This window comes from Mixophyes fleayi, chromosome 2 (assembly GCF_038048845.1).
Source record: "Mixophyes fleayi isolate aMixFle1 chromosome 2, aMixFle1.hap1, whole genome shotgun sequence".
Taxonomy (NCBI): domain Eukaryota; kingdom Metazoa; phylum Chordata; class Amphibia; order Anura; family Limnodynastidae; genus Mixophyes; species Mixophyes fleayi.
In genome coordinates this window covers 156,617,700-156,761,878 of record NC_134403.1, presented here as the reverse complement: position 1 = coordinate 156,761,878, position 144,179 = coordinate 156,617,700, and the positions used below count along the sequence as shown (strand labels likewise).

The 144,179-nt window shown below is 38.9% G+C and overlaps 1 protein-coding gene across 1 annotated transcript; it reads left to right on the top strand.

Annotated features, from left to right (window-relative positions):
* Positions 1–28,698: 28,698 nt before the first annotated feature.
* TMEM47 (transmembrane protein 47) lies at positions 28,699–137,783 on the top strand. Its single transcript, XM_075200305.1, has 3 exons — positions 28,699–29,355; positions 88,547–88,687; positions 130,405–137,783. The coding sequence occupies exons 1-3, from the start codon at positions 29,136–29,138 to the stop codon at positions 130,581–130,583; spliced, it is 540 nt and encodes a 179-aa protein (XP_075056406.1). The 5' UTR covers positions 28,699–29,135; the 3' UTR covers positions 130,584–137,783.
* Positions 137,784–144,179: the final 6,396 nt, after the last annotated feature.

Here is a 144,179-nt window from a genome sequence, read left to right as displayed (position 1 = left end):
CTTAAATCTCAGAGCACTGATGTTATACATTGCAATGAATGGAGACTAAGAAATAGTATTAATTCACTTAGCATTCACTAGTTTTACATCACTGATCCTCTTGGCCTCGACAGATGAACAGCACCGGCCACTCTCTTCAAGGCTTTTCACAAGATGCTTTTTGCACAGAGAGCTTGCAAGGGTAGACAGTACTTTACAATTACATTTTAGTTATCCATTCATAACCATGGAGCGCTGTATTGAGTTCCTATATGTCTGTGATCCGCAGTGTTTTTGTTAAGGACAATTAGCAGAGAAGTGAGCTGCCAGTGGGCATGGAAAGACAGAAGCTATACGAAGAGGCGGAGAAAGATAGATAGGTTCAAAATGTTAGTGACAACAAACAAATATTTTAAAAAATAAGGGTAGTAAGGGGTAAGATAAATGATAACTGTAGAAAGATAGGGGAAAGATGCTAGTATGGAGAGTTACTATCGAGGAGGCAGAACAGGAGGAGGGCAGGAGGAAAAGAGGGAGACAAGGGAGAGAAATGAAGGTGGTAATGGTAAGTGAGATGCTGTATGAATATCAGTTGTGAATATAAAGTAATTATAAGGCAGTATAGGATAAACTAAAATAAATAAAAACTTGTTGATGCTGGTAGTCTATTACAATTAAGGAATCACTGAAGGATGTAAGAGTGATGATTTGTGGTACAAAAGTAGGATCAGAGACAATAATAGAATTAAATGAGATGCAGCAGTCACTAAGAATAAAATTAAAGTGTAAAGGAAGATAATAAAAAATAGATATATAGTTAATAATAAAATTAAATCCAATAATGTATTCTTAAAGCAATATAATAAAAAAGAATTCTTAATAATTGTACAAATAAAATAAAGTGAATGAGAAGAGTGGAATTATAAAATTTACTTAACTAAAACAACACTGTGTCCCCTCTCCCACAGGCTAACAGACCAATGCAGAAATGTGCTGTGGCTATGGTAATTAATAACGATACCACCCCAGTGGTTCCAGTGTAATGGACAGGGGTCCTGTAAAATAAATAGCACAATCTCCTCTAAACCCTCTTTAACAACTTTAGCAAATATGCAAAAAAAAAAAGTAGTCTATATGGAAAAATTAATAAAGAAAACCTCCAAAATAAAAAGAACTACTCACACACTAGCCTGACAGACATGAAATTACTAAATCCCGGAGTCCTGTGGTCTCCTTTGACCGGAAACTAATCACAATTGGCTATATAATTTGGCATTAGTCAGTGCTAGGGTACCGGTGGGTGATTTTTAGGGGATTTTTTTTTTTTTCGTTTTCCTTTTCTTTCATTTGGACAATGATGAATCAAGAAAGAAGAAAGCTGTAATTAAAATTTTATTTATTTAATAATGCAGTAAACATGAGCTTTGGGGCAGGTTTTATTCAATTAAAGTTTATTTTTAAATTGTGTGTATGGGGTTCTTTTATTGGTAATAGCAGGCATGGGTTTTAACAATCCTGTTCATTATATTCGATCACAGGTGTGAATTTTTGGTAAATCAGTAACAATTATTATCTTGATATTATTATGATAAAGTAGAACTTTACATTTCTTAAATTTGGAGCTTAGATATGAAGTCAAGCAATCGAAGATTGACGTCCTGTAACAATTACAATATAATGTAAAATTTTAAATATGTATCCATATTCTAATGTTGACAAGCTGCTTTCTAAAAAGTTAATTAACATAATGTTATAGTGCACTGGAAGACCTCTGAGTTCAAATGTCACATGCACCCTACATAAAATTGACAAATACTTACTAAAATGCATTGTATGTTAATTGTTGGCTTCCTGCTATTTATAAGAACATTGCTCTGGAAACCACAGCTGGGACATCTGTAAAATTCTCAGTGAAGAAATACAAACACCAGTCGAAAAAAAAAAAATCTATAAAAGCAACTTACAATGATCTCTTGTTCACAGACAGTGGGCCTTTGTCAGTCTGAAAAGGCTGATAATGGAGAACAGTAGCTTGAACTAAGATTTAGAACATCAAATCAAAGTATGGAAAAGTCTACATTTATATTTATAAATGTCATTGTTGCTTTTTTTAGACAGCAACGTGTATTTAAGATTGAATCATATTTTAAACCTAAACAACTGCAGCAAAAATAAAGATTGTTAATTATTAATCTTAAATTCAAAATTGGGTTAGGTTCCTGGGAGCATGGCAATATGTACATAAAACTTTGAAAGGTTAAATACCAAAATTGAACGTTTTATTACATAATATGTCATTAACAGGTTCTGGCCAGAACAATAAAAACAATGATGAAGAAAAATATTAAAACATGCAAGGTGTATAATATTCAGCTGCAACAAGGTAAGTCTTGTATTGGTTGTAGATATAACAAGGAGCAAATGTACATTCAGCTGCAGCAGAGTATATCTGGCATTAGTTGCAGAAATGACCAAGAGCAATTATGGTTCTAATGGCTCCAATACTGTGAATGATGGTAGAAAAGCAATGGCAAGTCTATCTGGATTCCAAACGTGTCCAGTTTATGTGCTTGGAGAACCATTAAAGTACATTAGAAAACTCACAATTGTGCAAAATCGTAGTTTCGTCAGCTAGGGGTGTTCTTCTCATGCAAACTGGGAATCCAATTACTCGCCCTGATCCGGGTAGATGATTTAGTCGGTCCCGCTGTGAGGTGTAATAGAAGGGTGGCGCATGCGCGCTCCGGTCACCCGGATGCTGTGTGCGACTATTCCGTTATTCTGAAAAAGTACTTGTAATACTGAGGATATAGTTAATGTCCCATCCACCAGATTTTTGGGGGTTTATTTCTATCTCTTTACAATTATATAACCATATCTACAACAAAGAGTCAGCATCATGGTTCAGTAATATGAACAATTGTTAATTGTATTAAAATAGTATTGCTCAGTATTGCAGTTTACTACGATGGTCCCTTAATTATAAATTATTATAAAAGACAGCAAAGTAAGACAAATAAAGCTCTTTTGTGAAACAACTGTCACATGCCGGATCCGCAGACCAACCGGTTGGGGCCCGGCACATTTACCTGCCCACTCCCCCTGACGCTCTTTGCAGCCCTGAGGTGCAGCGGCACTCCTCGGACAACGCCATTCTTTTATCACTTCCTCCTCCCAGCTATTGGAAACCCATTCATTACTACAAGATATTTAAGGCACCCGTTTCAAACTTATGGTGCCCGTTCTTTGAGTTTCCTTGCTCAAGTTCTCAGGCATGGCTACTTGTGCGTTTGAGTCTCTGCAGAGTGCAGACTATCGCTCTCTTGTGTTCAGTAGCTCTGCAGATGTTCACAGTGGTAAATACTCCTGTTGCAGACTATCGCTCCATTGTATCCTGCAGCTCAGCAGTTATTTACAATGGTTACTACTACTGCCACAGACTATCTCACTATAGTATCCAGCAGCTTCCTAGCTCTCCAGCTATCCACTACGGTTACTTCCACTGCTGCAGACTATCGCTCCTTGTACCTAGCAGCTTCCTGTCCACTTCCTGGCCACTTGTCTCCTCTATTTATTCAGGCGGTGGATCACCTCCACTTCCTGTCTGAGCACCTCTCTTTCTGGCCTCTCGTTTCTCTTACCGGTCTCACCTACCACCCACTCAGAGGGCCGTAACCTGCGAACAGAAGATGCAAAGTCCATACATCCTTGCGGGGGACCCTGGAGAAAAATCATCCGCCTTGTTAGACTCCACACCTCTGGGCTGAGTGGTGCCAAGCCAGACAGACCAAGAGGGTCCGAAAAACCTTAGTGCTTTTTGGCATAACCACACTAGATTTATTATGATATTAATTTAGATAATGCTCTTCCATCAGAAATCTTGTGGACTCCTAGAGCCTAATAAACAGGCCACACATCTGTCCCAGCCCTCATTCCAATTACTACAATAGTGAGCCTCCTTTCGTAGCTACATCACAAAGATTACATTCTGGTAGCAAATATACAGATTTGAACCAAGTCTTTTGGCTAGCATATAAGCATATACAATTTCTATTGTCTATTACAGTGTACAGGATCAAATCAGAAGACTTCAGGACCAAGGTAAAAGATCAAGACAACAGGGTGGAGGCAAAGAGCTGTTAATCACGGTTTTCCCCTGCTGTCGCCAAAGCTGCTGGAGCAGGTAAATACCTGTGTTTGTATTTTGATGCTCTCATGTGAACCAAACACTTCAGTTCGAGCATTAAGCCATAGGCTCCAGGCCACTTCAATTTGGGCAAAATCACTTACTTCAGGCATTAGGCCCACGACCACTAGTTCTCCCCTCTTTGGGTATTCTTTCAAAGACTGGTTTCCCTGCCCATTTCGACAGGCCAACTTTATCATCCAAGGGTTCCTTGTAGTCAGGCCCTCTTTTTAGGCAGGCTCATGGTTACCCTCTATTGTCTTCTCTGTGTATTGCACTGTACCTGGGATTTGCATTGTATTGTGCTCATCGTTTTTTGACTGTCTTACTTTGTAGCTTTATTTCTTATGCATCTGATTGAGTTTTAGATTTAGAGTAGTACACTACACCTAGTTGGTTAGAATAGTTAGTTGTTAGGACTAGCGCTTTTGTTGTTCTTACTCTCACAGTAGTATTTTGCATATGCGGCACAGAACCGAGCGGCAAATGGCAGTCTTATATCCAGTGAGCATAACATTCACTGTGGGCCTGTGTCATCAAGGACCATATCTGCCTTTGTTTTTGCATCCACACATTCATTCTGCACATGTCCAGAATCGCGCAAGTCATTTGGAGCGCAATGTACAGTAAGGGTTGTCCTGTGCAGCAATGTCTAAGTCAGATTCAGGTGCACGCACAAATAAACTGGTTTTATATTATTTTTTTTTTGAGTAATGTTTTTCATATTATTGACATGTAACATTATTTGACTTTTATTTTCTGTGCATTCTTTAGAATTGTACATATCCTGCAGTGTTATGTCTAGTAGAGCAGAGTAAACCTACTGCTGTTGTCACCACCACACGTATCTTCACATCCGCACCTTGATGACTTTGGGCGTATGGATACCAGACTTACAGGTATTCTAAAACACAACATGCATTGCGCACAGTATGCATGGCTTAATGGCTCAGGCCCTGTGGATTTTTCCTTTTTCTTGGCTGCACATTTTTGTGCTAGGAGGTGCATGGGTCCAGGTGTCCTCTTGGCCTGGGCACTTTACCTAGCTCATGCCTCAGCCAGAATAAAACATGATACTGGCATACAGGGAAAGGTTCCAGTTCCTCCATCCAGTCTCGTAGCTCAGACAATCCCCTCATAGTGTTGGTTAAATATTCACCACTCGTCTCTTTCTCTACGCGTGAAATTCTGGGAACTGCTGCTGCACTTTGAGGTTTGAACCCAGCGGGGTAAACTCTGTTTAGTCGTAGGGTTGGCCTTGTGTCAAGACCAGTAAGCCCCTTGCAATGGCTAGCATATAAATAGACTGAAATGCAGAAAAAAAAAACCATGCCTCTATTTCAGTGGCTAGTGAATAACAGTCCTCCAATCTGATGCTTTATGAATAGTAGATCTCCAATCTGTAGTCTACTATGGCAGACCTACAATATGGAAGATGGATATGGGAGACCTCTAATGTGGTAGTTAATGTTTAGCAGATTTTCAATCTGGTGGCTAGTGTATCACAGATGTGCAATCCAGTTGTTAATTTATGGCATACCTCCAATCTTATGGCTATGGTATAGATTAACTGTGCCCTGCCCTGACCCTATGGCCTTCTCACTGTCTGCCTGGGTCCTCATAATGTCGCAAGCTCATTGCTCAGGGAAAGAGTTGTTGCTGTCAGTAACAAATGATAGCTTCTGGAAAGATGATATGTTAATAGTGTCAGACAAGAATCTATTGGTAGAGTTTATTGTCTGACACTATAAACAAATTGTCACGGCTCTGAGGTGTTTTGCAGATCCCCTGCCTCACTATCGAGGATGGTGGAGGCAGAATGCAATGATTTTCATAGAATAAGTTCACGACTACAAGCATCAATAATAACACAGGAGAAAGTAGTAGTGCTGCAACGTAGTATATTGAATGTTGGTACAACAGAAATAGATATATAGATATATTGGCAGAGATGAATACACGGCAATTCGTAGTAATGCAGACACAATTCACATATGCACTTCATAGTCGGTAACCCTTGGCAACAGCATGAGATGAGATGATATACAGTTCAATGCAGTGATGATAAACAAGAACACGAGGATCCAATAGAGAACCACACAGCAGATGAACGTGAGTCACTGGTACAGCTTACAGTCCAAACAGAGTAGTATATAGAACTTAGCTGATCCGAGAGTAGAGATGACTCAACATAGCAGGTGGTCCTGGACTCACTGATTCTTATTAAGTAAAGCAGTAAGCGTTAAACATCACCCAAGGACTTGGATGAACACTGACACATGCAGTAGAATGTTGCCTAGAAGTAGCAGAGACGTGAGTAGTATCTGAATCATGCGTGGAACTACAGGTAGCAGGATTCATTGTAACTGCAGTGGTAAGTTCGCTGTAGTATGGAGCAACTGAACAGAGACACGTAACTTGAGCCCAAGTACTAGCCACCGGCACAACAAGTAGTTCACAATTACAGGTAACAGTAGAGTAAGGATAACCCGTGTCAGACGTGGAACTACAGGTGACAGGTAACTTGATAGTAGCTCTAACAGTGAGATGTAGCGATCTTAGCCAGCCAGCAGTAAAGTTGAACCAATAGATAAAGCACAGGTTTAGCAACAACTCACGATACTCGTTCAGCGTGCAGATGAATAGCGGAGAGAAGTTCCAGCTTGCAGGTGAACAGCAGTGAGGGGTTTGCAGCTTGTAGCTAAACAGCAGTGAGGAGTTTGCAGCCTGCAGGTGAACAGCAGTGAGAAGTCTGCAGCTTGTAGCTTGAACAGCAGTGAGGAGTTTGCAGCTTGCAGGTGAACAGGTAACGAACACACGGAAGGAGAGGTATACAGCCAGATTCAAATGCAATCAGAGTAACACGAAGAACAGGCAATGAGCCTATAACCATGGGAGGTTAATATAGTGCTCCAGTACCAATGGGGTTCGGGAGGAGGTCCAGATCACAGTAGCCAGGAACACCTGTGAAAGTAATGTCTCTGAGGCAGAAGCAAGCAGGCTCATGGTTCTTAAAGGGAAAGTCACAGCGCCGGCACCTAACTATGGGACCGGCGTGTGACACAAATCAAAGTGTGGAGCGTTATTAGTTGAATGGTAATGACAGCTTGTCTTCTTAGCAAAGAGCATGTGGCATAATAATGGCCCCATGCTAACCCTTTTAACCCTTTCACTTCCCCTTTCCACTGCTTGGCATTTTTGATGTAATCACTTGACCCCAATTGCCGGGTGGGTGGATTTGACCCAAATTACATGGATCCAGCTGTTTGAACACAGTGCTGAGCTATCAGATTTAAAAGTGTGTTTGTCTGTGTTTCCCTGCACTTCAAGGTCATACAATGACTTCACACACTCTGGCAGAGCTTATAGAGGTTTTCAGCCTATATGCCTCACTGTCTAGACAGTTCATTTTCAATCCAAAGAGACCAGATTTTAATTTGTCAGGATAGGGACACATAAGATGCACATGTTAGCTAGTTTAGTCAAAAGTGCCTAAATTGGCCAGTATGCTTATATGTGCCAGCTTAGGATAAATTTTAGGGATAGTGTAAATCTGACAAGTGTGTGTGAAGTTTAGCAACGGTACAAAATATTATAATATTTTACTGCATGCTGGGAACAAGCTCAGAAAGCAACAGTGAATCAATTTAAACATAAAGAATTAAAATAAACAATAAATCAAAGCAGATTTAATATTCAGAAACTACATCTGATTAAAATAAGTCTAAAATATCAAAATAATAGCCCTATACAGTGTCAGTCCAAATAATCTTACACCCACCCACATGACAGTGTTAATTACCTCAATTACAGAAAACAGAAGGAGATTTTCATGATGACAACATTACATTCTTCATATGTACAAACTCTGCCCTAGAATAAACTACAGGTCAAAGGCTAAATAAACATATTATGAAACGACAGGAGGGTGATTACAAGTGCACTTTTTAGTAAAATTACAATCCATGTATCTATAATGTCACCAATCAAACCTGAAAAAAATAGCTATTTACAATCCAGGCATGTTTTTACAATTTAACATCAGATTAAAAAGGACATATGGGTCTGCATGTCATCTGCCTTTGAGCTTTTACAATTAAGTGCCAGCACAGAAAGATGTGGTTGCCTTCTTTGTAAAGACATTACTAGATATTTATATGTCCTGGACAGGAGAGAACATTGGTGCCCCTCAAGAACATTAAATTAATAGCATTTCCATTTATTATGTAGATCTGTTTTTTCCCACCAGCCATAGCATTACGTTAATAATATTCTCATTTAATAAAAAGGCCTATTTCCCCACAAGCACCCAAATTAAATTATTAGTTTACAAATTTCAACAACTTTTAATAGAAACTATTATTGCTAATAAAAACATCATTGCCTATTGTATATATTACTGATTTATTTTTAATTACTTATGATGCTTTATAGTATGTATGTACTATATATGTATATACCAGAAATTCCCCCCCCCCTTCTCTCCAAGCCCTAGCCCTGTGAACCCCCCTTGTTCTCTCCAGCCACCTCTCCCCTTCCTGTTCTCTCCAGTCACCACTCCTCACTTTGCTCTCTCAAACCACCTCTTCTCCATTTTCTCCAGCTCCCTCTCCCCCTTGGTTTCTACAACAACCTCTCCCCCTGTTGTCTTCTGCCACCTCTAGTCTGTTTTCTACAGCCATCTCTTCCCACATTTTCTCCAGTCATCTCTTCTCCATATTCTCCAGCCTCCACTCCCATGTTTTCTCTAATGTAATGTAATTACTTTTTATTCTTTTCACTTCAAGCCCGCTTCTCTGCTTCTTCTTTCTTCTTTCTGTCTTCCAGGCTTCTCCCAGTTCCTCTCCACTGGTAGCGTTGCAATGTCACAACGCTGCAGGGATCTGAGAGCCGGACAGGTGCGCAATTTCCAGTTGCCGAAAAAAAAACCTAAGACCCCTTCCATCAATTGAATATATATATATATATATATATATATATATATATATATATATATATGTGTGTATTCAATTCATGTTGGAAGGTTAGTGTGGGGGAAGGGGGGGGATCTTAAAGTAAATTCTTGATTGTGGCCTTTTTTAAATGTTATCCAATAGTAATAGTATTTATTTATTTTTTACAGAACTGCAAAGAATGATATAATATGCAAATGTGTAAAGTAACTATTTACTAGTATATTCAACAGACTGCTTGAAATTAATTTAATGACTTTGATCTTGAAAACGTATGCATTTTTCAAACAAATTAAGCTATACAGTACCTATATTTATGAATACTGTTCTCTTTAAAAAAAAATTGACATTTGTAATGGGTTATGAAATTAATGGTGGTGGTTAATCATTTAATGTGTGATGAGGTATTAATTTAACTGAGGGCAGTGGTGAAAGAGGGAAATTAGAAATGCTGTTTGGAAAATTAATTGAATGGCCGGGGGTCTGGGGCCATCTAGGTCCCCATTAGATTTAGAGATTTTGATAGTGGGAAATTAATTTTTGATGCTTTTTAACACTACTGTCACTAGCTGAGACAAACTGAAAGCATTTACACAAGAAAGAATAGTCTCTGCGCTAACCATCCTATAGATACCAGCTAGGTAGGTACTATAAATCTTTCAGGTATAATGGAGGAAGGTACTATTCTAACACACTGTGTGTCAGGTATAATGACAGGTAGGTATTTATCCTCTAGAACTGTCTCCAGTATAATGACTAACCCCCTTATAGTTTTTAGTCAAGTAAGTACTTTCTCAGGGAAGGCAGCATTGTAGCATTACTTTTACTCTGCAGGTACAAATATAAGAAGAAATGGTTGTATACCCAGACAAGTGGACACCCACTCACCATGGGAGCACTGGGGGGGAGAGGGGGCAGTTTAAAGACCCCTGTATCTTGCTGGATGTGGGGACTATTCAGACAACAGTGCTGCACTCATCGACCAGCACAGTCAATCAGAGTGGCACTCAGAACTCCCAAACACTCTCATACCCGATTACTGCATCTCTAATGTATCCCTTACTTGTCTGAGATATTGGGAGCATAGGTGTTTAATCCTGTAGACTGTAAAATCACACAGGAAATTGCAGCACAGGCTATCACCCTAGTCCTACAGTGCTTGTGCGCTCCTGGAGTCCCCACTGTGCACTCCAGTGGCACTGTCCAAGAACGTCCAGCAAGTGCCAGGACTGTCCGCCCCTCCGTTGGTGGGGGGGGGGGCAGGGTAGTGAAAAAACATTCATACACATACTCACATGATTGCGGCGCCCCTCCTCCTTCCTCTCTGCTCTGTTTACACTGAATGTCGGGCGTGAAATCATCAAGATACACCCAATATTCAGTGAGGAGCAACGCGGAGAGGACCATGAAAGAAGATAGAAGAGAAGAAAAGAAGCTAATACAAAGGTAAGTAAAAAAGGGAGGACAGCAGAAGAGCACAGAGAGAGAGGCACAGCATGAGGTAAATGGGGGGAGAGAAGCACAGCATGAGGGACAAAGGGGGAGAGAGGCACAGCATGAGGGAAAAGGGAGGAGAGAGGCACAGCATGAGGAAAAAGGGGGAGAGGCACAGCATGAGGAAAAAGAGGGGGGCACAGCATGAGGAAAAAGGGGATAGAGAAGCACAGCATGAGGAAAAAGGGGGGAGAGGCACAGTATGATGAAAAAGGGGGGAGAGAGGCACAGCATGAGAACAAAGGGGGCAGAGGCACATTATTAGGAAAAAGGGGGGAGAGAGACACAGCATGAGGAAAAAGGGGGGAGAGAGGCACAGCATGAGGAAAAAGGGGGAGAGAGGCACAGCATGAGGAAAAAGGGGGAGAGAGGCACAGTATGAGGAAAAAGGTAGAGAAAGGCAGAGTATGAGGAAAAAGAGGGGAGAGAGGCACAATAGTGGGGACTATTAATTTCATTTGGGGTGGTTTGGGGGCTACTGAATGTGGGGGTGAGTTTGGGGAGAATGTGGTCTCTATTAAATGTGCCTATGAATTATTTAATGGCAGTGATGGTTGTGGGAAATATGTATATTTCTGAAATGTAAATACTATTAATTTGTTGCTGGGGCTGTTTGTAGGGAGGGAAATAGGTTTAATTATTAAATGTGAATACTATTATTTTAATTTTGGGGCTGGAGGAAGGCCTAATTATTAATCGTGGGTGGTATTGATTTAACACTGCTGCTGGCTGTAATTTTCTAAATGTACCCATTTTTTTTTCTAAATAGGACCCCCAACATTCCAGGATCCAGAGACGCCGCAACTAAAGAAACCTGCAGCCACAGGTTTGTGAAATGTTGTGATTCTAGTGGGACAATCCCAATTTTTGGTGAACGTCCAATGGTGTACACAACAATGCAGGTTTTTTTTCTGTAGGGTGGCCTGTGCACGCCCAATGATGCATAGCCACGCCCCCAATTGTATGAACACACTGAGTAGTAATTTTGTGCCGGCGCAAGTTTTTTTTACATTCTCAACTATGAGGAGGCCCCATGAAGTTGTTGTACCGGGGCCCTGAATTCCTCTTGGCAGCCCTGCATCTAACTGTATTGAATGACACCATTGGTCCGGTTCTTTAGGTAAAGAAGTTTGGACCTGTGAATAGAAAGTCCTAAGACATTTGATTGGATTTAAAAATGAAAAATATAAAAACAGGGCAAGTTGCTTGTATGAGTTTATCGAGATTATAATCATGAAATACTAACACAAAAGGAATAACAACTTACAGAAACAATATAATGGCAAAAAAGTTTATGGGCCTGAGTCAATAAAGAGAGCAGCTCTTAATTTAGGTGACTGTCTCTCTTAGCCAGGATTTGGTTCGACTGCAAGGTCAGTTGGGAGGTATGTCCCTTTTCACACTGTACTGCTTGTGAAGGCAGAGCTACGTGCACCTAACAGTAGTGCACACTGTATTGCCTGTGTATTTATCTAAAATGATAACCCCCCTCCCTCCCTAGTCTTAAATGTCCCTAGTCCCCCTGAGTCTTAATCCAGCTCTGGTGATACTTCAGTGAATTTGGATTTATCCCTTTGCCTGCCTTCTATCTTGCACTGGTCCCACTCTCAGATCACTTTGTTGAACACTTACTATATCACCAGCAGACTCTTGGAATAGCTCTCTCCTGCACTTATGCCATTGTCAGCTCCCACTGTATCGATCTCATTGTCAATCCCCCCTACACTGTTATTAATTCAAACCACCAACAATCACTGGGCACATTTAGAGCTCATACACAACTGTTACAAAATAAGTTTTCAGTTGCAGACGCTGAAATCATTTAACTTTGATCGCACCTGGAAAGCCATTTATTATACGAATTACCTAAAGGGCATTTTTTGGAGCACACGGTGTAAATATATATATATATATATATATATATATATATATAAAAACATATGTGTGTATATATATATATATATATATATATATATATATATATTTTAGAGTGAGAGATTTGACTGGTAGTTTGTATGACATCAGTGAAAGATGCAACAGTGCGGCGAGGTGCTGATATGCTGCCGGGGCTGACTGATCAAATACGATTGTGCCGACATGTTTCATAATAGTTAAACTTATTAAACAAAGTCAGGTATGTTTCTATGAAGGCAATTTGGTAAGGTTGTGTTAGTAGGCAGCTAAACAAGTTAGAGCACAGAGGCATAAGCCAGTCGCGGACAATGCAAAAACATTCATGTGTTTGTATAACACAGGACTGACAGATTTTGCCCTTGATTGCTTTAGAAATGACCTACTGTATCTTAAGTCATTGCATATAGGTTTTCCGTTACTACAACCAAATTCGAATAGTTCTAAATCCCGCCCACTTTTGTGTTGGCCCCACCTACAGTTGATTTGGTCCCGTCCTCATGAGGTCACTTCAATATTTTTTCCCAGTGCCACTTTAAGTTCCCAATCCACCCCTGGGATCTGAGTATTCAAAAACAGGGCAAGTACATGATGTAATTTCCTTTACACATTTATATCACCAGGAACGATTTTTCTTGGTGCCGCCAAAGAAGTTTCACTTAATAAATTGTATTAACTTTAAATAATCAGTTTAACATACAACCAATGGTGCCTGAAACTGTGCAAGAAGAAGCCCAGTTCTAATTCTAGCCAGATTTGGAATACAAACAACTTTAAAGACAATCTTCACATGGAAGAGACTGGGACACAATGTCTCTTGGTTTCCAATGAACTCTCTAATATCGGAGTTGCAGAATCTTAACAATATATGGATTCAAACATAAATTTACAATACCTGGTTTTATACATACAGGGCCTGATTCATATTCGAAACGTATGTCTATTTGTGTAGCTTATCTTGCGTGAAATAGCTCTGCGCACTCTGGACTGTACGCCAATGAACGCAATTGCATGCAATTAATGTGCAAATACATGACAGTCTACTACTTGAGAGGCAGAACAGGGGCGCTAAGAGGCAGACTAACGACAGACCTTAAATGGCAATTGCAGGATTTCTGGAAGGGGGGATTCCAAATGATCCTACAAAATAAAATCTTGATTTACATGTGGTGCATATGTATGTGTATGCACATGCCTAACCTCGAGGTCAGCAAAGAATAGACCCCAATCCATTCAGCTCCTCTCATCAGAAGGCCTAAACTTCTGCACCCCATAGGCACCATCATTTTGACAAACTAACCAATTGTCTCTCCTGTATATATGTAAGAATGTGTGCTTAAATGAATATTAGTACTAATCTTGCACAGAAATGTTTCTGTCTCATAAGCACCTGTTTTCCACTGGCATATTGAAGTGTGTGTGTGTGTGTGTGTGTGTGTGTGTGTGTGTGTGTGTGTGTGTGTGTGCGCGTGTGTGTGTGTGTGCTCGTGTGTGGGGGTAGATTATAGGAATATCATTTTTTTTGTTATTATAGCAACAGTAATGTTTCTGTACCTTCAACAAGTCTTACAAATGTATTTGTTAATTTCAAAACTATATATATTTTACTACTGGTGACAGCAGTGCACTTGAAACCGGACGATGACTTGCAAACCAAATTGAACCAAAAAATAGACAAGCTGCCTTTAAGTTAAATTGGAACTTTTGTAGAGATGATTTGAACACATGAAATCATAGACGGGGAGTTCTGACAACACCATAGCATCTGATTCTTTATCCTAGAGAGGAGCTAAATTTGAAAGGTTCTGGGGCACATTCATATTCTCAATCTGTATATATCTCATAACTTGACTTTAGGTTTTCTGCACAGAATTCCTTCTATCATTTTGTATTATTCTGGACTTCTCCCTTCTTAGTTCTGTTCCACCACATGACCTAACACAAGCCACCCAGCAAAATGTAAAATGCGTAAAGCACAATAAAAGGCTCAGTCACATTAACTGCTGTATTTAACCAATCATATGTAAATTTTTATTTTTACCATTGTTTCGATTGACCTTATATTTCTCTAATCATTTTTCAATGACACAATAAATTTCTTAAAAAATAGGAAGACCTTTAAAGATTTAAATGATAGTTTAAATCTTTATTTCTACTCCCACCATTTTTATTTTATGATCCAATCAGGTGTCCAATCTTCTATCAATTGGGCATTAGCTGTAAATGAAAATGTTTTTAAACATCTCAATCCTTTCAGAATTATATTACCATCAACATACTATTGTAAAGTTAAACCCATCCAACCAGTGTCAAATTTCATTTTCGACAGGTCTTCTAATTATTAAAGCTCTTGACAATTTCAGAGTTATCAGATGAAGAAACTTCAGCTTCAGATCCATAGTAATTAGTTACATACTAATTGCTATACTATCATTTGTCTCCTTTTTTGTCTGTTATTATAGCACATAAAATCAGCTATCATCTGTATGCAGCCAAAGGGTAGTAGAAATAAAACCCAAATACTGAAAAAATATACCTTATGTAGGAGATAAAGCTCTCAAGGGTAACAAGTAGCAGCTCTTAATTAGGAGGCTGCCAACTCCAAAGAACATACGATATTTAGAATATGAGACAATTCACAGTGTTAAAAACTTGAATCTTTGGTGATTTGAGTGATACACAATAATTCATTTGTGGTCATGTAGATTGATAGTTAGAAAGTGGCTTGCTAGATCTCATATTTTATTATTAAAACACAATACACAATATATGTATAATCTTCAGTTGGATCAAGAGCATGAAAAGTAACTGTCGTTTGAGGTCCAACAGTGGTGAGCTGATGGTGAGTCATGATAAGCAAGATTGCTGTACGGGCAAAGTGGGGAACATGTGCTTAGATAAACCATGTTAGTAGCACTGTCACTACTAATTAATATATACACATATTTGTGAGTCACCCTAATCAAAGGTGAATAAAACAGAAAAAGGTGACAGGAATGCGACATTTAATATAAATATACACTTTGTTTTTGCAGATGAAGGTGACAACACCTCTGGACGTATTCGATAATGAAAATTCAGAAAGCATTTGTGCGTCAATAGCAGAGGATGGCAAGGAAACCATAGTACAAACACAATAATGTGTCAATCGCATCAACTAGATCAGAGATAACTGCACACAAGGGAAAATAAATAAAAAAACAATCCAAGTAGCAAAATATATAATTTCAGACAGTATCTGAAAATGGCTAGCTATGCAATGCTCATTATAGTGACAGAAAATACCCTGTCCTCTAAATGCCTGTGTTTTACTGAAATAAACACCACAGATGTAGCTATAGATAAATGGAATATACATTATTCTTTTACTATCAAAAACTTTATCTGTCTGTTTAGCAAGTCTTTAATATGCATTATAAAAATGCAAAATACATTTCACTTGTTCCTAGCTGTTGTCAAAGTTGAATAATTGGATGAAATAAACTATATTAATTGATATTGTTATGACGCAATTGCACGATAAATAATGCACACATACACTTACACATTCATTTGTAAATAGTTCACCTTAAAATAGTTCCAACACACAGTTGTTTATAATCAAATGTAATAGAGTTTACAGTTAAATATAATAATGTTAAAAGCACTTTAAAAGTATCTAAGGCTCAGGATTTAGGAAATGTATCATATTTAGTGTCATTTTGATCTGCACATTACCATCTCTCATCCTATATTTTCGGCTTTGCGATCGCTTCCTGCAATCAATAGTTATGGAGGATAAAAGATTGAATGATCAAAATGGCATTGTGTTTTAAATTGTTTAGACTGGTTTGGGTCAGTTTCCTTGAGAAGCACATGTTTTCAGCTGTTGGGGGAAGGTGATCACCTCTTCCCAGAGAAATCCTTTGAACTGACCTATGACCTGCATTTCACTGGACTGTCCTGAATCCTGAACCAATGGAAACATGCCATGACATCATCGGTAGTTTTTTCTATACTGAAACTGGATACTATAAAGCTGTTTTTATCAGCCAAACCTCTCTCTCTCTGAACCTGGCTACATGTGAGCATGGCTGTGTTCCATGGACCTCGGTAAAGCTCTATAAGGAAAATGTAATGTATTCAGTGTTTTATACTTTCCTGCTTTATTTTAAACATCTTTAATGTGTAACAATGGCTTGCTGTAAAATTCTGCTATAATTTGCAATTAAATACATTGTGCGTTGGAACCACACAAATCGCATTGGACAATGTTTTATTGGTAAGCGATAAAATTACTTTAATACTGTATATTGGCAATGTGGTGGCATGGTGGTTAGCATTTCTGTCTCACAGCACTGGTGCATGTGAGCTAGTGTGGTAAAAAATATAGACTGTAGGCTCCAATAGGGCAGGGACTGATGTGACTGATTAAATATTTTCTGTATAGCGCTGCATAGTATGTAAATGCTATATGAATAAACAACAATACATAATTACATATATACTTTAAACAAAGCAGTGAATTATACATTTTTTAAATGCAACTTTTACAAATACATACATTTTCAAACCACATATATACACTTATCGTGAACTTATAGATAGGGACGATAATGATAGATTGACATATTGATGATAGCCAAGAGCAAATTATGTTGATGATTTGTCATTTAGTTTACCCAAGCTATCAAATATATTTTTTCACTCAAATAAATATTGCATTAGGTTCAAATTTTCAGATTATAGTTTATGCCAACTGCACTCTAAAACCATTTGTCTTAAAAACATCTGATCTTTTGGAATTAAAGTTTATTCTAATTGGGACATTAAATTATTTGCCTTATCAATGCCTATTTTTTTCATTTAACTAAATACTTAATTAGGTGTGGGCTCAAATTATTTTACTATACTTTATTCTAATTATGAGGAAAATGAAAAAGTGTGTATCATATGAGCACCTCTTTTCACTCAAATAAATATCACAGTATCTATGATTAAAAAAATAATGTAATCAATATCAGGGATTCATTAAGAAAGGCAAAGCATGAAAAAAAATAGTACATTTGCTCCTGGACAAACCATGGGCCTGATTCATTAAGGATCTTAACTTGAGAAACTTCTTATTTCAGTCTCCTGGACAAAACCATATTACAATGCAAGGGGTGCAAATTAGTATTCTGTTTTGCACACAAGTTAAATACTGACTGTTTATTCATGTAGCACACAAATACTTGATCGCTTATTTGTACACTGAAATTTAAAGTTGATATTTGTGTGCTACATGAAAAAACAGTCAGTATTTAACTTGTGTGCAAAACAGAATACTAATTTGCACCCCTTGCATTGTAACATGGTTTTGTCCAAGAGACTGAAATAAGAAGTTTCTCAAGTTAAGATCCTTAATGAATCAGGCCCCATGTTACAATGCAAGGGGAGCAACTTAGTTTATTATTTTGCACATAAGGAAATATTGACTTTTCATGTAGCACACAAATACTTGATAGCTTTATTTTTACACTGAAATTTAAAGTTGAACTAGGACATGCCCTACCCCATCTATAAATTTGTCCCCACATTTTAATTTTACCTCCCCCTCCAACACAACATGGATTTGTCAAGATGCAAATTTACTCCTTTATTTGCTTTTGGAAAGACACCAATATACTTCTTTTTTTCACACATCTTATCCTGGAAAATATAAATAGCTCTTGGCACAAAACACTTCTAGTCTACCCTGAGAACAAACACAAGAAAAAAGTAGGAGGTAATTCACACACTGCTGGCAGTAATTCCTTCTGGCTCAAGTTTCCATGGTGCAATTCCCCTGGAAAAGGAATGCACAGTCTGAGGCAAAGTAATCCTCAGCAGAGTGGGATAAAATAAATAAATAGATAGATAGAAAAATAGATAGATAGATAGATAATGTCTATCTACCTATGTAACACTTTAAATTAGCATATGTTCGTAGCAGTAATGTTTTGTAAACTTTTAGTAATATAAAATAAAAAGTATAACTAAGCTTTCTGATGTGTATGACATAATGTTTTGTTTTTAGCATACATCTCATTCTCCTTGTAACTACGGCCTAGCATCATATTGCTAATGTTTTTTAATTTTAAAAGCTTTAATAATATAAACATGCATGCCCCTACTCAGGACAAAGCTGAAGTCAATGGATTGGAGAAAGCGGAAAGCTGAATGAAGATGGACAAAGCAATTAAAACAACAATCTTGACGGCCTTATAAAGGCTGCATGCAGATGATGTCTCTTAGTTCTAATTGACATGACCTTTAGCAAAGTGCTGACTGCAGTAAGTGAAAAAGAATGTACAGTTGTCTGTGTTGATAATGAACCAGTGGTCTGTAGCTGGTATTGTGCGGATCATCACATGTTGCAGTTGTCAGTGTTGATGGTGCACTGCCACCTGCCATCTGTAGTTGGTATTGCAGCGGATCCTCACAACGGGTAGCTGGATTTACTCTAACTCTAAATGAAGCCATGTAAGATTACTGTATTACTTGATCAAAACAATATTAGGGGTGTCAATTTTTTTGCATTAGTCTGAAAACCACTTTGAGCTGTAAGAGAGAATGCCTACTCTCCCGGAATTTCCGGGAGACTCCGGGAAAGCAGGGCAACCTTCCGGGTCCAGCTCACCTTGTTGGTGAAGGGTGGGGGCGGGGCTAAAAGCATCATCCTGGCCCGCCCCCCCTCCAATGATAGGTTGAAATGGTCAAAGATTAGCAGGGGTGTGGCCTAACGATGCGGTCCGCGTAGAGCCCCCTCCCGGACAGCTGGCTGCAACAGTTGGTAAGTATGATGTATCATATATCACATTCTTCCCCCATAATTTTTTATTATTATTATTTTATTTTTTTATTGCTGCAAACATTATTCTTCTTTTCTTTTGACTGTAGATATATAGATGTGTTAATCTGCTTTTATAGTATAATTTCAAGCTCTATAACCGTGATCTATTCTTTAGACAGATATATGTATTGTAACAAAAGGAGGCATTTAGATGGCAATATGCAGAGAAAGCAGGGAAGTAAAGTAAAACATTTGTGCAGCAATGCACCTAGATTGAATGTAAAGACCTATGTGTAACAAACAATAGTTTAAGTTTGGTTAACTTACATGCAGAGAAATCCTTTCTCTCAGCAAACAGACAGGGTGGGTCTCCTTAGTGCAAACAGAGCCAGTGATGGGGCGTTTCCTTTTAAAGAGAAGGTGGGTGTGTCATCTGTCCATCAAGCTAAGGCTGGGGGAGGAGTATCAGGTATAAAAGCTTGTTTGTATCATTTGTGCACTGAGATCAACGCTGGGTAAGCTGGCTGGTCTTGAGAGAGCTGAGCTATGTCTAGCTAGCGTTTAGGGTCTCCAAGTATTGCTGTGAAATCTGTACGGTGTCAAAACATTTACCATCCTGACAATAAAACTACATAAAAAGGAAGAAGTTGTTCGCGTGTGCTTCAGCAGTAGCGGGCTCTTGCCACAAGTGGTGTCAGGAGTGGGATACTCCGGGAAGCAAGTTTCCGCTACCCAACCCACGCAGAAGTCAACATGGAGGAAGTACTGAGAACCCTCGTGAATGTGGCCGCTGCGCAGCAACAGCAGCAAGCTCAGATGCTACGAGTTGCCGAGGTACAGGTGGAAAATACAAGGCTCTTAAGAGAAGAGTTAAGCCAGGTGAGACATGACAGAAATAAACCACTTGGTCCTGTTCTCCAGAAAATGTCGCCATGTGATGACATAGAAGCATATCTGGTGTCCTTTGAGAGACTTGCAAAAAGGGAAGGATTTATCTGCATGTAAGTTAACCAAACTTAAACTATTGTTTGTTACACATAGGTCTTTACATTCAATCTAGGTGCATTGCTGCACAAATGTTTTACTTTACTTCCCTGCTTTCTCTGCATATTGCCATCTAAATGCCTCCTTTTGTTACAGTATATATATATATAAAGGAATGTCCCACTACACTCAGAACATTTGACAGACTGTCCTCCCTGTTCTTGCCACCACCCGTGGCTGCTGGTTTCTTTAGTTGCGGCTTGTCTGGCTCCTGATATGTTGGGGGCCCTATTTGGAAAAAAAATTTGGTACATTTAGAAAATTCCAACCAGCCCCGGCGTTAAATCAATAAGACCCACAATTATTATTTAGGCCTTCCTCCAGCCCCAACATTAAAGTAATAGTATTCTCATTTAATAAATAAACCTATTTCCCTCCCTCCAGACAGCCCCAGCAATAAATTAATAGCATTTATGTATAATAAATATACCTATTTCCCCCAACTGTTACTGCCATTAAATAATTCATATTCACATTTTATAAATAGACCTCATGCTCCTCAAACTCAGCCCCACATTCAATGAATTGCCCCCAAACCACCCCATCTTAAATTAATAGTCCCCACTATAAAATTAAATTGCCCCACCATCACCCCACAAACAAAATAGCACCCATTAGTTAGCCACCACCTACCACACATACAGACATTACATTGTCACAAGCCCGCTGTGCCATTACACACACATTACTGTGCCCCTTCATCACCATGATGTGCCTCCTTATGATCACACTGCGCCCTCCATGATGCTTTTGCCCCCCTTTCTTCTGGCCCCCCTTTTTTCACACTGTGCCATGCTGCTTTTGCTCCACCCTTCTCCTTGCCCCCTTCACACTCTGCAATGGTGCTTTGCCCCCCCCCCTTCACACTCTGCCATGCTGCTTTGGCCCCATTCACACTCTGCCATGCTGCCTTTGCTCCCTCTTCACTCGCTCCATGCTATCTTTGCTCCCCCTTCACACTCTGCCATGCTGTCTATGTTGTCTTTGCTCCCCTCTTGCTTCCGTTCCTTCACTTACCTTTTCTATCAGCTTCTTTCTTCTCCTTTCTTCCCTTCTTCTGTCTTCTTGCGACTCCTCTCTGCACCGCTATTCACTGAACGTCGGACGTGATGACCTCATGTCCGACGTTCAGTGAAGAGACGTTCATGGAAGATCACGTGACTATGTTTTGTTTTTTGTTTTTTAAAGTTTCCGCTAGCCCCAACCAACGAAGAGGAGAGCAATTAGGGTCGGGGCCTACCTGGGGATAGCCCGGTTCCCTGGTGGGTCAGTCCGACCCTGTATAAAACCCTCATACTTATTCTAGTTAGTATAACTTTTCTAAACTAGAGAAAACTACACATATTAGACATCAAAATAAATGGTAGATATGAGGGAAAACATGTTTCTTGGGGGTGCACTAATTGTTTGAAAATAACAATGGAAAAGTGTAGTTTATACTATTTTCAAAAATTTTAGCTGTTATACCCATAAAAATATAAAAAACAGAAGATTATTTCTTTAAAATATTACCAAATGTAGTCCTTGCCGTCATAAAAAAACAATATACTCTACTAATTTACTAATAAAAAGTTAAAGCTATTGTAAACACAGTTAAATATGCCTAACATCTTGTTGTTATACTTAGTTTACAAAATTGTCTTTCATAGCGTATAACAGATATTGATTATATAACGTTAATGTGTATAAAGTCATCCAAATGATGTATGTATAGATATTTCAGTTTGCATCGTTTTGTTTCAAAGTGTCAACATTAAAAACAATAAAAAGAAAATTAAAGCTGCAAACCTCATAAAACATAGATTATTCTGGTTATGATGTACATGATGGTGATCTTTTTTCTTCTAGCTGCTAATAATTATTTAGAGTTTAATAAGTGTCATATGACTACTATAACAACCACAGGCACATGACATATGATGTAGTGAGAAGATAGTGTCTGAACTGCCACTCTTCTCAACATGCTTATTAACACTCTCCTTCCTGAACACTCATTTACATAATGGGAGGTCTCCAACACAGAGATCTGTTGACCATCTCCTCACAAACAAGACTGAGTGCCGCAAAAGCAAATGTATTCCAGTTGGAAGACCCTGCAACCAAATATGTCTCTCCCAAAAAGAGATTTTGTAAAGAGAGGGCTAAGTTACAGGCAAATATCTTAGAGGGAGCAGATTCATGTTAACAAGGTACAAAACTTGCTGTTTCAAAGGAAAACATTGTCTATGTGTGATTCCAGCTTTAACCAGCACATGGCAAACAATACTAAAATGTGTTTGGTGAGAAAGCACAATGCCTAAGTACAAGGCAACTATTAAAAATGACATTTTAAAATAACTGAGCTCTGATTATTGAGGTCTGCACTCAAGGCTAGAGCAACAATTTCATGAAAAACTTAGGTGTGTTTATTTCACATAAATCACTGTGGCAGATTATAAAATTAAATTTGGTTGCCAAAATTACAAGTTAAATTGGAGAACCAGGAAAATTAATTACTTGAGTATCTATATAACACGTAATTGCAACCGACAATATAAAAAGTACTTTTCTTCTCTTTTTGCTAGGCACAGAGCAGCAGATGATCTCAGGTTTCAGACAATTCCTGTGTATATCTTAAATGAGGTCCTATGTCAAATGCAGAAACTTATTTCTAAATTCATTTGTCTAGAGATAAACCTTCCAAATTAAAATTCTTAGCTCTAATTATGAGCTCCAAAGCTGGAGATAGGCTGGTATTTCATCCTTGATAAAGCACACAGGGCTAATAGGTTAAATGTGCTATCATCATCCTGACTACTGGTGAATATTCTATATTTTCATCTTCTTTGAGTTTTAATTTAAATAGCAGAATTGATCGGTTTACAGGTGGTCACTATAAAAAACTGAGGACTCCACACTCCAGCCCTGCAAAGTGAATGGCAGAACTCCAGACGATCTGGAAAACAGGATTAATACATACAAATATATCCTTGGTGCGAGTAAACAAAACCTGTGTGGAAATATCTGCACTGCAATCCTTTTAGTTAAAAATAAGTTCTGGCTTATAGCTGAAATAGGAAAAAAGTAACTATTATATATGCACTGCAAAGTAGATCAATTTAACCAGAAATGGGAACCATGGTTTGTTTACAACCAGGAAAATACAAGTACTTCTAATAATAATATCTTGAAGAATTCCAAAGACCTTTATATCAATATTCTGAAAAAATTACATTATATAATATCTTTAAACTTATTGAGTAAGCTCTTAGTACACTGTAATCTTTAAGATGAAATATCATTTTCTAACCTTTCCCAAAATCCTTTGGGAAAAATTCAATTCGGTCACTTTAGTCTAGGATTAATGCGGCGTTAGTAGTATTACCTTTAATATGGTCATTTTAGCCCAGATTTTTATTCGCGGCCCAGAGAGGTGCGAGCAAAAATCAGCATTAAAATGACCAAACGGCTGAATTGAATTGGCCCATTTAAGTCATCCTCCTCCATATTTTTTCTTTTTATGTCTGGAGTTTTCCCCCATTATACCATTTTATAATTGCCATAAATCAAGATAACATAGAATCAATATAAAGACATTCATAATGTGTCAAGAGTTCATTATTTTGTACTGTTTTATTCTGTTTACTAATTCACATGTTAGACATGCTTTTCTTGAAATGATTTTGAAATAAAAAAATGTTTAAAAAATAAGAAGTTTGTTAATTACCATTTTTTTAGTTTGTTTCTTCAGACTTCTATTAATGACCTATAGTTCTATACAGTTTGCAGAATGTCATGTGAATACCATGGCAAGCACAATGACAGGGCACATGCTATAGTGAGCAATGAGACTTCGAACTCTCATTTGAGCTCAACTTACACTGTAACTCCCCCCTCCTTCTCCTCCTCTGCCATCACATGACTTGCTGAAAGTCTATGAGCCTGTGAGTGTGTCTGGCAGCCATACTTGTCTACCCTCCAGAGATATTTTGAAAATGAGATAATGATTTATAAAAGAACAGCTATGAAATATGATGTATGCTTAAAAAGTACTAAACTTGCAACTTAAAGAAAAAAATATGTGTGACTGGTATTTAATTATAGCTTTTTCTGTTTTCACTCTTCATCATCATCATTATTATCATTATCAACATTTATTTATATAGCACCAGCAAATTCTGTAGAGTCTTACAATTGGCAACAAACAGTATGAAAACATTACTGAGCAATACAGAGAGGTAAAAGGGCCTTGCTTGCAAGCTTACAATCTATAGAACAATGGAAGTTTGATACATAAGGCTAAGTGTTACATATTGCCAGGCCCGGCGCTTTCATTAGGCAACCTTAGGCAGTTGCCTAGGGCGCCAGGACCTGCAGTGCGCCACTGACTAGATTTTCTAATCTAGTCAGGGGTTTGTGGCAGATGTGCAGTGGCGGCGTGGCACCGGCTGTTTTGTACTGTCATGTGATCTAACTCTTCGGCGGCGGCGCCTCCGTCCACCAATGTGCCCACCCATGTTCTCACACTGTTTGTCAGTGACACAATTCACAGTTCCAAGGGTCCAATACACAGAACACAGACAAACAGGTACAACAAAAGATACCAAAGTCCTACTTTTTTTTTAAAAAAAAAATGTTTTATTTGCATTTTCAAACATAGTAGAAATTCAGCAATAAAAATAATAATAATAATAGTAATTTTTTTTCCACATACTTTGCAAACTCCTAGGAGTTAAATTTGTGCAGCATACCGTTCAAATAGAATCTATTTAGGATGAGGATGCTGCTGTTGTATTGTTATAACTAGCACTTGAGTGGATGCTACACATTAGCCTGTAGATAGCCCTATTGGTGGGCTGTTGTGTGATGCCCTTTTCTAGGCGCAAATCATGGGAGTCACAGACGACCACCAAGAGAAGACAGAGACTATGCTGTGAGTGTCATTGTGTGGCTTCGCCTTTCTCTTGGTGGGGCCCTCAACGATACATCCGTGAGTAAGATATTCGGGTCGGATACTTCCTACCTCGAATATCTGTAGCCCCACGTCCAGGCCCAGAGCAAATCGAGGTGTCGGCAGTAGGAGTAGAGTGCTGGGTCTCTACTTCTGCCTGCCGTCTTGCACACCCCCCTTCCTTCCCCTACAGATTATTGCACTCCAGTAATTGTTGCACTTTCTCCACTAGACTCAAGCGTTGTGTCCAAATTGTTACTGAAGAAGGGGCATGACTGGCAGGTGATCCAAACGAAACCAGGTAAGGCAGTTACACTAATAATAAATGCAAAAAAAAAATTAAGTGTGTGAGAGCCTCGCAGGAGGGTATGGGGAGGGGGGTGGTAGGCTGAAACTTTGCCTAGGGTGCCTAGAGATCTTGCACTGGCCCTGCATATTATCCAGCCAGAAAGTAAAGGTAAAACTGCTTAATGGACTATATGGTCCAGTCACATAGTAATGTCGGTCAGGGAATCAGAGGGTTGCTGTCTTGTGCGAACTTCATTAAGGGTAATAATAGGTTAACCTAGGGGGATTAAGAGGGTGGTTTGGAATATTATAAGCTCACCTGAAGAGACGGGTTTTCAGTGAATGCTTGAATGTTTGAAGATATGAGGAAAGTCTTATTGTGCGAATTCCATAAAAGTGGGTGCAGCCTGAAAAGAGTCCTGGAACCAGGAATGGGAGCATGTAATGAGAGTGGATGAGAGACACAAATCTTGTGCAGAACGGACATGTCGAGTTGGAGGATATTTTGCGACAAGTAAGGGGATGTATGTAGGTGCAATTTTGTTGATGACCTTGACTGATAGAGCTGCTCAGCAGAGGAAGAATGATTTGCAAGAAAAACCGTCTAGCTGCTGCATGCACAATAGATCGTAGGGGTGAGAGTCTGATTCGGGGAAGACCAATAAGGAGGGAATTGCAGAAGTTAATTCGGGTGATAATGAGTGCATGAATGACAGTTTTTGCAGTGTCTTGTGTGAGATATGTGTGCATTTTGGTACTATTTATTAGATGTATACAACATGATTTAAATATAGAGCCGAAGTGGGCAACAAAGCATAGTTCTGAGTCCAGGATCACACCTTGTCAGCCATCTTGTGTGGTGGGATTTATGATCAGGTTATCAACATAAATAGAAATGTCAGGTAGGTAACTTTCTGTTGGCAGGAATATTATTAGCTCTGTTTTTGAAAGATTGAGTTTGAGTTGGCGAGAGGACTTCCAAGATGAAATGGCATAAACACAGTCAGCAAAGTGGTATAACACAGTTGGTGGGAGATCCGGAGAGGATAAGTTTGCATATGATCCATATAGAGATGACACTAAAATCCAAAGGAGCTTATTAGTTTTCCAAGAGAAAGTGTAGACAGAGAATAGCAGAGGACTTAGTATTTAGCCTCCAACTGATTAAGGGAAACAGAGCAAATGTGGATCCAGAGAAAGAGTGATTTGATAGGTAGGATGAAAACCAGGGTACGACAGTGTCTTGAAGACGGTAGCATTTGTATAAGAAGAGTGTGATCAACAGTGTCAAATGCAGCAGAAAGATTCAGGAGAATTAGAAGAGAGTATTGTTCTTTAGTTTTAATCATTGACAATTTTAGTCAACACAGTCTCTGTGAAGTGTTGAGAACGAAAGCCAGACTGAAGAGGATCCAATAGGCTGTTTGCAGAATGAAAGCGTGTGAGGTGAGTGTAGGCAATTCCCTCTAGAAGCTTGGAGGGGCGTGGGAGCTGGGATGGTATTTGAGAGAGAGTTTGGGTCAAAATTCTGTTTTTTTCAGAATAGGAGTAACCACTGCATGCTTGAATAATGACGGAAAGTTACCAGTAGAGAGAGAGATTACAGATTTTAGTTGGAAGTGGAAGGAGCACAGGAGACAGGGATCTTCCAAATTGTGAGAGAGTAGGATCTCATTCTTCTTGGTGTATTCAACAAACAAAAGTCAAAAGTACAAACTAGATATTCTTAAGGGTGGTTAAGTATGGATCCAACTGTTGCACCTAACAACGCTTCATTGTAACATTTTAATGTTACATTTAATAGATTTACCATCAGTGGCAGAACTACAGTGGGAGTTCTGCTTTTTAGAGCAGAGTCAGAGACCAGGGAGTCTAGAGCAAACATTGCTGGGTACTCTCCCAAATTTTGCTATGGTCATATGGTGCCCAGTTCTGCCCCTGTTTATTAGCATTGCACAAAACTGTAAATAAGCAATAAAACTAGATTAAACAATTAAACATTTGTTTTCATATTCAGACCTGCACTAGGTGCTGATCAGTTGCTATGGTTTCAGTGTAGGTTTGCACCTTTGAACAATATTGGTAAATAACATTCAGCTATTTTTCTTAGTGCAATGGAGTGCAAGGGAAATAAATAAAAAATAAGAAAATAACTTTACATGTTTCATATGTTCTTATGCATGGACCTTTATGAGAACAGCTTAAAAAAAACAGGGAGAGTTCTTACGGAAAAATACAGTACATACCAAGTGCTTAATAAACATACAAGAAGAACACTGAAAACACATAAAACCACAGGATCATGAATAACATAAACTAACTTCAATACATATGCTTGTAAAAATATAAACATATGTGACCAAAGCCTAAATATCATCAACAAACTTGTATTTTTGGAATCACACACTCCTATTGTACACGCATGCAGTGTAGTGGATACACGTTATTTTTTTTTATTATAGTTTTCCTGCTTGGAGAATAATTACATACAGATATAGTGACAGGTTGTTATTTAAATCAGTTCAAGCTTTTAGTTTTTAAGTAAATCAGATTGAAAACTAGATTACAAAAAAATGAAAATTATTCTCATATGCTGAATAGGAGAAGCTAAAATAGTGACCTATTTCTGTATGCTTATTACTGTTAATCTTTTCATTGCATCCATACAAAAATTAAATGACCGATTTCCTACTGTAAAAGCAACAACAGACAGGCAGTCGGTGAAGCAGAGTTTTAAACAACTAACAATAACAACAAAGCAGATTGAGCAGATTCATGGCACCGGAAAAAAATAAATTAGCTAAACTTTATATTGTATTTGGAAAATAATAAACTCATAACAATATAAGTAGCACAATAAGCTCTACTTCACTAGAGTGACACACTTGAGAATTGAAACAAGCTTGTTCAAAGAACAAGCAACACACTGGATCTGCACAAGGTTACAAAACACTTATGAGAGCTGTTTATGTGAAATCACATCCACCTCTGTTCCCCATGTAACATGCATTTCATTGTCACTGTGCTCCCCTGTCTGTCCCTCCTCTATTAGCCTTCCTCTGGAGCAGCCAGTGACGTCAGCAGCTTGGCCGGTGCCCCCTTGCAGCCAGCAGGAGGAGAAGGAGAGAGAGCAGAGAAGAAAAAGGCAAAGAAAGGAGAGGAAGGAGGGAGGGAGTTATGCAAAGACGGAGGTCACTGGTTAACAGTTCGCTTCTGTCCTGGAGCAGGGAGCAGCAAGCAGCATCTGATTCAAAGAAAACAAGTGGCAGGCACAGGAGAAGGAGACTCACTTATTACAATCAGAGATTAGCAACATATCCTGCAGAAGACCGTCAAATAATACACCACCTGCTCTCTTACTTATCATCTGGCTTCTTATACATCTTAAACCCAGAAACTACAGACACCACAGTTTCCTTTACAAAGTGTAATTGGAAGTTAGAGTCTCCTACCATCAGACACCAGTCAGTCTCTTTTGTCACCCACCACCCTAATCTCTGCAAAGCATCCTTTCTCTTTCCTCCTGTGTTATCTAGTTGCTGATCCTGGGAGGGGACCATGGCTTCATCTGCCAGTGGGATGGAGGAAGTGCGCTCCTCGGTCCTCACCCCTCTAAAGCTGGTGGGACTTGTGTGCATCTTCTTGGCCCTGTGTCTGGATATCGGAGCCGTTCTGAGCCCAGCCTGGGTGACGGCGGACAACCAATACTACCTTTCCCTGTGGGAGTCTTGCAAGAAACTAGGCAACGACTGGAAGTGCGATTCAACCTTGCAGAGCGGTGAGAGACTTGTTCCCCAGCTCCTTGTACTCACACGACACATCCCAGCTCAAACAGACTAGCATCTGTCTGCCTTCTGTCTCATGACACCTAACATCTTCTTCCTTCACCTCTATGGTCTCACCTTGTTCTATAGTATTTCTATAAAAACAACTTAGATCAGTTGTGGTATTTGCACGTTACTATGCCGTGCTACTGGATTCTGTATGTGTTTTTCTGCATGTGTGTTCTTCACATCTACTGCTGTATCCTACTCTGATTGATTAAAACCTCTAAACTGCATTAAGTTAAAAGAAGGAACATTTCATATAATGCACAGTGCATAGCAAGTTTTAGCGTCTATGTCCATGATTGTGACTTGACCTTTTGCAGGTCTGTTGGGTTGTGGTTTTGTGAGATTTGCCTTTAAGAGTAAATTACTCTCTTCTCTGATTCTGTGTTGGATGTTGAGTCATTTAACTTCTTTGAATAATACTCATTAGTCTCGAAAATCTTTTGCTGTATTTTCACCATTTGACATTTGTAGCACAATATGTGTTAAGCAACAATAGTCTCCTAGTTGCAGGGTGTGTGTTATCACATACTGTAGGCATAATTCTGGCATCTTGATATTTGTCAGCAATTTTCAAGCCAGCAACCTTTTCTCAATTAGCTTTTTGGTGAATATCAGAAATGGTAAAACCACCAATTATCAAATTAGTTTAGATGGGCAAAATCCACATACATTGATTAAAATGTCACTTCAATTGGAATAATTGTGTGTATAGCCCATATTTAAGGTCTGCCTTTTATATAGGCATGTCTATTATTTCAATGCTACATTGACATTTAATGAAGTGTACATTAATTAGTGTTATATAGTACTTACATTACTGTGTGGTATTATTGTTGTATGTAAATTTGATACCCATTGTATTTTTAAATCTTCTGCTAAGCAACATGTTTTGATGTTCTGTTAGTTACATGTTGCATCTTCATATACATTATTGCATGTATTACAACTAAATACATTGGCAATGTAATGGCTCTAACCTATGCTTAAATTCCAATTTAGATTAGATGAATCATCATCTAGATAAAGCACATCCCCAAGTGAATTCAATGCCCACTATCACTGCATGTGTGTAATGTTCCAATGTAAAAGCTTTCCCTTGAAATAGTAAAGAATACTGATGTAGAAATGACCAAATAAAACACAGTGCTTGATTTTTTTTCAATATTATGATACAGCAAATATATTTTTATGTGTAATCTAAATGTAATGGAAATACTGTAGCAAGCTGTCAATGGTCCTGAGTGCAATTGCCAGCTCAACATTCAGTAGAAAGGTATAGAGAGTAACAGGAGGGGATTACAGTTGCCTGTATTTACTGTTTAAAGCTGTAAGAAAACTGTTACACTGTTATTATAGCACTTGCTGTTGCCCCTTTGCAGAGCATTGCTACATTATTTACAATAGTAGGATGCATCTATAATGCTTGCTAAAACACAATGTATATTATATCTGTAGAGTGAAAGCAAAGTTAGTTTGTCAAAATGATCCACATCCCCCTAGAAAGGGTTTTCTCACCTATATAGTAAGTAGAGTAGTGTGTACTTTGTAGCTCATGCAAACATTCATTTTTTAAAAGAAGCTTGTAATATACATTATGTTCCTAATGCCCAAGAAACAGAGAAGTAATATCATGGCATTATAACGTGTATGGCTGTTTTATAGGTTGTCACTGCCAAACCCACAACATCAACCATAAGAGTGGTTACAATATGCAATTTAGGTTGTATTGGTATTTGAGATTTCTAAGCCCTTTTATTACAAATGTGTCCCCTCAATATCTGTTCTTTGTGGCTTGTTTTTGTTATGTTATTATGTTAGAGAAAATAGATATATTTGTATCCTCTTTGCATTATTGCAGTTTTTCATTTCAGCAACAATTTTTGGAAGTCTGATTTTGGTTTCTAGGTAGAGGTCGACATTTATTAATGTGAACTTTTTAAATTTCATTTGCAACTGCAATTATATCAGTTCATTAATTTCCTGTTACAATAACCACATTTCCAAGACACATTCTCTATATACTTGAAAGAGCAAAGGACTTAAAATGAAGTATTTGCATTTCTTAGTGGCTCGTTTTTTCTGCTTGCATGTTTCAGTGATTGTGTGCTTGACACTGTATATGAAGTTGAATGGCCATGACAAAGCTTGTTGAGTATAATACAAGATGGCTTATGCTGTTTCTAAAGGCTCATTTCATGTCAGAGGTCTTGTTTTGTGCCGGAAAACAAAAGAATTGCTTCACAATAAGAGAAATGGTGCATATTCACACACTTAAATCAAAAATAAGAAACAGATGTGACGTTTAAAAAAAATTATCTCTGTGTAATGTTCACTTTTATGAAAGTTTCTGCAATGAGCTTCTCTTGTTTGGCTTAAAAAAATGGGCATTTGAAGGTCATTACACCAAGCTAGATTTCACTAGTTATTTCTTGAGTAAATTAATAATTATGCCCGAACAGGCTCTTTATGTTTGACATCTGTGACTTTTTATATAAAGGGTTGTTTTGGGACTGTGAAACCCCCTCTTAGCATCAATTTATCCTAATTATATGAGAAAAAAAATGTTCTCTGTGTAACTGTCCAAACAAAGAATAATAGTCAATCATAAGCTAAAAATGGAATTATACAGACTGAGACATACCAAACACAGCACTGTCTTTTCTATGGTTACCACAACACATTTCCTTTCTTGTTTAACCAAAGCTCCTCATGTGGTGGTAGTATTGCGAGAGTTCCCATATTTGTTAGCTGGAGTTTATTCAAGACCTTGTACAGTAATTGAAGCCTTTCGAGTGCTGTTTTATGTGAGATGTTTTTCCATTTGGTGTGGGCTGTGGAACAATGTCCTGAACCAGTTATGTGAAAGTGGATTCCTGCGACTGTACTATAAACAAATATAATATTATTCTTTGCTGCCACTATGCATATCATATATCTAATGTGTGCAGACCACATCATATTTTCTTAAATATATTAATAGAAAACATATGATTGTTTCAGAAGAAAAATACATAGATGTATTTACTGGAACTTGCATATAATTGACAAAAAGACTATGTTTACTGTTCTAGAAAATTAGTACCAGGTTGAGAAGGGAAGAAGTTTAAGGCAGAAACATAAATGTGTCCCTCGATATTCAAAAATATTTAATTAATTTAATTCAATTTAAAATGAAGCCCAATAACCTGGGTTTCTAGTGCAAAACATAGCATAGTGTAATGGGTAATGTTTAAGATTGTTGTGTTAACTTTGTTGCTCCTTTCTCTGAAAAGTACCCTACAAGTCATTATTTAATAGTAACCATTGTCAGAATTTTACATACAGTGTAGCAATTAAATCTCCGGGGGGGGGGATTTAATGACTAGCGATGTTCAGTTGGAGACTTCATGAAGAGGCTCCGCAGTTTTTGCTTGCACCTCATAATATAATACTCGGAAGTGTGCGCAGGCACAAATCATGTGAGCATCTGGCAGGAGTTAGCGTTGCATTAAATTCAGCCCTTAGTGTATAGCAATTATTATGTTAAGAGTTTAGTTTCTTATAAAATTAATGAATATTGTTTTAGTGAAAATAGTGAATAGTTAATTTGAAACATAATTGATGATACAATGATTTGCAAACATTGCTATTATTTGTATCCTTTTTTAGGCCTCTTACCGTCTGGCATAAAAATACTTGCTTTTACTATAGTTTGGTAATGCTAGTAAAAGCATGTAAATAGTTTTTGGAATGGAACTAATTGGTTCTATTGACCCCATACCCACTAAAATTTGCATTTGTGGTTGGGAGCGTTTGCAGAGCTGCAGTTTTTCCAATGCTGCCTGTTCCATTAACATGTGATCATTATAAGTGAATGCATTGAAATCAAGTTGATGTGCTTATTAACCACTGCATATCAATAGCGATAACCTTTGCTGACTGCCAATTTCTGTAAGGAAGGGAAGGGGAAGCCACAGGGCAGGCAACTATCTTTTAAAACTCAATTGATACATTATTCCTGAAATATCCAGTACACAAGCAAATAAGAATAATAATTTTCTGGTATAGGTGTAGGTATAGGAAAAAAAATGTATGGAGTGATCCTTTAAATACTCCTTTCTTGCTCATTTGTTACCAAAAGAAAGCCAGGTGATACTAGTTGCTGGTACTAAGCCAGACCATCACAGTTGAGAAGCTTTTAGTTGGACTGAACCAGTCATACATGTACATAGTAAAAAGAAGGGGGTATTGAAGAAAGGGGCATAATCATTAAACTATGCAAAATTATTACTCTTCTGAGTATTCACTTACAGTAGGACAGTACTATATCTAAATATGGCTCTGTACCAACGTAGGTTAGACTGGTTAGTGGCAATATTCAGCTGTTATTGTTGTAAGACACAGTTACAATTTTACAATTTTATTTTATTTTGTACATGGGGAACCAATATATTTAAAAATTATTTAAGTTACTGTACTTTAACAAATGCTGGTCCTGTGAAGCCTGGGTCAGCATTGAGGTTTGCTGCGGAGGCTGGTCCCATTGTCGCTGGAAAACAAGCTCTGTAGTAACGGTAGAGTAGTGGTGTTCCAGCAAATGACTATCGCTAATCCCTACTACTTTGTAAACGGGGACAGGGGTGGCTGATTCTCCAGTGATTCTTATTTATTTGTCATTTTTTAGCGAACTAGGTACAATTTAGGAACTAATCACAGACAGTGAACCACTGAAATTTGTCCTAATTTCAAAATAGGCCGAATCGATTTGCACATTCCTAGTGTGCTGCTTACCACTAAACCACATGCAGATACAAGGTGGTGTGCAGGTACAATTATATCTATGGTAGAGGATTACATCGTGCAGTAGGTGTTATATTGAAATCATAAGGATTTTACAGGTTGCAAATAAAAATCCAAATTGGCTAGAAAGTTTAAATTAGTCTTCTTTTACCCCAAAAAATAATACAATAATATTACACAAAATATCTGTTTGATCAAAACAGGTGTCGTGCAATTAGATGGGGATAAAGGTGCATATTAAAATACTTACTTCGTGAAATTACATTTGTGGCTACACATTTTCATGATTCATCATTGACACTTAGAAGTGACATTACATTTTTACCTAAAGCAGTATATCAGTTAATCATGTGTTCACAAGTGCCAATGTGTGATCACAGAGAAGCAACAAACTCTGTACCCTGTAGCAAATGTGTTTGTTCTCTTTGTAACACTTTTCTTTGACAGGTTTGCAAAATAGCTTTTCCCTGGCTAAACAAACACAGGAGGACAGAGCCAGACTGTTCTGAGCTGTGTCTGGCCAAAGTCATGTGATATATTGACTAGGCATTTGCAAAGAGGTTTTGACTAAGAGGTAACAGGAATAGAAGCAGTCTAAGGTAGACACACCCTATATTATGCAGTAAGATGTAGTTGTGCACAGGAAACAATATTTAAAGTTAAAGCTACAGCAATAGAGGATTAAGCAAAAACAGTTAATAAGGGAAACATGTCTCCAAGTTGGTGAATAGTAAGAAGTGTGCAGTTTTCAGCTTTCGGATGTTCTATATAAAAGCAGCTTAATGTAAAAGGCATCCATAGCATTGGTAGGTATGTATGTCTGACGAGACATTCATGATCTGACATCTTATCAGTTGTAATGTAATAAAACTAGGTTTATTAAAGATGGAGAAATTGCAAAACCTATGCATAATATGTTACTAAAAACATGTAAACCTTTATAAAAATCCAATTACCTAAGATGATCTCTTTAAACTAAGCAACAATACTGTAGTGATGCAGTCTTTGACGATGTCTGTTGCACTTTTCTGCTGTATGAAGAAACAAAATAGAATCCATGTATTATTATTATTTTCTTTAATTTATAAGGCGCCACAAAGGGTCCGCAGCGCCGTACATAACATATCAAAAACAGTGAGCCATGATACAGAAAGAACAAAAATGAACAAAAATATATACACACACACAGGTAACATGGTAATGCAAATCAAATTATTACTGGGACAATGAGTGAAAGTGATGGTAGAAATCAGCAAGAAGTAGGCCAAAGCTTAAGAAAATAGGGCTAGGGAAGCAGGCCAAGAGGTACAGAGGGTGTTGGAATAGTAAAAGGAGCACACAAGGAAAGAGGGCCCTGCTCCTCAGAGCTTACATCCTAAAGGAAAGGGGATATACAAATAGGGTGGTACTAACTGGGGGAGAGAGCCAGGACACGTGAGTTAGGAGGAGGAGGACTGATAGACTTGAATAAAGAAATGAGTCTTAAGGGCACGCTTGAAGCCTTTGAGAGTAGATGCTAACCTGATGGAACGTGGAAGATTGTTCCACAGCTGGGGAGCAGCCCGGGCAAAGTCCTGGTGACGGAAGTGAGAAGAGGTGATCAGTGAAGCAGTGAGGCAGCGGTCAGAGGCAGAGCGGAGGGGGCGGCTAGGAGTGTAGGTAGAGATGAGATTGGAGATGTAGGGAGGGGAGCATTGATTAAGAGCTTTAAAGGTGAGGGTGAGAAGTTTAAATTTAATTCTGTAGGCCATGGGGAGCCAATGTAGTGACTGTTGGAGAGAGACAGCAGAGATAGAGCGGTGGGAGAGAAAAGTGAGACGGGCAGCAGCATTGAGGATAGACTTAAGAGGATCAAGGTGAGAATCAGGTAGGCCAGAGAGAAGGAGGTTACAGTAGTCAAGGCGAGAGATTACAAGCGAGTGAGCGAGGGTTTTCGTAGCTCCCGTGGTGAGAAAGGGGTGAATTTTGGATACATTCCGAAGGTGGAAGTAGCAGGTTTTTGAGAGGGACATAATGTGAGGCTTGAAGGAGAGGGAGGAATCAAGGATGACCCCAAGGCAACGAGGGTAGTGTTATGAACAGAAATAGAAAGGAGAGGGTGGGAGAGTCCTGGAAGGGGGGAAGACGATAAGTTCAGTCTTGGAAATATTGAGTTTAAGGAAGCGTTGGGACATCCAAGATGAGATGGCTGAGAGACAGGAGGAGACACAAGACAGAAGGGAAGGGGAGAGGTCAGGGGATGAAAGATAGATTTAGGTATCATCAGCATAGAGGTGGTACTAGAGGCCAAAGGAGCGGTTGATGACACCTAGGGAGGAGGTGTAGAGGGAGAAAAACAGGGGACCAAGAATGGAACCTTGAGGAACGCCAACATGTAAGGGAAGAGGGGGGGATGTGGAGTCATGTGTAAAGACAGAAGGAGCGGTTGGTGAGGTAAGAGGAAAACCAGGAGATGACATTGTTACAGACGCCTATAGAATTGAGAGCTTGCAGACCATCACATTGTAGCAGAAACTCTGATATACAATGAAACTAATACTTCATGATTACGAGAAAGAGTAGTTATAATTTATCAATTTTTAGCATGTGTAGAATTTTCACAAACCTAGAATTGCCTTGTTTAACTAAATATTTCATAGAGTGCACTTAGATTACATTGTGTAAAAAATCTAATCCAATCAAAAGGAAAGATTTTTTTTAAAAAAATAGAAGGTAATGAAAACACAGCTATAATCTATTCTTTGTAAATTTTGCACTGTGAAATACATATGTGCAATAGGCAGTTTTTTGTGAAAAAACTAGAGATACTCAGGCTCTGTTTTTTGAAAATCGAGGCCCCCAAAACTCCACCAGTCCGAGTAACTAGCCGAGCTAGCTCAGTACTTTCCTGCATCCTTGGAACTGAAATGGATGCAAAATGTCACTGGCACGTTGTCGGATCTCGCAAGTTTGTAAAACTCTACCTGCCAACCCTTCTGTTTCTGTGTGAGTTTGTTAAACATTTTTAACATATGGGTGGGTGGGAGGGCCAATTCCATATTGCACCACTTTTCTTTTCTGCCACTGCTGTGTGGCATTGTTACCTAGATGTGATGTGAACTGCTGTATATTTGTGCCGTTGTCCTGTCGCTTATTATCCAGTCAGCTCGCTGCAATCTTTGGCTGCAAGTAGGTGAAAATGATATTGTGATCTGTGAGGTGATCAAAATTGACTGGAAATGACTGTAAATGAGTGTTATGGTGGTTAATAATAATGTAGGAACAAAAAAAAGTCACATTTTGTGATTTTAGCATATTTGAGCAATTTTTCAAAAAAATAGAGATCCAAAGCCAAAACCAAAACACATGAGGGTGATTCTGCCAAAATCAAAACCAAAACATGTGGGTCAGTGAACATCTCTAGAAAAAAAAACTATCTAGGGCTTCATGGACAAAAGTCTTTTTGCGTAGTGTAAAATGCAAATATCACTACAGCGCATGCTCACAAAAAAGACTTAGGGGTATATTTACTAAACTGCAGGTTTGAAAAAGTGGAGATGTTGCCTATAGCAACCAATCAGATTCTAGATGTAATTTTGTAGTATGTACTAAATAAATGATAGAATCTGGTTGCTATAGGCAACATCTCCACTTTTTCAAACCTGCAGTTTAGTAAATATACCCCTTAGGCTTGAATCTTTATGTAGAGTCAGTCGCATCTTGCGCATATGACTCCTTATGCTTATAGAGGCGAATCTGGGAGGCCAGGTGCATGCAACCATAGCTAAAGAACAATAAAGGCATGTTCAAGTAAATGCAACTGATTCAGATGCAGAGATGCCTGTCCGGAAACTACCTTTTGCGGTTACTCTACCCCTGGTATAAGTTACGAACTGATAATTAGGACAATCAGCTGTAATGCTTCAGAATTAGCATACTATGTAGATAGTGACTTTCTTTCAGACACAATTTACGTCTCCGTATAAGACATAAATAGCGTCCAACTGTACATATGATCGCTGATCACAATATTAAGTTGCCAGGTTTTTTTTATTTATCGAATGCTAACCACTAAAGGATTCTTATATTTGTTCCTACAATTTTCTCTCACAGTTGCTATTATCCTTCCTCACTTGTGTAGATTCTCCTACTATATCATACCAGCTAATATGATCTATGGATCTTTGACTAGCAAATAAAAATGACAGACACTTAGAGAATGTATTTTACCAACAAATTCAATTCTCCTACTATTTTGGAATATATCTGAATTAAATAGTAAAAAAATATGACTTGCCACCTTTTCCTAATTTACAGGTTTAAAAGATTTGTCCTTCAAAATATTTGACTTTGGCAATGACAGTTTTTAATATTGTCAAACTAACCATTATAATCTCACTTAATTATATACTCTGCATGCATAAAACCTTATTTTTCAGACTTTATAAACTAATACTTATAACAGGTGACCTTTTCAAGTGCAAAGAATAACATGATGGGGAATGTATTATATGTTGGCCATCCATATTGCACCATGTATGATGTGCTTACCATGTATGATGTGCCTTTGCCATAACATGCTGAGAGCCTGTGTCTGTTTAGCAGACTGACTGTGTTTATGCCTGGCAACCATTTTTGTCATCCAGAGAGCTTTTAAAAATGGGATAATGATTTGTAGGAGGATAGCTAAGACAAATGACAGCTGCATGCTTAAAAGGCACTTCATTTACTATTTAAAGGACAAATAATCTATGTTCGATTGCCGCTTTCAGGAGCAGATTGAATATAAATGCATCACTTGTATTTCTCTGTTAGGCTGTTGTTACATAGCACTCATAATCTGACTACCAGTTGACGTATTTGGTGAAAGGAGGCTACAGCTTTAGTTATCAGAAATGGTGGCAAAGAAAGCACAAGCAAACCATTAGCTCTAGCCAGTGGCGGATCCAGGGGGGGGGGGGGGCGATCGGGGCGATCGCCCCCCCTAGCAGGGGCTTGCTGCCGGCGGCTGCACACTATGTGCAGATCCGTTCAGCAGAGAGAGTTAGGGAGAGAGTCCTGCCCAACTGCTCTGAATCAGAGCAGCCGGGCAGGACTCTCTCCCTAACTCTCTCTGCTGAACGGATCTGCACATAGTTTGCAGCCGTCAGCAGCCTTAGGTGTCAAAAAGGGGGCGGGGCTAAATCGCCCCCGGAACATTTAACTTCTGGATCCGCCCCTGGCTCTGGCCAAAGCAACATATAAACCATTGCGGGCAGCCATACGCCCCCCGCCGCTGACAGAATATGAAGAACCTACTTTCCATGATCAGTACTGGACCCCCCTGCAAGAGTGGTGTATAGGACCCCACAAACACAGTTGTGATACAGTGTGGCTGTGTCACAAATGCAGCCACACACACTTTGAAGAAGAGTGCTCCACAAACATCTATTCAGCCAACCAAGACCACTGACTGCCGTACTTTCCCACCTCAATGTGCCTCATCTGAAAATTAAGATGTTAGTGCAAAACAAATATCATATCATAAACATCATAAACACAATAATAGTATGATAAAGCAAAGAGGAAGTAATCACAGATTCACTCCAATAAATAGATCCTAGATCTGAAAAAAACACTTCTTTTCCCATAAACCAACCCAACAGCAGAAATTTAACTGCTACTTTAACTCTTTCCCTTTTATGTGCAGGAATAATAAATCAATTGTGGTGTTTAAATGCCTTTGGCATTTAAGCCCTCAGTTATCAGAAGCCGCTTAGTGTTTGGTATTCTTTGCCCTGTACATGACTCCAAACCCACAAACTTTAAATGTTATAAGCACAGTGGCCTAGTGGTTAGCACCTCTGCCTCACAGCACTGGGGTCATGAGTTCGATTCCCGACCATGGCGTTATCTGTGTGGAGTTCGTATGTTCTCCCTATGTTTGCATGGGTTTCCTCTGGGTGCTCTGGTTTCCTCCCAAACTCCAAAAAATATACTGGTAGGTTAATTGGCTGCATTCAAAATTGACCCTAGTCTCTCCCTCTCTGTCTGTCTGTGTGTGTGTGTCTATATTAGGGAATTTAGACTGTAAGCTCCAATGGGACAGGGACTGATGTGAATGAGTTCTCTGTACAGCGCTGCGGAATTAGTGGCGCTATATAAATAAATGATGATGATAATAAAGTGAAGACCAGGAGACATATTTTCTTAAAACTACAAATAAAACAATGGTGCCCAGGCCTCTCTTCAAAGGTGGTGTCATAGCTACAGCTAGACTTTGAAGGAGAGCGCTCTGCCGTCTCTTGTGCCAACCAAGGCAGCTGACTGCCATGCTTTGCTGTAAAAGCAAGGTTCCCCACCCAAAACCGTAGACCCACCACCATTCTCAACCACTTAACACCCCACTAACCCCAAGAAGAACTGCTTTATAAACAAAACTAAATCTTCAGCTTGAGATGCACGCCGTCAGGTCTATATACATGGGCATACTGACAATGAATCCTTGGATGCCCTACTAGACTACCACCTGTCCCCAACACAAACATCCCCAACACTGCATTAGCAGACTTGACAGCACAACCACTAATGCCTCTCCAAAACCTCCTTGGTATAAGGTCTGATCAAATAATCTGAGTATTGCACCACTGAGTCCCAATTGTGGTCACATTAGCTTTTATATTCAAAATAGGATCAATGGTTTTCCTCTTCCCCAGGTCATTCACCAGGCAACAAAGAACCAGGTGCCCAATCAAACAAATAGCTAGTGGAGAAGATGGAACCTGCATATCTAAAGAGCTATAATCATTAATCATCATTAAATCTAAAAATAAACAGAGCAAAAATACTTCAAGATAATTATTAAAAGTAATATGCAGTTTTGTGTGAAGAGTGAAAATGTACAGATTGCAAGTAAAGCCTGTATTTAGAACCAATTACTGAATAATCTCCAAAAATATGAAAATAATGTTGATTTGATAACAGACCTTAAATGTATGCTTAGACGTATATATTATTTATCAGGAGAAATATTTTTATTTTACATATATACAATTATATTTTAGTTGTAATTGTAATTGCACATGAGCAATATTAAAAAGGGATGGAAACCCCAGACTACAATGTAAATACTTAGCAGGATTGGTCAGGAGACTCAGCTTCAGCGGGCCATATTAGGCCAAAGAGGGATTCTCAGAATTCAATGTGTCATTTGACTGGCTCACATCATACCCAGTTACCAGGTGCACCCTGGCTCTGCAGAGTCCCCTGGACAATGCTGATATATACATATATATATATATATATATATATATATATATATATATATATATATATATGCAGCAAGGGGTTTCCAGTCCCGTTAATGAATTATAGACATTTTTCACACATTAGTCCTTTCAGAGTGGAATGCTTTTAGGCTTTGTACTGATACCTAATGCTGCCATGGGGGTATGTGCACAATCTAATTCATAATGGGAAAAGTGTTGTGATTCCATATAAGTATGCAAGAGACTGTTGTGCAATATAATAAAAATGATTGTATGTTTTAGCCTAAAATGTCTTCTTCTTGTCATGTATCATGTTGTTGATCTCTTTGAACTCCTGTTATCAGTGGGAGGAGCATTTACATAGTTTATGGGTCCCCTATGATGGGCCAAAGTTTTGGTAAACAAAATATGCTTATTGTTCAAGAATTTTTGGGTCAGTCATAGTACAGCATATAGTCCATATGAAAAACATAAACAAAAAACATGTTTGTGAAGACTCCTGTATAAATTTGTATCTCTTTAAATAAGAATAACTTGTACATTCCCCATAAGGAACCTATAGCAATGCTAGAAACAATATAACCAAATCATGTTTCATATATACATGTTTCATATATCACCTACAATGCTCTCTCCAACTCCACTGCCCTTTAAATATCCAACCTTCTCTCCATTCACACTCCCTTCCACTACCTGCGACAGCCAATGACTGTCGCCTCTCCACCACTTTGATCACCTCATCCCACTCTAGAATCCAAGACTTCTTCCAGGCTGGCTCCTCCATTTGAACTACCTCCCACACTCTATCCAGCTGTCCCTTAATCTGTGCACCTTCAAACGGGCACTTAAAACTCATCTGTTCCTCAAAGCCTACCAGCCATCCACCTAACCATCACTCCATGCTTGATCTCCTCACCTCTCTTCCCGTCCCGTTTCTTGTTCCTTTTGCGCTAGATCCCTTCCACTGGCTAACCATTGTGCTTACTGTCTGTTTGCCCTCACTTTAGGATGTAAGCTCTTATGAGCAGTGCCCTCTTCCCTCCTGTCTCTATACCTATTATTCTGCTCCAATTTCACTGTACTTGCTATGCTTGGAGCTCCTGGAGCTTTAGTATTATTTGTTTATTGCTCTGTACTGTTTTACCCTGTATGGTTTATTGCATACTTGCCAACTCTCCCGTAAAGTCCGGGAGACTCCCGAAACTCGGGTCCCGCGAGAGCTGGCATTTCTTCCGCATCCCGGAATTCCCTTGTTAAAATGATGCGATTCACAGAGAATCGCTTCATTTTGGCCCCACCCCCGTGATAAAATGTCATTTTACTTGTTGGGGCAGGTTCAAAATGATGCAATTCAAGGCGCCCCGCCCCTTCCCGCCCATTAGTCACTCCCCTCTCCCGGACGTCACCTACTGAAAGTAGGCAAGTATGGTCTACTGGTGCTGCGGAAATCTTGTGGATCATTATAAAATAATACTAATAATACTGTATATATACATATACATATACATATATAAATATATATATATATATATATATATATATATATATATATATATGTGTAAATTTGGACCAAATTTAGTGTAATTAATGCAATTTGTATGGGAAGATCCAAAATAAATTTTTGGGGAAAATTAATAGACATGTTAATGCATGTAATGCCTTTATGATGCATAATAGTTTTAGTTTTATAATGCTACATTTATGCATTTTGATAAGTAAGGGGTGACCAAAGATTTCCTAAGAGGGTCAGCTTTTGAACTAAATCTTAATAGAAAGTGAGTTTTAGTTTTTGTTAGTCCTTTTAATATAATCCAGATGGTTTTGTTTTGTTTATTCTTTTGGCACACATGCCTAGGTACATCTTGTTGTGAAACGGCATAGGGATAATGTAACTCTCACTTTAGATATATGCTATATGTATTGACTCATCGACTGATTAGGAGATTCCAGCAGTCCTCTTGCAGTCGGGATAAGGGAATCATAAATTACACCAATATATTAGTCCAGCGAAAGGTGACATAATTTGAATTGAATACAGCAATTTCCACAAATCCTAGGACATGCCTGAACCATTGGTTATAGTTATTGGGGATATCTTTTATCCCTATTAATTAATTCATACTTGCCCTCTCTCCCAGAATGTCTGGGAGACTACAGAATTTCTTTGTAGATCGTTCGGACTCCCGGGAGAGTAGGGCATTCTCCCACATCTGCCACTTCCTACTGAAGTGGGCAGAACTTGGAACCACCATGATGGGATTAAAAGGGATTTTGACCCGCCACCTCCCAGTAAAATTACCTGTTTGCGTCATTGCAGCATGCCGGATAAATGACGCGATTTGCCGTGCCCCGTCACCATACGCCGACATCCCCCGGGATCTCCCGCAAGTATGAATTAATTTAGAAGTCCATAACCTGTCCTTTGGAATATTCGATGGTCCCAAATTTCCTTCCTGCTAGCAACATTAATTGTATTATACTTGGCTGCAGTTATTTATATTTTTCTATTTCTCCAACAAATGCTTTAAGAGATATAGCTGCAGTAAGGAGCAGAGCATTTATAGAATTACTTTGTTCATTTTGATTATTATTATTATTATTGATCATTGAATTCAAGATAATTTTTAATCCACTATACATTTTTTTCTTTGCCTTTTATTATTTTAAAAGCCTTATTCAGGAGTTGTTAATGGGTATTCCCCCCTTTTTTAAAAAGTTACAAATAAAAATTGAGATTTTAACAATTTATCAATGGTCTTATGTGTGCACCAATTGAAAACAGCCATCGCATGCATTGCCTACAGAACAATATTGCATACAATAAACGACAGGTATATGGATTTGCGAGCGCTGAGAGGGAGAACAAAGTGCTATTACAGACAGTGCACAATAGCTGGAAGAACACTGTACACTCTTGTGTTGAAAAGGCCATGTATGTCATAACCATCTTATTTTGGCTAGCTTTATATTTGCATTTGCATGACTGAAGCTTTTTCTTTGGTGTGCTATTATTTGTGACATGCAGCAAAGTATGGACCAGTCTACATGCTACAATTGGTATTCTTTAATTGTAATGAGAAGGAGAAGCATGTGGTAGATCAGGCGTGTCAAATCAAAACCCCAATTGGGACAAATAATCAAAGTCTTAGATTGTGTGGGCCAAAAGAAAAAGAAAAAGTGTTATATGCAGTTTTGTAAGGTATATTATTAAGGAAAAACAAAATACACTTTAATGTTTTCTTCCCGATGCATGTCATTGTGCCCTCCATGCTGTTTTTGCTCCCCTTCATCTGTCTCCTGTTTCACACTGTGCCCTCCTTCACTTACCTTTCTATTGCCCTCTTTCTTCTATTCTCTTCTGTTTTCTTTTCTTCTTCTTCTCATGGCTGCTCTCTGTGCGCTCCTCACGCAATTTGTCGGGCGTGATGACATCATGCCCGACATTCAATGCGAAGGGAGGAGGGCATCGAATGCCGCCACATCAGATATATGGCACAGTGGTGTCAGATAAGTATTTTGTTATTATTTATTGTCTGGACCCTGGTGGGGCCGCAAAAACAATGTGTTTGGGCCGCATTTGGCCCACAAGTTTGACACCCCTGGGGTCGATTGAAGGCAGAAATTGGAGCTGATAATAGCACGTCACGTATGGCAAAAGAAAGAGTAAAACTAGGTTGATTTATGTGCCTTTTATTAAATGTGTGTATATTTTATCCCTGTCTAAGGACATACAAGAAATATTAGTATACAAAAATATATGAACATTTGAATTTCATCTTCCACAGAGACTATGTTACCGCAAAGACTATGTCACATAACCATGTATTTTCATAGACAAAGAAGGCATTCCATTATTTTGGAATAAAGAAAATTTGTCAAGGTTGTTAATGTATTTAGCATCTGAGCTAGACCCCTGTATCAGCAATTTATGAGTGCATTTCAAAGTGAACTTCAGTGTCTAAGGGAGTTTAAAGATCCTTTACAAGCTACAGGTGATTGAGAACACACTTCAGCGTTATTGAATTTGTTCTTGGAGCATCTGATATATCATATAAATATAGTAATGGAATGGTAGGAAACAATGAAACATAAAACCAAGAGCCGTGTGACCTAGAATAAAGAAATAGACCTGAGGGCATAACGTTTAGCTTCATTTATTTGGACTCACTGATGCATGACAAAGTGAGTTAAGTGCTCAGATTGACAGGAGCAAAGTATTTATTACACTGTATACAGTTCTACATGCAGGATGGTAGAGATAGACATGGTGATGGTCAATTAACACATTTAACAAGTGAAAATTAATCTAGTATATTATTAATAATGTAAGAGTCTTTGCAATGTTCTGCGCAGGCACTGGCACTATATTTCCAGTGCTATCTATTGAGACCGTCAGGGGGACGCTAATTAGTGGCACTCCCCTTACCAACCCAGAAATATGGTACCAACTTTCACAGTTCAGGGTGCAAAATCAGTGGTTTGGGGCCCCTTGACTCATGGGCCCGTGTGCACTGCACAACGAGCACCCATTATAAATATTGGGTAGTCAGTATATTGATATAAAGCCAAATATAATCAATTTTGAAGATTTCAGACTAGGAAACTAACAGCAGCGATGAATCATACTTGCCTACTCTTCCGGAATTTTGAGGAGGTTCTAATTTCAGGTAGTCCTCCTGGACTCCAAGAAGAGAAGGCACCCCCCATGTCGTGGAGGAGGCGGGGCTGACTAACACAATTTTGCATTGAGACAATTTTCCACTGAAGGTGGAAATTCAAAAACTGGTTATCTGCAATAAGTACACTGGTGATGATTGCCACTCATTTGCGAGAATCTAATTTGGGCTTTCAAAAAAAAAAACCTCCATTGACAACCTTTGTAAACAATACAAATAATGCTAATTAGGTTACAATATATCAAAATCAATATAGTGGACATTCACATTATTTTATTATTTAATTTGTATCTCTAGAGTGACCTGAGATTAAAGTCATAATAAAAATAGACCCTGAAACATGAGAGTATATGCCAAGGCTTTGAGAATTGAGAGGGTTAGCATTTTCCTGCCATGTGTGCTACAGTATTACACTTAATGAATCATCCCCAGCAAGTACATAATGTTATGAGGTTCTGATAAGATTTAAAATGCTCAATGGGTAACCTCTGTTCCAATGTCAGTACAGCTCTTTGTGTACTAAATGAATACAGGTATATTTGTTACATTTTTGTATATCACAATAACTAGATGGAGAATGATAATGTGAACCTATTTAAAAATAGTGCAAAAAGTTTTATTGTTTAATTTTGGGTTGTGCACCTCTGGCCTGAAGCATACATTTTAACCTCCCTTACCTGCTTTTTAATCATACTTGCCTACTCTTCCAGAATGTCCTTCTGGACTCTCCGAGGAGTAGTTCACCCTCATGGATCATAGTTCACTTCATCCTAAAGTGGGGAACGCAGGGCCTTGATGATGGGATATGATGCGAATCGAGTCATCAAACTTGATCAGCAGCAATTGGCAACTATAGCACCATTATTGCAAATGTTATTTGGCATTGTATATATGGAACACTGACCGTGCAGCTAAGTTAAAGATATTACACAGTTTTATCAGACATTTAAGGTCAGAAAGGATTCAGCAGAATCATTTAACCTTACTAACAGGTGTCAGTACAGTGACATAGTGTGCATAAGGGAACTCTATCAGCTTATCTCAAATATACTTAATTATTATTATCACTTTTAGATTCAGCAGAACTGAGATACCTGCATAGTAAGAGTAATTGTGACTCAAGCGTGTGAGATATCTGCAAATCGTGAGTTGCCATAGAGTGTACAGTATATTTTATTGAATTTCTTTTTATCTCTTGATGGACTATTGCAATATGAGTGGTGGTTACAAAGAGATGTAGGAAATCACAGAAATATTCTATTTGCACCAATTCGCCTGAAAGTTAACACATTGAAATGAAATTTGCGAATCACCTGGTCTTGTTTTCAAAATTCACTGTTTGCGGAATGGAAATGGATGTGAGCTCTTCTGTCATGCAAAGAATGCCCCTAAAAATGCCCAATCTCCAACAATTGAACTCATTATAATCTCACTCTAGAAAATGAATTCTTTTTTTTGCACAGGTCCACAAAGCACATGCCCAGCTCTGAACATAAATGCTGCCATCTTACCATATAACCCTAGGAAGCGTAGCAGAAAACTGAGACATGGCCAAAGGATTTTTCATAGCGCCTTAGTTTTTTACACATCACAAATGACCTCCTAAATGTTAAAGTCAACTAATTTCAAGAGGGATCTGCTGAAAAATGAAACAATTACAGCAGGCCTGTCCAACCTGCGGCCCCCCAGATGTTGTGAAACTACAAGTCCCAGCATGCCCTTCCAGCTATCAACTGGTTGTCTACTGGCAAAGCATGCTGGGGCTAGTAGTTTCACAACATCTGGGGGGCCGCAAGTTGGACAGGCCTGAATTACAGCAACAAAACTGTTCAGTATTTGCAGTTCACTATTTTATATAATCTAGAGTCTACTTTTCCAGGAATATTTCATTGTCCAGTAATACTCAGCTCCCTCACGATACGAGCTGGCAGTGGTAAGAGGAATCTTTCCGCTTTGCCAACTATTCCTGTATGTGTGATCCAACTTTGCCCGTTCACACGTGCACATTGGAACTGAAAGTCCAAGCCAAAAAAAAAAAATATGTTTAGAAATATTAAACAAAAAACAGTTTAAAATACAAATGAAAATGATGGTGGAATACTTGTTAGAAAGAAATGCTTTAAATAAATAAATAAAGTATTTATTTTCAATCAATATCCTGTGTTAGCAATATGATGATTGGGGCAGCGAATGTAAAATTGTGATATCTCTTAACTAGGCTTCACCATGCTTTGCATGAGGAAGTTTTTATTGGGAGAAGGACAGCGAACCTGTTTGAAAAAGTGGGCTACCAACGATGGTAGCTGCCAGTAACCACTTGATAGATATGGAGAAGCCCTATCTGCCGCAAAACTTGTGTTTTTTGTCCTGAGAAATGGGGTTCTTCCCTATAGTAAATAGAACCTTTTGTGAGGTTACTGATTGTGCTTTTCGATTGTTATTGTACCGGTAGCACTGAACACACTTTTAGACTCTGGGGCAGAAAAGTGTTTAAATCGGTGTATTAACTAGGGCCACTGGTAAGACTTGTTTTGCCAATATTCTAGTAGATCATAAAGTGAAGTACTATATATCAATTCAGGTATGCTTATATTTTCTATTCAAATTTTGCAAAATTGAGTGAGATTTTTCATGCTGTTACTTTTTTCTTTAAATGTGTGCGTCATTCCAAATACATTGCTTTTTTATTGTTGAAAGATTTTCTTTTTACCACAAAGCGGGTTTTGGTGTCTGCTGAATTTCATTATTATGTACGTTACCGTTGAGAATACACTAATGTATTTAGTATCTGACATATTTTCTTTTCTTTCTATATGAATGAAGAGTTTGCATAGGTGTTTCTGTCAATGTACAAGCTTCTTTCAGAAGCAGCACAAAATGTGCCCTTTTTACAATTATAAAGTTTTAACAAATACAATGGTACCTTGTACCTAGAAAACGGAGCCTCTACAAGCCTCACATTTGTATGTTGATTTATCTGGTATGATTAAGATTTGCCAGCTATTGAGTTTGATAAACAAACAGAATTACTGCTGGCACATATCGCTGCACACTTCCAAGGAAAATAGCTTAGATGGGAGAACGACCCTGTAAAAATTTTGCTATATGGCATTATAATTATGTGTAATTCATAGGTTTGTTCCTCCCATGAGGCAAACATTTCCTACATAGTAATCATGGAGTGTCACAGTGCTGGTTGCTCCCTGTAGAAAGCCACTTGGCTGGGGTATCTATTAAACACACCACGACTGGCCAAACCATTTAGTTCTGAGAGAATGGTTGTGAGGAACAAAGCTGATTATGGGTTGGTGAAGGTAGAATTGGGATGGGATGAAGCTGAAGTCCATAAACTGACAAACAAACACTCTTTCAAGCATCAGCAAAGAATCAAAATTCCAACTTTTCTCATGCAAAGATGGTAGTAGTGAGGGCTTTATCAAGGCTGCATACAGGCAGGGCCATCTTTTCCATTGGGCATGATGGGCAGGTGCCCGGGGGCCCCATGGGCAAGGGGGCCCCATAGGCACGGCTCTTAATGAGAATAAATAATCCTGCAAAAGAAAAAAACCTGCAAAAAAAACCTTCAAGGGTCACTGAGCAAGTACATCTATCTATCTCTATCTCTATCTCTATATATCTATATCTATATCTGTATATATATCTATATCTATATCTATATCTAGGGGCCCTGGTGCACTGCTTTGCCCGGGTGCCCATAATGTTGTTAAGATGGCCCTGCATACAGGTGAGGTATCTTTGTCTGAATTGACTTTAGCTTTAGTAAGGTGCTGATTGCATTAAGTGAAAAAGAACGTACAGTTGTCAGTGTTGTCTGTATCTGGTATAGTGGTGGATCCTCACATGGAGTTTGACCTCCATTACATGCTGACAGTAACATATAGCAGCTGAAACACTGTATCAGACTGGTATCTGCAAGATAAGTATAGTTTTTAAATTTGCATAACTGACACCACCCTCACCGTAACTGGTTATAAATAAATGTTTATTATGATACACACATTCTTTGTTCTTTGCACCTCCCATATTTTAAGCAAAACAGAAAACATTTTCCATGTAATCTAATTTTATATAATTAAAACTAGAGCAGAGCATTTCAGATTCATAGAAATCTGACGGATTACAATTGTGGGGTACAGAGTCGAACCAAGTCATTCTCGCGCCAAATTCAAATCTGAAAATGAGGCGAAATGTAATTTCCGTAAAATGTCGGATCTCACTAGTTTTGGATAGGTATCTTCTCTCTATATATAGTTCCCATTCCCTTGTTCCCATTTGCCATTTTAGAAATGATAGTATGTGGATAGCAGGGTGGCTGCAATTCTGTGATAAGAAAATCGCTTGTACTGTAGGGGGTTGAACAGGGTGAAAGTGGCAATTTAAGTAGCAATAACTGTGATTTTACTGCAGCTTATTTAGAAATGTTCTAGAATTGTGTGCTGATCAATGGCTGTCAGAGATTGAAGAGTAGTGGCTACTGGTAGTTATTATAGTATACATAGTATAGACAATTCTTTCCAGCATTTTAGTCTCACCCTCCATGATCTCCCAGAGGGTATATGAAGTGGGAGGACAGAAGGGGACGGGGGCGGTAAGATGCTGTATTTTGTCCTCTTCCCCAGGATGCAATAACTTAATTTTGAGACGAGGGGCCAAAATGGCGCTATTCACCGTGAATCTCGACATGGAGGCCCCCCTCTTGCCCACTTCACTACTAACCTGTTTTGTGAGGGCACATATGTCAGTGACATCTGAACTATTTAGTGGAGAAAAAATGGTGCAGTTTGACTATGGGCAGCACACCCCCCCAAAAAAATATATTTCTTGCTTTTAAAATCCAAAGTGTTTCAAGTTGAATGCAATGTGTGAGGAGCAGTATCAATGACTTCTTTAAAAAATGGCCAAAAAACAGGGTGTTCTTTGACTATAAGCTGCGCACCCCCTAAAAAAGTTAAAACATTTTTAACAACCAATTTATATTTGAATTATATTGTGCAGCAGTGTCAGAAGAATTGTAAGGTAACATTTCCTCCTTTCCCTATCTCATCGGGTGTTCTCCTGGTGTGGTGGAAGCTACAAGTAGCTCCAATTTGTTCAAGTATTATTACTCTTCATGGATCAGTCTATAGATCAGAAGCATCCGAATACCAGTACTGGGCATATTAGTACTTCTTTTACCTCACTGCTTGTCAATCTCAAAGGATTAGTGACTTTCTGATGAATGTGGTGATTTGTCCAAAAATGAAAACAGCTAACATTTCATACACCACCCGTAGTGGCAAGACAAAGGTCAGACAGTGCCCACTTTTTACTAGTAACCTGCTACTGCTGTTACACGTACTAGAATGCCCATTGCAAATCAAAGTGTCTAACAAGGTCTTACATCTTCATTAACTTCCCATACACCACCTTCTCGCTCAGAGTGCAGGTCTGTCACTTCCAAAACAGCAACATCAGTGCATGAAAAGAACACTGAGGCTGAAAAACAACTTGGGCACTCACAGAATGCTGAGGAAAGTGTAAGGGTTTCCATGAGTGCTATATGTGAGTCTGAGGTTTCAGATTCTAACACTGTCATTATTGAGCAGGCTTCTTCCCAAATTTCTCAACCGTTTGGAAATACAAGGATGAGCAGTAATGATGATAATTTAGACATAGAAATTGAGGATTCTACTTTGCAACTTGCAAATGTACTAAAGGATGGATAATTGTGGATCTGAAAATGAATGTACTTGAACGAGATAATGAGGAGGGTGATGATGATTGTGTTGAACTAAGGCTGCCACCAGTTGTACCACCTCATGACCATGGTAAATGAATTGTTATGCAAGGGCATAAGTCCAAAAAAACACCTCTTGTGGTTGAAAATATTTTTATCCCAACCCAGACATTTGTCAAGGCACCTGTAGCTTTTGTAAGGCCACAATAAATAGAAGTAGGGACGTTGCTGATCTACTCTCCTCCTACCTGTTACTTCATTTGCACCAAGGTCATTCAAGTAGTTTTTCAAAAGGTAGAAAATTATACATAGCAGGTAACAGCCCAGCATGAGCTAGCAGCCCAATGAATAGACGCTTCATGCAGTCTTCACTATCAACACCTTCATCGTTAACTTCCAAATTATTAGTGCATAGTCCAGCATCCATTTTCTCAATTCCAACTTACTCCCCTAATGCAATCCATGACTCTCAAGAGACATCCTTGCACACTACAGCTGCTGCTGGTCGGGGTGATACATTTATACAGAACGGGACCAAGAAGAGTAAGCATAGTTTTACACAATTGTCTGTGATGCAAGTGTCTGATAGAGGAACCAAGTATGACAGCGGATCACTAAAACGATAACAGTTAGCATTGGATGTGCGTCCAATTTCCGCCATCAATGCATCAGGTTTTAGCTGATTGGTTAAGGTCATGTGTTCACGCTGCCAAATTCCATCTCAATTCTATTTCTCCCAAACAGCAATTCTTCATTGTACTGGGAGGTTAAGCAAAAAGTAATTCAGTACGTAGAAAATGCCATTGTACCGACTATCAACATAACTACGGATATGTGCACAAGCGGTACTGGTCAAACAAAAGACTACATGACCGTGAAGGCCCACTGATTAGTTGTATTGCCATCAGCAGCAGCAGTGCCGGTAGCTAAAACATCATCCTCCTCCTCATCCTTTCAGCATAGTAGCCCTAGAACACAATGCCAGGTCGTTCACAGGCAAGCTATTCTCTGTATCTCTGGCTTTACTAAGAAACATACCAGTGTCAATCTGTTGAAAAAACTCAGGAATGTCATAGTAAAATGGCTCATCCAGCTAAGCTTCTCCTCAGGATTTCTCATTCCTGATAACGGAGCGAACATTGTATCTTAACACGTATGCAACTCAAAATTCACTGTAAATATGCAGCTGTGTCACAATATGCTCAAAATTTAAAGAGAAAGACAAGGAAGCCATCATCATCAACTAAAATTCTACAAAAAAAAACAAACCTGCCTACGCATGTGTTTTTTAAGATCAGGCTAGGCACATTGTGAAAAATAAGTACTACCTCATTTTCTGTGTTCATATATTCCATATCAGGGAAAGAAAGGCATAGAGCGGTTTTAACCCCTCTGCTGCTGTGCCATTTTTGTACTTGAGATTATTTTGACCCTTTTAGGCTCATCACAATGCAAATATCAGTAAATTTTTTATGCAGTGCCCACAAATCATCTTGTATTTTTCAGATGACCTTGGTTATTCAGAAAATTGATTTCTTTATCTCTCAAAATTAGAAAACACAGAAGTTTCTGGAGTATTGCTCAACAGTGGAAAAGTACCAGTTTGTATTTATTTACTATAAAAAAAAAAAAAACTTGGATAAACAGTCGAAGGGAAGATATTTTTATGCCAATGAATAGCTTCCAGTCTCCTGATAAAATGGTACCATATTTGTATTGGCTGACTTAGAGTAGAAGCTGCCAGACGTACAGAAACTGCCACTTTTTGTGTGATTTTTGCTTTGTTTTTAACTTTTTAGGGGTCTATGGATCAAGCTAATATTCCACTTAAAATATGCTGAAACAGCTGTTTCCACATCTTTTAAGTATATTTGCTATGCATTAACTACCTAACGGAGGAGATTTCACAGAAATCTCCTTTGTTTAGGCTAATACTGTGCAGCATCGCAGTCCCCATATATTAATGTAGGGACTGCGATGGTCTGCTTTGATAAGCTTTACATTGGGCAGCCAGGTTAAGCCATCTCAGGATGGCGTTACCTGTCTGCTGAAGCCTCTCTGGCTTTGCAGAATCCAATATAGTGAAAGTGCTTTCTCCTGTCACCGGCAGCCCATATTTTTGTAGAGATTGTTTTTTCTAAAAGAGCCCCTGGCCTTTACAGGTAAAAACATTATTGAAAAATATTAAAATAAAACAGAGATGAGGGGGGGTGGACAGAAATGAGGTGTGATGATCTGAACTGAATTATAATTCCTATTTTCCCCTACCTACTTTAATGTTAATAGTTGCATTATGACTAAAATCATTCAGCAGGACCATTCAGCTAAACAGCAGCACCCTTGTTTAAAAGAGGAAACTCCCAATCCTCACCCTATCTTTGACATTCTTACTGCACATTGTCTGAAGGGGTCATGTTGATGGACATTGTGACATCACAATGTGTGTATGCCTCTTGAGACAACTGTAATAGGTCTCCGGCTGAAACACTACAAGAAAACACACCAATCACGGTGGTTGGTAAACATTCTTGTAACCCTTACATGTAGGACAAGCAGGACTCGCCCTTTTCAGTGCATGGAATGCATGTAGAAGACGAGTCCCACTTAACGGTCAAGGGGTTAAACATAGAAAGTATACACCCATCTGCTAATCTTACATATGTTAGTTCAGTGGTTATTTGAGATTTTTGGAACTGACATCACCTCTCAAAAGTACTTTGGTCCAGTAAAGGAATTTTCCTAGTAGGCTGATCGCTCTTGGGGCCTCCTTTCTGTTATAGAATATAATATCTGTGTTTACAACCAGCGCTCATCGGGACCAGCCATGGGCTGTTAGTGGCTAGCCTAGACATTGATTAGCTTCCTGGTGGCTGTCCTGCCCCATGGACCTGCCACTTTATTACATGTACCACAGTTCTGTCCAGGAGTGATTCATCACGCCCCAACCTCTGTGAAGGTACAGAGTGTTCTTTGTGTGCAAAACATATATATGTGTTTAAATCATACTTGCCAACCTTTTAAAACTTCATTCCATGAGATCCCGGGCAGGTGCACGTGATTGGAGGATGGGAGAGGCAGGCGCTGTGAAATGCTGGCATTTTGGCCCCACCCCGGGACAACATGCTGTTTTTTTGTCACGGGGCCAGGGCCAAAATGATGCGATTCACCGTGAATCGCGTCATTTTGACGGCAAGTTGCAGTTTGCGGGATACTTCCCTGCTCTCTCGGGAGTCCGGGAGACCTACCCGAATTTCAGGAGTCTCCGGACAAATTGGCAAGTATGGTTTAAATTATAGTTAAAATTTAAAATTTAAAATGTACATGCAAAATGTGATCAATACTAAATTCAAAAGTGACAGTATAATATTGCAATAAAATATTAAAATACAACATTTTGCCCTGTAATTTGTTTAAATATGTTTTAACAAAGTTAATGCCAAACAAAATGTCTGCTGCACACATTTAGCATTTATTTCTCAACCATCTCTGAACTCAGTTACAGAAAGGTAATGCAGAATCTTGCCTTGATAATTAAAAAAATACAAAACAATTTTAGGACTTTTACACGCTTCTTAAGCAATTGTATTACTTGTGTGTTCTCTTTTACCTTTGGGGAAAAATGGATGATGCCAATACCTATTATGGTTCTTCATAATTATCAGAACATTTGCTGCATTTGTTTTCCTATATACGGTATTAGAAGAAAGCATTTATTTGTTAATATTTCTGTTGCTTCAAATACACTTTTAACCAACAAATAATGGAAGTACAGTTGTTAAATAAGGTGTCACACATCACGTCTCTAGATATAAAGAATTTACCCTGAACTCTCTAGTTCGCTAGTTTCCCTGTTCTTAGCTTAGGAAAATGTGGACATGTCTGCTGACTTTATTGAATAGTAATGTGTAATGTACAATATACTCTCAAGCAGCATAATATCAGTCATGGTATCTGCAGTCTTGTTGTATGATACTTCCTAACAGCTAATATTATTATTGTATGACAACCTGCAGTGAACTATAGCAAACAAGGAACTCAATAAAAGTCTCTATGACATTATCAGTTATTATTTATTTAAATGTAAAATATTGCAGTGCAAGACGCAGAATAGCCAGCATATTTTAATTTTAACCATATATGTTATACAAGTTAACCCGTGCATGACACTCATGCATTCTAGTCAAATCAAGCTACTTAAGGTCTTAAAAAGGTTCTTGTCATGCATTTGGGCCTAGCCCAGGCCTCCTCAGGGGAAGAGCGTTACTTCCCGACGCAAGCGGCCTTTTTAATGTGTGTTCATGAGGTAAAATTACCTCACGAAAATGAGTTTGACCCCTCAACTCGTAAATTTAGCCTTTACTACCCCTCCCACGGGGAAAAGGGGGGATGATGGAAGTTAACTGACTTGACTATTCTAATTTGTTTGTCAAATAATGTCAGTATACCAAATTTCAGGTCAATTGGATAAGCCCTTTCTGAGAAAATAGTTTTTTCTACACACACACACACACACACACACACTAACGCACGCCTCTACACATGTGTGTTCATGAGGTAAAATTACCTCACGAAAATGAGTTTGAGCCCTACCAAATTTCAGCCCTTTTTGAATTTTTTTTCCCACACAAACTAAGAATTTAGTAGGTTAGTGTATAACTCCGCCCAGCAGGTGGCGCTGCAACTTGGTTTTTTTTTTTCACACACACACAGACAGACAGACGCCACTAAGCATTTATATAGTATATAAGGCATAACTGCAAACATTCCTGATTTAAAAATTTGGGGCAAAATAGTCTACACCTCCAATCCACCTAAATTATGCTCAGTGTACCCAAACTACAATAAAATCTACCTAAACTACACTCATATCAGGTGAGATCATTCCACCTTTGCAGCGTTCATATTGTTTTCAGCCATCTAAAATCAGGACTGAGCCAGGAAAATTAGAACTGTTAGCAGGTATGATATATAAAAGAGCTGGTGGTAGCGCTGGTATAACTAAAAATAGCTGATTTATTGGTACAATAATAAAAAGAAAAAATAAATACATTAATATGTGTAACGAGCTGGATAAAGTCGCACCACCTATATCACATTGGTATTCATAGGCACAAATATTACTAATAGGCATAAATACTCATAAAAAGGAGAGCGGATTGTCCAACATATAGTCCCAAATGTATATTCTCCAAAAGTATAGTCGTTATCTTAATCCAATTATGGAGCTCTAGCACACCTAAAGTGCATAGGAACAGTCTCCTATTATCATTAGATCGTGTATGCAGCTGTATATAACGCAGTCCAAAAACGGAGCTCTAGCACTCCTCAGTGCAATATAAAAGTCTCCTGTTCAACAGCTGAAACAAAAGCGTATCTTACAAGGACTGGTATCCACTTATGTCCTCCTTGTATTGAATCCTCCAAGAAACAGCTGTAAATATAAAAAGCTGTATAGCCGCTGTACCTGGATAATAAAAAAACAACTTTGAAGTGCCGGCAATAAAAACCTGTATACACGAAAAAAGTGTTCAAACAGGCGTGCCCAGAATCGTCCACGTTTTCTGACGCGTTTCTCTGCCCCTTAGTGGGAGGTTTCTTCAGAGGTAGATTTCATTCAAGTAAATGTAATTTTTATATCCTGCAATTGGCTGATTGTAAATCACATAATCACCATATAGTTCCGATCATGTGATTGGTTAGTTGTTATTCCTCATTGGTCAATTATAAGCTTTCCTAGTCAAAATAAAATTTACCCCTTATTTTATTGTGTGACTTCTAAGGTTTACAAGAATACCAACGTATTCACTTTATTGGACGTTTGGTGTATGTCCTGTACTGTTGAAGGTATATATGTACAAAACTCTTTTATTAAAAAAAAACAAAAAAAACCTTAAACTTATTTAATAATATATTTCTTTTTATTTGCTTTATTTTTTTGTTATTCATTTTTTATTGGTAAGATATGTTACTATGCAATTCCATGCTCTGAAATGTCATGCATATGTAAACACATGCTCTGACCCCAGTTGGGGAATGTATCAAGCTGTTAAAATAGCTGGTTTTAGGAAAAATGTGTTGAATGTTTTGAAAAACATGATGTATGAAAGGGAGAACTGATATCAAACAGCTAGAAAACCATCATTTTTAAAAGTGACGCCTTAATTTTAAAAATACAAATTGTGAGGTGTGTTAAGCGGTAGCTTTGTAAAGTGACAGGAAACCACAGAAAAAAAGCACAGAAAAATAGAGGTGGTTCTGTCAGCAGGAATAGAATTAAAAAAAAAAATGCATTGGATGAAACCCTGCTTCTGACTGGCTGCCAATCTGTTAAGTAGGTAGTGTTATCGGAAATTAGCTTAGCTCTTTTGCGCCAAACGCTCCTCCAGGGCAGTCCATTTTGTTGCAATATATTTTATTGTTTTGTTTGTAAACCAATGTATTACGTCGAATCAAGCAAAGCACATTTTAGGTATTTCTGACCCTATACTACATAAAAAAACAATTCATAATTACAATAAAAAAGTCTCCAATATTAATTTATTTGATAAACAAGGGGGCACTGGTTATTTATTTTACATAACTTTACATAAACTTATTTATTTTACATGACACTGGTTATTCATTTTATAATCAAGGGGGGACTATTTATTTTTAAATTAAATTACTTGTTTATTCATTATGGGGCACAATTTAATTTTTCTATCATTATAGGGGGTACAGTCCCCCCCCCAATCTACAAGGGGGGTCCAATGTTTCTAGGCATCCCTAGGGGCAGAGGCTGAACCTTTGTGCCCATCCCTCTCGAGAAGACCTAAACTGATGGCAAGATAATATAGGGGAAAGCTTAATTTTTTCTTTTACATTTACTTTCAGTGGTTTCAAAAGTGCCTCATATCACTGAACATTGCCGACAATTTGTGTTTGGACCCTCCAAAACACTGGGTAATAAATGTGGTGGTTTGGAGGTCAAAATCGCATATTGCAGCAGTTTTGAGACCACCCCGAAAAAATCTAAGCTTAATGCATTTACCTCAGAGTAGTGTGGCAGAGATTCCGTCACTAGTATTTCCTGACAGTCATCATGGGTGCATTGCGACAAATGGGGATAATGATTTCTTTCCACATGAGTCTAATTAGCCATCAGAATTCATACTATTGCTCTTAACTGAATTCTACTTAATTCTAAGTTGTCTCTAATGGTAACCAAACTTTGAAATCATGGTAAGCAAAACAAATCTTCGATGTACTTAAAAAAATATAGGATAGATAAAAATATGCAGCATGCAGCTCTTTGAGGTTTTATACAAGGATCAATCAGGCTCACACTTAGAGGGGGTTCCATTTGCACGTTAAAATTAAGTGTGGTGAATTCATGAGCAAGTTTCTGTCCTGGAGGAGGCTGTATGAAGCTTTCAGATACTGGAGATAATCAAGTAACTCGTGTTCTGTGAGGAAACCTATATGCTATTGTGTTTTGTTTGATTTAATTATCCAGAGAACATTGTTTCTTTCTGGAAATGTGTAAAAAAAAATGCATCTAAATGTGGGAATAATGCATCTTTGACTTATGTTGTACATATTAGGATATGTGCATCTTTCACTGGATCTTTAGAAGCTGAAGGTGAGTCAAATAGCAGTCTCATGTTGACATGTTTTATACCTCTAAAAAGATATTTGCACAAAAAACACAATGACCTCATTGTATTAATTGCAGTCAATTGTAAGTAAAAGATGGCAGGGAGGCATATGAGAATTCTGTTCCTACAGAAAATGGTTCTTTAGTGCTTTACAGTGTGAACAAGAAGAGCAGGTTGTTGAAGCCCGTGAATGGCATGGTCGCTTGATTGACTGGGCTTTCCCCAGGACTAGCAATGATATCGCTTGCAGCCGCGGATCTTACCAATTCATTCCTCCCCTCTCTTCCCAAGCATCTGTGGGAGGATGGGATCATAATGTAAAGTAGATGGAGTTGTGACTATTACTATAGTTGTAGGGTGGAACTTAATCATTTAATGGTGGGTGGATTGGAGGTATTATTTTATTGGTGGGGCTATTTATATTATGGCGAGGATTTACTTCATCATCATCATCCTCATTTATATATTTATATAGCACCACTAATTCCATAGCGCTATACAGGGAACTCATTCACATCAGTCCCTGCCCCATTGAAGTTTACAGTCTAAATCCCCTAATATATAATGGTGTCTAATTTTTTAGGACAGATCATGGACCTATTAACTTAATGCAGGGCGATTTGGGGTCTATTATTTGAGTATGTGCCTGAGTTTGAGGAGAAGAAGGTCTATATATAAAATATGAATACAAACCATGTAATGGCTATTTGAATGCTATTAATTTAATGTCTGGTCTGGTTGCATGGCATGGAAGCCCCCCCCCCCCCTCCCCTAGAAATCCTGCTTTTGTCCCTGACTATGATCCCAAAACTTGGCTGCATCAGTGTAAATACAGATGTTAATAGACAGTCAGCACACATACTTAAAGCTTAGTAAATCTTTTTCAACACTGATAGTTTAAAAAACAATGTAAGTGAATTTTACACACACCCTCTGCAAAGTGTTGCAATTATTTCAGCATTGCCTGCAGTGCTCACAAGTTAACGCTCAGTACAAAGTAATGAGTTTTATAGAAGCACTGATTAAGTGTATTTTTTATTGTACGTTCAATTCAAAATAAACACATAATGCGTCCACATGAAAATTTATTTCAAGCGCATTAAGATAAACTTAAGAATATCATGATGAGGATGAATGACGTTTTTGAAATGTTTAAAATGTACTTATTCAAACCTTTTTTTACACACTGCAAAGGTCCATGCCTCCTGACAAGCGTATTCACCATTAGGTAGAGAGCAATTATGTGGACATGCCTTTACTGTAAAGGTAAAGGTAAATGTAAAGGTACTGCCTCTTTAAGTGTAAAGAGGCGCAAGACAGGGATATGCAAAAACCACAATATGGACTCAGGGATATGCATTTTCTGTGCTCATGCTCAGTATAAAAGCAGAGCGACGGCTGAACAACCAAGAAGTGAAGAAAGGGGAGTAAAGCATATATTCGAAATGCTGAATTTCTCCTGTGCACTAAATATATTTCAATGAACTATCCCAGTTGTGGCTTAAAAGAGTCTAAATACAGGAAAATTACAAATTACACATCGAGGACTGCAGTGGCAAAAAACAATACAGTCTCTAGAAAGTTGGGCCACAAAGGGAAATGTAGTAGAGGAATGCTGAATAATATTGAAAGAAAATATTTATTATTGTGCTGAAAAAGTAGTAGATGCTATGAAAAATACTTTCATCAGATGTAGAAACATATACCCCTACACATACACTAAGCGCCACAACTATATACACCGACATTGATACTCACACCAACCATATTCATTCACAGGGACCTTTCCAAGTCCCTCATATCTCATTCATCTTCATCTTAATATATTTCACACTCTCACTGTACATTGTCTATGTTCATCCGCAACCTTTTCTCCCCTGTTCCACATTCACACATGAATTGCATGCAATTGTGCTTATTGGCGTAAAGCATACTTGCCAACTCTCCCGGAATGTCCGGGAGTCTCCCGCATTTTGCAAAAGACTCCCGGACTCCCGGGTGTCAGATGCCGTCCCTGCGCCTCCTCCTCGAGCAGGGACGGACGTCTGTCTCCAGAGCGCCCCGTTGCCAAGCAACGGGGACACCTCTTCCGGCGACGAGGTGCGCAGACGCGCCCGTCGCCATAGCAACGGGACGCGTCTCTCTAGTTCCTGTCGGCGGTCAGAACAGCTGACCGCCGATCCCCTGCCCACCAATGAGGAAGCTTCACTTCCTATTTAAAGCCTGCTCTGACACCATTAGGGTGCCAGAGCAACTGGTTTAGTTAGTCTCAGTGTCCCTGTATAGTAACTTCTGGTTTCCTGTGTTTTGACCCGGCTTCCTGACCTCGCTTTCGGATTCTCCATTTGTCCCATCCTGATATTCTGGTTTGACCTCGGCCTGCTGACCATTCTCTGTCTTCTGATTCGGTACCTCATCTGCCCGGTTGATTCCTGACTCTGCCTGTTTGACTACGTCTTTCTCTATATCTCGCAAGTAGCTACCTGGTAGGGCCGCGACCTGCACGTCGTTGCCGCTAAGTCCAAACTTCCTTGCGGGGGTCCCTGGTGAACACCAGCGGCGTGTTAGACTCCGCGCCTCCTGGTGTAGTAGTGCCAATACTTGCAGGTACTAAGGTCACGTCTGTGACACCGGGCGAGTGTGACAATCTCCCGAATTCTGCCCACTTCACTAGGAAGTGCCGCACAGTGGGGAGAAATAGATCCCAAACGCTGCGATTTCCGGTGGATCGCGGCATTTGGCCCCGCCCCCCGCTGTCAAATGACGCATTTGCATCATGACGTCACAGGGGGCAATGACGCAATTTTGGCCTCCCAGCCCCCTCACGCACACCTCCACTGGCTGGCTCCCGGAAGAGAGCCGAAGAAAGTAGGTAAGTATGGCGTAAAGTCCGTTTCTGAGCATAAGCAGAACAATTTCACACAAGATCTGGCACACAAATGGACTTGCGTCCAAAGATGAATCAGGCCCAATATCTCTTAATTTATCCCTGAATAGCTCGCATGTTCTATAGCTGTCTACAGTCATCACTTTAAACCATCTCCCAACAACATTAACTTTGTATTACTATTCTCACTTTTCACTTATGAGCACTTGACGCCTACATTAGCCTTCTTAACCTGATATCTAATACATTATGGGCCTGATTCATTAATGAAATTAAAGCACAAAAAGGAGTATCTTGCACCTGGGCTAAAACATTTTGCATTGGAGGGGGAGGTAAATTTAAAATGTGGCAACAGATTTATTGTTGGGGTAGGGCATGTCCTTGATCAACTGTAAATTTCAATGTAAATATAAAGCTATCAAGTATTTGTGTGCTACATGATAAAAGAGCCAGTACTTAACTTATGTGCAAAATAATAAACTAATTTGCACCCCTTGCATTGTAACATTGTCCAGGAGAAAACTTACTCTTTTTGTTGCCTTACTTTTCTTTATAAATCGGGCCCTAAATGTTTATCACTATACAGTCATGGGCAACAGTTTTGAGAATTATTATTATCGCAGATTTGTAAGACGCCACAGTGCTCCGCAGCGCCGTACAGTAGGGAAGACAAGGACATACATAAAACAGTACATACGTAAAACATGAAGAGACCAGGCAGACAAAATGAATGGAGACATAAAAAGGGTATAGAGGACCCTGCTCAATAGAGAGCTTACATTCTAAGGGGAAGAGGGCACAGCTGAGACAAAAGGAGCGAGTGTGGCTCAGAGAATGACACAAATATTGGTTTTCACAAAGTTTGCTGCTTCAGACCTTTTTGTCAGATGTTGCTATGGTATACTGAAGTACAATTACAAGCATTTCATAAGTGTCAAAGACTTTTATTGACAGATACATTAAGTTTATGCAAAGTGTCAATAATTGCAGTATTGACCCTTCTTTTTGAAGACCTCTGCAATTCGCCCTGGCATACTTTCAATTAATTTCTGGGCCACATACTGACTAAAAGCCGCACATTCTTGCCTAATCAATGCTTGGAGTTTGTCAGAATTTGTACGTCCACCTGCCTCTTGAGGATTGACCACAAGTTCTCAATGAGATTAAGGTCTGGGGAGTTTCCTTGCCATTTACCCAAAATTTTGATGTTTTGCTCCCCGAGCCACTTAGTTATCACTTTTGCCTTATGGCAAGGTGCTACATCATGCTGGAAAAGGCATTGTTTGTCACCAAACTGTTCTTGAATGGTTGGGAGAAGTTGCTCTTGGGAGATGTTTGGCCATTCTTTATTCATCGCTGTGTTCTTAGGCAAAATTGTGAGTGAGCTCAATCCCTTGGCTGAGAAACAACCCCACACATGAATGGTCTCAGGATGCTTTACTGTTGGCATGACACAGAACTGAGGTTAGCGCTCACCTTTCCTTCTCCAGACAAGTGTTTTTCCAGATGCCCCAAACAATTTTAAAGGGTATTCATCTGAGTAAATGACTTTACCCTAGTCCTCAGCAGTCCAATCCCTGTATCTTATGTAGAATATCAGTCTGTCCCTGATGTTTTTCGTGGAGAGAAGTGGCTTCTTTGCTGTCCTTCTTGACACCAGGCCATCCTCTAAAAGTTTTTGCCTCACTGTGCGTGCAGATGCACTCACACCTGCCTGCTGCCATTCCTGAGCAAGCTCTGCACTGGTGGTGCCCCAATCCTGCAGCTGAATAAACTTTAGGAGACAGTCCTGGCACTTGCTGGACGTTCTTAGGCGCCCTGAAGCCTTCTTCACAACTATTGAACCTCTCTCCTTGATGTTCTTGATGATCCTATAAATGGTTGATTTAGATATTGGTTTATCTTACTAGCAGCAATATCCTTGCCTGTGAAGCCCTTTTTGTGCAAAGCAATGATCACTGCACGTGTTTCCTTGCAGGTAACCATGGTTAGCAGAGGAAGAACAATTATGCACTCACACCTGCCTGCTGCTATTCCTGAGCAAGCTCTGCACTTGTGGTGTCCCGATCTTGCAGCTCAGAATTAACTTTAGGAGAAGGTCCTGATGATTTTTGGACATACTTGGGCACCCTGAAGCCTTCTTCACAACTATTGAACCTCTCTCCTTGAAGTTCTTGATGATCCGATAAATGGTTGATTTAGGAGCAATCTTACTAGCAGCAATATCTTTGCCTGTGAAGCAATGTTTGTGCAAAGCAATGATGACTGCACGTGTTTCCTTGCAGGTAACCATGGTTAATAGAGGAAGAACAATGATCTCAAGCACCACCCTCCTTTTTAAAACTTCCAGTCTGTTACTCTAACTCAATCAGCATGACAGAGTGTTCATCAGCCTTGTCTTCCTTAACACTCTCACGTGTGTTAATGAGAGAATCACTGACCTGATGTCAGCTGGTCCTTTCGTGGCAGGACTGAAATGCAGTGGTCAGGTAATCAGGAGTTGCACCTGAGTGGTGTTGTGAAAAGGCTACAAGGCAGCTCAGTCAGCCTCTCACTGCCTGGGGATAGGGACCGTAGAGTCTCTGTGAGAGAAAGCCTAATATCCGCCTGTAAGTGACTGTCCTGAAACTTCTTTTTGCTTTGTCTTAGTCTGTTAGTCAGTAGATAGTACCCTGGACTATATATATATATGTATGTATGTGTGTATTTATATATATATATATATATATATATATATATATATATATTCCATAGTTCCAAAGAGGAGGGTAGGGTGCCATGTTTCAAGGGGGAAGTGAAGTTTGACTGACATTCTGCAGCATTAGGTGGCAGATAGGGTTAAATTCTTGCGAAGTGATAATAGTTTATTAATCATCATCAGTTATTTATATAGCGCCACTAATTCTGCAGCGCTGTACAGAGAACTCATTCACATCAGTCCCTGCCCCATTGGAGCTTACAGTCTAAATTCCCTAACATACATACACACAGAGACAGACTAGGGTCAATTTTGATAGCAGCCAATTAACTTACCAATGTGTTTTTGGAATGTGGGGAGGAAACCAGAGCACCTGGAGGAAACACATGCAAACACAGGGAGAACATACAAACTCCACACAGATAAGGCCATGGTCAGGAATCTAACTCATGACCCCAGTGCTGTGAGGCAGAAGTGCTAACCACTAGGCCACCGTGCTGCCCTATGTGGTCACTATATATATATATATATATATATATATATATATATATATATATATACATGTTAACCCGTGCATGATACTCATGCATTCTAGTCAAATCAAATATATTATAGTTGCAAAGCGGGGAGTAGGATGCCATATTTCAAGGGGAATTGTAAGAGTTTGACTGACAATCTCCAGCTTAAGATGGCAGACAGAGTTAAATTCTTGCAGAGTGATAATAGTTTATTATTTTGCACATAAGGTAAATACTGTCTGATTATTCATGTAGCACACAAATACTTGATAGCTTCTTTGTACACTGAAATTTAAGGTTGATCTAGGAAATAAAGCCAGTATTTTCCTTATGTGCAAAATAATAAACTGATATGCACCCCTGGCATTATAACATGGTTTTGTCCAGGAGAAAACTTAAGTAAAAAAAGATGAGTACTTTCCTTAATGAATCAGGCCCTATATTATTAACAGGTGACATTCATTGAATATTTTTTTTTTTCTGTGCGTTCTTTTGCGAATTTATATTCCATATATGTATTGGATGTATCCTGCAGTGTATTACCTAGCAGAGCAGACCTACACCCGTGGTCATCACCAGACATATCTTCAAATACACTCCTTGCGGGAATAGGGATCTGCGTACACCCGTTTCACGTGATCTTTTTACAGACATACATTACGTTTGTTTTTCGTGCCTTAATGAATCAGGCCCACTGTGTCATATATCTTCTGCTGTGGAGAGAGGAGGGACCAACACCAAAGTACTATTATTGGGAAGAGGGGACATTCATTAAACTTCTTAGATAAAATGTAGATATTTTTTATGCCAATAAATGTGTTTAGTGGGATGGGGGGGCAGTGTTTTATTGTGACATATTTATGTGTTCTTAATGTGTTATAGGGATGAATGACTAATAGTATAGTCCTGGTTATTGTGCCTTTGTAAGTAGGAAAACCATGAAATTATTTTATTTTTTTTCCTTTTAATAACTGCCATCTTCTGACAGTTATGGATATAAGCAACAGTTCATTTAGAGGTCTAGAAATAAATTAAAAAGAGTGTCAGATAAATTATATATATTAAATGTCAGTATGTGGTAGGAGTTGAGTGAAAGTAAATGAGAAGAAAAAAAATCTTGGTGACAGAGGACTATATGGACAGATGTGTGATAAATAGCCTGTGGACTTTGCCTCTTTATGGAATGTTGAGCTGAGTGAGGTCATGATGTGACATCATAATAGTAACTGCTGATATCACTGCTTCAAGACTCCACCCTGTGTCACACACAGCCAGGACACTGACCCAGCACCAGCAGACATCACCAGCTCTCCTGCACATACAGACTACATCCTCTGCACCTCGCCATCCTCTGACATTTACTACAGAAACTTGTAGCCATATTGCCAAAAGAAGCCAACATTAGATAAGTATGTCATCATAAACCTGTGGATGTGCCTGCAGACTCGGAACTTGATTGCTCTAAAATTCCACCTTCACATGATCATGTGAAGTAAAATGTGTGTTTATCATGTGAAGGTGAAATGTGTGTTGATAATGTGAAGGTGAAATGTGTGTTGATCATGTGAAGGTGAAATGTGTGTTGATCATGTTGAAGGTGAAATGTGTGTTGATCATGTGAAGGTGAAATATTTGTTGATTATGTGAAAGTGAAATGTGTTGATCATTCACCTTCACTTGATCAACACACATTTCACGTTCACATGGTCGACACTTATTTCGGCTTCAAACGAACAACACATATTTTACCTTCACACGAACAACACACATTTCACCTTCACATGATCAACAAGCATTTCACCTTCACATGAGCAACAAGCATTTCACCTTCTCAGGAGCAATACGCATTTCACCTTCACAGGATCATGTGAAGTAAAATGTGTGTTGATCATGTGAAGGTGAAACTTGTGTTGATCATGTGAAGGTGAAATATGTATTGATCAAGTGGAGGTGAAATGTGTTGATCATTCACCTTCACTTGATCAACACACATTTCACATTCACATGGTCAACACGCATTTCGGCTTCAAACGAACAACACACATTTCACCTGCACACGAACAACACACATTTCACCTTCACAGGAGCAGCAAGCATTTTACCTTCACAGCAGCAACAAGCATTTCATCTTCACAGGAGCAACAAGCATTTTACCTTCACAGGAGCAACAAGCATTTTACCTTCAGAGGAGCAACAAGCATTTCGCCTTCACAGGAGCAACAAGCATTTCACCTTCACAGGAGCAACAAGCATTTCACCTTCACAGGATCAACAGACATTTCACCTTAACATTTGCTTAAGGCTCAGTAATTTATCTCTGCATAGCCCCTTAATGCCCAGAGGGAAGGGCAATCCTTGCAGCCATGGTTCCCCAGAGGTTTCCTCCACAGGGGGTTTTTCCTCTCCTGAGCGCTGAAGGATGATTCCTCGTGAGTCCAGGGGTATCCACTATCTTGGTTCTCTTATAGAACAAGTTTGTAAAAGCCATAGGCCAATTTTGACCATATGTTCCTATTTTGTTATGCAGAGTAAGAAATGTATGTTTTAATTTTAAAGAAAACTTTAATAAATATATTTTAAAATACTGTATATTTGCATGATTTTCCTTTTGTTTTCTGAATAAATGCTTCTGAAATGGGAAGAGAAGTGGTTTGTGAGATAATGACCGGGGGCAGAGATGGTAATGGAGAGCAGTACAGGGGTTGCTGAAAGAATGGAATCTCAGCTTACTAAACATAAACCACAGCTATAGAGAAGAAAGAGCTTAGAACATGCAAATCTGAGGGTTAAGTAGGAAAATACTAAGGCTAAGTGCACACAAGTGATTTTAATGTATCTGTGCTATTTCTAGTTTTCTGTCTTCTGTGGATGGACAAGATAAGACATGTCCTTTCTATCCACAGTAGTCTTGGGGGTATATTTACTAAGCTGCGGGTTTGAAAAAGTGGGGATGTTGCCTATAGCAACCAATCAGATTCTAGCTGTCATTTTGTAGAAGGTACTAAATAAATGAAAGGTAGAATCTGATTGGTTGCTATAGGCAACATCCCCACTTTTTCAAACCCGCAGCTTAGTAAATCTAGCCCCTGGTCTTTGTGAACAAACCACCCTTGTGCAGAGGTATTGCTTCTTCTCATGTATCAATGACTCCTAGTGCCCCAGTCTCACCCTAGTGTGTCTCCACCATCTACTGATGGAAACACGGGGAGTACCATGGGCACTAGATCTAAGGAGGGAAGATGAGGCAGTTGATGTTTATAAGACGTCATAAGAACTAATGATACATCTAAGAGATATGTGGTCAAAAAGAGGTAACAAAAAATTATGTGTGTAAATGAAAGATATATCAATGTCATATACAGCTGCTGCTTTTATCCACCTGTTTCCTGTCTGCTTGGAGTGACTTCACCTGAAGAAGGGGGGTGGGGAGGAGGTCCCCATACCCAAAACAGTGTGTGTCATGACACCCACCTGTATCACAATAAACCAGATCTCATCAGTGTTTGAAACACATATTTGAGGTGTGTTGCCTGATATAATGATTATTATTGGATATATGATTAGGAAGTGGAGGAGCCCAGAGAGCATATTTAGGCACCACCGCGTCACATTGGGCGTGGAAGAAGGAGACAGACCCGACTGTGAGACTTGGAGAGAGTGGAAAACTGAACAGAGGATCCTGGCACATGTTGCAGCCTTTACACAGAAACATAGTATCTGACAAAGACAACAGCAGTCTATTTAGGAAGCACATAAATTTATATAAATATAAATTATATATATATATATATATATATATATATATATATATATATATATATATATCTTGGGGACTTGGGGATAAAGTTCATTGTCATGGCAAAGAGGGACTTTGAATTTAATTGCAATTCATCTGATTACTCTTTATGACATTCTGGAATGTATGCAAATTGACATCATAAAAACAGCAGACTGGGTGAAAGATAATATTTGTGTAATTCTCAAAACTTTTAGCCATGACTGTATACGACTGTATACCAGTCCCTAACTGCAAACTTAGGCCTGTTTGACAGTTGGAAAGAGGCCCTGGAACACATCTTCTCTGAAAATCGTCGCTAAGTGGAAGTCATATTATCGGTAGGCCTCATCCCTTATATATTGATTCAGGTGGGAGGGGACACTTTACAGGTTAAGCAGTCAATTTAATATTTTATATTACAGGTTCACCCCATGTCATATTATCATAGTTTGCACTACTTGTAGGGAGGGTGCCAAATTGTGTGTTTATTTATATGTGTCTTTAACATGTCTGTGTGTGACTGTGAAAGTGTATAAATCTGTAATATTGTGTGTCTGTTTCACAGTGTATATGACATACTTGCCAACCATCCTAGAATGTCAGAGAAACGCCCTGAATAGTAGGTGATCTCCCTGACTCCCTGGATTGTCTGGCATTCTCCCTGATGCTCAGCTAGTAGAATAAGTGATTGGCTCCTCCAAGAGGGAGGGCTGACAATTTTAGCCCAGTAACTCAGCCCAAGGTAGTCCACTATGGGACCGGCCAGCTCCTGGCTACACCCTCTCTGGCAGTTAAAAAATTGTGTCCTATTTCCATGCATTGATTCCTATGGAGGTTATAATTTTCATGGAGACCAAGATTTAATCAAAGAAAGGCAGGTAGCTAAGACAACATGACTTCAGTAGTGGATACAGAAATGTAAAAGGCAACTGAGTCTCTGAGTTGCTTTTCTTTAACGAGGGAGAAATCAGTGGTTCTCCCATTCATTGTATCACAATCAGGTTTGTTACCTACTGGAAAAGCATTTCACTGACTGATTATTATTTTTTTAAACTAATGGATGGCATTTCTTATTGAGAAATTATTTTCCTGTATTATAGTTTCAATGAGGCCATATCACTTTCTCACTTTGTATCTGCTCTCTGTTGTGTATTGGCTTCACTCTTCTTCCTACTGCAGCACAAACCCAGAAGTAGGGACTGTGCACAGTCTGATTTTTGGACTGCAGTATGCACAGGAGCAGGGAGATATAAAGGAGCAGTAATTTGGAGACAGGCAGTCAAGAAGCTCCTGGTGACCTATAGGTACAAAACAAGGTGTGTCTTGGGGAAAGGTAAGATGAGGGAAGTATATTATGTTTTTATTGAAAATAGGGACACTATGTCTATAGAAAATTATATTGTTTAGCTCTCTATGGTGTGATGCCACACCATACTATAAGTTCCACCTGGTGTTGCTGGGCGTGCCCCTGGTTAGCAATGGATATACGCATGGATGGAGCTAGACACGCCGCTAAAGCAGAGCAGGACATGCCCTTGTGCACTGTCCTAGTAGTTACTTGTGCAGTATCCCTTGAATGAGTTTACAAAGAAGGTGTAACTAGTGTTAATGAGATTGATTATGTTACCAGTGTTAGATTACATGTTGATTTCTGTATACATTGAATATATATATTCATTTCTTTGATGGGCTGTATGATGTTTAATCAATACTTTCCATTGCTATAATAAAAAATATAATATAACACATATTTTTGGTTGTGTGACTCCATCAGATTAAATATTATCAGGGAACTGTAGGGAGGGGTCTCCTGAATCACCCCTGGTACTTAAACCTCAACTATTTACCCTAAGTGTAGTATATATTCAGGTGGAGGCACTAGCTCAATAATACCTAGTAAAGGGTGTTAAATAAGGAAATATGGTGTATGCATCTGAATACCTACCATCATGTATGAATTTTGATTTTGGGACAGAGTGCACACAAGAAGGGGATGTGACCATGCTTCATGTGAGTGCTTCGGACAGACCCACACCCTGCCCTAATATTCTATCCTAATAACACCCTTGAATGGCTTCACTGAGGGGGACATATCGCCCAACTATCCCTAAATTGTCCTCATAACTGGGATGGTGCGGTAGTCTTCTCAAATTGGCATAGACATGCATAGCACATCTCATTGTCTAGAAGTGCCCCAAGTTAATATTAAGCCACACAGTATTGCTTCAAGTTCATATTATGCAAAACATTAGTGTCCCCAATTCATATTGTGCCAAAGAGAAGTGCTTCCACTGTTCAGAATAGCAGTGACCCCAATATCATGTATACATGCATATGATAAATAAACACGTATTAATAAAACATATAGGCATTAGCAGCACCTCTCTTTCCCTAAGTGTGATTCACCTCTGGAGTCTGCATATCAAATCCATATCTCTTTAATTCTGCAAAGGAACATGGGATGACATGCTGCAGCTGAGCATGCGCAGCAGCTTCGTTTCAGACATCTGCTGTATAATGACCGCTTGAAAATAGAGAGAAGCTGCAGCTTCTCTGTAGCATGCAGTAAGTACTGTGGTGGTTTAATGTACCGCCTTTAATCCAGCTGAGCATTAGGGTGTGCCTGGGCACACCAAATACAACCCGTGCAGACGTCTATGCAAATCGGGAATGTATTTCCTAAATCTGAATAGTTGGGAGGTTTGCATCTGTATTTGCTATTCCACAAAGTCTAATAAGTTTATTTCAGTACACAAAGTATGAATTATAACATATAATGTACCATCTAATTACACTATGAAGGTGTACTGGAGTTTCTACGACCAAAATGTTAGCATCAGATCCTTCAAGTAAGTTGAAGTTCCTCCTGTAAGTTGCAAGGTGGGGGTCTCCTTACTTGGACTTGTTTTTCCAGCATGTCTCACAGATGCTCGAATGAGATCTGGGGAATTTGGTCAACCTTGAACTCTTTCTCATGTTCCTCAAACCATTTCTGAACAATTTTAGCAGTGTGGCAAGGCATTGTCCCGCTGAAAGAGGTCACTGCCATCAGAGTATACCTTCGCTCCCCATGCACATCAATGATCCCTGGGCGCCCATGACCCTCTCGCCCAGTTCACCGTTTATTCCTTCCTTGGACCACCTTTGGTAGACAATAACCACTGGATACCAGGAACACTCCACAAGACCTATCATTTTAGAGATGCTCTGAATCAGTCATCTAGCCTTTACAATTTGGCCCTTCTCAAAGTTGCTCAGATCCTTACTCTAGCCCATTTTTCCACTTCCAACACATGAACTTCAAGAACTGACTCTTCAGTTGCCTAATTTATCCCACCCCTTGACAGGTTCCATTATTACAAGATAATCAATGTTATTCACTTCACTTGTTAGTGGTTTTAATTTTGGGGCTGATGGTGTAAAGAACTGGTGTTACTTCATGAATTATTTCTACTTGAACACTATAAACACAGTCATTACAAATGATCTTCTATATTGTGTCTTGAAAAAATTAGGCTTTTATTACAAATAATCTAGAATAAATTGCCGTTTCATATTCCATATTTTTAGTATTTGAATTTTAATCTTTTATTAGGCATTTTAAAATCCTTGCATACTCAATATCCCCTGACTACAGCTAGGCTGATTTATACCTGTAGTTTTATACCTGTACACTTTCAAGAATAAAATAATTTAATTTATCCTTAATTATGCTGACCAAAAATCTGTATAGTATTGCATTACATACCTGTTTTAAACCATTCAAACTTATATTGTCACCCTTAATGTTAGTTTTATTATGTTAAATGCAGGTTATTTTAAGATTTCTATGTTTATATGTTTGTTTAGTGCTTATATATATATATATATATATATATATATATATATATATATATATATATATATATATATATATTTATGTGTGTGTTTAATAAATCTGCTTATTCAAACTAGTGTTAACTATAGCCAAGGACTGATTAGAAATTGTCTACATGACTGTGAAGACAACAGGGTTGGTACCTTCTAGTGGGTTACTTAATCACTCTGGCACAATATCACCTGGATGCAAAGAAATACGATTTATTGCAAACTCAATCTGTACACATTCAATAGTTCCATATTACAGCCAAAGCTTTATTCCAATAACCTGCGCTGTTAACATCAACAATAGTTTCATAATATGTCTGGATGGCAAGTCTGCAGCACAGGTGATAAATACTGGAGATTAGCAATGTTGACAACTGTGCAATATTTGTTCTTGGGCAGTAGAAAGGGATAGCGGGTAATAGCGGTGTGTGTATCAGCCTGGGATACTCACAGGGCCGGCTTAACCGACGTTGCATATTGAGAAGTGACGGAACATGGATCACTGCTCAGTCTTCATCCAATATAGCACACCCTCAGAAAGTTCACATCCTATCTTTATATCCTCTGATGTAGTTATCATTTCTGTAGCGAGCTTTATTATGCCTTGATGAATGGTCTGCCATAGTCTTATGTTTATCCTACATGTCCCCAACCTCTCAACCCACACAGTCTGAAAAGTTCATTAAGTCCCAGCGATTAAACAATAGACCCACTAAGCTGCATTCTAAGGAAACCTTAGAAGGAATGTATGCAGCCATAAACATTAAATTAAACATCAACTAGTTAGATACAGTTTACAGATACACTATGTATACAATGGTTCCATATGAAAACATTTATATACTCATGGGTATCTACATAGCAAATCTACACAAGGTTGTTATGTTACCTCATACATATATTTTGTGGTAACACACAGGACAAAGTCCTTTGTGGTACTCAAGTTGGTCACAGTGCTTTCTCCACAATGACTTTTAACTTTACTGATAGAGTGCAAATTTTGAAATATGGTGATAAACTGTGTTGATCTTCAAATGATTTATGTATAAATAAAACATGATGAACCTTGCTGTGGAAAGAATCATCCATTGTCATTACCTATTTCAATAAATGAGCTAATATCTTTAAAGTCTCAAACAATCTAACTGCCATAGTCAGGGGCGCACGCAGGATTGTTAGGGAAAATAAAAAACACGCGAGAGAGCTGCTGCGCATGCGCTTTCGGCAGCACTGTATACAATACAGCACCGCCGCGGACGCTTCTTTGACAGCGCCGCGGCTGCTGTATAGTACAGTGCCGCTATGTGGGGCACTTTGTTAGCGGAGGGGAGGGGTTTCTGGAGACCCAGAAACCCCCCCTGTGTGCGCCACTGATAGTAACATAGTAACATAGTTGATGAGGTTGAAAAAAGACACCAGTCCATCAAGTTCAACCTATTTTGGATCTCCTGCGATCCCTCTCTTATATTTGAAATTGATCCAGATGAAGCAACCGTCAACCTGCTTCAATTGGGTAAAATCTCTCCAGACCCAATATTGCAGTCCTATTTGTTCCTGGAACTAGTACTATCCTTCATTTTAATTAACGGTTGTAACCCCAGATGCCCTTTTCCAATAAAAACATATCAGTTGAATCTGCCATCACAACCTTCCCTGGCAGTGAATTCCATATCTTGACTGCCCTTACTGTAAAAAAAAACCCTTCCTTTGCTGGTTGTGAAACTTCCTCTCCTCTAACCTTAGGGGGTGACTACATGTCCTGTGTATAGTCCTTGGAGTAAAAAGTTTTCATGAAAGTTCTCTGTATTGACACTCAATGCATTTGGACATAGTAATCATATCCCCTCTTAGATGCCTCTTTTCTAAAGTAAACATGCCTAAACTGGCTAACCTTTCCTCATAACTTAATGCTCCATACCCTTTATCAGTTTTGTTGCCCTTCTCTGAACCCCTTCTAGTTCCAAAATGTATTTTCTATAGAGTGGTGCCCAGAACTGTACTGCATATTCAAGATGAGGTCTGACCAATGTTTTATATAATGGCAAAATTACACTGTCTTCACTTGCATCTATGCCCCTTTTTATGCATGCCAATACTTTATTGACTCTTGCAATTGCTGCTTGACATTGAGCACTAGTGCTGTCTACAAGTACGCTCAAATCCTTTTCCATTATAGAGTCCCCTAAATTTTTCCCATTTCATTTATAGATTGCATGCTTGTTTTTGATCCCTTACATTTATCTATGTTAAACCTCATGTTCCATTTGGCCACCAAATCCTCCAGTTTATTCAAATCCCTCTGCAGAGAAAATACATTTTCCTCTGATTTTATTTGCAAAGTTTGGTGTTATCTACTGAAATGGAAACTTTACTCTCTAAACCATCACCAAGTTCATTAATAAATATATTAAAAAGGAGTGGCCCCAGCAGAGAACCTTGAGATATACCACTTAAATATTTGACCAATTAGAAAATGTTTAATTTATCACAACTCTCTGTTCTCTATACTCCAACCAGTTTTTGACCCACGTACAAATGTTGTTTCCTTATTTTGTAAACGAACCTCTTGTGTGGCACTGTATCAAAGGCCTTTGCAAAATCTAAGTGGACTGATATGGATAATCAATTGACACAAAATGGAAGTTGAATAAAGAGCTGGTTATAAAATTAAGTTAAGTTAAGAGGTAAGAAAACTACGTTCATAAACAAATATTGCAAATTAAGCTGTTTTATTCTTGTATAGACATATTGCTCAGGGTATCTCTACAAAAAGTGCTGAAGTATTATATCTAAAGGAAATGTGCCCTCCATAAATAGAGAAATAGGGAAGTTGTGGTATAATGAGACATTGAAGTTAGCGCATGATAAGATGTAGCAAGATTAACTTGGATTAATGCCTATATCTGGGGGGCGAGGGGAAGATATTGATGGTTCCTGATATGTGGAGAGATATTATTGGTCAAAAGTCTTATATGATGCTTTTCTCTACGTACTAGTTTGTGGTTTTAAGAAATAAAAGGCTTGCAAAGGTATTGTGAAGTTACCATTGTTCATTTTGAATTGAATGGTCTGTATTGCGCATACATAAATAAAGAACATATTCTGAAGAGACTTCGTTTTTGGATTAATTCTACAAAGGTCCATAACAAAGACCACATCTACTGTACCACCATGGCCTAAATTCCCACTAACTCCCTTGCAGAAACTAATTTGATTAGTTTGACATAACCTATCCCTCACATATCCATGCTGATCCCCACAAATAATTTTATTGTGCATCAAGTAATCCTGAATACTATCCCTTAATACACCTTCCAGTAATCTTCCCACTATTGTTTTCAGGTTTACAGGTCTATAATTCCCTGGTTAAGGATCTCGTCCCCTTTTTAATCGATGGCACTAAATCTGCTATTCACCAATCCCTTGGTACTGAGCCAGATGAAGTTGAATCTATGAACATTAAGAATAGTGGTCTAACTATTTCTGAGTTTAGCACCATAAGAACCCTTGGGTGAATGCCACCTGGACATGGAGCTTTATTTATCTTAATATTCTTCAGTCGCCTTTGGACTTCTTCCTTTTGTCAGCCAAGTATTAATTAATGGCACAGTTGTATTTCCATTTTTATGTATTATTCCTACCATTTGTTCCTCTCTAGTAAATACTGAACAAAAGAAAGTGTTTAATACCTCTGTTTTTTCCTCATTAGCATTAATCAATCCACCCATCTCACTTCTTAGGGGTCCTTTATTTTCTTTTTTAATCATTTTGCCATTTATATACTTAAAACACTTTTTAGAGTTTGTCATACTTTCTTTTAAAACTTGTCTTTCATTTCCTAATTTAGCCAATCTAATTTATTTTTGCATGATTTATTACATTCCTTGTAGATACAGAAGGACTCTTCAGTCCCTTCAGACTTAATCAATTGAAATGCCTGCCTATTCCTTTCCATTTCTTCCCTTATCTTTTTATTTAGCCACATTGGTTTAGACTTAATTATTTTACATTTGCTCCCCATAGGAATGAACTTGTTGCGTATATCTTTCCAACAATATTTTAAAAACACCCCACTTTTCTTCTGTATGCTTTCCTTCAAAAACTACATCCCAGTCTCTGTACTATATAGGCTCCCTTAGCATATTAAAATTTGCTGTTCTAAAGTTTAAAGTCCTAGTTGATCCCTTATACTGTTGCTTCTGTAAACTAGTTTCAAATGAGACCACATTATGACCACTGCTTCCCGAGTGCTCCCTTACTTGAATATGTGATATTATGTCTATGTTATTTGTTATTACTAGGTCCAGTATATTTCTAGTTGGTTCCTTTACTATTTTGGACATTTAATGATCTTTTAGTGTGCTTAGAAACCTGTTGTCCCTAGCTGTACCACAAGTCTCAGCACTCCAATCAATGTCTGAATAATTAAAGTCCCTCAATATTAAAACTTGACCTAGTAGTGTAGCCTTTTCAATTTGCTGTAGAAGATGAAAACATTGCTTAGAGATTCTGGTCCAGGTTGACATGGCATGTTATCCTGCTTGAAGTAGCTATTAGAAGATGGGTTCACTATAAAGGGTTGCACATGGTCAGCAACAATTTACAGATAGGCTGTGGTATTTAAATTATACTCGTGTGGATTTAAGGTGTCTAATGTGTGTCAAGAAAATATCCCCATACCAGTACACCACCACCACCACCACTTACAGTCTGCACAGCTGATACAAGGCAAGATGTATACCTGGATCAGTGTTGTTTATACCACACTCTAACACTACCAATTGCATGTTGCAACACAAATGAGAGACCAGGATTTTTTTCTTAATCCTTTAACTGTTCAGTTTTGGTGAGCCGGTACCCACTGTTGGCTCAGTTTCCTGTTCTTATGTGACAACAATGGGACCTGGTGTGGACTTCTACTGCTGTTGGCCACCCACTTCAGTGCTCAACATGCTGAGTGGTCAGAGATGCTCTTCTGTTCCGCCTAAATTGGGATGGTTGGGACGTATGTATTACTACTTAATGGACCACTAAACCACAAAATAATATGAACTATGGGTGTAAAATGTTCAGTGCACATTGTTCTGTGCTAACCTGACAATTCACTTTTAAAAAGTAAAGTATTATCTCCCCATTCCATTACAGACAGTTAACGCTCCTCCCACTTCTTTAGGAGCATTCCCTAATGGGATCTGGAAAAGAAGCTGAGAATGCTGTCAGTTTAACCACTGTGACATTATTGGCCCTGTCCCTATGCATAGGTCAACCAACTTACAAAGTGAATTTTTATAGACCATCTTCCCCATAGCAAAGCAACCTGCTACAGGGGTGGGAAAGAGGGTATGGTTGAGTTATTTAGATATATTTAAACACTACAGTTATTTAATGAATATTATTAGCTCAGTATTACACAGCATTTATTATATATTGCTGTCAAACAATACTTTACTTGCTATGTAATTAATTTCTTTAGTGAAAACAGGGGAGAAAGTTTATCTTCCTTTCCTTCTAAGTATATTTTCAGCAAGTAATATTTTGTCGTGAAGATGAGATTTTGATGCTTTCCAAAGCACAGATGAACAATATTGCAGCCTCCTGAATTGTGTAGTGATACTGGAATTAATGTTACCAATGCCTAATGCACTTTTCTTTTCTCTTACCACTTGTGGAAATGACTTTGTAATTTCACCCACTTACACCAATCCACAAGGGTATACCAGCAGGTAGATAATGAGATCACATTGTTTTATAACACAAAACACTCTGTAATTGTACCCCTGCTATTGTGTCCAGTTCACAGGCATCAGCACATTTTGTCAAGACTGAGACATGAAAGCTGCTTAGACGTTTTTTCCAAGGTGATACTTTCATAATGACATTTGGCACACGCTCAATCAAAATGACTGTTCATAAGCCATAAAGACAATTTAAAATGTTGATATATGTATTGTTTATTTTATATATTGTATATACCCCAGACACCTGGATGTAAACCGTTGCAATTGATTCCCATATTATATTTGTTTTACAATAAGTTTGTTAATTTTTCACATTTTGGGTCTGACTCATGTTCGGAGGTAAGTCTGTTTGCCTGCCGTGTGTTGCGTAAAATAGCTCTGTACATGCTCAGAAATTAATGCATTTGCATGCAATTTGTGTCCGAATGCAAATGACACTTATGAATGCCTACGACTTGAAGGACGGAATGGGATTGGGAATGGTGAATATAAGCAATGTAAAGTAAGAGAGTGCCGAGGGTGTTGCGATGCAGATGAGGCAAATTCAAGTTCTGGGTTTCTCATAAGTTCACTTGTTTGAGCCATATCAATTTCACCAGCACCAGGGCTGGTGTAACTATTTGTATGAATTTATTTCAATTAGCATTGCAGTCCACTGATGTATGTCATTGCAAAAGTACAGATTTTTGTATCAGAAATGTATTTAATTCTGATGCAGTAGGCATATGTTGGACGAAATGTGTTTTTGTAAGAAAAGAAGAAAGGAAAACCCATGATAATTAGGTATTTTCCTTTGTGAGTGACCAAAGCATCTTTTAGCCTGAAGGCACAGAAGGGGCTTGTTAAACTTTAATCCTATATCTTAGAGATATAGGAAACTTAGCAACAAGTAATTTAGGAGATGCCAACATGTATGTCAGAAACAGTACATACAGAGCTCTGTTTGAGCATGTAATGTATTATACCATGTGTTTCGTCTGGATGATCACTAGAAACTTCAACCAGTGTGTAATGGTCCTGCTTGAAGGTTCTGCCTGCTGTCTATTGCTTGCTGTATCCTGTGGCCAATAGATAAGAACTTACACTCTAATCCTTTCCCCGGCGGTCCTGTGTTGAACCCAACTACCCAGCAGTGCTAATCCATAGTAAGCAGACAGGAGGTACTAGCTAACTGACAGCAAAGAGGCTCTGTAGAAGCTATATTAGCTACCCCGGTAGTAAGTGGTTCGAGCCGTGAAGGAGCCTAGTGGTGGCAGCGAGATTCTCCTACAACTATTCGCAGTTGGTATTTGCAGTCGGCGAATGTCTGGTAGCAAGGTGACATCAGTAGGAGTGGTCACTGATAGTTCCAGTAGGAGTGGTCACTAATAGTCGGTTTCTGACAGCAAGAAAGAGAACCAGATAATCTATGTAAGAAAAACATCCCTTTATCCTTCTTCCCCTTAACAGCCAGGGTGGCAAAATAAGCCCATCCGGTCACAAACTGTATGCAAGTAAGATAGACAATAAAGACGCATTGTATGTACTGTACGCTTTAAGAACATCTTATTTATATCTTTAATGTAAGAAACAAATATACATTTTTTAAACTATTTATCCATATTTTATTACTGATTATACTGTTTAGATTTGTTCAATTATTTTATAATAATTTTTTTTGTATGCGTTCTTATGTGACCTTATTTTGCACAATGTTTGTGTGCATACTGCAGTCTTGTCTATCTACATCTACATCCAGCATGTAATATTTATGCATAGTGTACTTAAACTTAGATTCAATTGGAAATGTATCTTGAGATCTGCTTGAATTTGAATACAGTCGGATCTATGCTGAAGATCTGTTCCCTTTTTTTAAACGCAAGTTGCATTTCGATATGAATCAGGCCTTTTGTGTATAGAGCTATAACATTCCTTCATTGCTACAATGTTTCTAAAGCATACATGCCAGAAATGTTTACATGGTCTGTTTTAGATTATGATGTGGAAAGAATGTAGTAAAATGTAATAAAGTAAAATGTAATCAACATCACGTAAATTAGTTATTGAAATCTTCATAATTTGCGGTCTGCTGAGGAAAGCTTTAGGGTGAATCAAATGAGCAGATTCTTACCTGTTGTTTTATGTGCTGTAGAATAAAAGAGACAGATGTGAGGATGAATGAAAAATGAATGAACAGAATTATGGACCAATCCTTTAGATAATATCTGTCTGGGAAACTGTACATTAACATAAACTCTAGAGGATCATATTCTATTATATTAGAAATAACATGAACAGTTGGCATATGCCCTCCTCTTTATAGACACATTATACTATCATAATTTTGTTAAATGCTCTTATCGCAAAAGTTAACCTTTGTTTAAAAGCTAGTTGAATGCCTTCGCTGTCATATATTGTAATATCCTCTTCCCTAGCAAGATATTATTTGTAGCCAAGCTCTTGCTCATATCTGTGAACATTTTTTTCATGTGAATATAAAACCATCGGGGGCATTGTATTATTAAACATTGCTAATTGGTGTAAATTAATGTAAGCATTGTAAAAATGTGCACATTGCACATTTTTTATTAGAGCAAACTATTTTAAGATCCACTTTTAGTCATAATTTGTAAAGTATTCCATGTAACTTTTGTATCAATTTGCATTTTTCAAACCAATTAAAACTCTTTCCCTGAAGGAAACAAAGATGGAATTGTCATAATTTACATTAGTAACAGTTAGGCTATGTACACCCGAGTATTTCAGGTAAATTACAGGTTCAAAATCTCTGTCTTAATTTATATGGCGAGTCTGAAAAAGAGAACATTTTATAAAGAGAATAATAGAGCATGTATAGAATAGTGCCACTTCCATGCGCAACTCATTTGTATGGAATCTAAAGGATAGTGCCACTTCCATGCGCAACTCATTAGTATGGAATCTAAGGGTCATTTCCTACTGGCATCAAAAACATGTCTTTGTTAGTATATTTTAACGCTAGTAAAGGCATGTAAGTAAGTATGGAGATGGAACCTGTTGGTTCCAATGATCCTACACCTACTTGAACTTGTGCCTGTGGTTAGGAGCAGCAGCAGCATGTTTTTACTCTATTTAGCTCCATTTACTTCACTAGTGAACACAAGGAGGTCAAATACAATAGCGACTGACATAGGGATCTCTTTTTATGCTCTGTAGCACTCTATTAACCACAAAGTGAACAAAGCTGGGCTCAGACTCAACTAAAATGGGTCCATTTATAGTGTAGGATGACCCATACTAATAGGCTTTCATTTATGCACACCTTGCTTCCCAGGATTGACCTAATCAGTGAAAAGGAAAAACATGTGTTACAATCTTTTTCTTCATCTATCTGTAACTATATTTGGAGACGATTTGGAGAAATGCTAATATACAGTTAGCATTAAGGTGCAGTTTATAAATTATTTCCTAAGGAAGTAAACATGTTCTGATGACCAAGGATAGCTGCAGTACATGTGTTTCCATTAAACTTGAATATAATATATATATATACATATATATATATATATATATATATATATATATATATATATATATAAATATATATATTCATTCGTATACATTTGTTTGAAAATAAAGATGATTTCATCCTGAGGATAAATAACTGTATATGACTAATTCAACACTGGATTGTAATGGAAAGCTCCATAATCATATATGGGGTGGGGTACGGCATATCGATGCTGAGTACCCCGACATGAGGACTTCGAAGGGTTCCTTCTCAGCCGTTAGCGATGATGACTCCTCTTCAAAGCGACTTCACCCAATCACGGTCCAGTAAGAAGCCGGCTCCACTTCATGATGTCATTCACCATGACGATGGTATTATCGCTGTTTTTAAGGGGGTAATGTAAGTATGCAACCATGTACAATGTAGTTTACAAAGCCTTCTACATTGTACATGGGTACCCCCTTAATAACAGCGATAATACTGCTGCTATATATATATATATATATATATATATATATATATTATAATATACAGTGACAAATCAAAAGTACAAAAAGTATGTTTTACATTTCTGTTGCTGATTTACATTTGCTGATCTCAGGATGAGGGGTAGCAAAGATACAGAAGTATCTTGACCAATGGCTTGTCTCAAGAAGACAAAGAGACAAAAAGTGAAAAATGAGTCCATGGTCAAAGGGTTGGAAAGATAAGAATAATGATAAAAGTCATGGTATTGGAGAATAGGTGAAGGAAAAGCAGAGTTCAAAACAGTGTTTATCGCTTCTACCTTGACTAGGATCAGTGTAGTGTAAAGTGGATGCTAAGATGAATAAAGCCTCAAGAGTATAAGGTTTGTGCTTGAGATATCCAGGGTGTAAATGTATCAATCCATCTAAAAAGGAAAGGAGGTGTTGCACAAAACAATCAATCAGATTATAGCTATCATTTATTTACTACATTCTAGATAATGATAGCTATATGGTATACTGAAAGATGGGAAGCTATACTTGCTCAGTCCGGGCCTGTCATGCAGCTGAAGTGACAGTGTGACACTCAGAGTAACAAATCAGGTTAAGGTGGCCAAGAACTCCTGGAGGTCAACCATAAGATCTTTTCTCTCATGAAGAAGTGTGGTCCTATACAAAGCCTGGCTGATGGGTAGAGAAAACTCATCTGATGACTAGGGATATAGGAAAGGAAGCAGCTTGCAGTGCAAACTGTATGTGGATTTGGGTTAAGAGCCAATAACTCCATTTGCAGTTATGGGAGCCAGGGTGTGGTCTTATCCAGCCACTCATGGGTTAAGTTGTGTCACCAACATCTGATATTTGACCTTGCAGCCATGACCAGTTTGCTATAGAGCTAATGTCATTTCACATGCTGTTGCTAAATTGCTGCTGCAGTGCAAGCTGCTATGATACTCCAGCAAGATACATTTTAGGTAGGAGCCAAATGCAGCAAAAATTGTGTCGTGTTCTAGTTAGAGATTCCAGGAGTACAGATTTACAGCTCCTAGGACACCCCTTGTCAGAGGTAGCAGTCAGGTACACACTCTCTTAAACAAGAGGTTTGTCTTAGGAGGATAAGTGGTGATGGATGTTTTTTTGTGGTCAACGTGTTGGAGAGAGTAAAATACAGGGGGATCTAAGCTAAGATTATAGGATTATATTTCTCTCACAGGTTATGAACATTTTATTCCAATATACCAAGGGTGGCTAACCAGTCAGAGACTAAGAGTCAAAAAATATATATTTTATATATGTGTTGTATACATGCGCACACATACTGTACACACATACATTGAAAATACAACATAATCTACGATATCTTGCTAAGGTAAGAAGATATCCAACATTACCAAAAGGGTTCCAAATAAAAAACAAATCAGCACAGCTCTGCACTGCACAGCTGTTACCTCACTGCTGTGTCCAGCTGAGGAAGGTTCCATGGGTTACTTACACTCTCTTCACAGTAGCTCCTGTTGCTTCTGCATCCACAATCACTGAGGAAGGAATTTTTGAAGTGGTGATAAAAAAAAGTCATAAATGGCAAACATGCCATCAGACCTCTTCACATTCCCATCAGATCTCCCCACATGCCTCTAATGTACATCTTAGCCTCCCCACATGTCATCAAAGCTCTCCAGATGCCATCAAATTCCCCAGAAACCCCCATCAGATATTCCCATATGCCCATCAGACCTCTCCACCTGCCATCAGATGCCCCCACATGCCATGAGATCTACCCACATTCCTAATACATGCCATCAGACCTTCATACATGACCCTTAGAAGCTCATCAACATGACATGCGACCAGATCTCCCCACGTGCCCGTCAAATGCCATCAGACCGCCCGACGTGTACCTTACATGCCCATCAGCCCCCCACATGCCATGAGATCTACCCACATTCCTCATACATGCCAATCAAGCTTTCATTCATTCCCACAGATCTCACTAGATGCCATCAGATTTTCTTACATGTCCATTAGCCTCTCATATGCTCCTTACTTACCTGTCACACCTCCCACACAGACGCTGGAGCCCGCGTAGAGGAAAGAGGGAGAGTACACTACACACTATCCTTTCCTGATTGGTTGTCTGTGAAAACGTGACCTCCCTGCGTTCTGCAAAGGAAGTCACATTATTCGGCTGCACTCAGTCAGCTGAGCAGTCAAATGTTTCCAAATTTGCTGCTGTCAGCACCTGGAGCACTCTGCATGGGTGACACTCCCGGGTAGCTGGTCAAGAGCCACATTTGTAAGCTCAAAGAGACGCATGTGGCTCAAGAGCTGTGGGTTGACCACTGCTGCAATATACCATAGCCATAGATTAGTGAAACAATCCAGTAATGACATTCGAAGACTGCAGTTTTCTTATAGTTTATATATAAATATAGCACTACATGAAAAATAAATAATGAAATCACTAAATAAAGCAATACATAAACAAAAATCAAAAGTAAAATCAGCACACTAAGAAAGAAAAGTGGCAGAATATAGCATGTTTACATTTTGCCTTGTTCTTTAACTAAATATACTTATAACTGAAAGCTTTCGTCATCTGTTTATAATATCTCTTTCTCCCAATGAAGGTCAGCAGTGCTTATGAAACTCCTACTGAGGGATCTGTGAAATGCACTTTACCCTTCTCTAAGGGTCATTAGCATTTTCATAGTTCAATGTAGTTCTGGAATTTAAGTTTTAGTCTTGACTAGTTCAAGTCCATTTTAAAACATCAAAGAACCGTAAGACACTTATTTGATAATTAATCAATTTCCTAGTAACTAAAAAAACAATTGCCAGTGATAATGTCTTTTCCTGCTCCACAAATAGCTTTCTCCATTTGGAAGAAGCTCTGGCAGTGGTAGAGTTCTGATTTAGTTATCCATTTCTCAGAAGCCAATTATCTGATTATTATTTATATTTATTATTACTTTTTCTGGTGTTTATCTTAATTATTTATTTTTGTATAAATTATTCATATTAGATCTTTTATTTACTGTTTTGCACAATTCATTTTCTTCTTACTGTACTTAATGTCATGCCACTTCACTAATGATTATATTCTTTTCCTACTCTGGGCCAAGTTTTCTATAATTTCTTCCCACTGTTTCATTTTACCTCTTATCATATTTAATTCTTAATTACTTTGTAATATAATATAATTTCTAATTTCCAGGTCAATTTATGTTATCTGCTTTTAATATCCTATATTTGTGGGTCACCGTTCTTCCAATTAAAAGTAACTGTTATTATCTCTGTGTGCTATTACTTATAATGATTACATCATCCCAGAATCTTAATTGCAATTCAGTTTACAAAAAATTATGATAGTTATAGGGACTTTTGAGTGTAGTGATGATAGAATAAAGAATTATATATACATTACAGGGATTAAAATATATTTTTCCCTTTATGTTATTAGGTTCTCGTAACTCACCAATGTCATTGTTTTTTTTACCTTGTATATTTCTTTTATACACTCCGTCAATGGTTCCAACAATTACTGCTCGTTTTATAGGTTCAACATAAAGATAGCCACAATTTGTATTTTTTGTAACTTTTAGTGTGTTTTCCTATGACCTTGTTTAGTAATATGAGTTTTAGAGGGCTTTCCCTCTAGAACTTCAGGGTGAACCTTGCCATTAGCTGTATTGAATAGACACCCAGTACTTACGATTTGCTGGGTCCTCTGCTCACCTACAGTGTTGAGATCTGTGTACAGGAGGAGAGAAGGAATCCAATAAATTGTTAGCTGGTTGTTTGGATGCAAATGCCTCTTTCATTCAGAATCTGACTTTAATCTAAATCTAATTCCTGGTCCACATCATCATCATCACCATTTATTTATATAGCGCCACTGATTCCGCAGCACTGTACAGAGAACTCATTCATATCAGTCCCTGCCCCATTGGAGCTTACAGTCTAAATTCCCTAACATGCACACACACACACAGACAGAGAGAGAGAGAGAGAGAGAGAGACTAGGGTCAATTTTTTATAGCAGCCAATTAAACTACTAGTATCTTTTTGGAGTGTGGGAGGAAACTGGAGCACCCGGAGGAAACCCACTCAAACACAGGGAGAACATACAAACTCCACACAGTTAAGGCAATGGTTGGGAATTGAACTCATGACCCCAGCGCTGTGAGGCAGACGTGATAATCACTTAGCCACCGTGCTGCACATACATCATTATTGCAGATGACAAAATGATCGTAACTACTTAGTCCCTACTGAATTGATCAAGTAGGGGAAGACACGCCAAAAAATCCTATTATGGGGGAAAAATCATTTTATGTATTTCTGTAAATCAGGTTTGTGTTAATCTCTACATTAACATGGTTAGAGGCATAGAAATAGGATCCTTCCTGATTACACTATAATGTGTGTCCATTCTTGGCACTGAAATATTGATTAAAAAAAACAACAGATTATAAATGATAAATTGTATAGCACCATTGTGTTGTTGTTTTTACAAGAATGCTAACTGGATTGGCAAGCCAGCTGCACCTTGAGTCCTCCCTCACAAAATATATGAACATAAACATGTTTTTCTTAAAGAGAACAGCATTGATTTAAGGCAAAGCAACATATATCTATGAAACATCACTATATCAGTTTTGGGTAAGGATAATAGATTTTTTGGACAGTATACATTTTTGGTAAAGAAAGTCACATGCATGTTATGAGCACAAGAATAATTGGGGAAAACTAGTCAAACTAGTCGAACAATAAATATGATGTAGTTCTTTAATGTGGAACCACATTTAGCCAAATGACAATTAAAGCATTCATTTATATGTAAATTAGTGTGCATTTATGCAGCTTTTTAGCAATTTACAATGTATGTATCAGTAAATTGACCTATACATTCTTCATACTCTAACGTATACTAAATTACTAAATTGCACAAGTTGATTGCAGTTTAAAAGTAAGTTTTATCATTACTTACACTATGCCTGGTAAAACCACGCAGTGAATTTTCCCAGCGGGGAATTTGTAGAACCAGCATCTGACACATTGTTGATAAATGTATTTTTTTTATTTGCTTTCAGTGTTCCATTTGAATAGATGATAATGTATCTGCTGTTTTGTTTTCTGCTTGCTATAACTCATGCATGCACCAGTTGTTCTGAGGCTGCCAGGAATGCATTTCTTGCTAAAATTGATTTACTTCTATTCAGAACAAAATTGGCATAGTTTACATTGCAAATTATTTCCCAGGAATGAGGTCTAATAGTTAACATTTCTGTGGGCTGCCGCACTGAAAACTGCTGTGTGTTTCTTTTGCTCATGTAATATATATATATATATATATATATATATATATATATATATATATATATATATATATAAATATATAAATAATTTTGCCCCCTTAATCAAGAAATAATTATTACACTATGTATTTCACGTAATAATTGTTAGTAAAATCAATGTATAAGCCAGCAGATCATTTGACCAGTCAATGTGTATGTCTTTTAAATGTTTGTTTCTTTAATATTATATTAGATATTAAGAGAGCTGAATAGTATTTTGAAATCACTTTATCTGCTAGCATTTTTTTTTTATCTGTTGTTACATTACTTATACACTAACTTTTTTTGTCTTTCTTCTACAGATTGGCAGATTGCAACCCTTGCCTTACTACTCGGTGGTGCTGCCATTATTCTCATTGCTTTCCTTATTGGCTTAGTCTCCATTTGTGTGGGATCTCGCAGGCGGTTCTACAGACCAGTGGCAGTCATGCTTTTCGCTGCAGGTAACTTTTTACAGATGCTGAAATTTCCAATTCAATTAGGCTAAAGCATGAGGGTGTCTATTTGTAGACGCAGTGTGGCCATTTAGAATTAAACAGCTAAAACAAGATTTTTTTAAGGAACATAGGATATAAAATTGAGCTATAAAGGGAGACAGAAGAGCAGGTAGCTGATTTTTTTCACCATGCTTAAACTCTTGACTCAAATACTTTTAATGGGATAATGGGATAAAGCAGAGCACAGTTAGGCAAAAATACACAAATATTTGTAAAAATATTAAAAAACACAAATACTACAGTTGAAATAGGTCTTATTTTCCTTGGTTGGATAATACATGTAGTAGAACAGGAAAAGTTCAAGTTGATGAGGGCTGATGAACAGATGCACAATAGGATGTGTTACAACTGACACTTTGACCTTTGAATTCCATGGGGGGAATTCAGTTGTCCATGATGTGCCGGGGAGTGCCTCTGGAATGGTTGCAAGGACATCTGAGAACCTCATAGTGCTGCGCAGGAAAATCTGCAATGTTGTGGTACCGTAGTACCCGTAAATGTGCGCAGTAGAATATTGCACTTATGTTTGGTGGTCTGTTGTGAACAGTTAAATTTAATACCCCCATGAATTTGCATCCCAGTATTGCAAAAGCATTTGGGTAGATGATTGGTTACAATGCATGAGCCAAATTGTGTGCAAGTTTCACAAAATAAAACAGGCAAATTCAATGCGCTGTCCAGTTGAATCATATTTCCATTTATTATGAAATTAGCAGATTGATGGTCTGAAAGATTAAGGAAATTTTCAGTATTTAGGAATGTTGTTTTTTGTAGTGTTAAAGCTATAGGCAAAATAATTTAACATAATAACTGTTCTTGCTACAAATTAAATGATAACCTCATATAACCCTAGCCTATTGATATGAAATTGCATTGTTATCTGCATATTGTGAAAATGTATATATCCTCTAAAAGCAGTTGTAACTAACAGCATTTCTCATTTTATATTCATATATTTTCTGCTTTTGTTGTTCCTCTTTCCACTTGAGACAGTGAAAGGATTTTTTAAGTGCAAGTCCTTGAAGCAACAATACCTATTTAAAAACAGCATTTTTTCTTACTCTTCATAAAGAATATTTCTTTCTAGTTGGTTCCTAGATATTTCATGCATTAACCACACAGATCCAGGCCCTGTTGTCTGGACAACTGCTTGACACTTAGCTGTGCTCTAAACCACAAGATAAAGGGTGGTCAAGTGGGGTGTATTTACTACAGGACTTCATAGTTTGTTTCACATCTGTAACAATTTTTGGTTAACAGAGTTTATTCAAAGTACTCTATGGAATAAGGCATTTATCTACAGAATGATGGTACTGTGATTTGCTCTAAAAATAAAGTACAAATTAGTTGACTAGGCGTTGAATGTGAAAAAATGGCATTCTAAAAATGCACAAGAAGTAGACAACTGTGGTGTGAGGGCTGAACTGATCACCTGTTGGGATTGGTCACTGGTAGGTTTATTAGGCTCTTAGGGGCATATTCAATTAGCTTTTTGATTCGCGGTAACGCGCGTTGCCGCGAAAAGTGCGCGTTCTTGCGGGTATTACGGTACCGCATTAACGCGGATTTTCGTTCGCAACCCTATGGGCTGCGAACGAAAATCCACGTTATTGCGGTACCGTGTATTACGTTTCGCGGCTGTTCCGGCGCGTTACCGCGAATCTAAAAGCTAATTGAATATGCCCCTTAGAGTCATTCACTCATTGCCTATAACAGCGTTCGCTTGCATAAATATCTGTGCTGTGTAGCATATTGTAGTCAGCCCTTTATTGACCTTGTTCTATTTGACCATTCTTCCTTACCTCCTGTCTTGACCTCCGATGTTACCGTTCATCCTGTTTGCCACCCATACCTACATCTGCTTGTTACCATTTATCCTGCCTGACACCTGTACTGACCTCTGTTTGTTACCATTTACCCTTGTCTGCTGGTTGCCCTAACTTTGGTTTGTGACTACGATTCTATTAGATGCCTTCCCCTTTTTTTTATCGCCAATTTATGTTATTTTTCCTCTCCCAGTAAGCCAAGTCATTTAACTTCATTTACGTTTTAAGGTTTAGTTTCCTATATATCTTTATTTCATAAGTCCATTTATAAAGCACACGAGACTGGGGGCAAATGATCACCAGTGAGCATATAACGCTCTATGGGATATAGAGGCTGCTATTGGTAAAAAAACCTAATGTGGTTTTGTTGTTTTTTTCTAAGATGCTGGTGGCAAACATTACATATGCTATGTAAAACACATACAACTAGTTTACTAGTTCACTAGCTCTGCTTCCTTTGCATCTTTTCTCATTTTAAAAAAGCTGTCAAGGGTTTTGGAGCTGTGTATATTTCTCCCCAGTAGCGCACGCAGGGGGGGTTTCTGGTTCTCCAGAAACCCCTCCCCTCCGCGAACCAACGGTACTGTACAGCAGCCGCGGCGCTGTCAAAGAACTGTCTGCGGCAGTGCTGTATTGTAGTATAATACAGCACTGCCGCGGCTGCTGTAGAATTCAAACGCGCCGAAATGGAGCTGCTGCGCATGCTCCCTCTCGCAATATATATATATTTTTTCCGGGGGGGGCGAAAACCCCCCCTTCTAAATCCTGCGTTCGCCCCTGCTCCCAGTATCATTTTAAAGGTTCTCTCAAAATAGGGTAAGCTGTACTTTCATTTTGTAGGTGACCAGACAATTTGAGATTGTTCTAGATATAAAATTATTATTATATTAATCTCAGTCTACAAAAGCCCTTTAAAGCTTTTCAGTAAAATTATGGCCTATCAAGGCCTGAAACAGAATCTGGAGCCTAATATAAGAACTGTGGCCAACTTGGCAAACTGAGGCTCTCAGTGACCACATATAATTTACAGAGCCCAGACACTGCCTACTGAGGCTTTCTAAGACCTTATGCTTCCACAAGCCAGGAAAAACTGAATGATCATTAAAAGAATAAAACAGGTCTCTCTCTTATATCCATTTCCTCCTCATACAGCATCTTTAAACTTCTTTAGGAGACTTACGCTGGATCACTTGTTGTTTTCAATTACATAGGAGAAAGATTAGTCTGCATTATACTTTTATATTGATGTTACATAATTTGGACATTTTCCTGCAAACAAGAAAGGTGCCAAGACTTACCAGCCACAAATATCTTGCTACATAAATATTTTCTTAACATCACCATCTGATTGATTTTCATTTCTATGCCTGAAACCATGAACATTGTATAACATTGTATAACTATCCATCCACAGGGGAGGGGGTGTGGTTAATTGGTAACCTATATGAAAGAACAGGGTTATTAGTCTGATAAATTTCTACTATATCACTACTCTGGACACTCAAAATGGGAAACCATAAAATCTGAAAAGAAGCTTAGAAAGACAAGAGTCATCTTGTGGAAAACAGATATGTGTCATTATTTCACACCACATACAGACTCAACATTTACTATTTCTTCTCAAACACCTACCTCAGTGTCACTACAAACAGAGGTATTACAACACCAGACATGCAAGAAACTTTGACTATGCAAGCCTGTGAATTTAAAGCAATCCAAAAGTGCTTGGATGACGCACAAAAAGGTACAATATAATAATTTATAGGTCAGGAAAATCCAAGAAGACATCCCACCTTTTTGGATTATGGACGTCACGGAGCAATTATTTAATGAAATACCAGATTAGCATCCAGACACTCAAATTGTGTTTGATAGAGCACATAGTGCTCTCTGTACCTGAGTTCTTCATTCAGACAGACCATGCAATGTCATTTCTAGACTGTACTAGAGCACTTGGGATTAGGTCCTGTCTGCTTTAACAAAATACTTGCTCTACATAATAATTGCTGGAGTTAAAGTAAAATAAGCCAATCTATATCCGTTTCATTCAATATCACTGATACAAGACAAGTATATCCGTTACTCCCCTAACATTGGTTTTTCTCATGAAAGTGCCTGCCAAAGCCATAAGAATGAATGTAGTCATCAGAGGCATATAATTGGGAGAAAGTATAAGCTAGCACTATTTGCAGATGACTTGTTAACTACAATAACAAATCTGTAATTGCTATCCTAAATTTCATGAATGAATTCAATAAATTTAGGGACTTACCTAACTTCAAGTTAAGTGTTAGGAACTCCCAAGCCAGTACAGTGAAACTCGGGGACTACTCTGACGGCCCGGTGTTCGCTGGAGCCCCTAGTGGTGGGGACAGACTTGGCTGCGGGCCGACCGAGGGTCGAGTAATGTATACTGACTTAAAGGAGTACCCAGGAGTGGAGTGATTGGCGGGCTGTAGTTAAGAGGTATCCTAGGTCAAAGGTCACAAGCACAGATGCAATATCCAGGGACAAGCGAAGGGTCAGACACACAGGCAAAGAAGCAAAATCCGGAATCCAAGCAAAAAGGTCAAGGTCAGAAAAGAAGGTTCACAGGTCCAGGAACAAGCAGGGGTCAAAACACGGGTAGTCAATCCAAGGTAGCAATAACCAAACAGATAGAACAAGCAGGCAGCAGGACTGAGGGCAGAACGCTATAACCGGCAATGAGGCTCAGTCCTCATTGCCTTAAATAGTACAGATGGCCAATCAGCACACAGTCCAGAACATGTCCTCAGCTGTAGAATAATAGCAGAGCCTGCAGCCAATCGTATCTGCAAAGTACCAGCAGAAACTACAGCTTTAAGCAGCCTAGATTAGCTGATTCCAACAGGTGTGCAGGGCTGGCCTCAACGTGTGCGCACGCGCCTGGCTGTTAAACAGCTGGCCGAGCGCGGAGTTTTAGAGATACTAAAGCGTCCCGGTTGTTGCCCAGGCAACCGGGACACAGAAACCGTAAGTGACGCCCCGGTTGCCGTAGCAACGGCCGGAACGTCACTAGCAGACCCTGGAGAGTCGCGGCGGTACCCGCGGCCGCTGCGAGTACTAACATTAAGTAGTCCGTCATTAGTCTTCAACATCAACACCACGGAATAAACTATTTGTGAGTCACAGCACAAATTCCTATTTGCATGGAATCCCTCAGTACCTCAAGCAATTCCTTTCCCTTCCTACACATGTACATTTGTGTTACTTTCAAATAAAACATTTTTAAATATGGTGGGCAAAGAATACAACTTATATAGGAAGCAGAAACATTTTTTAAGCATTATGTACTGTCTCTCAAGACTCAAAGCACTGTATTTTATCCATTTATCAAATTATCTTTGAAAGCTCATTTAGCTCTGCCTAAATAAAAAACTTAGGATAGAGATCTAGGTATAACATTGGAGGAGATACACTAGCTTTAATGTTTCAAGATGACAAATGCATGCTCTTCGAGCATATTGCTAATTGACACACCACATAAAATTCTTTATATGTGAAATAGATGTTCTTAAGTGCTCAATAAATTGTTCCCCAAACAATCCAGCTGCTTGTTGGAGATGTAATGTAGCTATGGACACAACTATACACATAGGGGGTATTCAATTGTTGCTTTTAACGCGCTAAAACAAAAAAAAAACGAGCGTTTGAAAAATATTACAGTTTATACGGTAATATGCGCGTAAATACCGTTAATACGCTAGTTTACTCGCTGAATTTCATCTCGCAGCTCAGGGAGCTGCGAGATGAAATTTAGCGAGTAATTACCGTATTAACGCTAATATTTTTAGAGCGCTCGTTTTTTTTTGTTTTAGCGCGTTAAAAGCAACAATCGAATACCCCCCATAAGGTAGGATATAACCGGATCTCCCTCTTTTGGCAGAAAGTATTTCAAATATAAAAATGATAGGATGTGAAGTACTGACTGACCCTGGTTTCTGGCTTCCTTTACATACTAAAATCCCAAAAAGTGTTTGGTATGCACAAGAATAACGAGGTTGTGTTGCAGTGAAAAATGTTATGGAGTTTATTGCAGAATCAGAGCAAACAGGAAAAGCATAAACACTGAAATAATACAGGAATGAATAATTGCCACAATGAAATACAGGCGTTAAACAGTCTGTTTCCCCAAAATAAGCAATATCTCCTGACATAATTCTGGAGCAAATATACAATCTGGACAAGGCAATTAATAAAATGTAGTTATACTGAAGTAGATTATACAGTCTTTAGGGAAGGGAAGATTATGAACAATGTCTCTTGAGGCAAGACTGGTGCAAATTAACACAGAGTCCAATAATCACTGCAAAGCCTCTCTAGAGAGCAACGGGTAGTTACCGCAGTCCATGCATGGGGATTCTGAGTTGGCCAGTAGACAGAAGCCAGGAGACAAACAGTAACAGACTTCAAATTTAAAAAGAGAAAGAAAAGAAAGCTTAAAAAGCAAATTTAATTTTTTTAGGGCCCAAAATATAGTGTAAATCATGTATGTATGATATTTTATAAAGGAAAATAAAACACATAGCACGTAGTAGCTGTTGCAGATTTATATAAATGTAGGCATAGACAAAGAACAAGTATGTGTTTAAGGGGCACTCAAAGGATAGTGAGGATATTATAAAATTAAAATTTTATTGGATATGCATTAAAATAATCTCACATGGTAAAACAATGATATGAGTAGTGAAATATTAAAAACCTGAGATGAACTAAATGACCAAAATGCACTATATCTGGTAAAACTAGCAGACGTGCTGCTAGAACGCGCTAACCCTCCTAGAATGATATGTAGATTATAAGAAAGTGCTGGATTTAGGATCAACTAAAGAACCTAACATTCATAATAAAATGAGAGGATTAATGAATTCTAAAGGTTGATTCATGTAGATACTAGGTAGGAAAGGTCAAATCTAATAGCAGCAGAACTGTATAATAGGTGATAGATAACACGGGCAGGCTGGGCCAATACCGGGTTAAGAGTATCGTAGTGTAAAACAGAATGCTCTATAATCTCCCTCTAGTGTTATGCAGCAGCAGGGCAGCTACTATAAATTAATGATATGTAACAGCTGACCAAAAGCGCTACAGCTATCTCTGCTGCCTATGTTAGCTCAAAATAATGGTCTTGTAGCTAAGGCACTAGATATTACCTAATAGATTGCCACGCTAAATTGAGCTCATCTGAACAGGCACAACTAACTGCTATAGAAAAAACTCCAAGTTAAGTTGAATTAAACCAGCACACTAATATAAGTTGATAATAATGACAGAGGAGAGTCAGCGCGTTACACTTATCCTTTGAGTGCCCCTTAAACACATACTTGTTCTTTGTCTATGCCTACATTCAGTTATATGTGTGGGTGCACCTTTTCCAGGGAGATGGACATGTTATTAAAAGTTTATTATTAAGTCCACCTTCTGGATAATACAGGATTGTCCTAGTGCGATATAAATGTTCTGCTACTAGATTTATATAAATGTAGCACAGGAATAAGGGCAATTTTCCCAAAATAATTCTGACTGCCAAAATTCTGATGTGGCCAATTTATGATAAATTGCATCTCAGCAGTGTCACAGGCAGCTAATTACTATTTTGTGCTGGGACTATATAAATAAATGTTGATGGTGATGAAGAATTTGCCATGACTATGGCTATAACTTAGATACCCTTACAGTAAAAAAACCCTTGAATATAGTTAAATATATTTGTTAGGCTACCTCTATGTGTCCTTTTTTCCCCAAAAAAAATCAAATCTCTCTTTATAATTTAATTCTTCAATTCCCATTACTAGGTTTCCTGCATCTTATTTTAGTATACTGTCAATTTAACAAAAGCCTAATGCAGTACATATCGGATATATCTCCTGCATTAAGCAAATTACCACAGAATACCGCAGCCCTCGTTACTCTCAATTGGGACTCCGGTATGGATCTATTACCAAGCTCCGAAAGGCTTTTCGGAACTTGTGCCCGATTGGTGATGTCACCTGGCGTTAGCCGTTCTATTCTTTAGTGGATCCCTCTATGGCTGCCTAGACGCTTCTCCCCTCCCTACTCTAACTAAGCTGACTCTGCATTAACCTAAGGAGTTTTAATTGCGAGATTGTCATCACAGGGACAACCTCTTATTGGATGTGCTGTCCTGGCATTGTTTTTTTAATAAATAGGCACAAAATTTCATCCCTTATCGCTGGGAGAAATAGGGAAAAGGGATGATAATTTCCATGGACATTTTGCAGTGGGTCATAAATACATCCCATAGACACAAAGGCAAAACTTAGTTAAATTGTTTTTTATTTCAGTTAAAATATTGCCATTATAATTCATCTAATAAAAGAGTTAGGTTGAAACCATCAGTCTATCGTTAAGTGGTTTTGTTCAGTAAATAAAGAGATGGGCAATTTGGAATTAAAGTGGAGGTCCTGGGCATTAATTTGTTTCCATTGTAACTATGGGAACATAATGAGCAGAGGCCATCACTTAAAACTGGACATAATTGTGGGTGTTGGTGGTGGTTTCCATGAATCTGATATCCATAGTTCCTGATTCTTTAAACTCTCATTGGATATGTTGTTGTTTTTTTTGTTACCAAAGCACATTCATTGCCATGTATCATCAAATGAGACTATATTATTATCAAAACATTGTGAGCATGTGTACAGACATTCATCTTACAACTCTGCCTTATCTGGTCACAAATCCAAAATCCTTCATCACAACATAGTTCACATAATATCCCCTGTGATTGTATTATTACCAGAATCATTCTTTTCCGTAGCAGTAGCATCACCCTGACAAGTCTTCTTAATCTAATTTTGTAGGTATGCCATTACAATAATGCTTTTTCATATAAAATGCATATAAATGGGCAACTTTTTGTGTGGTCAAAATACCAAAAACATAATGTGGAGCCAAGCTAAACCAGAATTATCTCCCTAAATGTGGTACTATATAAATAAATATTGATGATGAAGATGTTGATGATGATGTGTATCTCCTTTTTTAGTTTTAAAGGGGTTGTCCATGCTCAGATGTCCCGCATTACTAGTGATGACATTTCTACTACACATATCCTATCCCTCCCTATTTATTATACTATTGTTATAGTCATTAGATTTTATTTATAGAGTACTGTCGTACTCTACATAATGGAATAAACATTTAAGTGTATTAGAAATTTACATAAGCAAACATAAGTAGGTAGTTAGTGAGAAGTGGTGTAACTATATAGTAAGCATAGTGGGTATGGCAAAAAATTTAGAAAAGCAAGACCCCATTTCAAGATAAGTAAATCTCCTAAAATTTTCATGTGGGTTTCAAGCATTTCACACTACTTAATTCTTATCCAGACATGTTGTAAATAGAAGCTTAATTGGGTACTACATACATATATACAAAATACTGTAAATATAATAATGTAGTACCAAACAATCCATGACTGTGGGTTATTCACATACATACTGGAAATTATTTATATCTTATGACATAGGACCAAGTTACACAACATGGTAATGAAACATTGTGTGTTTTAACAAGTGAATTTCAAGGAATATTTTAGGAAGAAAATTGCAAAATGCCATTGTACTATGATGCATCAAGTTTCATGGTACTGTATATTGTAAAGATAGAGACATTATTTATTAGGCTCTGTCCTTTTTTTCAGGGAATGAAGTCATTCTGATGACAAATAGAACAATGTATTAAAACATTAAAATCATTGTCTTATTAAATAAATAAATGAAGCTCAAAATGTATTATTTTAACAGAATCAAAAGGATGGTCAAGAAATGGCAGTGGTCTGAGGATTTCACTTTTACAGACACATATAATTCCTATCATAAACTACATTCCCATCATCATCGACAAATTATCGCCTTAATCATATACACAGATGGAGTTTAAAAATTGTAATGTAGTATGCATTTGTGTATGTATCTGGTGGGCAAATATGAGAAAAAAATCCCTTTTTAGATACTTGCCAACTTTCCCTGAATGTCCGGGAGACTCCCGCATTTTGCGAGACTCTCACAGACTCCCAGGAGAGTGTAGCAATCTCCCGGATTAGGTCCAAAACGCTGCAATTCACCGGGAATTGCGGCGTTTGGCCCTGCCCCCTGCATTAAAATGACGCGTTTGCGTCATCACATCACGGGAGCGAAAATTACGCAAATTTTGGAGCCCCGCCCCCCCACGACCACTATCCCAGGCTGGTTCCCGGAATCCAACTTTCAAAAGTTGGTAAGTATGCCTTTTTATATTACACCCATGGTGATTAAAGCATATCTGTCATGCAGATTTGGAAAATCAAAGATATTTATAGCATTAATTTTTACAAAACACATTATAGAATAACATCAATTCCTGTCCCAGTCGAATTTAGAATCTAATTCCTTAGCAGAGGCACACAGACACATACTAGAGCCTGTCACAAACAGCAGCCACTGGAGCCTACATGACATGTGTATGACAAAGGGTAAATAACAGCAAACCCACCTGGTCTCTCTAGCAATGATTACACTCCCTTTTCACATGTTCACTATTATTTCCAAAATGTTGCCACCACCATGGTTTGTTTTAAGAGCAGAACTCTTATAAGAAACCTTTGGTTTCTCCTTGACCTATCTCAAGCTACAATCAAAACTTAAATAAATCAGGTTTATCATTAGCCAAATAAGTCCACGTGTTTCAGTTATGTAGCATTATAAATGACCCTACATAATTAAAACATTAAGAATACAGATACAGTTATTAAATAGAATTTCATATGGCAGAATAACCACAATGTTTAAGGTATATGAATAACAATTATATTAAGAAAATCAGTTTCTGAAAATAAAAGGGAGGAAATTCAGAAACAGAAAAATTTACTCAATTTCTTATCTCTGTTGTGAGAAAACAGAGAAATATGGATCATAACCCCAATCAGAATTGGTCTCTAGATAAAATGAACAAAGATGCTTTCCCCTGATGGTGGTTTTAAAAGTACAGCTTACCCCCTCAGCCCCTCTCTCTCAGGTCACTCAGAAAGGCAGTGAATATTCTAATAGAGAGGAACTGCACACCTAGATGTGAAACATAGTCTATTAAGAACTAGCCAGAAAATCCTCTGCTGCCATAAGATTTCCCTTTGGGAATCATAATAATACATGCAATCAACAAAGTATGATGTTTCTTACATGTAGTCTTGAAACATCACTATAAAATATTGACTATATCGGACAAATACTTCTTTATTATATAATTTGACATATTGGGCTAGATTTACTAAACTGTGGGTTTGAAGTGGAGATGTTGCCTATAGCAACCAATCAGCTTCTAGCTGTCATTTTGTAGAATGTACTAAGTAAATGATAACTAGAATCTGATTGGTTGCTATAGGCAACATCTCCACTTTTTCAAACCTGCAGTTTAGTAAACATAAATATACACCATTAAGTTTAGTTGCTTCTCCTGAATGTGAGTATGCACAGGGATGTGCAAACAGGAATGATATAAGAAAGTGCTTTGATGTGAACATTTCTTATTTGAAAATACAGATGTGACCATATGCTCTGTATTCAGTATGGACCGTCATAAATTTCTGTATGACATGTGATTTGATCACTGTGCTGCGGAGACACTCAATCCACTATTTATAATCCCTTGCCCACAGTAAAATACAGAAGTTTATATTTTGTATTTCAAACCCTGAAGTTGGCAGCACGGTGCCTTAGTGGTTAGCACTTCTGCCTCACAGCACTGGGGTCATGAGTTCAATTCCCGACCATGACCTTGTATGTTCTCCTCGTGTTGGGTTTCGGTTTCCTCACACACTCCAAAAACATACTAGTAGGTTAATTGGCTGCTACTAAATCGACCTTAGACTCTCTTGGAGTGTGTGTATGTGTATGTTAGGGAATTTAGACTGTAAGCTCCAATGGGACAGGGACTGATGTGAGTGAATTCTCTCTCTACAGCGCTGAGGAATTAGTTTCACTATATAAACAGCTGCTGATGGTGTCACAACTGTGACAGAGCAAATTTAGTGAGAATCCAATTAACTTATTATTAAGTATACTTTTCAGACTATGGGAGAAAACTATGGCATCTCAATACCCATGGAAAGAATGAACATACAAACTCCATGCAGATAGCTTAGAACCAAACCCAAACCCCAGCTGTTGCTACTCATGTAAACCATGGTGTCAGCATTGTGCAATTGTGTGTAGGTGACAATTTAATACAGAGTTGTTTCTAGTTTGACAGTGCCAATAATATGATTGTTCGAGGGGTGCTTTTAAAGGGGTGAAGAGACCTGACACTAAATTATATCAGAAATGAAACCCTGGGGAACAATAGTAAATAGGGGTCTATGTGTCTTATTTTACGAAGAGCTGCCTTGATTTTTATCATAGCAAGATTTTGAGATAAAGAGTAATAATGGAATATATAAAATGAACAGCCCATGTCTAGTGTTGGTTAGGATCCAGAGGGACAACTCTCCAATTGCAGTGGGAACAGTGAAATAGAATAGCCCATAGGCTGGGGCTTTGCTGTTACTCCTGAGGATGTCTTCATGTCTTTTGGGGTTGGGTAAATGTATACAGGTTTTAAAATCAATGATACCTATCACTGTTACATACACTTCAAAAGAAGAAAACAGTCAACTACTTGTTCCACTTTAATAATATTAAAATATAAATATCACAAACGGCAGAAATGCAAACTCTCCAGACAATGAGAAATAAAATATACATTTACAGGTAAAAAGGTGTGCCAGATACTTTTCCCCCTTTGCAAAACAGTGTGGATTGGAAGTAGAGCTCTGCCCCTACAATCTATTTTGTATGCAGCGGCTAGATTGATTTTCCTTACTAACCGTTTTTCATCTGCTGAGCCACTCTGTCAGTCTCTACATTGGCTGCCTGTATTTCAACGAATCCAATATAAAATTCTTCTACTAACATACAAGGCCATCAACAAAATTGCACCGACATACATTTCCTCACTGGTCTCGAAATATCTCCCCACTCGACACCTCCGTTCTGCACAAGATCTACGTCTCTCCTCCACTCTCATCACATCCTCCCATTCTCGGTTACAGGATTTTTTCCGGGCTGCACCCACGTTGTGGAATTCCCTCCCTCGCACAGTAAGACTTTCCTCTAGTCTTCAAACCGTCAAGCGTTCACTGAAAACCCACCTCTTCAGACAAGGTTATGATATTCCTCAGCCATCATCTTAATTTCCCTAGATTACCCTATTACCATCCTCTACACAGCTAACGCAAGACAACAACCCTCTGACCAACACTGCAACACACACACTCCACTCAATACTTTTACCTTTGCGTTCTAGCTGGTCAATTGTGCAATATGATGTAGCACATGCCCTTGTGTTTTTAACTCCCATTGTCCTATAGATTACAAGCAGGGTTCTCTTACCTCTCTGTCTGTATGTATTACCCAGTATTGTTTTATCAATGTTTGTTCCCAATTGTAAAGAGTTACGGAATTTGCTGGCGCTATATAAATAAATGTTGATGATGATGATGATGGCTTGTAAGCTATAAACACAGTATGACAAACTGTGTCATGTGATTGCAGGAAATCAAATGAGGATTTGTCAAACAAGGAGTTGGCATCATGTAGATCCAGAGCTGGATTTACACCTCATGGGGCCCTAGGCAAGATATCGGTTTGGGCCCCCCCTTCACACAGACAGTGGCCCCTCACACACACATAATACACGCACGCAGTGGCCCCTCACACACACATAATACACGCACACAGTGGCCCCTCACACACACATAATACACACAAACAGTGGCCCCTCACACACACATAATACACACAGACAATGGCCCCTCACACACACAATACACCCAGACAGTGGCCCCTCACACACATAATACACACAGACAATGGCTCCTCACACACACAGACAGTGGCCCCTCACACACATAATACACACAGACAGTGGCCCATCACAGAGCCGTAACGACGGCGGTGCGGGCGGTGCGACCGCCCAGGGCGCGAGCCCAAGGGTGGCGCAGCCGCCCGTTACCTGCCTATGTGCCCAGAAGAAACCACGCTCTAATCCAAGCAACAATTCATTCAGGGCATCAGAAGCAGTTCAGTGGAACGCATGTGCGTTCCACCGAAAGCAGGAAGTTCGGCATTTGGAACGCATTTGCGTTCCAAATGCCGAACTTCCTGTTTTCGGTGGAACGCACATGCGTTCCACTGCTTCTGATGCCCTGAATGAATTGTAACCTCCCGGATACACAACTTACTGACAATTCCCAGATACACAACTTACCAAAGTGTCCCCTGTATATCCTGCACGGTAAGGTTGTGACTTTTGTAGATCTTTGTTACAGATCAGTGATAGGAAACGGAGGGTAGTGGAGGGGGCTGTATGTGCCTGGGATCTCCCCTCCAGACAGGATTTAGTGAGAATAATATGAAGTTGCACTGACTTTCTTATAGAGAATTTATCTCTAATGCTTGCTACTGATAGTAAATGTAGAATTTAGCAGATTATATACATCCAATATGATTCAGATTGTTTTGGTGAAAGGGAAAGTTGATTTCCACCTCTATAAAAATCATGTATTCTCCCCTATAAAATATCCTGTTTTTGCTTCTGTCAGTGCCTTTATGATTAAGATCTCTCATGAGACAATGTCCCTTTGATTTTCCGGCTGTCTTCTAATATCAATAATTTGGTTTGTACTTTAATATAGAACCAGTGCCATATATCTATATAGATATAAATATATATACAAGCATTTAGTTTTCATGCATTTGCAAATATGTGTAACAGAATTTTTTCAGTAAAGTGCTAACCACACCCCCACATTAGGCTGGCCACACCCACTCGGTAAATGTCACGCCCACTTAGATGGGGGCGCCGGTGCCCTGTCTCGCCCAGGGCACTAAAATGTCTAGTTACGGCACTGGCCCATCACACACATAATACACACAGACAGTGGCCCCTCACACACATAATACACACAGACAGTGGCCCCTCACACACACAATATACACAGACAGTGGCCCCTCACACACACATAATACACACAGACAGTGGCCCCTCACACACATAATACACACAGACAATAGCTCCTCACACACACATAATACACACAGACAGTGGCCCCCTCACACACATAATACACACAGACAGTGGACCCTCACACACATAAAACACACAGACAGTGGCCCCTCCCACACACATTACACATAGACAGTGGCCCCTCACACACACATAATACACACAGACAGTGCCCCCTGACACACATAATACATGCAGACAGTGGCCCCTCACACACACATAATACATACAGACAGTGGCCCCTCACACACATAATACACACAGACAATGGCTCCTCACACACACATAATACACACAGACAGTGGCCCCCTCACACACATAAGACACACAGACAGTGGCCCCTCACACACATAATACACACACTATTATTATACTACCCTACCCCTCCCCCAACTTACCTTTTTCCATCTAGGAGCTGTGGACTGGAGTCTTCATCCCCTTCACATATGAGACAGTACCTGTCATGTGGTGCACGTCCCGTGTGACACAGAGCAGAAGACCAGCCACCACACTAGCCTCGTGTGGCCCCTCCCCCGACTCGCGACACACATCCCCTTCACACATGAGACGGTACCTGTCATGTGGTGCACGTCCCATGTGACACAGAGCAGGAGAAGAGCCACCACACTTGCCCCGTGTGGCCCCTTCCCCGACTCGCTGCACACATCCCCTTCACACCTGTCATGTGGTGCACGTCCCATGTGACACAGAGCAGGAGACCAGCCACCACACTAGCCCCGTGTCGCCCCTCCCCCGAATCACGGCACCCACCCCCCCTCGCACGACTCGCGGTGGGGGGTGGGTGCTGCGAGTCGGGGGAGGGGCCGAAATGTTTTTTTTTTATTTTTATTTGCTCTTGTCCCCCCCAGCTGGGCCCCCCGAGAGCCGCTAGGCCCTAGGCAGGTGCCTAGGTTGCCTAGCGGTAAATCCGGCCCTGTGTAGATCATACTTGCCTACTTTCAGGTAGAGGGGCGTGACTAGAGGGCGGGAGGGGGCGGGGTGCGGTCAATCACGTCATTTTGCACCCGCAATGAAAACTACATTTTGTTGCGGGAGACAGGGCCAAAATGCCGCGATTCGCATTATTTTGACCAGGGAATTGCGGGATGCGGAGACTTGCCTGCTCTCCCGGGAGTCCGGGTGACCGACCCGGATTTCGGGAGAGTTGATGAATTATGATGTAGATTGTATGAAATATATTGAAATATTTTATGAAAAAGGGCAAGCTAGCTTCACAAAAGTTTAGTTGCATGTGTTGAAAACATCTAGAGTAACCAATGATCATAAAAAGGGACAACATAGCTTGCTACTGATAAATGAACACAGCACAAAGACTCTATTAATGGCAGCCTCTGAAAGCTGTAATGATGTTAAGATCTCCAGAGACACTGACAGTCTGCCTGCAGCAGGCAGGGTGATATAGAAAGATATTTTTCCTTGCCAGCAGACAGTTGTTACATATAGACAGTTCCATATTCAATCTGTGGTACAGATTCTGAAGTCTTTATATGCTGTTTGTCAAGGTTGTGGACTCTGAAGTCTGTGTATGCTCTTTGCCAAGGTAGCCAGAGTTGAAGCAGAGACCAGTAAACTGAAGAATCTCAAAGAGCAGGCTCTGCAGAAGTCCAGAGTCCAGAATAAACTCTATCACTGACAAAGAAGCTAAGCACAGGAGGGAGTTTTAAACTCCACAGGTCCATACAGGGCAGGAGAGAAGCACACTATAATTTAATGAGGAAGGTGTGCATTGACTTATGCTTACCACAGCTGAAAAGGTGATGACAATATACAAAGTCAGTGACACAGTTGGAAAGAGGCAGTCCTAATGTTCTAACACGCCAACCAGATCTCACCTTCACTTGTTTGATATGTAGAAGCATTACTGGATTATATGAATAGCAGTCTAGAGTTTTACAATGTTATTTTGTTTTTAGTAACTACATATGTGAAAATGATAGCTAAACTAAATATAACCACAATTCAATCTAGTCAGCTTTTTCCTTCAATATTAATGAGGGGCCAAGGGGGTTTTGACTAGGATACTATGGCAACTGACTGACTTTCAAATAGCTTTATTTTTGCAGAAATAAATGTGAGACTTATTTGGATTCAGCAGGATTCGTTTTACCACTATAGGAAAAAAGTTAATAAATAAACACATTTAAAGCATACTTGCCAACTCTCCCGGAATGTCCGGGAGACTCCCGAAATTCGGGTAGGTCTCCCGGACTCCCAGGAGAGCAGGCAAATATCCCGCAAACTGCATCATCCTGTCAAAATGACACGTCCTTTTGGCCCCGCCCCCGTGACAAAAACGGATCTCCAGGAAAGAAGTTCCAAAAGGTTGGCAGGTATGATTTAAAGTCACCAATTTGTAAACTAACTAGACATCAGCATAATACTGGGGTAGTTGGGATAGTGGCTGTTACAATATCTAACAGCAGAGCTGTCAGAACCTATGTACCTGCCACTAATGTTGCTGCAGGCCCTGATTTCCTCTGCAATCTCAGATGAGAATAGTCACTATATAGCTTAATTGAATGATTGAGCTCCCTGGTGCGCAGAGAAGGTCTCCAAAGTTCAATTCTGCTCAGAGGGGAAGGGAACTCCTTCTCAGAGCAGGAAGGAGACAGCAGCACACATCAGAGCAGATGCAGTAAAAGAGACAAGACAAGTTAAGCATGTCCATCCATAAAAACTTTATGCCCCCCTTCAAAATGTTGCTGTGTGGCCCACAAATTTCTAGTTACTCCCCTGTCACCATGGATACAGAGCTGGATTAAGGCTTTGGGGGGCCCGGGGCACTTCAGACAGGGGGGCCCCTAAGATCTAAAATTAAGGCAGTGGTTCCCAAACTTTTCAAGTTTGCGGCACCCTTAGAGTCTCCATAATTTTTTCAAGGCACCCATCCAAAATAATTACCTAGCAGTCCCGTTTTATAAGTAGTTGGGTCAAAATAATGTAATAAGTATTTAGGTCAGGACGAACATAGTTAGTAAGTTGTTTGCAAAAATAATACACATAAATCCAAGGGAAAATAATATTTTTATATTTATTTTTTTCTATTATATTTCTGTCAAATAATAATTTACAGCTAACTCACTCTGTGCCCCTGCATCATCTCCACACACTCTGTGCCCCTGCATCATCTCCACACACTCTGTGCCCCTCTGCATACACACACTCTGTGCCCCTCTGCATCATCTCCACACACTCTGTGCCCCTCTGCATCATCTCCATACACTCGGTGCCCCTCTGCATCATCTCTACACACTATCTGCACCTCTGCATCCACACTCTCTGCATCCACACACTCTGTGCCCCTCTGCATCCTCTCACTGCCCCTCCTTCATTCTTTTGCCCCTCTGTTGCTGTTTCCGATCACCCTCTGCATCATCTCTACACACTCTGTGCCCCTCTGCATCCACACTCTGTGCATCCACACACCCTGTGCCCCTCTGCATCATCTCCATCCACCCTGTGCCCCTCTGCATCGCATCCACACACTCTGTGCCCCTCTGCATCCACACACTCTGTGCCTCTCTGCATTCACACACTCTGTGCCTCTCTGCATCCACACACTCTGTGCCCCTCTGCATCCACACACTCTGTGCCCCTCTGCATCCACACACTCTGTGCCCCTCTGCATCCACACTCTCTGTGCCCCTCTGCATCCACACTCTCTGTGCCCCTCTGCATCCACACCCTCTGTGCCCCTCTGCATCCACACCCTCTGTGCCCCTCTGCATCCACACCCTCTGTGCCCCTCTGCATCCATACTCTCTGTGCCCCTCTGCATGTACACCCTCTGTGCCCCTCTGCATCCACACACTCTGTGCCTCTCTGCATCCACACACTCTGTGCCCCTCTGCATCCACACCCTCTGTGCCCCTCTGCATCCACACCCTCTGTGCCCCTCTGCATCCACACACTCTGTGCCCCTCTGCATCCTCTCACTGCCCTCTCCTTCATTCTTTTGCCCCTCCGTTGCTGTTTCCTATCACCCTCAACATATATACACGCACTACCACCACTGTAGAATATATATTATATATATATATACACATATACTATAACACAAATACATATGTATATATATATATATATATATATATATATATATATATATGTTAAAACTACTTACAGCTGCCTGCCTCTACTCCGATCCAATAATCTCCTTCTGGAAAGCTAGTTAGGTCCACAAAGATTTGAACATATGATGGCTGGATGTAATTATATATATATATATTAGTACAGGTACTTGTAAAATGTACAAGCACCTCTGTATAAAACGCATGTAAAATAACGCCATTGGGTATAAGGCTATAAGCATTGACACACCTACATCACCTACAGTCCACAGTATGACTCCCAGAGGGCTCGCCTAGGTTGTCTGCACAAGACAAATCATTGCTTACACAAACTAAAATACTGTACATTAAAACAATCATCAAAAGGCAACATTAAAATGGGTATTGACACCACACATTAAAACTAGCATTGAAACTGCACATTAAAAATACCATTGATAACGCACACTAAAACTACCATTGATAACGCACACTAAAACTACCAATGATACCGCACGCTAAAACTACCAATGATGCCGCACGCTAAAACTACCAATGATGCCGCACGCTAAAACTAGCACTGATAACGCACTTTAAAAATACAATTTATAATGCACATTAAAAATAGCAATGATACCGCATATTTAAATTAACATAAAAATGTTAACGTAACACCAATTTTGACTATATATGTCTATATATATATATATATACACATATATATATATATATATATATATATATATATATATAAAAATAAGTTTATGTATACATATGTGTAATAATCATGCAGGACCCTCTATTTTATTATTAATCATTATTAAAGTTATTATCGAAGTCTGCCACTTATATTAAAGCTGTAATTAGATAAATATGTGTGTATATATATATAAATAAATAAATGTAAATTATACATAATGTATTACAATTTTATTCAAACTTTAAAAGAACTATACAGCTTCAGTAATTATTTTACTAAAGATTAATAAAATATAATTTGCCACTCAATTTGCTCTAGCAGCCTAATATCAATGTTTAATGTATATTTATTGAAACACTACTGATAAAATAAAAAATCATATTTAAGAAGACCCCTCATAGCATGATGACTTGATTGCTTGATTAAATATGTAAAATGTAGCCAGAATATATATATATATATATATATATATATATATATATATTTATATATATAGTACTCTTACTGTTATTGGTGGCTACAGTTTACATATTTACTCAAGATATACCCATGTTATTAAGGGTTTTCTATATATATTTAGTTTTAGTATAATTATTTGGTCACTCACCTGTGTCTGTCAAGTCTTCATGCAAAGGAGCTGCTGCATCTGCACATGCGCAGCAGCTCCATTTTGGGCATTTTAGGTATTACAGCAGCCGCGGTGCTGCTAAGAAAAGAGTGGACGCACATCGCGCATGCGTGGGATGTCAGATGCGGTTCTGTCAGCTGGGCAGCTACAGAGGCAATGCGGGTGGCAGGGCCCCCCCGCCGGCGGAGAGAGGGATGTCTGGTGCAGTTTCTGTCAGTTGCTGTCAGACAGCAACTGACAGCTGGGCAGCTACAGAGGCAATGCGGGTGGCGGGGGGCCCCCCCCCGCCGGCGGAGAGAGAGATGTCTGGTGCAGTTTCTGTCAGTTGCTGTCAGACAGCAACTGACAGCTGGGCAGCTACAGAGGCAATGCGGGTGGCGGGGGCCCCCCCCCGCCGGCGGAGAGAGGGATGTCTGGTGCGCTTTCTGTCAGTTGCTGTCACAGCAACTGACAGCATAAGAAGTCATACTGGCGGCGGGGGGCCCTCAGAGAGAGGGGGGCCCGGGGCACGTGCCCCCTGTGCCCCCCCCTTAATCCGGCTATGCATGGATAAGGAACACTGATCAATGAAGATTCCAAATGGATTGGCAAGCTTTGTGAACAATATGATTTAGAGGAAACACTAAAGCATAATAAGCCAGGTTTAGTTTGTTAGTGTGTGGATATGCATTTTTTTTTATCATACAGACTGTTCTAACAGTTCTGTTCTGTCATAATGCTTAGCCTGATGCCACCATAAACAGCTTTATGTAATATGCACAGTAATATTGCCAGCGGGAAATTCTATTTCACAGAAGGTTCAACAAAATATCACAAGCCAAAAATAATTATTAACATTGCTATAGCATCAGCATAGACCTCATTACTTTACAATATTCCCAGCAAAATGTAATATGCCAAGTTAAAAGCCCAATATTTACTATGGCAATTAATATGCACACAATGTGATGTGCCAAACACGGTCTAAATTTACCATGGATATCAATGTTCTCATGGAACATACAGATACATGTATGGACAGAATGCTGCCAACTAAATATCACTGCTGCTATTGTCGCTCCAATTTCATTAGAGCACAGTTTGCTACTAATGTTTGCTATTGTATGTCTTTAAGTGTCATTAGTGGTTCAACATTTGCTTTTCAATATATATTGTGGATTTCTTCTTATGTTTTTGTTGTTGAAATGCTGTCCAGCAATAAAATCAAGAAGAAGGTAGTGTGTGACATAATAACAGAAGAAGCACTTACGATTCTCCATCTTTTTAACAAGCTAGCAGGTGGTAAAACATCTTCAATTATTTGAACAGGCCTGTGTTTGTCTCCAGTACTTTTGATTAATTTCATTTGATAGAAATCTCTGCAGGTGCTCACAGCAACAAAATCAATCTATATACATAATTTATTATTTACTTAGCAACCAAATCCTCATTTGACTTAATGGTTCTTTCATATCCAAAACAGAAGTTTTTTTGATTATCTTAATGACTTTATTTGTAACAAATATGTTTTTGTAAAATAATAAATATATACATTTAATGTAGGGTTCTTCAATAGACATACATTAAGACTTCCTTCATAAGGCAGCTTTATTTTTTTCACAAGCAAGGACATATTTAACATCTTGTCTTCTCGAAGTCCTGAATTTTGATAAATATAATCATATAATCGTGTAACAAATGAAACATAACAGAAGGGGAAGTTGCTCAATCAATTTAAAGGTTCATAGCAGGTGCTTGAAAGGACGGGGTTATCCAGAAAGGAAGAAATACAGATAAAAATTTCCCAGCACACTGCTATAATCAGCAAAGGAACTGCTATTTCTATTTATACATAAAAATGCAGAATTCTCAGTTGCAGACATTTGCAAATGTATGGTAAGCTACCAGCCACGCCAAGGCGCTTCTGCTAATAGGGGGCTCCTAACTCTAAACAGTAAGGTTATTGGTCAGCCTCTTCCTGCTCTTCATTTGTAGGTATACTTTTGTACCATTAACAATTACTCCATTGCTGAACGTTAAACATTTCCCATATTTAGGAACAGTTTCTGCCACACATGCAGTGTTTTCTTGCTTCTAACACAAGCTATGTCACTTTTTCTCTTCAGAATCATAGTTAATTACCCCTCTCGTGTGGGGTCAATATCCCTTGGGCTATAGCACATGTTTGCTGTGTCCTCTGTAGCCCCACTTGGTAATCTCACACACAGTACTATCCTCTTGTAGATTCTTCACTTACTCCTTAGTGTATAATACCCTTTCTGGCATACTCTCTGACTGTCTGGGTCACATCAGATGCTGCTTCACTGCAACACTGCTTTGCTCTCCATAGGTTCTCTCAGATATATCCTCAGGGCAGGCTTCTTTAATGCAGGCACACTGCTACATGCAGTGGTCCCCCTCTCTTTATTGGGATTTTTCTAATTGGGACAATCTCTATTTATTCAATGCAGCCACTCTGCTTTGTAAGTGACCCCCCTTCTTTATTGGGGTCCCCCCTTTTTTCCCTCAAGAGATTTTTTTTATTATTATAGAGACTACTCTTCCTTGTGGTTCTCTGAGCTTGGGAACTCCTTCCTTTCTTTATATGCAGCCAAGTTCTAAGGCCATTGTTCCTTAAAATCTGTCCCAATACACATTATATATATTATATAATTACATGCCCTTACCTAGTTCAAAGTGAATATAATACTCTCTCTCTGTCTCTTCTGTCTTCTCTCTTCTGTCATCCCTCTTCTCCAGTGCAGCTATGAAAGTGGTGCAGGGAGGCCAGCCTAGAGCCTAGTAGGGGAAAATGTTAGCAGGTGAGGTGCAGCTGCAGAAAATAGCTGGCAGAAGGGAGGATACATGTGTTGGTGGGACCAGTGGCAGCATTGAGTGACTGGCATTGGTGACCAGTGTGGTGGCAGAAAAGTGACATGTGGAAGATTGGGTGTCTGGAAGTAGGGAATGTCACGGGCACTAGGAGTCTTTGCCCAGGATATCACCAGATGTAGTCTTAACAGAGTCGTGTATACACACAGTGGTCCTCTGATAGCAGGGTGACTAACGGAACAGGAGAATCAGCAGATGGTGAGAGGATGCTAAAGGAAAGTCTATGACTAACAGCAACTGGTTATGGATTAGACAATATAAACACGAGGATCTTGATGGACGTGAAGACGTGAGGAAAGTCAGTGGTCTGCGTACAGCAAGTTGTACCACCGCTATAGTGAGAGGAATTGTCCAGGAGTAGATAGGAGGTAGTGAAGTCAGTGGTCTGCGTACAGCAAGTTGTACCACTGCTTGTAGTGATGGGACTGGTTCCAGGTGCAAGTAGGTAACGGGGAAGTCAGTGGTCTGCGTACAGCAAGTTGTACCACTGCTTATAGAGAGGAAACTAGTAACTGGTGCCAATAGGAAACTGGGAGTCAGTGGTCTGCGTTCAGCAAGTTGTACCACTGCTATAGGTGAGGATAGGCACTAGTGTAGATGAGTGGAACATAGAAGGTAACACGGAGAGCACAAGGAACTTGATCCCAAATGGTAAATACAATACAATAGCAAATGACAAGCGCTGCTTGAGAGATACAAAGTCACTACTGAGATCCAGGTCAAATGAGACAAAGTCAATAGCATCAATATCTTCTTAAGATAGAGGACTCCGTAGATGAGCAGGACACAGTCCAAGCGGATATGCAATAAACTAGTAAAGTCAATAGAAGGTAAGCATACCGCGATTCAGTTGAGCAAGCTGTCACGAGAGAAACACAGGGATAGCTGAGCGGCTGAACGCCGACACGAGTAGAGACCACAGGAAAGTGGTAGCGGTAATCCGTGTCTGTGTAGCACACAGGCAGAGAACTTGACACGGGTGGAGCAATGATGATTCATGCAGAAATCAGCAATAACTGAAGACACGATGAAACACAGGAGAGTTGAAGCGGTCTGGAAACCGGCAATGCAATAGTCAGGAATCAGCTGGGACTGAAGACACGATGAAACACAGGAGAGTTGAAGCGGTCTGGAAACCGGCACGTTGAAGCGGTCTGGAAACCGGCAATGCAATAGCGAGGAATCAGCTGGAACTGAAGACACAATGAAACACAGGAGAGTTGAAGCGGTCTGGAAACCGGCACGTTGAAAACTGCAAGTCTGTAAGTCTGCCAATTGAATCAATTCTGGGTTGTTTATGTTGAGAAAGTTTGAAAGAGTAGCATCATGTTTTCAAATCTTTGTGAAATACATTTTTTAGGGATTTTTAGCTCCACATTCTTGAGCAAAAAAGGCATATGCAGTCAGAGCCTCCAAAATGTATCAATGCAGATGGTCTGGCAAACATGTAGACATTTTTGGTGGCCTCTCCACATTCTTCATGCATCTCTGAAAGTTTTCTCCCTGATTTTTTTCCTGCTTTGCAATCTTTGTGAATGCTGGCAGAGCTTCTTTTCAAGCTCAGAAAGCGGTAGGGCAGACCTGGCCAACATGTGGCTCTCCAAGTGTTGTGAACCTTATTTTGAAAAAAAGGTAGTTAAAAGCATCTTGGAATTTCTCCTTCCCTTATTCGATTGAATAAGGTCACCAGTGCTAGGGTGACCTCTGCAAGCAATGCCCAGTTTTTATCTAAGCCTTGGTGGAAAAATTGTTGTGTATGCCCTCTGTTTCTCATCGAGATACAAGTTTATCTTTTTCACATCTTCAGTGAAAGCTTTTCCACTTTGACTCCTTCTGGTTTTTAAGGAGGCTATTGAGATCAACTGGTTTCATCTTGCCTCATATATCTTTCTGAAGTTGAATGCATTTTTTACTGCAGCACTGCAGACCTCCGTATTTGCTCAGCATTCCACAATGCTCTTAATCACAAGCCATGTCCAACCTCCGTTGCCAAGGAGGTAGTCTTGTATGTACTGATTTTATAATAATAGTTAGCTACCAGCTGCACAATGTTTACTACATGCAGAAAGTTTGATGGTATTCTAAAATCTTTCATTCTCTTCAAAGGGGCAGCTTTTTTGGCAAGTAACAGGAGCCTTCCCATTTCTTGAATCAACCTATATTTGGTCCGAGGCTTCTCACAGTGCTGTCCAGTGCAAGGCTTCTCACAGTGCTGTCCAGTCCGAGGCTTCTCACAGTACTGTCCAGTCTGAGGCTTCTCACAGTGCTGGCCAGTCTGAGTGGTGTGCCAAGTCCCGGCTTTCCATCAGGTATGCCCAGCTTGCCATCCCAACTGGGGACTCTTGCTCTGTTACCCAAGTTGGGGACTCTCCAAAAACTTCTGCCCAAGTTGGGGACTCTCCTGAGTCTGCTATTGAGCCAGAATGCCCAGAGTCTGCTATTGAGCCAGAGCGCCTAAAGTCTGCTGTTGAGCCAGAGAGCCCAGGGTCTGCTATTGAGCCAGAGTGCCTAGAAGCCCCTGAAATCATCAGATTCTCCTTCAGTCAGATGGTGACCTCAAACAGTTTACTTCCATACTTCAATAGTTTCAAGAATCTCCAGATTACTTTGTTGACCAATTTAACCAAGTGGGATCAATAATCATGTGTTTCAGAGGGGAGCCACAAACTTGGCCTTCTCAGTACTTAATTCCAGATGACCCCATTATCCATAATACCATGGACTTTATTAATGCCGTTTGTCAGAAGTACTCTTCATCTACAGTCAAATCTCCTGGTCATAGTCCTTCTGTTTCCATTCCGACCTCTGTTTCAGCTCTCACAAATCGTCTATGCACGTTGCTTCCATTGGTCAATCTATATCTTCAAAAAATAAAGAGAACAATAAAGAAAAACCGTTCCCTGTCTGCATAAATCACAACAAACCTTGGTTACCGACTTCATGGGCATATCACCATATTGTGATAAAATAAGAAGTTCTACTCTGATTCTTGGATGGGATTCAGACTCTGACAGCGAATTTCTTGCCAACTCTAGAGAGCTAGTCGATGAACTTTCCTTTTTTTCTTATGTTTCTGAAGAGCTTGGTCTTGCTTACATTAAATTGGACAAGGGCGCTATTGTTTCTCCAAGAAAATCCCATAAGAAGAAAAAGCAGAAGAACAAAAAAGCTCAAAAGAAACTTTTTATGGAGCGTCTGGAAGCCTCGCGTCTTCTGTAGTATTACCTAAGGAGGATGTTTCATCTTGGCAGCTCCTACCTCTGTGAACCACCAGAGGTGCTGCTGTTCTGCCTTTTCCCACAACCAGGGGTTAACTAGCACAGCAAAATAATCATCCGCACCTGATTGTCTCATATATATGCCGGCCTCTCCCTATTCCCTTTGCTGGTCATTAATGTTTTGGTGCCTGTTTATGTTAGTTACCTAAGACTAACTGACTTGCTTTCTCTGTTCCTGTGGAAATCTTTGCTTAGCCTGCATCTGTGTAAGCATTTACCACTCATCTATATCTTGTCTCCTGGAGGTAATCTTGATATCTGCATAACACCTGTTATTCTGCAATATGTGGAATCTGTTTATTTACTGACCTGGTCTGTGTTTACATTGCATCACCTGGACTATGTTTTCACTGCAATAAACAGTTTAATGTTTTCAACATATGTCTGGCTCCATGGTTGTAATTTCAAGGACCTAGTTTGTGGAACAGATTTGTAACACATGTCAGAATCTGTATAATAAGAGCACTATATTTCCATGTAATGTGTCATTTCATGTGTAACTCCTGGAGAATCACTAGTACCTCAAACTAGCATGTAAAAGTCCTTGTCAGGGCTCTTGAGCATTAAAATATCACTGCTTGAAGATTCTACCTGTGACTATTACCTGCTCTATCCTGTGACCAACCGATTAAGAGCTTATACTCTAATCCGTTCCCCAGCTGTCCTGTGTTGCACCCAGCAACTCTGTGTCAACACTCTGCCCTCAAACCCAGCAGTCCTGATTCATAGTAAGTTATTAGGTACCAGTCAGCCCACAGCAAAGAGGTTTTACAGCAGCTATACCAGCTACCCAGAAGTAAGCGGTTCTGGGTGTCTCAAAGGAGCTCTGTGGTGGCAGCCGAATTCTCCTACTGTTGCGCAGTTGACATTCCCTTTTAACTATTGGTTAATGACAGTGAGAAGGAAACCAAGACAAACTGTGCAGGAAGGACATCCCTATGATCCTCCTTTATCCCTACAGACCAGGTGACCACATAAGTCCATCCAGTTACAGTAATGTAAGCTCTTTTTCCTCTAAGCAACTGCATGCACACAGCATCATTATGTATACCACACTCATTCCTATCAATCCTATCAGCAATTCTTTAATCCCACTTTTTGTTGACTATGTGTCTGTCCATGATTACATTCTTTACAGATAAGCATATTTCTTCAAAAAAAAATTTATCAGCACTTAATGGTCTTCACTGTTCATCTCTTCTTTCAATATAAACGTGTCTGATTTATCAACAGCCTCAGCACCTGCTAAGTTCAGTAAAGTGTATGCCTGTTAGTTTTTTGACTTTTCAGATAGCCCAGCTATACAGTATACTCACCATTCTTTTTTAAACTTGAGACAGTTGTCTTCGGCATGCTCATCAAAACCCAGGTCTTCAAAGAGCTGGAAACCTTGGGCCATGTCTCTGAGCTTCTGACACCATGTAGAAACATGCAGTAACCAGCAGAACAGTCCTCAGTTTGTGTGCTGACTTCAAGCTCTTCTGTAGTGTGACACTAGTTTTTATTATGGTTCACTTTCTGCGTGTGTATAAAGCTTTTTATTACATTGCATCAAGTGCGCTTAGAAATAAATGTACTTCTTCGCTGAAAATGGTGGAAATCGGATCTTATTCTATACTTTTATTGAAACCTGTTCAGCTGGGAAGAACATTTCTAGGTGCACTCCGAGTAATGTAATGACCCTTCAAACAGAAAATTGCCATCTGTAATAAAGACAGTCCCCCAGCAGACTGCTCTGTTTAAAATGAAAAACATCTCACTCTTGTAGTGCTCTGCAAAATGAGTCACACTCCAGCCACTTTTTCTACTACTTTTTCCTATGTCTAGGAGCACCTGACCTCCCCAAATACACCCATCTTGTTCTGCAGATTTATTTTCTCTAGCATAAATATAGGTGAATTTGAGCAAATTGAGGAAAACAGCAGGTTTAAAACTGTATTTGCACTGCAGAAAGTTCTTTTTTGCTATGTAAGTTACCCTCTCTGCAGAACTAGCAGGCTGCACAAAACAGTGAGTGAAAGCTTGAGAAAGGGTTTTTTGTGTATGTGACTAGTTACTTAACCTTGGTTGTGCACAAGTCATTCATTCTTGAAATTAAGACAGATTCAACAACTTGAGATATATATGTTTTCTATAGCTGAAATTTGTGTTACTGTAGGACTAAGGAGAATGTACCTGTATGAAGTGTGCACAAAACAGAAGTGAATGAAGAATGGAATAGTCAGAGGACAGGCATAATCACAAATAGTATCATTATCCCCTAGCAGAATAAGTGCCAAAGGGACTGTTAGCGCCTTCTATAAGGTTTTAGATGCAACATTTGGGGATCATTGCGGACTGTCTTCCTACTGATCTATCCACTGTGATTGGCCAGATTCTCTAGGAGACATAAATTGTTCCACAAATTTTGGGCAAATGTGTCTAAGTTTCAAAAACCGGATGAATTGATCCACCCACCTCTACAATAAATTTTTCCAAAGGATGCACATTTGTTACAGTCTTACCAAATTACTTTTCAAATCCCTATTTATTAATATTCCCACGTCCTTGTTAAGACTGGTCAGCCAACTGTTCCTGAGTGTCATATCTTTCCAGCCAATGAAAGTTGTTCTTTTACTGAACATATTAGTCAATAGTAAATGATACGCTATTACACATGAACAGTTATGTTGTAAAACTACTTCTTCCTAATTTGACCAGGTATTCAGCATTTGTCATTGACCACTATCTATGGTAGAATAGGTTTTAAACAGCTTCTGAATGCGGCATTGCATTGTTTTGAAAAATACATTTTTCATAAATGTCTGAAAAATCCCCTTAATTTATTCCTGTTTCTCTCAGTTCCGATTCATATTTTACTCTTCAGTAAATATATATTTAACCAACCAGTGCCAGTTTATCTCTTCAACCTTTTTCAACAATTAAAATTGAAAACGGTTTACTGCCCCCTATTGCTGTTATGGCGGTTTTTTAAACAATAAAATAAACTTATTGAATTTTGAATTTGCAGGGGAAAAATAAAAACACACTACATAAAAAGGAAACAGGAAAAATGGGGGAGGACAACAAGGGGGGGATACTCATAGCTAATAAAGTACATCAGAAAACATTAATAAACTGTTACGAGCCGCGGCGGTACTCATAGCCGCCGCGGCTCGCTTCTAGTGCCCTCTGACGTCCCGGCCGTCACCTTGACGACCGGGACGTGAATAAACTGGCTGTGGCTGTTATTCAGAAACTTTTGGACTCGTGTGTCTTACTGCTGCTGTTCACCCAGGAGATGATACCTGTTCCCCTGATTATACTACATATGGTGGAGAATTGGCTTGCAAAGATCTGCGCAGATCAAGAATAGCAGCAGTCTTGGAGATACTTACAGAAACCAGCTCTGGCCATTTGTGTTGGGAAAACAGAAGTGTATGCAAAGACCAGTGAGAGGCAAAGGAATCAAGTGTTTCATGGACTGTGTTTGTTAATTGCTCTAAAGCAGAGTCAATGCAAATTTGTTTATGAAGTCATTCTCCATGTGTACAGAGATGGATTAGTGCAACTATTGCATTACAGTTGATGTGGTTTATCCCAATGTCCAAGGGGCATCCACAAAAAAAGCAGCAAGAAGTCTCAGAAAAATGAGCACATTATTGGCCCAGACAAAAATGTTTTCTGCAATGTAAAGACTAAGTTGTGTTAATTGATGGAAAGCAGGTGTGTTCATTAAGACTGGAAAAAAACCCACCAAGTATTAGTGTGTGTCTGCAAAGCACAAATTGGGTGCAGCCTGCTTCTGTGCATAAACCAAGAGCAAGAGACCTTAAAAGGAGAAATTTATTGAAAATCTTTTCAGTATAAAGTGGATGTTTTCTGTGTTGAAACAACAGAAGTGTGCAAATGTGTTTGCTAAACCATTGAGCAGAAGTTAAAGGAGAAAAGGAAAAACTTTTGCTCTGCAAAGGAAAAGTTTGTGATATATGCTGGGTGTTGTAGTTCCACAGCTTTTAAGTCAAGTGAGGTGCTCCTTCTAAAAAGAGAGTGCTTTGTTCGTATAAAGATAAAATTGGCTGCTTCTCAAGCTACAATGGGCAAGAAAAAGCAGAAGCCTACTGTCTCAACCCAAAAAGAGTGCACACAGGTGTGTCAAAGTGTTGAGATGGAAGGAGACAAAAATCAGAACTTGGAGTATGTTTGTTTAGTGGTAGATTATGACAGTTGGTCATAGCCAGCATTGTTAATTGATTTGCTTACACTTGCTCATTCTTAAGTAAACACAGAAAAATCCTAACAGACCCCCGAAAAACAATGATTTGTACATACTTACACAATTCCTGTGCTGAACATACTTACAATTTTACTTCAATTTAGTATGAATAGATAGTCTTCTATAATCTTAGAGCCCTGTGTTATGAATTTGTAATCAGTTCAAAGCAATCATTTTGTTGTTCATGGGGAGTTTCAACCATCTCATGGTCACTAAGCGAAATAGATTTCCATCACTAACTTTTTTTAAATATTCCACGCAGCTGGATAGAGATAAATTATTTTGTTAGGCTTTTATAATATCCTTCTTTTCCTCCCAGTTCTGCTCTCCTAGATAACCCTGTAGAATTAAAAATAATATTTATATAATCTCCTAGAAAATCCATTATTGTTAGCTACAATACACAGCTTCACTAATTCTAACATTTGCAATGCAAGACTGTTTTCTGAAATATGGAAGCAAAATACAAATTGTAAGCTCCATTGCCTGAAAAAAACTGTTGAAGAGGGCCCAAAAAGCAATTGTGGCCTCTGTCAGAGAGGGGTCCGGTGCTAAAGATAAAGCCTAAACATGAAAATGTCCCTCCTATAATTGTGCCAACCGGCTAAGACCAAAACATGAAATCCAGAAACACATTGGAAGCATGGTTAATCTTCATTTTGATTTTTTTGATGCTTTGTTTTAGGTTGTTTTCTTCTCCACAACACAGCAAATATAAATCTCTAGAATAGCACATAAGGTTCATTAGGTATAATTTAGAAGCTTGATTCCTGGATGGATTATTAATGCATTTTGGCTATGATCAAAGCTGATCTTAGGGTTTCAAACCTTAAAGCTTCTACCCCAGAAGCCTATATCCTCTCATTCAGCAAAACACCCCCTGTCACAGTTTTTTACTGTCTGGTAAGTGTTTGTGTTCTGCCTGCTTGCTCTAGCACTAATCCAGGTTAGGTCACTAGCATTATCCTGGCTTATGACCCTAAATACAGCATTTGGCTCCCAATCTGGGCTACTAACCTCAGGTTCCATGTATGGATGAGCTGATCCCTCTCTGCTCTCTGGTATGTCTCATTTTTTCCCAGTGATGCCATACATTCTACTGAGCTCCTACAACATTGGTCCAGGGTTTCCCTTCTGCACCACCCGGTCTCACTGTGTGGTCTGTTTGCTAAAGAGAGAAACCCCATTTCTCTGGCAAAGCAGGTATTTTTGCTGGAGATAGTGCTTTCCCAATCTATCAAGGATGACGGGTTTCACCAGGTTCCTCCCGGCAAAAGCTTGCCCCATGTAACACTTGTACAGAGACATCCATGACTGGCTGGTGAAGCTCTAAGAGCGCTTTTACCACTTACAACTAGTATCTCCAACTATAGAAATATAGCAAATTGCAATAATGTTCTATCGCTGTAATAAGTGGCTATAGAAAATATTGATAAATAGGTACCTGTGTCATGTTGAAGTCAGTTGAAGCCTCCATGCTAAACAGGAGCAATTCCCTTACACATTCATTTGAAAGTTTCCTGTCAGCTGCTAACACAGATGGCTGGTTCCCCTTGTCTCTGCACTGAAACTTACTTGATCTGGAACAACGTGTGACTGGCCACCACTGTGGAGCTACTTACTATTGCTCTGCTCTCTACTAAGCAATTCATTTAACCCAGAGACTTGTTCATCCAGATTATCAACCCATAAGACATAACTTTTATCCTCAGCATCTTTGAGTTCTACTGCAGTTATACCATACTCACTGTCTTAAAGGCAACTCAGCCTGAAGTATTCTCCTGCTTTCAGTTCCTGTCTTCCAGGTTAAATGTCCTTGATACTAGTAAACACATATTCTGGTTTTTTTTTATACTCCCCATATTTAGGATATATGATTGCTCTCAAACAAAACGTCATATTAGATGGTTATGAAATACTATCACAGAGAAAGACTAGCAACTGAAGTAACAATATAAAATATAGAAAGAAGTGCTTCAGGAACTTCTTGATTGTACAAGAAAATTGTTTATTAACTAGATGGCATTGTAGTTGCTGATATCCATTAGTAAATCCTTAGTAAACAATGAGTTCATATATATTCAAAGTTACAAAGTAAAAAGCTAACTATCTATTAATAAACAAATACATACTCTGTGGCCACTTTATTAGGTACATCTTTCTAAAACTGGGTAGGATACCCCCTTTAGCCCCAGAGCAGCCTGAATTATATGTGGCATGGAATCAAAGGGCTGGAAACATTCCTTAGAGATTCTGTTCCATGTTGACATAATAGCATCATGCACTTGCTGCAGATTTGTCTCATACGTATTCATACAGCAAACCTCCATAATAAAGTGGCCACTGAGAAAATGTACTGAGATAAAATAACATCTCTATCACTCAGCTACAATGGATGACAATAACCAATAACATGGGGATATCAGCAGTAATACAACATATACAAATACTTATAAAACCAAAAAAATAAGGAAAATAAAATATCTAATCTTTATTTCTAAAGTTATGATGAAACTATAAACAAAATCACAATCACAACGATGAGGTGTTAAAAGCATGCAGCCTTATATCAACTTAACCACCACAATTACTGATGATGTTGAGGACATTGAACATTTTACATACAAAGTTCAACACTATTTTGTATTATTAAGACTTAAGAATAAAGCAACAGATTTTAATCTACATGCCATTAATTTATCTGATTACCACAAACAAACAGAAGATACCCAGAGGGTTCCGCATTAGGAACACCACCACCATTGGGTAAATTAACCAGGATATTTGTTGGTGTGAGGATCCACAACACTAGCTCTAGATGACAGCTTTCAGAAAACAATTACTGTGAGGATTCACACAGTAACCAGATTCACACAGCTCCAGATAACAGCTGTCAGATAACTATTCACAATGACAGCTTACAACACCTGTTCTCAATTCCTGTAATCAGCACTCTGCTAAGAACAGCAATCAAGCTAGTTACCTCATCTGGACTACTGCTCAGATTTCTTTACTCTGCAATAAGCTCTTCAGTGAAGAGGTAAAGTCAATCAGAACAAATCATCTCACCTGTTTGTAGCCTTTAAAAGTCCCTCAGTCCTACTAAATCTTTGCAGGAGCAAAGTTTTGGTTTGGACCTCTCTGCTTGTTTTGTTGGACTTTACATCACAGTTCTACCTTCTTCATTCCTTTGACCTTGACTTCACCCCCCCCCCCCCCCCCCCATTTTACCTTCTCTGATCCCTTGACTTTGGCTTTGTCCATCACTATTCTACCTTCTACAATCCATTGGCATCTGCTTGTACCTCACTACCACTCCTATCAGGATTAAGTGGCTTGGTCAAATATGGTGTTCTCTGATAGCTACCCCAGTCAAGTGGTTACTAAATTCTGCCAGCACCATGACAGTGTTGTGGTAACTGGGTGTTTACAATGATAGACAAAAGGAGTCAGTAGTTGGTGAAAAGTATTACAGTTTTATTGTAGGACAAACACTGGATGCAATAATTGTGGAGCACTAAGGTTGCAGAAGGAATGAGGCAAAACTAAATAGAATCCAATAATTGCAGAAAATAAACAAAACTCAATCCAGGTATTGCGAGTGAAAATAAACAGGTATTATAGAACATAAAGAAACGCAATCCGATGTGGCTGATTAGAAAGGAAGAATGTCTGAACTAATACTGGATAACAGGTAATTTCAGGAACAAAGATCACTTACATTACTGATAATACAAGGCACAGGCAATTGCTGACAACTGATGCTGGGAGAATGCAGGAATGGTGGTAGCAGGTAGAGACAGGTATGCACAAGAATAAACACTGGAAGCAGACAGTCCAAAACACAGGTTTAAGACAACAACAATTAATGACCAGCAAGCAATGTGCAAGGTTTGGGGTGGGCATATAAAGTAGTGAGGCAGGTACTGGTGATGATCAGGAAAGATAAATCCTGCAGGTGATGTGCAAATAGTCCCAAAAGTCCACAACTGCAGGACACCTGGTAAAAGAGAGTTACTGTAGAGGGAATATATATTATAGAGCCCTAACAGACAGTTGGTGTTATATAGCTATTCTAAATAAATGCTAATTTCTCCTCACTCTTTTAGTGGTAGTGGCAGCCTCCAGAGAAATTAATAAAACCAAAGCATAAATTGCTAATATTGAAACTACAATAACATGTAACAACACTACAGAGGATGCACTTGAGTGACTGATTAAATTAAATGTTCAGGTGGATAAACATTGTGCAGACTTAATAAAATTGAAGACAGAAAAATTAGTTAAGGTGCTACAAGATTGCTCTGAACATAACGTTTATAGATGATTGACTAGAACGAAAGACCAACAAACTGAGTACTCCGGAAGAGGGAGAAACAGTCTTTCATCTACCAGGAATCAATACACTCTTTACTACTGCTATTAGCAACCCCTCATTGAGTGAAATTGAACAGCGAGAAGGGAACCAAAGAGAGCAACCAGGTGTCTTTTTATGGACGCATTCAATATTCAACGATTATGAATTTGTTCCCTTTTGGTTGGTTTCTCTATATAGGAGGAATGTAATATTTCATTGATTAATTCCCTTCAAAAGGCCAATACTCTATTGTAATATTTCTTCAAAGTAAGACTACTCTAGATTTCCTGGCGTGTGCCATGTACTGCACAGGCTACAGATATCACTGCATTACATTGTAGAGGTTTTAATGTATAAATGTAATTCCATGTGTGAAATACATTTATACATTAAAAATAATGCATTTGGTGCTTTCATATTTGCATTCATCATATCATCTATATTCAGTACTCCTGTGGTTACATATCTGATTTGTTATTCCCTATAGTGTATAGATTGGTTAACTTTTCATTTCAGTATAAATATTGGTTATTTAGGATACATATATGTTTGTATTCATTTCTGTGTATTTTCTTAATGCATTGTTTGCTTCTAGGCAGATTGGTGGTTACATTTACAATAGGGCCATGCTCTCCCAGTAACGTGGGTTTTTTTCTGACACATCTGGATTTCTTTTAAGTATGTCCTATATGGTTTGTCTTTAGATTTTTTTTAATATCACTCTCCTTTTTTTAGGTTGATCACAGAGATTGCAGTGTGGGATTTAAATTGACGTTAAGGCTGAAGGCTTTTAACACCTCTTCCTTATGATTGTGATAGTTCAATTTTGTTTATAGTTTCTTCCTAATGATACAGATTAGAGATTTAATTTTCTTTCTTTCTATCCTTTGATGTTGTGAGTTTTTGTACATGGTGTATTACAGCTGATATCCCAATGTGATCGGATTTGTCACTCCATTCTAATTGAGTGATACAGATGGTCCTTCATCTGGACAGTGTGTTTCCTTTTGACGTCTATATTTATCTGTTTATTGAAAAATGTTTACCTCGTTACTTTGTTACTTTATATATGAATTTGGGATAACAGCAACTAAAGTGCTATATTGGTTTCTATGGTAATGGTTTAAACGGCAATGGGTGACTGTCAGGTGCCATTTTTATTGAATTGGTGGCTCCATTTATTCATTTTACACTATGTATTCATCATTGATTAAGAGTCCTGTTGGATATAGATATATGTTCTGAGCATGCCCAGAAAGTGGGCTTACACTTATTCGCCTATGCAAACCTGCACAATTCTGGTACTTAACCCTACCTGTGCCTGGAGAGATGGGATGGGGGAGAGACGCGATGAAGGATGGAAGGGGCGTGTGTGAAGTCAGAGCATAATAAAGGCATTTTATGCAAATGCAGCTTGTGCAGACCTGCAGAAACACACACATATATACCTGTTAGGGGGCGAATTGTTTTGTACCTGCTACACGGCAGGTGTAAATAAATACTCGCTGATGGTGGTGACTTGTCATAAACCAGGTGCATATGCTGGCGATGAGGAGGCGGATGCATCTTGAGATGTGTATGGCTCTGCATATGGGTTGAAATAGGCTATTTTTCCATGCTCTTTTATTAGAGTCATTTACTCTCATTTTGCCAACAATTCCGCATAAGCCCCATTGTATATTTTAAAACACCACAATAAAAATTTGAAAACAGACTGAAAATATCTCAGGAAATATTAGTCTCTAGAATACCATAACGTATTTATTAGTTATAACATGAAAGTATGGTTCATGGATTAATATTGATTGACAAACACTAGATTATTACTAGATTAAAAAAATATAATTTTTATTGCATTAATATTTTTATTAAAAATGTAGAAGCTATTAGTTATTGTGTTTTTCACAAGGATTCATTATTTTTAATAGCTGTCCATAAATCAGAGAGAAGTAAAAAGTGGAATGGTTTAAAACATGATTGAAATTGGTATATAAACTATGATAAAGTCCTGCAGAAGTATAAGGTGATAAGGGTAGAAGTGGAGACTGATATGGGACACTGAGAGATTATTTTAATACCTACAACTTCAATAAGCTTCTTTAGATAAAGCTGAGAAGTGAATGATTAGAATGCCATATCAAATTAAAATCATATGTCAGCATACAAGGCAATCCAATGCTTATCTGTTTTAATCAAAGTTTGGCAAATTGAGCAAATCATCTGTAAAAAGAGCAACCACTGCAGGCGAAAAACATTTTTTTTTTTTTTGCATCACTGGTTCACCTTGAGGTGACAGATTTTTGTAAAGGTTTATGAACTTCTCTACTGTTAATGTTTGTGCTTCTGTCCACTGCCTTCATTCACCTCTCTTTTTTATTATTTTGTATAAAACAGTGTCATTGTACTTGATCATTGTTTTTCACTATTTATTCTAGAAAATGCATGAACCTTGGTAACATAATGGATCTGGGAGAGTGTCTGCTCTAAGGGACCCTCCCGAACATTCCGAGAGAGTAGGCATGTATGAGCTAGAGGCATTGTAGTGGTCCCAGATAGCTGGTCACATGGGATATATATATATATATATATATATATATATATATATATATATATATATAGCGGGAGATATTAGTATCGATCACATCAGCATTTTTCTCAGTAAATATATATTTAATGTGGCTATTGTAATGAAATTTACACCAAATGTCAGTAACAATCATTGCAATCCACACATGCAGAGAAGTTGAACCATAGATGTCCATAATTTAAGTTTTGTGCAATAATGTGAAATGGCACAGGGAAAGAGTATTGAACACGCTTCCTGAAATTTATTTAATACTTTGTACAAAAAACTTTTCTGATAGTGACAGCTTCAAGACGCCTTATATATGGAGAAACTAGTCACATGCATTGTTCAGGTGTGGTTTTGCCCCATTCTTCAATGCAAATAGTCTTCAAGTCTTGAAGGTTTCATGGGCTTCTTCTATGAACTCTGATCTTCAATTTTTACATAGATTGGATTCAAGTCAGGTAATTGGTTGGGCCATTCTAGCAGCTTTATTTTCTTTCTCTGAAACCAATTGAAAGTGTCCTTGGCTATGTGTTTGGGATCATTGTCTTGCTGAAATGTCCACCCTCATTTCATCTTCAGCATCATGGTAGATGGCAGCAGCTTTTTATTAAGAATGTTTCGGTACATTTTTCCATTCATCCTTCCTTCAATTATATGCAGTATGCCAGTACCATGTGCAGAAATACAGCCCCACACCATGATGTTCCCACTTTGAAACACTGTTGTTATGGTGTTTCTGGGGTGATGTGCAGTGCCATTTCTCCTCCAAACATGGTGTGTATTATGGCATTTAAAGAGTTCAATTTTGCTCTCATCTGACCACACTATATTCTCCCAGTATTTCACAGGCTTGTCCAAATGTTCACCAGCAAACTTTAAACAAGCTTCAACATATTTTTTCTTCAACAAAGGAGTCTTGCATGGTGAGCGTGCATACAGTCTATGCCGGTTGAGTGCATTACTTATTGCTTTCTTTGAAACACCTGCTAATTCCAGGTAATTCCTAATTGTACCTGCTAATTGCAGATCTTTCTGAAGCTCTCCACAAGGAGTCCTTGGTTCTTGAACAACTCTTCTGATATTTTTTTTCACTCCTCTGTCAGAAATCTCGCGAGGTGGACCTGGCCGTGGACGGTTTATGGTGAAATTATGTTCTTTCCACTTCCAGATTAAGGCCCCAACAGTGCTCACTGGAACATTCAGCAGTTTAGAGATCCTTCTGTATCCAATGTCATCAGTATGTTTTACAACAATAAGGTAGCAAAGGTCTTGAGAGAGCTCTTTGATTTTACCCATCATTAGATGTTTCTTGTGTGACACTTTCATAATGAGACACCTTTTTATAGGCCATCAGTTGTGGCTGAAGCAGCTGGAGGGATTGCTTTCTAATTACTGATGGATTTCAGCTGGTGTCTTGGCTTTCCATGCCTTAAATTATGAATATCTATGGTTTGATTTCTTTGCATGCGTACATTGCAAGGGTTGGGTTGTTTCGTACATTTGGTGTAAATTTCATTAAAGTAGCCACATTAAATATATATTAACTGAGAAAAATGTTGATGTGTTCAGTACTTATTTCACCCGCTGTGTACAGCGGGTACAACTCACTAAGCAGCCACACAAATGGAAGTGGTGAGCAAAAATCTGCATTTTATCAATGGGTGCAGAACTTACTCTGATCCACAATAAACAATCAGCAATTCTATTGTGTCTGTCTAATGCAAGTTGTTGTAGTTATTTGGGAATTTTTAAATTTAAACAAGTCATAGAGCACTTTTGTATTTGTTTTATTTTTTACTACATCAAGTATGTAAAATTCAATGATTTATTGCAAGTATTTTGGCCAGTAAGTGAGGAAACACACAATGGAAGATGTTTGCAAATGTGGCATGCAGAGACAATTATGTAAAATATTCAACACCTAAGAAAAGATACATTTTTATACACTTTATCACCACTTTATATTCATTAAAGGCACTCAAGCCCTATATTTTTTTTAAAAAAATCAAATATTCTCATTATAAGATTTTTTCTATTTACTAAATCATCTGGCAGAACTCACCGTTTACTAGCCATTGCTGTCTTTCTTCTCCATAACCTTCTGTTAATCGTATTTAATTGTTATAACCGTCACACAGTACAAAATGTTGGGGTGTGGCCTAGTGACATCATTGTAAACTGAGTATTACATCATAGAGTAGTTGTGTTTCCAGTGATCTGGAAATATGACAGAACATAGAGAAATCTAAAAGACACACCCAATGTTTTCTGGATTGTGTTGTACCAAACACAACCAAAGTAAATGTTGAGGTTACAATGTCTTTAATAAAATCAACTGGGTATTTCCATGTTATCTAGATAACCTCAGAAAATTATTTTTAATAGTGTATCTTTTGTGTGAAAAAAAGACAAAAATTCACCATTTAATTTAAAATCAAAGTTAAATATGAAGTAAATCTTTCCAAGGTCTTAAACACTCATGGGGGTAGACTTATCAAACCTTGTAAACAAGAAACATGGAGGTGTTTCCCATAGAAACCAATCAAAGTTATGAGCTATTTTTTATCTTTACATTCTAGAAAATGATAGCTAGAATCTGATTGGTTGCTATGGGCAACACCTCCATCTTTCCTTTCCCATAGTATTTTTTCACAGATGATAAATTCTGTTTTCCTCAGGAATTATTTTTTTTTATCTATCTATCCATATAATCCTGAATTTGTTGTTATAAGACATCATATTTATGTCATGAACGTTTAAAGACCCTTTAACCTTATTTGTGATAAATTACATTGTCAAGTGAAAAGTGATTGTCTTTGTAAGAACATTTGAGGGCACTCAGCAGTGACTTGCCCTACTTAACTTACCTTGAAGACAGACACTGTTTATATGTGCAGCTTTACTAACCTGTTTATTATGGTATCTGGAGGTGTTTTGAAGAAAGGTTAGAGAATGTAGTGAGACAGGCAGTGGCTGAATGCCACCTTACTCTCACTATAATAATATAAGAGAAAATTGTTTAAAGTGAAAGTATTGTATCCTAAAAAAATAATACAAATATGTAATGTCTATTATCTGTATTATGATTTCCCACAGCGATGCCATAATGGTACGTTGTAAATATATTTTGTATGTATCAAACAGGGCAAACAGAATCTCTTCCACACTAGAAACAGTTAACAGATCCTACTCTATCCATAGTGGTACTGCTGTCTGTAAAATAAGAACCATTACCATTATATAGGCTAAAATATATTCACATTAAAATATTAAAGAAGAGTCAGTAACGTGTATTTTGTTTCTAAATTATTTTAAAGAACTTCAGACTCCTAACCATTCCTAAGCTCCTCTATCCCTCAAATAATGAAACTGCAGGGCCCTTAACACTCCTCACCCCACTTAGGTGAACATTTTGAAATTGTATGGAGTGCATGTAGAGCGTTGAGGGTTTAAATAAAAATGTTTGCACTGCAGTTTCTAGAACACATAAATTATAGGATATTTCTGAGCAGGAATATATAAGCTTAATATCACTATAATGATATGCCATACTGTCATTTTTTCTACTGCCTTCATTGGAAAACTTTCAAATTCTATTCACTTACATTTTACATACCGCCACTTTTAAATTTCCACTTTTACCCCTGAGTATTTACATAAGATAGATAGATCGACAGACAGACAGACATATAGACAGACAGGCGGACAACCAGACAGCCAAATATGATAGATAGATAGATAGATAAATAGAGATCTCCCCTATCACAATCCTAATATTGCTCCTGCTATATTGTTGATTCTCGAGGAACAGACTGTGGTGATTTACTAGGTAGGAGGGTGAAGGTTTGGGAAAGAAACCCTTAAGTAGAATGGAGTGTTCCTTAAATGTACTCATATACTATCACTTTCAACTATGTTTAGTGTATGCTAATATATCATTTATTTGTTTTGTTTGCTGACCTGATTTTTATTTATTTTTTTCAGTTGTCCTCCAGGTGTGTGGCCTTGTGTTATATCCAATCAAGTTCATCGAAACCGTCACTCTAAAAATATACCATGAATTCAATTGGGGCTATGGCTTAGCATGGGGTGCAACTATATTCTCTTTTGGAGGTGCTATACTTTATTGCCTGAACCCGAAGAACTACGAGGATTACTACTAGATGTGCAAGGAAAATTAACAAAAAAATAATAGGTTTACTCGAGTTTTTGTACCTCCCTTTTCTAGAAGACATGTGGAGCATCAAGCAATCTGCTCAGTTGATTTAATCTCTCTTTGCCTTTTGGCTGCCAATATTATAGCCAGCTTTACATCCATCCTAAAGAGAAAAAAAACTGTAAAAAGAAATAAAGATAAGAATGAATGAATGATACCGATAACTACATAGCTAATTGCTGCAATTTGATACAATATTCCATACCTGTTTCCTCTGTAGAAGTAAAGAAGCTACACAAACAGAATTATTGTATAAATGGTATAATGAAAAGTATTCCTCCTGGAATGCATCAAACAGAGAGTTCATAAGAAATTGAACCCGTGTTATACTGCTGAGGTCACTACTTTACTGGACTGTGTTCTGAGGAAGCCTAATGCTGTGAAATTACAGATGGGAGAATAATAACCACACATGGCTCTTGATATAGAAAAGAATTCACGTTTTTTCCTCAATAAAAATGTGTACTCAGTAGTAAACCAGGATTTAGCCACATGATTTCAACATCTGAGTGAATATGCTTGTAATTAGTGGCTAAACATTCAACTTTACTTGGAATATCAAAACACGGACATCTGTTTTCCATGAAAATAAAATAAAGGTAGATTTATTGGTTTCCTTTGAACTGAATAATTTAGCTAAAGGATAGCTAAGCCCAAAAGAGAGAAAGAGTGTCATTTGATTTTAAGCAATTATATTTTGAAGAAGAGTATGTTGTTTGTAGATTGTGTAGTCTCAATATTTTAATATATAATTTCCCACAGAGTATATTTGGCAGTATTCTAAATCAGTACAGAAATAAATAACCAAATTAGAGTGCACTGTTTATCATCACCAGAAATACTAGTTTGTCTTTGATTGTTGAACACCAATCATGTTATTAGATTTAATGTTCAGATTTAGTCCAATTCATGTTTACATGTGTAGACCTTCGTGTGCTGCTGATTGTAGAATAACAAAATACACTTTGAATTGTCAGATAAGCTCAGTGCCGTGTTTGCAGTTATGCTACTCAACAGCAAATATGTTCTGGGTCTTAGAGGATCATGCTTGCCTATTTTCTTGACCTCTCCAATGGAAGATAGCAGAGGGGAGGTCCTAGTGGAAAGTGTAGGGGTGTGGCTATGTTATTCACAGGATGTGGGATGGTGGTGTACTCTCCCAGGATGCCGCGAGGACTCCCAGAAATTTGTCTCCTGGACATTCCAGGAAAGTAGGCAAGTATGAGAGATGACCAGAAAAAATAATGCAATTCATCAGTAATTTAAAAGAAAAGAACGCTAAATATAATACAATTAAAAACAACATTGTCCTTGATATATGAATAGGTAAAATGTTAAATATTCTTAATTGAATACCATTGATTTAGATTTATAGTATCATCTATTTCTGATATGTTTTGGAATTCCAGAGGGTAGAGAAGTACAATATATTATTTGTATTTACAATTGCAGCAAAAAGCCATTTATTCCTTCAATTTATAGCTTACAGTAAATGCATTTGACACATTCTTGTGTGCACAGCCCTCCATATTCATTAATTGCCAGGAAACTGTTTAAGGGAAAAATGTAACAGAAGTTCAATGATAGGAAATCACTGCATTAAACTTCCTCGTGATTTTAGTGTAACCTTTATTTTCCTATTGGATAATAATTAAAAGTAGTTATATTTAACAGTATTTTCTTTACTTATAAGGATTAAAAAAAATTGTTAAATATAGTTTTTTCAGGAGTTTCAGATTTAAGAAATTAAATACAGGCTGTTCTAGAAAAAAATGTATTAAAAAAACAATATCCTGAAACGTAATAAAATTGTGCATACAATATTAGAAATACATATAATACATTCCAAATGTATTTAGGCTTTTAAAGGGAAAGTTGAATTTTCTAGATACTCTCTATAATACAGTGTATTTTCCATTTTCCATTCTTGTAGACAATCCATTTTGGTGTCTTGGTGTATGAAGTCTGTATAAAGTATTTTCTGCAGTAATGAAAAAAATACATTTTGAGCATTGAGGGCCTTGTAGAGTTGGATGGAAGTCCATTTGTGTAGTAAAAAATATTAAGTTTACAACACATGCATACATTAAAGACTTAAACTTGAGCCTGTAAGAGTGTGTTCAAGTAAATGCAAGCAATGTTAGCCTGGACATAGATGCAGATCCACCTGTCGGGAACTGTTTCCGTTGTTGGACTGTGGTGTAAGTTCTGAACTGATAATGATACAGATTAATGTGTCCCATTCAGAATAATATGTAGAATATGTCTTTTTGTTGGACACAATTTGCGCCTGCGTTTTAAATGGAAGTTGCATCCAACTCTACATAAGGCCACAAATGCTCTAATTGCTGGTTTACGAAAGTGACCAATAAAAACAATATCTTTAGTAACTGCAGCAGTCCACAGTCAAATTAATGACTACTATACTCTAAACCCATAAACAATTATGGTACTAAATAGCCCAATTTTTTTTTTAACTAGTATTTAAGTCACACACTCCAATATATTGTTAATAAGTTTGCTCAATGTATGTCTCACATTATCACATGATAATCAGACAACCTAAGCTCCTCCGTAGAGCCCCGTGTGTCACTTTTGACAAATGAAAGGAGGAAGGTGGTCCCAAACCACTATGCTACCTAGGGTCCATGGATTCTTAACCTGGCTCTGAATACTGCTGTGATCTTTATTAAAGTAAACATAAATACATTCAGTACTTAGGCTACTGTATGTACCTCTGTCTACTTAGAATAAAAAGCACCTTATTATGCTGTAACCAGGTGGTGCACTATTCCAGTCCTGAAGGATCAATTATACATTTTATTTCATGGATATGCCCAACTGAACAGATAGAGGAGGTAATTTATGGCTGGATGGTACAACAGCAAAGAGTACTAAAGGTATTTTCCCCTATTGTGGTATAAGAAAAGTGCTTTTGCACTATTTGAACTAGGTTCAGTTGACTTTTTATATAGTGTTATAGCCTTTGGAAAATCAAGGGAAAATGCTTGATCTGGATATCAGGCAGATTTGGATCTGCTTGTGCAGAATAATATACTATAATTTTTTACTGGTCAAAAGAGCAAAAACAACAACTTGCTGGAGATCATCTACTTACTTGAAGGTTTGCCTTACCTTGTAAAGCAGAACTTAGCTTTTAGACCTCTCAAGAGGTGGCTTTAGCCATTGCATGTAATGGGCTTCTGGGCACATCCTAGGCACAAAGTTAAACTAGTGCTCAACAGATCCAAAGTCATGTATTTAAAATATTAAGATCGAGTAATATGACATAATATTAAATAAAGGCAAACCCTTTGTCTTGTTACTATCCATGGCTCAGAGGAAATTTTTATTTGACTAGAGAAAGTACTGTACTGATCTTCATCTAAAAAGTTATCTAAATATACAGGATGTCCTTTTCCCCATGGTATTGTATTTTAACATTGCCAAATCATTTTTCCCCAGGAAAATGAATTGTCTCTCTGATAAAAAATTTAATTTCACTAGATTCAAAGGAAGAACTTCATTAAAAGTACAGTTTGTCTCCAGATCCAAGGAGGTATAACCTGAAAATTTAATTTTGGTTGAAAAACAGTGGGAAACTCTTTACAGCTTTATAAATAGCCCTTAAATGAAGGCAGGGTATTTGAAGAAAAAATAATTGTTTAGATTAAGGACAGTTGTTGGTTTAAATAGAGAAGTAAAAAGTCGTTTGAAATGACTTTTTTTACCTTTGCACATCAGCAACAGAAGAAGCACAGAAAGCAGTGTGCAAAATCATTCAGTAAATGGGCAATTTAATTCCACACTGAGCAGCTAACCTAAGTGTCCACATCAATTCAAAGTTAGCACAATGGTATGTCCATTCATAAATTACAGCCTCCAAGTTCAAATGTCTGAGTCATTCATTGACTAAACCTGTGCAATATAATACATGAGAAATGCCAGAATTGATTTATTTACTAAAAGTGTGGACTTATGATAAAGCTAGACTTGATTGAGCCATTTACTTTAAAATACATTGCATGGTTCTTGCAACGAATGGCATGTTGTTTTGGATGATACACTATGTGAGGAAACATTGACATTTTGAAGAACATATAAAAATTGACCTAAGTGTGTTCATATTTCTTTCAAACTGATAGCAAAAGTAAGTAGTGTAAGTATTGCAAAAGATTGTTTGTTTATAGAAATATTGTGAGCTAGTATTGTTTTTCTCCAATGTATATCGCAATCCACTTCATCAGGGATGGAATAGTGCATCACCCTCTCTATAACAAAGTTTGACTAGGAGCGCAATAATCCAGCTCTAGCCTCCTGGACACCCCTTTTTGAGCTCAAAGGAGAAGAACGGGAGCTGTTATCAGCATGAGTGGTCTGGCATATTCACCTCAGAAAGGGGGCGGTGACATGGCATTGACAGGCCTCCCTCGTGTCCTGCTTTACAGCAGGACCCGTAGGGACCGCAACCGCTGCCCCTCCTATAATTCTGCCGTTGCACTCTATTACTTTTATATATGACCACCAATATAGAAGCACATAATATTTTTGATATTTTCAGTCACACCGCGGTAAGGGGTTGTTTAAGCAAAAGACAAAGATTACAGATAAAAATATATATTACAAGAGAGAAAGCACATACATTAGTCTTTAGAGTCATACATTTCAGGTTCCTATTGGTGTCTATGAATGACTTTACTAGTTCATCAACTTTTCAGTGTTGAAATCTTTTGTGGGACCCAAAAAGAGGAAGTCCCCAAAGAGTATATTGCATATCTGACAATCAGAGAATCCTAAAAAACAGATTTGGGAACTCTGACAAACTGAGAATAAATGTTAACAGCAATACCGCAATATCATATACAAATAATTGTTTTACTTAGTTACTTAATAACCACTGTCATCGATTTTGTTATTGTAACTCCAAGTTTTATTTTATACATTTCAAATAAATCCCTTTAAGAACAAAACTGTGAATAAACCATACAAACCAATCTAAACAAGTGTTTATCAGATTGCTAAGGTTTATTAAACATTTCTGCTATAAGGACAATGTTATTAATTAAATCCTTGCTGTTTTTTTATCGATGTATTAACATGAACTAACAAAGTCAAAGGCAGCACTAGGACACATTTATAGTTCAACAGAGCATAATAAATGCCACAAACAAACATATACATTTCTGTCCTCGTTAAGAGTTAATTTATTAATACATGTACATTATCAGATCCATGTTCAGCCTTATCCACCCAATCAGCAGGTGCAACATTTTCATTGTTTGACTCCTAATTTGAGTGGAGTCAAATATGGATCTGAAAAGCTCATAATATAAGCATCATAGCCTCTACAAGAGGTTTCCAAAACCATGGGCAATAGATCTAAATGGCATGTGTGGTTTTGGCATTTCCTTTCTTTCCTGAACTTTTATCTTAATTATATGTATGACTGTTTGCCTTATTTTGTCATGCGTTACTTATTGTTCCTCTAAAATAATTGGAGTTCTCTCACCAGGTGGATTCCAAATGATTCATATTCAGTTTATATGAAATAAAGTTTAAGTTAAGTTTTGCCCTTCTTATAGTAAAGGTTTAATTCAACATATTTCAGCTCTATAAGACCTATAATTTATAATGTATACCTCACAAATGCAATCAAACATCTTTACCAAAAATGTCACACATTACTTATACTGTAATAGGCACTTTAAGAAAGAAATACAGCAGCACACAGGAGAAATACATCCAACACTTAAATCAATTGTTGTTCGAAGTCTTTAGATAAGGGACAAGTACATAATAGCCAATAGGACACAGGTGATAAACGTCAGTAAAACATATATGTCGGAATAATGAAAATGCTGATAAATCCAGTGTAAGTCTAAACGGCCGATAAGTGTAAAAGGGCCGTAAAGATAATTCATATGTGTAAAATGTGTCCGTTCTTCAGGCTGTAGCAAATATTTTACTTCAAACATTGTTTCTATGATATGCTCTTTTTAATACATCACAGTGCTTATTGTCCTACTTTTTAATGATTTCTTTATATATTAAACACTACTCAATTAAATAAATCACAAATGCGTTTACACAGGTGTAACATGCAATACGTTTCTATTTTTTTTTAATATCACACATAAACTGTGAAATGTTTTCTTATGCAGAGTTTTTGGTTGTTATTGGTTCTCTTTAGTAATGCGTAGTGCTGCAGAAGGAACATTTATTAAAAAAAAAGAGTTGAAGAGAGATAAGAAGTTGCATCACATACCAAGACAAACTATTTTGGTTATTGATAAATCACTGCATCGCTCACTTAAATGCTTATAGCACTACTGTGTATAATTTTTATACAAAAAGTTTATAAATTATTCATTGTATCTGGTACATTTACTTAGTTTTTCAAGTAATATGGTACATAACTAAACTAATTATAAAGTAAAGTTAGTTTTTCAAACTTTGTTTTAATCTATGTGATATAGTCTATAAAACATAAGGGAAGATAGATATTTTACAACGTAATACGTTTTGCTTTACATTGAAGAAATATAGATTGTATGCAAAAAAAAAAAGTGGCAAACAATGCTACCTTGTAACTATTGTTGTATCTTGACAATTCTACCACTGTATGTTCTACATTAGATTATCTTTATGCTTCCTTGTAACTTTTGCAGTTGGTATGTTTATTGGTCTTGTACTCCGAAAGGTTCATTTTAGTCTTTAAAACACATCTGATTCTTATTTAGTTTTATGCAGAACATACATATTGTCATGAGAATGCCAGCAGGGCTACATTAATTATTCAGATGGCATAATATGTTTATGTGCCAACATTACATATATTGCTTCAAACTCTTGCACAACTATGTTAAACTTTTGTAATTTCGATTTAAAAAATAAATATAGAGAGACATGTGTTTGAAATAAAACTGATATATATATGGAATAGCATGTAACTGTATAATATTAAACATGCAATGAACTGACTGATAAGTGAAGTCTAATCTTATAGCTAGCAATGTAATTTATTCAGACTGTATTTTTGTACAGGACCGTACACACTAACCTATTGCCTCTGTGTTCTCTATAATGCCTAATACTGTGCCTAGAGATTTCATTTCTGTCTAGAAAATAAAATATATTTCAAGCTGTTCATTTTTATTGCCTTTTTTTCTTTACTTGCACCCAATGTTTAGCATATTTTCACTGTGTTTTTTTAATTTATTGTAATTATTGCTTGTTCCTTTCAATTAAAAAAAGCCTATGTCACAAAAAGTTGGTGACAACAACAGCACATATAGTGTCTTAAAATTCTTTCAAAAATATATTGGATATTGCGTGGAGATAGAGCAACCTGTAGCCAGATCATCTGAATTCTAAATGGCAGGAGATGAATGTACTGATCTTATGGAAGGCCGAGACCTTTGCACCATTGTGATTGTGTCTGTGAGGACAGTGCGGTATGTGATGGGACAGTGTAATGTTGTAAGTAGGGGAATGGAGGCAAGAGGGAAGTTAAAACCTGAATGATTGATAGTGGAAAGAGCAGGGTCCATCAATAGCAAAGTAGTTATGTCAGGCCTCTGTTACGCAAGATATTTGTCAAAGCCACAAAGTTCATAAATTCAACTTGATTCTAATATTTAACTAAACTGCAGCATTTCTGGGACCATGTAAGTGTACAATCAATATCATAGCATGTTTTCTTAGGATTCAGAGATGCACAAATCGTTAGACACTTTATGTGTATCAGTCACAGCAGCCCACTTAAGCAGATAAATAATGTGACAGGATGGACTGCCTATGCCACCCTGTCCGCTGTTGGCGGGAATCGGTTGGGCTTACTTTGCCACCGTTCACTTTCGTTATCCCAAAAACACCCTCTTGCCACAGTAGGATTGGCTTACAAGTGCTGCCACCACAGGATTCCTTCCCAGAATGACTGGCGCTGCTAGCGTACCCTGATACTGGTGTACCTGGGCTGATACCTCTGACCTCTTCCTATAGATCAGGGTTGCTGTAGATGGATCCCCCTCCTGGCCTATCACACTGGTCAGAGCTGCAGGGGGAAAGTATACTTCCCCCCTGTCCACGAGCTGCAAGTGAGAGGGGGGCTCAGCTCTCCTCCCCTGGTGCCTCTCTGTCTGGCGTGAGACATTTATCTTTTAAATCTCCTGCCCAAATTTACTTCCAGGGACCCTGCTCCGGGGTCTGGCTCTGCTCCTTGGCTGAAAATAGTACCAGGGGAGAGCAGCCAGATCCCGGGGCAGCAGTCCCTGCCCTGTTGCTAGTTGAAGCTATTAGAGCTCCAACTAGGGACTTACCTTCCTGGGACCTCCAGGAGGCACTGCACCTTCTGGACCCATTTAATTCCAGGAGGCTGGTTGTAAAGACCCTCCGGCAGCCACTGAAGCTGGCTACCGGAGGGTGAAGGGGATCCAGGGCTGCCTCTGCAGCCCCAGCACAGGGTACGTACTCTTTATAATACACATCTACATTTACTTTCACTTTATACACTTAGAGTTACAGTAACGGCGTCTAGTTAACCCATTCAGCGATGAGCGCCGATTCTTTACTGGCGCTGCAGCGCCTACACATATACATTTCACATTTAAATTACATGTTATTTACACTTTTACACACCCAGCACTGGGGTTTAACCCCTTACATGCTGCAGCGCTGGGTGCTACTCAGCCAGCACTGCTGCGCACACATTAAAATACATTTTTATTCAATTTAAAGACATTTTTATTAACAAATTTTCACGTGGCTCCTAGCGCCGGTGATTTAACCCCTCCGGCGCCGGGTATTAACCCTTCTGGTGCCGGAGTCTATTTCAAGATGGCTGCCGTATTCATGCGGCGGCCGGCACTCGGGACCTGGCCACACTCCTCCCCCACAGTCCATGTGGGCCACCAGGCCATGTCCCCACGATTTGGCTCCTGGTTAGGGTTACTGGGGGGGACCCAGAGGATCCGGTTCTTCCTGTCTAGACAGTACATCCGCATTGCTTTGAGCCTTTCCTTGCTTGTGAATTATGTGAAAGTCAGAAATTTGAAGGGCAAGGCTCCAGTGCAACATTCTGCCATTTTGCCCTTAGGTGTGTTGTAGCCACTTTAAAGGATTATGATCAGTCACCAAAGTAAAATGTCTTCCATACAAATAAGGTTGAAGTTTTTTCACTGCCCAAACAATGGCCAAACATTCCTTCTCAATTGTGGCATACCCCTACTTCCAGTTTAGCAGTTTTCTGCTCAAATAGGCCACAGGGTACTCCTGCCCATCTGGCCCCACCTGGCTAAGTACTGCTCCCAGTCCATACTGTGACGCTTCAGTTTGCACAATAAAGTCCTTGTCATATTTGGGCACCAACAGTATTGGAGCACAAACCAGGGCTACCTTTAATGACTGAAATGCCAGCTCACAAGCGGATGTCCAGTCAACTAATTGGGGAGTTTCTTCTTAGTTAAATGTGTCAGTGACTTCGCTACAGTGCTGAAGTCTGAGACAAAATGTCTGTAGTAGCCTGAGGTCCCAGGTACTGCACCTCTGACATCCTCATTTGACACTTGTCTGCTCTGATGGTCAGACTTGACCACTGAATTTTCTCTAACACTTGCCCTACATGTTTCAGATGATCCTTCCAAGATTTACTGAAAATGGCAATGTCATCCAAGTATGCCTGAGCAAGGCCTTTACACCCTTCCAGCAGGTAATCAACCACACGCTGGAAGGTGGCTGGCGCAATCTTTCACCCAAATAGCATGGACTTAAACTCAATCAGGCCAAATGGGGTGATGAATGCCGAACGTTCCTGAGCCTCGGGGGTCAGCGGTATCTGCCAATACCCTTTGCTCAAGTCAGAGAGGGAAATATACTTTGCTCCAGCTAATTCGTCTAACGGAGCATCAATTCGGGACAGGAGATAGGCATCAAACACGGTGACCTCGTTCAACCGGCTATAGTCTATGCAAAACCACGTTGTCTTGTCCTTTTTGGGAACCAATACAACGGAGGACGCCCATGAACTATGCGATAGCTGGATTTCCCCTATCTCAAGCATCTTCTGAACCTCCTTGTATATATTTTCCTTGGCCTATGGTGAGACCCGATAAGCGGGTTGCCTAGCTGGCTTATGCTCACCAGTGTCCACATGGTGCATCACCAAGGAAGTCCAACCGGATTTCCTACTGAACTGAGTTGCAAAGTGCCACAACACTGCCTCAAGCTGTTTCCTTTGACGGGCACTCAACTGCTCATCCCAGCCCACTTCCTTTACACCACCTTCACTTCTGGCATCCGCGAGGAGGTCTGGTAGTGGGTCACTTCCTGGTTCCTCAGTCGGTAAGCATCAAACCTCTGCTACCGCCTTCACATGCTCGTGGTATGCCTTCAACATATTTATGTGGTAGGTCCGCTGCTGCCTACCGTCGCTGTCAAACGACACCACATAAGTGATGTCACTCAGGTGTTTTGAGACCGTGTGTGTACAGTCCAGCCCAGGCAGCCTGGAGTTTGTTCTGGTGCGTGGACATCAGAATAAGGACCTTCTGCCCTACCTCAAACACTCGAAACAGGTCAAGAGGTCCACGGACTCTGCGGCCATATAGTAGTTCAAAGGGGGAGAAGCCAGTAGACTCCTGTGGCACCTCCGATAAACAAACGGGAGGTGCGCAGGTAGTCCCCCCCCTCCACAGTTACAAGTGCCTGTAGCATGTGCTTCAGAGTGCCATTGAACCGCTCGCACAGTCCATTACTCTGGGCATGGTAGGGGGCAGTACGGAATTGCCACACTCCACACTTTCCCCAGAGACACTGGGCCAGTTCACTTATGAACTGTGTCCCTTGATCAGTTAGGATCTCACTAGGGAACCCTACTCTGCTAAATACGCCTAGCAGCTTGTTCGCTACCTTTACCGCAGCCTGTGGATACCGGGTAGCGTAGTCCACCACGGGGAGAATATACCTCTTCCCCGATTTACTGAGCACAGGAAGGGGACCCACTATGTCCACAGCCACTCGCAGAAAATGTTCCCCAACTATTGGCAAGGACCTGAGGGGTGCACGAGCACTGGGGCGCCCAAGGCGCTGACACACATCACAGGACTTACAGTAGACCCAGACATCATCCGACATTCCCGGACAGAAAAAGTTCTGTGTCAGTCGCTTCAGTGTTCGGTCTCTTCTCTGGTGTCCCGCCATAGGGATTTCATGGGCAACTGACATTAGTTGCGCACGAAAGCCCTGTGGTAGCACCAGTTGAACTTGTTCCTGGACTGTTCTATTCCCATCTACCTTCCTAGCTACACCGTGCAACAACCCTTTACACCAGGTCACACTCCCCACCTCCATCCCTGGAAGGTTGCCACCAGCCTGATGCCTCAAGCCTTCCGGTGAGGGATCAGAGAGTTGTGCTGCCCTGACCTCTTTTCTGCGGCCCTCACTATTGTTTAAGTCAGTATAAGCGAGTCACTGGGGTCTGCTATTCTTAATGCTGAAACTGGCATACTGCTAGGGACGGGAGCTTCACGTGCACCCCCACAAGATCAGGTTGGCAAAAGGCACCATCATCTGCATTGCTAGGGGACGTAGTCTTTCCAGAGGCAAAGAGCTGGCTGTTTTCTGAAGAAATAGCAAATGTGGTCTTTTCCTCTGGGCTGGCTGAAGTTGTGGTTGCAGGTGATGGCTGTTGTCTTATCTGTTGGTCTTTACCTCTTGGCTGGGTTGTGCAGGTGTAGATCCTGAAGACTGTATTTTATCAGCTTGGCTCCGGGCAATAGAGTTGAGAAATACGGTCCCAATTCCACCCCTAACATCGTTTCTAAGATCACGTCAGTTGGGATGCCATCCATAACGGCAAATTCTCACAACTCCTGGCCATCTCCCCAGTCCAGATACACCCTTTGCAACAGGTAATTCCTTCTCCAGTCCATCTGCCGCAGTAACTAGTGTGACCCTGCAATACTGCAGCAGGATCAATAAAATGGGGACTCAATACAGTGACTTGAGGTCCCTGAGTCTCTAAGTCCTTCTCCCTACAGGGTTCCCACTTGGACTGGCTGTAGGTTCCTCCACATGTCTTTTGGACACACAGGTGACTCTTTCCTCCAAGTCATCTTGAGACACGCCACACTCCGTTGGGCTGGAGGGGTAGAAACAGTCTCTAATGGCGCACCTTCGCCAGTTAAGCAAGTCAGCAGGGACACAGGACTCTGATTAGGGGCACGAGTCTGGGGTGCTGGGGCTGTGGGACAGTCCATCCTTAAATGACCGGTTTTCCCACAGTTGTAGCACTTCTTCTCCATCTTGGGCTCCGGTGGTCTCTGGTAACTTCCAGGGACAGGGCGGGGTAGTGGCTGGTGAAAGGTACCCAAAGGGTTAGGTACTGGCTTTTGGGGGTGAGTAGAAGAGGGGTGACCCCCTGATTGTACAGTCCTTTGGGGCTGGCTGTTAATCTGGCACTTCTGCCAGTGTGGCAGAATACTGCCACATACTGATCCTCCAGCTGGGCCACTTTTTTCAGGGTTGCTGAGCTACGGTCCAATACCCACTCCTTCACCTCGGGCGCGCACCACGGCAAGATTGTTCTCTGCAAATTAAGTCCACTAATTCTTCCCAGGACTTGGCGTCAGATCCATTAATCCATCTTATTGCTAACTGCCGCAACTGGTTGGCAAATTCCTCATGGCTGATATGGGTGCTTTTAACCAAGTCCCAAAACTTCTGTCGGTAGGTTTCCAGGGTAATAACATAGTGCTTAAGGAGGGCCCGCTTTTACCACGTAGTCCGCACAGTCTGATGGGGCCACTCCGCAATAAGCTTTCACTGCATGACCTTGTAGCGTGGGAGGCAGATACTTTACCCACTCCTGTTTGGGTAAGTCATGGAGGCTACAAAACATTTCGAACACCTGCAAATGTCCATCAATATCTCCAACAGTGTCATCAAATTTGGTAAAGTGAAGAGTCCCCAATCTGAGTGCAGCAAGCGACTGTTCACGGGTCACTGCAGGAGGTGGTGCCCACCGATTGCCCCACAACTTGACGATAAGCAAACATTCCGTCTCAGTTGTTTTGTCTCCCAGGGACCCCAGCTGCTGCATTAGTACAGAAAAGTTACCCTTGTCACACTGTTGAACTTGCGGCACTGGTTCACTCCCTGGAGGGTGACTGTTGCTGGGAACAGGTGCTGTGTTCTGTGATGTTACTGCAGGTACCTCTAGGTTTGAAGTTAACGTCTCTCCCTGGTCACTGTCAGCCTCCTCCTCTGCTGACCCGTACTGCGCCTCCCAGGCTCTCAGCACATTTTTCATTTTGCTCCTTGTTGCTGTGTAAGAAATTTTCAACTTCTTTGCTTGGCACAGTATCTCAAGGTCCACCTTGGACATTTTACTGTATTTAGACATCCTGTGCGTTCTCCTGGCCGCAGTTATTCCTCTCTTGAATAACTCAGCTCTCCTGACTGGTGCACGAAAAGCCGCCAAGGGTTATCCCGCTGCTTCCCACCAGAAATCTGTGACAGGATGGACCACCTATGCCACCCTGTCTGC

Bases quoted from the DNA above. Each gene is read 5' to 3' on its own strand.
- TMEM47 (XM_075200305.1), top strand. From the start codon at position 29,136: ATGGCTTCATCTGCCAGTGGGATGGAGGAAGTGCGCTCCTCGGTCCTC. The intron at 29,356-88,546 runs GTGAGAGACTTG...TTTCTTCTACAG, and splicing joins CGATTCAACCTTGCAGAGCG to ATTGGCAGATTGCAACCCTT. The intron at 88,688-130,404 runs GTAACTTTTTAC...TATTTTTTTCAG, and splicing joins AGTCATGCTTTTCGCTGCAG to TTGTCCTCCAGGTGTGTGGC.